Genomic DNA, 144,179 nt, shown 5'->3' on the forward strand with positions numbered 1-144,179 from the left:
TTTTATTTTTTTTTATTTTTTTTATTTTTTCACCCCCTTCCCCTACTCTCTACTAATTAATTGATCACCCCCTCCCCCTACCCTCTTCTAATTAATTGGCCACTGTCCTACCTCAATTTAGTGGATAATAATCCCTTAAGGTCAGATAAAACTATTCAATCAAATTTTATATCAATTTAAGACCCAAAAATAACCCTAATTAATAGGTGGGGTGGGCTGCTGGTTGCAGCTAGTAGTTTGTTTGTTGGGAGGTTAAAGTGCTGGTATGCTGCAATTCATCCAATGCTGAATAATTTTGACACTGAGTGTTCTTGGTCTCTTTGCAAGGAGAGTTCTCAGTCTCTTTAAGGCGTAGGGTGGCAGGTTTTAAAGTGCTGGAGTATTACAGTTCTTACAGTGCTAGCTAGTTTTGACCTTAGGTGTCTTCGGTCTCTTCAAGGTGCAGGAAGGCAGATTTAAAGTGCTAATATGCTGCAATTCTTAAAGTGCTGGATAGTATACTGCAGTTCTTAAGGCGGTTCAAATCTCCATCTTGCTGCAGAAGCTCACTGGGCAATTCTGTACCACTCACATACTGTCAGCCTACCCAACCTCACAAGGTTGTTGTGCAGATAAAAAGGTCCCCACTGTGGAGAAAGGTGGGGTTTAAATGAAGTAAATATATAATAAATGTTGATGAACGTGGGAAGCAAATAAAAGATAGGTTGGTTGAGAAGGGGAGAATGAGGCATGGAAAGGGGAGAGCATATGTAGGTTGCTGGGAGGGGAGGAAATAGTGTGGGGAAGGGGGATACAGGGGAAAGTGAGGCAAACTCACCCACAAATCTTTGAAGGTTCCCTATCATGCAAGTCAGCCTGGCCCAGTAGTGGGCACCAGACAACTGGGCCATAATTTTCCTAAGTAGAAGCTGTTGGGGGAGGGGGGAAGCTGAAGAAAGAGGTGCAGATAATGGATGGATGGCAATGAGATAAAGCTGCCAACTCCAGGTTAGGAAATTCCTAGAGATTTGAGGGGACAGGTTGGCTTGGAGGGTTGAGGAAGGAAGTATAGAACAGTATAATGCCATAGATTCCATCCTTCAATGCAGCCATTTCTTCCATGGAACTACTTCCATGGAACTACCCCAGGTGGGGACTGGAGATCACCCAGAATTACAGCTGCTCTCCAGATGACATCCTGCTTTGGAAGGTGAACTCCTTGGCATTAGACACTGCTGAGGTCACTTCCCTCCCCAAACCTCACGCTTCCTAATGTCAAGAGTCACTCCATCTTGTTCCTCTTGTCATGTGTATTCAATTGTACAATGCTATGCTGTGCTTCAATGCTATGCTGCGCTTGCTATACCTTTGATATAACCGTAACTTGTTGCTTATCTGGAGGGAGGATGGCATGTCTGGGAATTGGCTAGTTGCTTGGTAACCAAGGTCAAGGAGCTGGAGGAGATGAGAACCATGAACTGATAGTGGGCACCTGTGGTGATGAGAGCTTAGCAAAAACCCCACACAACCCCCCCCCCCTTTTGCTTGGCACGCTTTGGCTTGAATTATAACGGTCAGGGCAAAGGTTTGTAAGTTGGGGGAACTGCCAGAGAGGTCAGTTCCGACAACGTGTGTGTATGCCCATGAAGCTGGAATAAAGATATTGAACTTCAACTGTCTTTTTTCCTTGACTCTGGGTCTGACACCTTGAAATATCCAGGAATTTCCTAACTTGGAGCTGGCAACCCTACAGGGAACTGATCTCTGTGGCTGGAAGATCCATTGTGATTCCAAGAGTTCTCCAAATTGGCAATCCTAGAAGGACAGATGGAAGCAGTAAAAGGTGAGAGGCTGTGGTGTTTTCAGGAAAAGAAAAGAGGAAATAGTGGGGGAGGGGGAAGTGAGATATCTCCTGTAAGACCTTGCAGGTTCCCACTTGTATATGCAAATTTACATCATGATTCCACTGACTTTGGGACCAAGTCACAAACTTAGTACCATTTCTTCATTAGTATTAACTGGGAAAATTTTATGAAACTTATTTCAAGTTAACATGCAGACAGGGTTGCCAATCCCCAGGTGGGGTCAGGGGATTCCCCAGTTTGGAGGTCCTCCCCCCACTTTCAGGGTCATCAGAAAGCAGGGGGAAGGGAGGGAAATGTTTGCTCGGCATTCCATAATTCCCTATGGAGACCAATTCCCATTGGGTATAATGGAGAATTGAGCTGTGGGTTTCTCAGGCTCTGGGGAGGCTGTTTTTTTAAGGTAGAGTCACCAAATTTGCAGTATAGCATCCAGTGCCTCTCCACAAGGTACCCTCCAAGTTTCAAAAGGATTGGACCAGGGGGTCGAATTCTATGAGCTCCCAAAGCAGGTGCCCCTATCCTTCATTATTTTCTATGGAAGGAAGGCATTTAAAAGGTGTGCAGTCCCTTTAAATGTGATGGCCAGAACTCCCTTTGGAGTTATGCTTGTCACACCCTTGCTCCTGGCTCCACCCCAATGTCTCCTGGCTCTGCCCTCAAAGTCTCCTGGCTCCACCCCCAAAGTCCCCAGTTATTTCTTGAAGTGGACTTGGCAACCCTACATGCAGAGGGGGCAATCTCAAGGTCAACTCATAAAAAAGTTTTTTTACTCATTGGGACTTACTCTTAAAAGAGTATTTGTTGTAGGATTGTTTTGCTTCTCCAACTTATGTTTCAAATGCCCCAGTGCGTTTCTCACCATTTGTTATGTGGAGAGGCTCTCTTGACCTTTAGCTCTTGTAAAGACCCATGTGCTGAACCCCCAGCATCTCACTGTGCTCAACTGCCTCATTAGCTACAGCCTCTTCTCAGCATGCTCATAGGTTCCTTGTGGCCTTTCTATATACAAAAGCTTCTGTGGACCTTTGTTCCCCAATGTGAGCAGGATGCTTGATGCCCTCTGATTCTTTTCTATGTCTTCCTCTTTTGTTCCTCCAGACCATAAAGAGGAAACTACAGCAGGATTTGGTTATATATTCCAGGAAATGGGAAGCCTTGCCAAGTTATTTCTTATGAGTAAATGAAAGGAGACCATAATTCTCCAACATCTGTCACCTCTGCTCTGATTCTCTCCACTTCTGGAGCCAATTTATGGTTGCCTTCTTGTTTAAGTTATCCTTCTTTTTGCACATAATGATTCTGCTCAGCGTGCTGCTTTCTTGTCTCTGCCATAGATGCTTTTTCTGGCCATGTATTAAAATATGCACTAGAAAAGGTTTTTTCCTTTGAGGCTTTACAGGCTGCCAGGAATCCCTTCCTGGTTTTAGTGGGGCTGCTAAAGTGTTTTAAGATTCTTATATTCCAAACAAGCTTCTGTTTTTTTCCCCTTGAACTATTCCAAGTCCAGAATGGCTGATTTATTACTGCCTGCTCTTGGCCATCATTCAAGCAGATACCATCCTTACAAGGTGTCTTCCTGTTCTCCAGTACATTTGGTGATGGAACATAATTATGGGTATTTTCAAAAATTCCAAAATGTTTGAATTTATGAAAAGGCATAGGAGAACAGAATAAACTTTAGAGGAAAAATAAATTTGGAAGACAGTAATGGAAACTTCAGAGAGAAAAAATAAATATGTACACCATGTTTTAAATTTTAAAAAACTCAAATTGCACTTTAGCAGTTTCAAGCTATTGCGCTCTAGGGATGGTAAGATTACTTGATGCCCTTTCCCATTACTGCACTTTAGTCAGCAAAACCAGATAGGCTGATGTGTTTACAGAGATCAGACCTAGAGCATTCAAATGATAAAAATTATAATAACAGTATGGTCTGTTCAAGCATCAGGATGAGCAAGACTACAAAGAAAAGGTGACAGATGCAATCCTCTCACCCTATATGGTACTACAACTATACTATAACAAAATGGTTCAGAAAAAAATGCTTTAATAAAGGGAAAGGGTTTATTAACTATACTACTATGTTCACTATATGCTATTTATATATTATCCTACTATGTAATTTCTGCATCATTTAACATGTCAATACTTTTGCTTTATTTCAGATTTCTGCAATCCTAATCCTATTACATTGCTTATTGGAAGTGACATCCTGTTGATGGTATTGATTTATATTGTGTGAGTCTCTATAAGAAATGTGGACTACAAAGAACATAAATGAATCTAAACTTACTTATAATACTCTCATTACACCATGTTAGAGGCTCTGAGAAATCATTGAGAGTAGAATGTCTCCATGAAAGAGCAGCAATACCATTTCCTTTTGCCTCTGCTGCTAGTACAGTTAGTTTACACTTTCATTGTGCAGTCATATAAGGAGGATTGTGGGATCAACTATAGCTTGTTTTGCTTGCAATTGCTACTGGCTGAGTTGCATGTGTATGACTGATGGCTACCATAGTGTGTATTTATGAAAAAGGTCAGATTAGACTGATGGTGAGGTTTTCTTTTCTCCTTCCCACACCCCGTTCTTTATTACTGCTATTTGTCAAGTGTAATTTGTGCTCTGTTGCATATTTGTAGAGCAGACAGTTCTGATGATATGTTACTGTATGCCTCTGACTGTGAGTAGGAGGTAACAGTGGATATAATGAATATAGAGTTACAAATGAACAAAGCAACCTGAATCTGACCCTGACTTTTTTGGGAACTTGGTTCACTTCTACTCATTCTGTCTAATGATGCTGTATTTTCATGGTAGTTGAAAGTGATTCATCAATGAATCACCAGCTTCTAAAGACTATTTAAGTTTTTGCAAAATTACATGTTCAAAAACTGAATTTCCATTATGTGCTATGTCCATCTCCACTTCAGTTAAACATTCTGTACTATCACATTGCTTTATTCACAGTTTTTAACAAGGAGTATTTTGAATGGTTTTGTGGCAGCATTCAGCTTGGTGACTGGCCACAGAGGCACTGAGATGCATCCTCACAATTTACTGACTTGCTTGAGTTCCGTATGCACTGAAATAATTATGGGCATGTCATGTATCACGTGTATGTGCTGCTTTTGCATCTATATTGTCATCAGCATTCATCATAGGTACCATTCAGCATGTTGGCACATGATCATCAAACAGCACATGATCATCAAATATTCACAGGCAGCCATGCAAGTATGTATAAAATATTTGGGATCCAATTTAGAACCAGTAGGCTGCTTACAGATGGACAGTTTAAGGTGACCCAGAGACACCTTAGAACCCCATCTAAACCCCTAAAAAACCCCATCCAAATGAGCCCATCTGCCATTCGCCCCCATCCCATAATCACGCCATACTCTGGCATCTTCAGAATGGCTCAAAAAGCTACCACTTTTGAAGTGGCAGCAAATTTCTGAACCGCATGCCAGTCATCTTCTTGGCATCTGGACGTGGAAACGTGCAAGTGAGGCAGATTGGTGGTGTGAACCCACCGAGCCAGTCTAGGCACTCACCAGTATTCTATTTTTTAAAAACTGCCCAGAGCATGTAAGCGCATGAGCGCATATGTACATGACCACTAAAAATGTATGGGAAAAAAGAAACCCAAACCACATCAAGGGAATGGTGTGCTACAGCCATCTGACCGTGCCAAGGCACCTGTGGGTGGGATAGGGGCACCTTGCACTGGAGCATGTGGATGGTTTGAGATGCTTCTTTTTGAGCCTGCCTGATTTGGGACACCTCCCATGCACCCCAAACTGCCTGTCTGTAAGCAGTCATAATGAACTTGAACCTGCTCAGTTTCAAGAGTCAAGCAGGCAAAATGAGGAGGCTGAAATTTTAGTTGCAAATCATGCAGCCTTCCTCCTGCCTTTCCCCCTCACTCCAGTAGGCTTGTGGCAACCAAGGAAACCTTTTGTATGTTATTTTTTCCTGACCAGTAACTACAGCTAATGAGGAGGACAGACAACTGCAGAAAAGTGGAGTAAGAATGCATGTAAAAATTGGACCTGTTTCAAGTATTTGATAAGAAGTAAACTTTGTTGAGTAGTTGAAGGTGTGACTTAAATGGTGTTTCAAACAGAGGTGTGCTTGCTCATCACCTGTCTTCTCTTGTCTAAGAACATACCCTAATATCTACTTCTCAGAAGCCACAGCCACTGACTTACTAGTGGTTGCCTTTGCATTTGCAGAGCCCCTGGGTTCCCTATGAGGAAGAAGCCACATGTACTGCTATAGCAGGCTGCAGCCAATCTGTGGCAGTTTCAGAGACTCTGTGTGGTATGGATAGCTTCCTTGGCTGTGGACCAACTGCCAGCATTCCTGCTGGCTCCTCCCCTTGGGCTAGTTAAGGCTGGGCTCAGGCAAGCATTGCTGCTGCCTAGCCCTGTCCCTTGGGTTATTTAGTCTCCAGTAGCCAGTGATCATTCTTTTCTCACCTCTTAGACACTCCCTCTTTCCCTCGTTTTTTGCTGTATGTTTTTCAGTTATTTGTTTTATAGTTCATGTATACTTGTCACAGCTGTGAGGTAGTTTAAGGAACTGGGCCAGATCTATTTTGTAAGGAGGTTCTGACTTCCTGCATGCCTCCCCAAATAGGAGAGCCCCTTATGGGACCTTGGGGGATGAATCATTTTGCAGCATGCCCAGCTTGGAGGCAGTTGCCTGACTCCACCCCCAGGTGGCAAGAGTTCCATACACAGGCTTGTGACTTTGTGGGACCGCCTTCTTGTCACTCCTGGTTTTCCCCAGCATGCAGGGTGGGATGGAGCTTGTTGGCCAACAGTTGGGTCACTGGATGCTTGGATCCTGCCCCATGTTGTATCAAAATGCTCTGAATGATGAAATCAATAATGCTGTGGTCTGTTTTGTTCCAATTAATTTCTTGTGGTTGTTGTGGATCACCCTGACAAGGCTTGCAGTGCTGCCAATGACACAAAAACAGCAGAGGAGGCCCCAGTGCAGTTGGATGCTGATAGCCAGGGCCTTTTCTGTAGAAAAAGCCCAGCAGGAACTCATTTTCATATTAGGCCACACCCCCTGATATCATCATTGTTTAGCATAGGGCTTTTTTGTAAAAGAAAGCCCAACAGAAGCTCATTTGCATATTAGGTTACACACCCCTAATGCCAAGCCAGCCGGAACTGCGTTCCTGTTTGTTCCTGCTCCAAAAAAAGCCCTGCTGATAGCACACCCTCAGACCCCAATAGGTCCATTAAGTGCACAATTCCAAACGTGAAGCCTCTCTTCCAGTCTTTTCAGAGAATACAGTGCTCATGCAGTCATTGTCTCTTCAGAGAATAAAGCACTTGTACAGTCCCGAGTTCCAATCCAAATACAGTCTTGTCTCCTTTACTGCACTGTTCACACTAGCATGGACTTATTCTAAAAAGCTTCTAACAGTATTGTTGACTAAGTCAAGTCCAAGGAAGTCCTTATCAAAAAGACACATTCTATAGTCCATATCATTCAACACCAGGCAGCTAGATCGCAAGCACCTTTGTGGAGAAACTTAAGAGTACCATCTGGGACTAACAAACCAGGCTGACAGCTCATTCACAAACCCAACAAGACTCAGCTTTGAGCCTAGGGTAACATGGGAAGCGATGGACAAGTCAAGCTACCACTGATGGTGCAACCGCTGCACCAGACCATGTTCTCTTCTGAGATCCCTGGACTGCCTGACACAAGAACACATCCCTTGGATGCACTCAATAACCACGACTCTTGGGCCTGAACTTGAATGACCTTTGGATCCCACAATTTAGTTTTTTGGACAGACTCCTCAGATTCTGGTTGAACCGCTGTGTACATGACCTCTGGACTAGGACTTTCAGCTGTGTTGCTCAGGTTGGTGTGTCTACTTGGCTGTGCCAGCACGGTCCCCTGCCCAGTTTCATCCTGAATCAGGATAGTGGTGTTTTGTTGTTATATTCTGTCTTCTTCCTTGTTTAGTGCCTTCACTGCCCTTAGGAATACAAATGCTAATTTCTACAACATCTTTGACCAATTCCTCACTAGCAGTCATTCTGGCCTTGGGCTTCTGCTTTCCTTGGATCAAGCAATCAATTCCCCAGCAGGTGCTGCAAGGGTGCATTTTGATCTGCAGCTCCCTCCAATTTTCCCCAAGGCATTCTGCTCTGGGTTTTTGGAAATTCAGAAGTTGCAAGGTCTTTGTTTCTATTGTTTCCATTCTTTCTGTTGTTTTCAGTGGAGAACACTAGAGTTGTACAGTCATGCAATTTTCTCCACCAATGCAGAAGAATCAGAAGTGGTATGTATGCGAATTGTTTCTTTACTGTTTTCTCCAATGCACTTAAGGAGCTAATGATACTAATATCTGGCCTTCTCTGGCACAACAGCATGCAAATGCAGGATTTCTACTTGCAATCTGAAGTCCAGGAAATATCTATGCCATGTTTTAGCTGCAGAATGAAATGCAAAATCAATACATTTTAACACTTTTCTGTGTGTTTTTGTATTCAATTTTGACTGACGTTTTTGTCAGATTATAACCATATTACCAACTACAATTATCTACAATAAAATATCTCTCAGAATATTCACTGTCACATAGTGCCCTCTGTAATTCTTTTTACCAGAGCTGTACAATGGGTTTCAGAAGGCTAAAAGAGTAATCTTCCTCTTTGACAGTAGACTAGTTTTTGTTACGCATGACAGGAACAATTGAATTCCAGATGAGTTCTTGCCTCAGCTACAATGGAAGGGATTTAGTTACAGCATCTTATTTTATCTATACCCTTTTCAAAGGAACTTGACACTTGAGGTAATAATGTTCAGTTGTCCAGGGGCTTCCTAGCACACAGAAATCATATACAATATCTATCTCTTATTACATTCACTCACAAGCTATGAATATGTTCAGTACTGCCCAGAAATTTTATAACTGGCCCTTAGACTAATTTAAAGGGTGAGATCTAATTTAAAAAGCTGACTGGTTCGATTAGCACCTCCCTGTGTCAATTTTGTTTCTCACTTTTGAGAAACAAACATATAGGTCTTTATTTTTGTACCAGTACCTTTGTCCTTATGCCGAATTTAGTTTTGTGTCAGTTACATATAATTATTGCCTAACATACACACTATGGTGTAAAATATATATAAAAGGCCTATAAAAAACAAATCAATAATCAATAAACACAATGAAAATTAGGCAACTATGACCAGGATAAACATACAAAAACAAAAACAAATGAAAAGGTTTTGGATCATCCCTGCTTATTTCAGTGGCAGAATTCTTTTTGAATGGAAGATGAATAAAAAACAATGCCAGGGAGATGCATTCTGTGGCAAATAAATCAAAATTCCTCACAAAGACTACCCCATATTCCTTGACAGAAAAAGCCAAACTATTCATCAGATGTACAACAGAAAAATTAAACCAGCTTGGTTAATGTATTTACTCAGATGGCAGCCCTTGTAGCCGCTTTAGAACAGAAGGCTTCTTTTGACTCCATCAGAAGGAGAAAGAGACAGTTGGGCAGTTCCAGCCTATACAGGATCTGATGGGGTGGAGCTTTAGAGTTTGTCACTCTGGCTACCTATCCCATTGGCAGTCCTTTCTTCTTACTGAGAGCATGCAGAGATGTTGCCTTGCCCTCATGTGTCTACTTGAGGCCTACTGGACTGTGTTCTTCTCCAGTTGACTAGAGAGCAGTTCAGAGGCAGCAGCATGATCTGATTGGAGCAGCAAGACCTTCGTTCTTCTGAGGAAGCCAATAGAATGTGGTTAAATGATTGGGCCTTTGGGCTTCTTTTACTTTTTTTCCCTCTCAATGGATCTGTATTTGAGAAGGCAGCTGTTTTGTTTCATATTCCCTCTTTGGGGTTTGGCCCCGGAGGGGATTGGGGAATTTTTTTTTCCACAAGGAGGTCTCCTTGTGGGAATACATGCCCTTTTTAAAGATGGGGGTGACATTTGCTACCTTCCAGTCCTCAGGAACGGAGGCAGATTTCAATGAAAGATTACAGATTCCAAGTTGCAAGTTTATTTAAACTATTGTTAGAAGATCCACAAATTCAACTTTGGATGTATGCCATCCGGACCCGGTGACTTATTAGTTTTTAATTTGTCTATCAGTTGTAGGACTTCCTCTTTTGTCACCTCAATCTGACTCACGTCTTTCAACACCCCTTCCAAAATTAGTGGTTCTGGGACGGGCAAAAAGTTCTCATCTTCCACAGTGAAGACGGAGGCAAAAAATTCATTCAGCTTCTCAGCCATTTCCCTATCCTCCTTCAGTAATCCTTTTACCCCATGGTCATCCAAGGGCCCCACTGCCTCCCTGACTGGTTTCCTGCTTCTAATATATTTGAAGAAATTTTTATTGTTGGTCTTTATGTTTTTTGCAATATGCTCCTCATAGTCTCTTTTTGCCTGCCTGATCACAGTCTTGCATTTGATTTGCCACAGCCTGTGTTCCCTTTTACTAATCTCACTTGGACTGGTTTTCCACCGCTTAAAGGAATCCTTCTTACCTTTTCCAGCTTCCATTACTTTGTTTGTTAACCATGCAGGCCTTTTCTTATGCCTGTTTGTGCCTTTCCTAACTTGTGGTATGTATTTTATCTGAGCTTCTAGGATTATAGTTTTAAATAGTCTCCAAGCTTCCCCAAGGGTTTTGACCGTATTTACCTTTCCTTTCAGTGGATCCTTGCCCTTCCTGGCTAATTAAAGCTTGCCAAGGGGAGAGATATCCTATACAGGCTCTCTATCCTATAAATCCTATAAACTGGATCCTATAAATAGATCCCTCTCTGAAGGGCTTTTCCAACACCTCTTAAAAAGACTGTAATCCACCCTATCCTGAAAAAACTTACATTGGATCCAGCCAAATTGGCATATTACCGGCCAGTCTCAAATTTACCCTTTTGGGGTAAAATCATTGAGAGGGCAGTAGCGCTACAGTTACAGAGTTTTATGGAGGATGCTTCCATCCCAGACTCCCACCCGGCTTCTGCCCAGGTCATGGGACAGAGACAGTACTGCTCACCCTGGTGGATGACCTTTAGTGGCATCTGGATCAAGGCAGCTCAACATAACTGATGTTGTTAGACCTATCAGCTGTGTTCGATATGGTCGACCATCAGTTGCTGACCCGCCACCTTGCCGATGCAGGGATTCAGGCGTCAGCCTTGCGATAGCTTTCCTCTTTCCTAGATAGTCAGGGACAAAGGGTGGCAATTGGGTGATAGTCATCCTGGAGACGCGCTTAATTATGATGTGCCTTGGGGGGTGCTCTCCCCAATGTTGTTCAACGTCTACATGTGCCCCCTTGCCCGGAGGTATGGGCTGGGTTGTCATCAGCGTACTGATGGCAGCTCTATCTGCCAATGGACAACTGGTCTGACTGTGTTCCAGAAAATCTGGACCTGGCTCTGCAAGCCATGGCAGGATGAGTCGATTGAAGCTGAATCCAATGAAGACAGAGGTCCTTTGCCAGAGTCGGCGGCCTGGGCAGAGAAATTCCCTTACCGGCTTTTGATAGTGCGCCACTGATAATGGCACACAAGGTCAGAAGCTTGGGGATGCTGCTGGAGCCTGCCTTGACAATGGAGGCCCAGATAGCAGCCACTGCTAAATCCACATTTTTTCATCTCAGGCAGGTGAGGCAGTTGGTACCCTTCCTGGACCGCACCAACCTGGCAACTGTGATCCATGCAACAGTCACCTCAAGACTGGACTACTGTAATGCCCTCTACTTGGGGCTGCCCCTGTTTCAAATCTGGAAACTTCAGTAGTGCAGAACATGGCAGCCAGGCTGCTACTGGGGCTTCCCAAGTGGGAGCACATACAGCCGGGTCTGCAGGAACTGCACTGGCTGCCAATAGTATACCAGATTCACTACAAGGTGCTGGTTATTACCTTTAAAGCTCTATATGGCCAAGGACCTGCCTACCTTAGGGACCGTCTCTCCCCACACATTCCCCAGAAAGTACTTAGATCTGGATTTCAAAATCTATTAGCAATCCCCGGGATGAGAGAGGCCAAATTAAAGTCCACTGGTAGAACCAACTGCCGGAGGGAGTGAGGCCTTGTGGGACCTCACCCAATTCCACAAGTCCTGTAGGACCACACTCTTCCAGTTGGCATTTAACTGACGCTGGGCCCTTGCTACTGTAGGGAAAACTTAAGAAATACTGAAGCCATTGGAACTATCTTGAAGGATACTAGCTCTAGACTGCTTTTGGATTGTTTTAAGTATGGAATTTTAAATTTTTGTAATTGTTGTGGAATTTTAATTGTTCGTTGTGATTTTATGTTGTGAGTCGCCCAGAGCCTGCTTTGGCGGAGAGGGCAGGATATAAATCAAATAAAGTAAAGTAGGCAAACTAGGCAGTTGCCTATGGCACCAGGAAGACAGGGCGCCAAATTGGGCTCCCCTCCCCAGTGCCCAAGACAACCACCTAGTTTGCCTGCCTGCATTTCTGCCACTGCCAGCCCCCGCCCTTCCCTTTCCTTTTGCCGCTCTTCCCCACCCCAGCTCACCACAACGATGCTGGGCCCTACCAGCAAGGCAGCCGCACATTTTTTGAACACACAGAGAGTAACACGGCAAAAGGACAAAAAAAAAATCAAAGGTACATAACCCACCGTGAAAACCAGCTTCTATTATTGAATTATACAAAGTCAACAAAGATAAACATACTCATATAAATTCCACCATCATAAATTACAAAACAACAATAACTTTTAGTCCTTAATTAAAAAGGAAGCATTAGCACCAAGAGTCCTTTTCATTCTGTGGTAAAACTTCCCATCTCATTCCATGAAATCCTGGTGTAGTACTCCAGATGTTTAATGTCTATCCAAAGATGCAGCCAATAATCCAAGTTTCCAAGGACAAGGTCGTACTGAACCCTTGTTTCGCGTGAGCCTCTTCAAGCTGCAATGATCCTCTTAGCAATTTCTCTTAAGTATTAGGCCAAACAGCCAGCATGTTTAAACGAACACCTACAAGGGGTGCAGGGGTATGCATCTCAGTCTTTTACTATTAGACAACCTGATAATTCCATTCCTTATGAAATCTAAAAGTTTATCCCCATAATACGATATGTGGCACAAGGAAAGTTCCTGGCCAAATTTCAGAAAATTTGCTGAAGTACAGCTGAGTTACAGAACTTTAAAATAGTTGCTTTTATGCCAATAGTTTCATGTTTGTAACCAGTCCTCCCCCCCCCCCAATATACACTTACACAATCAGAGTATAAGTTATGTTTATCATCTGAGGTTCAATCAAATATTCATGAACCTCCTAAGGATCATGTCTTCATGAGCTTGGTGAAAATTTTTGTGGTATTCTCAAATGTGTGAAGTTCCATAATAGCAAGTTATTCAGCATATGTAATCTATATCATGAGTGTGAATTCATTTGTTACGACGGTCGGATCTAACATAAATGGGACTTTGTGGTGTTGGGCCATGTGTGTCATAAAATGTAATGCCAGGTAGTAGATATATAAACCTTATGAAGGACACAGGGGCTGCTTACAGACCGGCACTTTCGGCTGACTCAGAGATGCCTTAGAAATCAACCAGAAAAATCCTTCCATACACAAACATCTATCACCGTCCTCTTCCCGTATCCACCCCACCCTCCAAACTCCACAGTGTGGCTCAGAAAGCTGCCACTTCTGAAGTGGTAGAAATTTTTTGAACCAAACACCAGTTGCCTCCTTGAAATCTGGAAGTGGAAGGGTGCAAGCGAGGCACCTTGGTGGTGTGAAACCACTAAAAATGTATGGGGGAAAAACCCAAATCAAGCAACTGGAATGGTGCACGACTGCCATATGATTGCACCTGTGTCACCCTGTGGATGGAATGAGGACAGCTTGCATGTGAGCATGTGGAGGTTTCAGGATGGCTCTTTTTTAGCCAGCCCAATTTGGAACACCTCCAATCTGCCCCACATTGCCTGTCTGTTATCAGCCAGGAAAGCACCATTAAAGATATTATTTTTAAAACTTAAAACACAAACATGCTTAAAACAGTAACACTCTTGTGATATTTTGTTGCTTTAACAGTTTTTGGTATCTTTCACCTCCCAAACCATCCCCCTCCTCTTAAAAGATGCCTGCCTAAAATGGAAAGTTGAGAGATTAGTGGGATTTTGCACTGTAATTTTTTAAAAAAAATAAAACATCAAGAAAAAGCACAAGGATCACAGCAGAAACTAAAAAGACAAACAAAAATATATAAAATGCTCTGATCCTAAGGAAACATGAAATGGCTGTGCATTGCAAGCTTTTCTGCATTGTATTTCAACAGAGCCCAGAGGAGCTTTCCACCGGAGAAGAAGCTTGCAAAGATGAGCTGGAAAGTTTGGCAGCCCTGCTCTCTGCACTCAGCAGTAGCTCCAGCTTGAACTCCAAAGAGTGAGAACAGGCAGGGAAGGGGGCAGGGGGGAAAGAGAGGCATGGACCTGATTAAAACCAGGGAAGGGGCAGTCGTGGGCTGTAGGTTTGGCACCCCAATCTATATATTTTAAAAATCCATTATCCCTTATTCCTATTAGCAGGGCTTTTTTTGAGCAGGAACACACAAGAACGCAGTTCCAGCTGCCTTGGTGTCAGGTGGTGTGGCCTAATATTCAAATGAGTTTCTGCTGGGCTTTTTCTACAAAAAAGCCCTGCCTATTAGGATAATTATTTCATGCCTTTATTGTGGACTTTCCAGTGGTATCTGTTGGCTCTTAATTTCATCCGGTCAAATATTTTTTGTGCCTCTCTGTCTTTTTTTTTTACTCTTAGAAAAGATACTTTTTAAAGGAATCTGAATGGCACGGGACATAAGAGTCTTTCCAGTTCCTTAGCAGCTACAGTAAGAATAAGATCTAAGTGGATAAACTGAATGAGAAAACATTATACCATTGATTTTTTTAAAATGACGAATACATCTAATACAACCATCAAAAATATTTTGAACAGGTGAAACATGTGCCTGGAATTGTTCAGATCACCTCACTTTGATGAGAAATCATTGCAACACAGACCATAAGGACCATAAGGGCAGAATTATTTTCAGCTGTTGGTTGGGTTTTTTCCCCCCAAAAATGGGAACTATAGTTTCATAGAAGATAAAAGCAAAATTCTTTGTTATTTAGAGTTAGATAACTGGCTTGGATGTTATATGAGGTCTGTGATCAAAGTCATGCTGTAAATATGCACACACATGCATACTTAGATTCAGTTACTTTCCCCCTAAACTATATTTTTGTGTATTTAAATTATTTTAAAATGTTAATTCAAATATTTGAAATATGTCATAAAATAGCAGTATATATAAATGAGGATTTTCCTGTTTTTAAATGTTAACTATCAAAATAAGCTAGCAAGTTGATCTCTATGCCCTCAAGGATGCCTGGCAGGCCACTGTATGAACCAGGTGCTGGGTTAGAAGGACCACTAGTGTGATCCACCAGGGCACCTGTTATGTTCTAAGGAACATCCAAGTTATTACCAAACAGACTTAGGTAAGTGAGATCACCCCCAACATCCTCTGAGCCCTCACTCTAAATTAGTTTCTTGATGTACCTTGGAGCTAAGCAGGGCTTTTTTTGAGCAGGAACGCAGTTCTGGCTGGCTTGGCATCATAGGGTGTGGCTTAATATGCAACTGAGTTCCTGCTGGGCTTTTTCTACAAAAAAAGCACTGTGTGAAACAATGGTGATGTCAGGGAGTGAGGCCTAATAGACAAATGGGTTCCTGCTGGGATTTTTCTACAAAAAAAGACCTGGAGCTAAGTGAGATGAAATGGGAGCTCAGGCAACTAGAGCAAAGTTGGCGTTGCACTCACAACAAGACTACAAGAACATCTTATAGGATATTTATGAGATCTTGTGATGGCCACAAAGAAAGCTTACTATGCGGCCTCCATTGCATCTGCAAGCTCTCACTCAGCTAAATTGTTTAGGCTGATTGTCTTTAATGACAGATTCTCAAAATTCTAATGAATTTACTATCAGCTGTGAGGCATTTGCAAGCTTTTTAGCAGAGAAAGTCTTGTCCAGTCCAATCCAATCCAAAACCCTTTATTGGCATAACTGAAAGTCTTGTCACTCTGCCATGACCTCCACGCCAATACTGATACAGTGAGTGAACCAGAGGTGCCTTGGGTTCAACTTTAGATCAGATGGCTCACCCAGACTGATGTGAACAGGATCCTGCTAGCTGTTAAACCCACCACTTGTCCCCTTGATCTTTGTCCTTCCTGGATGGTTAAGGCCAGCATGGGAAGGCTATGATCTTCCTTAGAAGCTAAAACTAAAATAAAGATCAATGGTCTCCTATTAGATTATTTTTCCCAACAAGAGAGACACAACAAGGTTGCCCCCTTTCCCCATTATTATTTATCATAGCTTTAGAGCCCCTAGCCACAGCAATATGGACTAACCCCTATATCACAAGTGTAAAAATCCACACCAATTTAAACTCTCCTTATTCACTGAGAATGCAGTTTTGCATCTTACCAACCCAACATAGTCCTTGTCAGCTCTCAGCAATGAAATTAACCTCTTTAACAAAGTTTCAGGGTTACATTGTAATCAAAAGAAAATCGAAATATATTCAATCTTTTTAAACTCTAATCTGAAACAAAAAATACTCAACACATAAGGTTGCAAATGGGTTCAAGACAAGTAGAGACACCTAGGTATACAGGTACCTGTACACCTTTATTACCTCTGTCCTCATAATCATGGAAGCTATCTCAAATTCAGGAAGCTATCTCAAATAAACTTTAAAAATGGCAAAAAAAGACAATGGACATGAATGGAATATGTAGATTTTATTAGATCATTTGTGCTGCCCAATCCCTGCCTATTGAAATCCCTCCCCCCCCAAAAAAAAAAAACCTATTAGGCAATAGCAATGTACTCTGCTATGTATCTTAAAGAACTCCAGAAAACTGAGAATAAACTTCAACAGGGCTTTTTTTGTAGAAAAAGTCAGCAGGAACTCATTTGCATATTGGGCCATACCTCCTGATGTCATCATTATTTTGCACAGGGTTTTATTTATTTATTTATTTATTTATTTTTATTTATTTGGGATTTATATCCCGCCCTTCCCACGGATGGCTCAGGGCAGCTTCCAACAATTAATCAAACTTAAAAATAAACAATTTCAAGTGTAAAACAATTAAATAATTTAAGCAGTTAAAACTTTAAAACAAAGTAATTCAGTTTCCTATGAACAGATGGCTGGCCAGTTTCCTCAGGTTGTTTTCCTAGCTAAATGTAGGCTAGGTATAGGCTAGCCGGAAGAGGGTCGTCTTACAGGCCCTGCGGAACTGCGCTAAGTCCCGCAGGGCCCTCACCTCTTCCGGCAGCTGATTCCACCATACGGGGGCCATAACGGAGAAAGCCCTTTCCCTGGTGGCTTTCAGGCGGGCTTCTTTTTGTAGGAAAAAGCCCAGCAGAAGCTCATTTGCATATTAGATCACACCCCCTGACATCAAGCCAGCCAGAACTGCATTCCTGTGCATTCCTGCTAAAAAAAAAAAGCCCTGAACTTCAGAACTTTAAAAGTACTATGGATGGAGGTGTTGCATTCCCCAACTTTCCACTTTATTTTGAAGTCTTGTAACTTTCAAAATTAATAAAAATGACATATAGAGATACTTTGCAGATTGGGTGCTTATAGAACAATTCCACTTGGATGATAGAACCTTACAAGAAATTATATGGTGCAAACTATCAGACAGACCACAAACAATAACTCTCAACACTTTCTTAAGCTGCACATTGAAAAATTGGGATAGACACAGGAAGGTAATCATGCCAGATATTTCACCAGTCGCTACCTTCTCAGGACAATGATGGTTTCCACTGGCCTTATACAACCTTTTCTCTTATGCTTGGAAGCTTCACACTATACATAGGCGGATCAATATCACCAAAAATAGCAATTTATTGAACAAACAAACATTTGAGGTATGAAATATTATCAACGTCCATGGTAACAATATTTACAACTTGGACATTAATACAAAGTCCCGCTATAAAAACCAGGTTACCGGGCAAATTAATGCCCTTTAAAACTCTACTTAAAAATTCAAATATGTCAGACAGGAAGTATATTTCCAATATTTATAAGGTCCTTTTACAAACTTACAATAAAGACCCACCCACTTACATTAAATATCGGAATAAGGATCTTACTACTCCAGTAGGTTTAGACTCTTGGGAAAAGAGGTGGAACTCTCCTATATTTAAAGCTCATAATATAACAGAACACAATATTTTACAACTGTTTCAAGATGGTATTGCACTCCACAAACTCTTCATTACTCACACACAATCTGCCATCTTCTTGTTGGAAAGGCTGTAGCACTATAGGCAATTATAAACATTGCTGGTGGGATTGTTTGCATGTTCTGGAGTTTTCAACGACAAATCTCTGACATAACTAAAAATGTGATCCCTATTCAAATTGAACCTCAAGTATTGAATTAATGGAGAAATTATATCCCGAAATAACATAACAGGGAGTTAATAGATTTTTATGTGCTGCAGCTAATAGTCAGACATTGGAAAATACCTCGTAAATTTACAATCTTTGACTGACTATCTAAAGTTCAAGAAATATGCATTCTAGAAAAAAATAACTAAATCTCTCACCCATCAAGATGATGATTTATTTGAATCCAAATCCATGACGGTCTGACTACCTTTTTTGGAATTTATGGCAAACAACGAGGATTATCATAAGGTATTAGATGCTATCAATGCCATCTACTAAACTAATTTTGATCAATTCACATATTGTTACCATAGTATTTTTAATGTCTTTTCTTTTTCTTTGGTTTGTTGTTGCTATTAGTGTATTGAGATGTAGTAGTCATCTAGAATAAGTGTGTCAAGCCACACTTATTGTACTTTTGTATAACTCCTTTATATTCATTGGGGTTGGAAGGTGGGACTTTCTTGGAAGCTATTATTAATCTTTCCCTGAGTTCAGGAATCTTCCTGGGAATGTTGAAGGAGGCAATGGTGTAGCTGCTACTGCAAAAACCATTGCTAGATCCTTTTGACCTATCCAATTGCTGTCCAGTTTTGAACTATCTAGGTAAGGTAGTTGAACAAGCAATGGCAGAAAAGCTACAGACAGCTGGATTGAGGCAGGTCTGAACTGTTGTTGTTATTAGATCTTTCAGCAGCACTTGATACAGTGGATTATGATCTGTTGACCCACTGCCTCACTGCCACAGGAATACATAGGGCAGTCTTACAATGGCTGTGCTCCTTTCTTCAAGGGCAGAGACACAGAATGGCACTTGGGGACAGGGTATCTACATTACACACCATGGTGTGCAGAGTCCCCCAGGGGTGATCCTCTCTCTAACATTGTTCAGCATCTACATATGCCCTCTTGCCCAGCTAGTCAGGGGTTTGGGGCTAGGGTGTCATCAGTATGCAGATGATACCCAGCTATATCTGTTAATGGACAGCCAGCTGGATACCATCACAGAAGAGATGGCCAGTTGTCTGGAGGCTGTAGTGGGATGGTTAAAACACAGTTGTCTGAAACTAAACCCATCAAAGACATAGGTCCTGTGGCTAGGCCAATGGGGTCCAGATTGGGAAATTCAGCTTCCCATCCTTGATGGCGTGTGATCCTAAATGCTTCTCTTCCATTGGAGGCACAGGTCACAAACTCTGCCAGGACAGCATTCTTTCATCTTCAACAAGCCTGGCAACTGATTCCCGATTTGTCCCATGCAGACCTGGCTACAGTGATCTATGCAATGGTCACCCCAGATTGGACAACTGTAACTCAGTCTACTCAGGGCTGCCCTTGAACTTACTCTGGAAACTTCAACTGGTCCAAAATGCAGCTGGCAAGTCCTTACTGGGACCCCTTTAAGAGCAGTTGTGGTCTATCAGCTGCATTGGCTCCAGACTGAGTACCAAATCAGGTTCATGGTTTTGGTACTTACCTTCAAGGCCCTAAATAGTCTGGGACCATTGAACCTATAGGACCCTATATACCCCATAGACAGCATTGTGCTCGTCTGGCACCAACTTGTTGGTAATCCCTGGCCCCAGAGTGAGAAGGGCGGGATATAAGTCCACTAAATAAATAAATAAATAAATAAATAAATAAATAAATAAATAAATAAATAAATAAATAAATAAATAAATAAATTCTCAACCAGGGCCAGGGCATTTTCAGCCCCGGCCCTAAGCTGATGGAACTCTCTCTCCAGTGAGACTTGGGCCCTGCAGGATATGGCTCAGCTCTGCAGAGTCAGTATGACAGAGATGTTTCACTAGGCCGACAGTTGAAGACCATGACAGTTAGAATGATCACTTGGCCTCCCTCTCCTCTCCTCTCTTCCCCCCCTTTTTACTCCATCCCTATCTTCATGCTGTCCTACTTTCTCATTTCTGTTAAACAGAATTCTGATAGACTGAAGTGCCATCTATTATAATAGATTAATTGTTACATTAGATAATATCAGGTTTTATAGTATTTATTAATGCTGTGCATGATTTTAAATTGTATTATCTTTATACAATGTAGGAATTGTTGGAACCCGCCCAGAGCCCTGCTTGCAGGGATGGGAGCAGAATACAAATTGAATAAAACAACAATAACCTATCAACTCCCCCCTCCTCAACTTCCTAGATAATTGGGGCTAGGTGAGAAAAAAATTACTAACCAACTCAACACCAACTCAACATCAACCAGCTAATCCAATGCTGCAAAATGTGAGGGAAGATGGGTACAGAAATGGTATAGTGAAATGTCAGGGACACAGGTATGTGCTGTTTACAAATCTACCCAATCCTACTAGTTAGCTAGCTAGATTGACTCTCCCAAGGCCAGTCACTGCCATGTGACTGCCTTACTCTGGGATCATATGCAGTGTTGCTTCCCATCCAATCCAGGGGATGGGAAGAACTAACCACCCAATGGAAACATGATATGTAAGTGGCCAAAAAGAACTGCAAATGTGTTTAATGACACTAATAAATAATGGCTCCTCTTGTTCTCATTGCTACCAACACATGCATCTCAACACTCCACAAAAAACAGTCTCAGCAGAAAAAAACAAAACTTGTAATATCATCATATGATCATTAAAAGAAACCCACACTATACAATAGACCCACTTTATCAAACCAGAACAAACAAAAGTATATCAGCACACTTTCATGAATCTTTTTAAAATATACAGTTAATACCTCAAAAAACCAAGCTGAAGCAGGCTATTGGGGGTAGGGGTGAGGAACACACCAAAACTGTTCACAAACATATATATACTAGGGCAAAAGTTAAAACTGTTGGTGCTTGTATACTTTTCATGGTATGCTATATTGCTTAAATTTTGGAGTGTCTGAGTTTGGAGTGTCTGAGTTTAGCATATGGATAGTTTGGGCTAGCCCAGTCCCATTGTATCTCAGAAGCTAAGCAGGGTCAGCCCTGGTTACTATTTGGATGGGAAACCACCAAAGAATATTAGGGTTGCTACACCGAGGCAGGCAATGGGAAAACCTCCTCTCAGTATCTCTTGCCTTAAAAATGCTACAGGTTTGCCAGAAGGGTCAACCAAACTTCAACAATTATTATCAGTTACTGATCTGGACTATGCAGTTGGCTTAGTTCTCAACAGCTCTGAGTTCTGTTGAACCAAATAACTTATTAGCAATCTGGGCAACAAATTGGGTTCCCAATCACCAGGTGAGGCCTGGAGAACTCCCAGAATTTTTTCAGACTACAGAGGTTAGTTCCCTTGGAGAAAAATGGCTGCTTTTGAAATGGCTCCTGCTGATGTCTTTCCTTCCCTCCATTTCCAAACCTGCCCTCCTTCAGGCTTCACTCTCAAAGTCTCCAGGAATTTCCTAACCCAGAGTTGACAAATTTAGCCACAGATGAGGTGGTAGTTCAGAACCTTCCCTGCAGAGACAGTGATTTAAGATTTAGCCCAATTTCAATATGCCCCCTAGTTCAGGGGTGTCAAACTCATTTGTTGTGAGGGCCAGATTACCAACAAGTTGGTGCCAGACAAGGGCCATGTGTGTCATAGAACGTAATGCCAGGTAAAGGACATATAAACTTTATAAAGAACACAGACCAAAACACATACTCAGCCAAATTCACCTCACTGGCTTGTTGAGCCTCAGCCAACAGAAGGAAGAGAGGCTTGGGTCAGTAGCTCTGCTGTGCAATTGAGAGAGCCTGGCAAAGCAAGCTCTCCTTCTCCCACTTCCTCCCCAAGGGAGGAGCTTTGCTCTGTAGCTCCTGTGCGATTGAGCAAGCCGGCAAAGCAAGTGGTGATGCAGAAGGAAGCAGGAGAGAGGGAGAAGGAAGCAGTGAATTGCTCGCGGGTCTGATAGCAGCCCTCGGGGGGCCTGATTTGGCCCCCGGGCTGCATGTTTGACACCCCTGCCCTGGTGCTTTATAGTGCAATTCTATGCAGAACAAGAGTGGATTTACACTGAATATGAATATACTACCAATTTATCTCTGTTAAAGATGGCTGGAATTCTCTCATGTCTGCCTGGGGAAAATACAGTATTGTATTTCAAGACAAAGTTACAGTAAGTAAGGACAAAACCCTCCCACTATCCAAATCAAGAACAGAATCCACATAATTCCTTTTATTAGGATCAACCAAAATGACACAAAACAGTATACAAGAGTATGAATTCATCTTAATCAGAAATTTGGTGCACTCAAAAACCTGCACACTGTTCTGAATTATATTGGTCTATCCTAATTAAAAGGTATTACATGGATTGTGTTCTTGTTTTTTTGGTTTTGTATCAGACCAATATGGTTGGCAAGAACTTCTTTCCACCATCCAACAGTGGTAGTTTGGACTCCACCGATAGAGCTCACAAGGGTATGTGCAAAGTGCATCGCCCAGGGTTCTCTCCCTCCACACCAGTGCCCACCAGTTATAATGACAGGCTGTATAGCTGTAAAAAGTTGAACTTCCTCTTTTTTATATCTCTATTTTTATATATTTTTTAATTTCAACATTTATTTAACATTCCCAGGTTTTTGGCAGCTGTGCCAAATATTGAAGAGATGGCTCCTGTTCTAAATTCAGTGAGTCATGTTCAGGTAATTAATTTTGATTTCAAACATTTTGATGTGGATTTGTATGCTTAATTGCATGATTGTGCAACTCAGCCACCACTGTGGCTGGTAATGAACCAAAGGAATGTATTTCAGTTTTGATCAGTATCATATTTATCACCGTGTATGGTCTGGCACACCTTTTCAGAAATTTCTTTTATGTTCTTAATTTATATGTAAAAATCCAGATTAAGTATATAAAATACATAAATAAAATATGTGAAGGTAAACATCTAAGTACATAAACCTAGAACATGCAATATAATAACTTGTTTTTATAAATATTTGATCTAATTTTTTCACTCTGTCTTAGAGGCTCAAGGTGTGTTTTGAAAGAGAATAAAATAAACACAACCAATATTAACTAATCCCATACCTTGCTTAACCTCAGCCATAAATGTCTGCCCAAAATATGTTATAGCAGACTTCCAAGGGTGAGATCTACATAAAAGAAAAATGAGAGAAGGCAATGCTTTTCAATGTAGTATCCCATTTGATCAAATTTTGATAGAAGTAAGACACTGCTCTTGATGGTAGGTCTATATGATGATCATAAAGAGACATAAGAAGCAATCCTCATAAGTCCCAATTTATTCAATACAGCTTAATTTCAGGAAAGTTTTTTTTTAATTGCAGCCTTGATCATGAAGTATATATGGACCAGGTCATTTAGACCTTTGTAGGTTATAATGATTACAACCTCAAATTGTGTTCTGTAGGTGTCTGGTGCTTACATTGGAATACTAGTATTAATGGGCCCTAATGCAAATTACATTAATTATTACCATATGGAAGCCTCATGGATGAAGATGGATGAAGCGGGTGGGTACCATCACGTCAGCCCCCTTCATGCATCTTTGTGAACAACAGTTAATAGATTTAATGGCTGCAAGCAGAAAATTATATGTTATAATGGACAAAATAATTTTATATATTAAGTCTTTCATATGCATTGCTGAGTTGAAAATAATAAGAATATGTTCATTGGCGTCAGAAGTATTGGAATCTATGCACTGAGCAAAGTGAGTTATACCGATGTATCACTTATGAATATTCTGATTTTTTTAAAGATGCATCTCCCTGTCCCAGTACATTCTTGCCTGGCTAAGCTATAAGAGTACATCAGGCAGCAACTAGGGAGTATTATTTTCTACAGAGTTCAGTGCAAAAAGCTCTGATAAATAGCAACAATAAAGCTTTCAATCAATACCTAATGGAATAATGTAAATCCCACCCGTCTATGACTGGGGAATTCTGCTATCTAGCAAAAAGTGAGAGATTGATGCCCATTTACAAAGGTGCATCTTGTTCCTCCCTGATGTGGAAGCCAAAAGGAAGACACAATATGCCTGAGTTGCTTTGCTTGTGTTGGGCACATATTGCTCTCATTTCATCCTGATTTTTTTTTAAAGCGGGAAATACCCAAGAGATCCCAGAACTCAGGCTTTTTAAAAGTTATGCTGTTCTGTCTTTAGACATATTTACACACCTTCCATCATCTTAAAAGAGTGAACAAAAATTTCAATACTGAAAAAATGAGCAGATCTGCCTTGAGGCAGCAGAAAAGGCATGTGATAAGGGAATAGCCATGAAGTGCATAGAAGTGTTTAGGTCTTAGAGCTTATTGACTGGAGACTCTAAAGGAGATGTGAAGGATGTGTGAAAAATCCTAAATAAAAGTGCAAGAATAACAAAGGATAATATAAGAAAGTTAGCTTGCAATCAGTAGCAACAGCCACAAAGGAATATAATGAAAAGAGGATTGGTACAAACAAAAACTAAGGGCCTGCCCATACTAGGTGGGAAATACTGAGAAATCACATGTATGCATTAGCATAGCACTGTCTTCTCTTTATGTCATTGAGTAATCTTCTGGACCGGGAGAGGTTCATCTTGCCTGAAAGGTTAATAGCCGCACTGTGGTGGAATTACTTTTTAAAGAATTGACAAAGTTGTTTAAAGCATGAATGTTAGAATTTAAGGGCCAAACTATGCTGCTGACATCACGGCCCTTCATGTCTCCACCTCCAACCCTCCTACCAGTAGCCAGACTCAACTTGCCAGCCTTACGCATGACAAGCTGTATTTGAAGCTGACTAGTAAAAGGTCAAGAATGATCAGCTCTGGATGACATCAGTGGCATAAAGAGAAAGGCCATGGTCCCTGACAGTACTCTCTCCATTGCAGTTCTGATGGCTAGAGAGAAGAAGGGTGTACTTTTCCTCTGCACAAGCATGCCCTTCACAAATCAGTTCAGCTCTGCAAAGGAAAGTGTAGTCTACATTTATACTAAATGCCCTGCCACGATCCTTAATGCATGCAAAACCAGATTATGAACTCCAAGCCTGTTTTTTATCCTTCTTTTTCACTATCCAGAAACATCAGATTCTTGGATACACAAAGGAGGGGCAGGCTGTTCCCACCCTATCCTTAGGAAGCAGCAAAATAACATTGCTTGCAATATTATTGTATGCAATAGTATATTGTATTAACTCTGGTCATTCAGTACATTTCCAGATCTTGGCCTCCTGTTTGTATAAAACCCCTGACACATTTTAGGTCACATGACTTCAGGCTAATTAAAAAGCTTCATCTCTATTTAACTTCATCTGAATGCCAAGATGTGTTCTAGAACAGGGGTGGCCAATGGTAGCTCTCCAGATGTTTTTTGCCTACAACTCCCATGAGTCCCAGCCAGCATGGCTGATGGGAGTTGTAGGCAAAAAACATCTGGAGAGCTACCGTTGGCCACCCCTGTTCTAGAATATAATTTTGATTGTTACAGCACCACTGATCCTTTGTATGACTAACTACTCTAACTACCTTGCTGGCCTTCTGTCCTAGGTTTTAGAAGCTCCCCGCACCCAGCATAAGACAGCAAATGCATCTCAGTGTTCTCATTCCAAAATTGTGAGGTTCAGCTCAAAATGAAAAACCTGCACCTTTTGCCACAAATGGATTAATCTAATTACTCTGTAGTTCTAGGCAAATCCTGTTTTTTATTATTATTAAATTTTATTAGTATCCCGCCCTCCCCGCCTAGGCAGGCTCAGGGCGGCTAACAACATTCAAATAAAACATTATACAGTATACAATAATTAAAAACGACATTAAAATTATACATAGTTAAATACATATCTTAAAACTAATCCAGTTTATATAATTTATAACTTAACAGCAGCAGAGATGTTCCGGGCGCTATTTATCCATTTACATATTTATATAATGGCAAGGATCACTATAGAGTTACTTTGTTGGATCATCCGTTCAGCCATCCTTTGTCAGCAGTCTAGGAAAGCCTGCCTAAAGAAGATGGTCTTGCAGGCCCTGTGGAATTGGTCTAGGCTCTGCAGGGCCCGCACCTCTTCCAGGAGCTGATTCCACAGGCACGGGGCTGCCACGGAGAAGGCCCGTGCCCAAGTGCTCTGTAATTTCGCCTCCCTTGGCCCAGGGACAGTCAGCTTGTTCTTCCCTGCTGACCTCAGTGCTCTTTGGGGCTCGTATGGGGAGAGACGGTCCTTCAGGTAGGCAGGTCTTCGACCATATAGGGCTTTAAAGGTAATAACCAGCACTTTGTAGCGAATCCAGTATATAACTGGCAGCCAGTGCAGTTCGCGCAGCCTTGGCTGTATATGCTCCCATTTCGGGAGTCCTAATAGCAGCCTTGCCGCTGCGTTCTGCACTAGCTGCAGCTTCCGGGTTTGACACAAAGGCAGCCCCATGTAGAGGGCATTTCAGTAGTCCAATCTTGAGGTGACCGTTGCATGGATCACTGTTGCTAGGTCCCAGTGCTCCAGGAAAGGGGCCAACTGCCTTGCCCGCTTCAGATGAAAAAACGCCGACTTGGCAGTGGCAGCTACCTGGGCCTCCATCAATAGTGAAGGCTCCAGTAGAACTCCCAGGCTCCTGACCTGGCGCGCCACTTTCAGCGGCGCACTATCAAAAACCGGGAGAGGTATTTCCCTTCCCAGAGCACTGCGGCCCACGCAAAGGACCTCTGTCTTCGTCGGGTTCAGCTTCAGCCCACTCAGCCTAAGCCAGGTTGCCACGGCCTGCAATGCCCGGTCCAAATTTATTTATTTATTTATTTATTTATTCCGTAATTTATATCCCGCCCTTCCCACAGAATGGCTCAGGGCGGCTCACAACAACGACAAAACGATAAAACAATAAAACAGAAGCAAAGTTATTACATTTAAAAGTTAAGCATTCAAAAACCTAAAAACTATAACATTATAACATTAAAACTACACAGTATAAAACACAGCAGTTTAGCAGGCTACATTTAACCAGTCAGGCGTAGGCTAACCAGAAGAGGGTTGTCTTACAGGCCCTGCGGAACTGAGTAAGATCCCGCAGGGCCCTCACCTCTTCCGGTAGCTGGTTCCACCATGTTGGAGCCATTGTAGAGAAAGCCCTGTCTCTAGTCGCCTTGAGACGGACTTCCTTAGGCCCAGGGATGGTGAGGAGATTTTGAGTCCCAGACCTCAGTACTCTCTGGGGAACGTGTGGGGAGAGACGGTCCCTCAGGTAGGCAGGTCCCAGGCCATATAGGGCTTTAAAGGTGATAACCAGCACCTTGTACCGGACTCGGTATGTTATTGGGAGCCAGTGCAGAGCCCGAAGACCCGGCCGGATGTGCCCCCACCTTGGGAGGCCCAATAGCAACCGGGCCGCGGCATTCTGCACCAGCTGCAATTTCCGGGTCCGGCACAAGGGCAGCCCCATGTAGAGGGCATTGCAGTAATCCAACCTCGAGGTGACTGTAGCATGGATCACTGTTGCTAGGTCGTCGCGGTCCAGGAAGGGAGCCAACTGCCTTGCTCGTCTGAGATGAAAAAACGCGGACTTGGCAGTGGTTGCTATCTGAGCCTCCATCTTTAGGGACGGCTCTAATAGCACCCCCAGGCTCTTGACCCTGCCTGCCGGTATCAGCGGAGCACCGTCAAAAGCTGGCAGGGGGGTTTCCCCCCCCCCCGGTCCCCGGCAACCAAAACAAAGGACCTCTGTCTTCGCCGGATTCAGTGTCAGTCCACTCAGTCTGAGCCACTCAGCCACAGCCTGTAGTGCCCGATCTAGATTTTCTGGGGCGCAGACCGGTCGGCCGTCCATAAGCAGATAGAGCTGGGTGTCATCAGCGTACTGGTGACACCCCAGCCCATACCTTCGGGCAATCTGGGCAAGAGGTCGCATATAGATGTTAAATAACATCGGGGAGAGAACCGCTCCCTGGGGCACCCCACAATTGAGTGTGCGCCTCTGAGATAGTTCCCCCCCAATCGCGACCCTTTGTCCCCGACCTTCAAGGAAAGAGGAAAGCCACTGTAAGGCCAGCCCCTGAATCCCCGCGTCGGCGAGGCGGCAAGTCAGCAACCGATGGTCGACCGTATTGAACGCCACCGATAGGTCCAACAAATTCCCTGGGACGCAGTCAGGCCGGCCATCCATTAGCAGTTGCCACGGCCTGCAATGCCCGGTCCAAATTCCCTGGGACGCAGTCAGGCCGGCCATCCATTAGTTTTCCTCCTTGACTAACAGCAACCAAGAGAGGAATCTCTTTCCTCATCTGTCATCCTAATGGGAAATTTGTTTGGCTTGCATGTTGGAAACATCTCTTATTAAAATGTCAACAGCACAGCACTGACTGCCAAATTTTGAAGTTAAGGAGCAAGATGTGTTAAACATGATGGGTGTGCCTTCACAGCTGAAGTCAAGGAGGTTGCAAGCAAATGTTCTATAGCTATCTACCCCTCCGTTCAGTTCTGCATTTCAGTCATACCTTTTGCACTTCTGATATGCCGTCCTCCTGAATCTGACTTCAACACAGGTTTCCAGTGTTTGCAAATTGTGCTTTGGTTTATACATTAATGCAGGCAAAAAAAAAAGCCACTGAAGGTGTAATTATTTCTACCTATGGATTTGAATGTGTTTTAGATATTCACATACAGAGTATGGCTGGACAAATAAATAAAATATCTAAATAGGTCATCTCATGAGGATTTTAAAAATCATACTATTTTGCTACAAATTATTAGGATAAAGGTTTCTGAAAACCCAGGAGGAACTTAAGGTTTGCATAAAAATATGTTATGTTAAAAATGTTGGGAAATAAAAAGCCACCAAATGATAGCAGTGATTTTTATACATATGGACACTGAGGGGGACACAGACTGGTTGGGTTGCTGTAACCCACTGTATAAAAACACAGAAACAGGTGCAAATCAGGAAGAGCTGGGAGGAACCAAGACTTAGTGGTAGAGCATTTGCTTTGCAATGCAGAATGTCCCAGGTTCAATCCCTGACATCTCCACTTACCAGGAACCGGTAATAGGTGATGTGAAAGACCTTGACAGACGAATGGTCTGAGCCAGTATAAGGCAGCTAGTGAGGAATGGGAAGACAAGAATATGATGGTGAGAGAAGAAGTGGAGCCACAGCAGGAGAGAGGGAGATAAAAGAGAGCTTCAGCAAGAGGAGGAAAAGCCCAGACAGTCGTGGGTGTGGGATCCCCCAATATGTTATTGTATATCCTCTTTTTATATAGTTTATATTAGTCATGATAAGAACCTTACAGGAAACAGGCATACATACCATTTTTGACAGTGACAGTATCTCTTTAAAAGAGCTTTGGCTTGGAGCACCTTTATGATTCAGCCCCTAACAGAAGCTCTGAGCAGCGTTATGGCTACCTGTTAGCTATGGTAATGAAGTTTCATTTCCTTCTACCTTGAGGCCACTTTTACACCTACGCAATAAATAAAATCAATTTTTCCTGAGATCATCAATGGTCGTGGCAGATAATTAATTGATACAACAGTTTGTATGTGTGTGTATAAAACTATGACTCCCATGGGGTTGTGCAAAAAATATACATGTGCATACTGTTGCAGATTCAGACAGATTGGCAGCCATTAACATTGATCAGATGGACACTAATAAACATTGGGGGTAAGATTAATTACACAATGTTTACATATAATTGATTGTTATTTTTCATTTAAACAAATGAAACAAAGCAAAGAACAGTGAACTGGTGATGATGGGTGGGGGAAGTTAATCTTCACTGTAGGGACAAGCATGAGCTGAAAAATAAGCCTCAGTTTGAGCATGAACCAGGCCAGTTTGTGGTTCATTTTGAACTGATTCGTTTGGTCACGTCATTCCCGAACCCAAAAATGAACTACCATTTTTCAGTGGAGATTCACATAGTTTGTTTTTGTGGTTTGCTCTGCAGACAGCCTGGTGCCAATTAAATCAATTCCTAGGCAAAGTTGGGAATGGACTTGTGGAGGGCCCTAGAAACACCCAAAACAGTTGTCCATAGTTTGAGTGGCAGCTCCTGGAGCCAACCACACAGCTTCCATTCTGCTCTATGGTAGCAGATTATATATCCATATAACACCACACCCTGACTCAGCTGCTTTCACTTTGTAGCATGAACAGTTAGTTATCATGAGAGCAGAAGAACTGTTTTCCACATGGCTGATTTAGGGAAGGCTTTGAGGGAATCTTTTCCACCACACACAGTGGGACAATTTTTTAAACACCTCTCTTGGCTGGGAAGGTGTTCCTTGCTATGATTTCAGCAACTGAACCTAAAGCTAGAGCTGAGCTTTCCTGGAGGCACTTGCTTTGGGAGGCTATAACTCAGAAATCCCAAATCCAATCTTCACCAAACTTGGAGGGCAAGTGGAAGAGAGCCCTGCTGAGGACTCCCTGTAAGTTTGGTGTCTCTAACATGTAAGCGGACTGTTCTACTCTATCACCCAAACCAAACAAACCACAAACCAGTTTGGGGAAATGGTGGTTCATGTAAGTTTATGGTTCATAGTTTGTGCAAGCAAATGAACCATGATCCAACACAAACCACCATCCCTAGTTCACTGTATATGTATTGAAATTGACCTGCTTAACAGGCTTAGCTTCTCTTGATGAACCTAATTGCCTGCTGAACCATTGGATCCATGCTAGCCAGTATTGAGCTTGAAATCATCCAAACCACTGAGTGCTCTAATGTCCCTAGTTCATATTTTTAAAAATAAAAGCACTCTTATGGAGTAGGTCATGGGTTTTTGTATATGGTGTTTGCAGCAAATAACTTCCGGCTGGTGTTGCCTCTAATATCCTCTGGGAGTGACAAATGTCAATCATGAATTTTATTTATTAAATTTTATTTAGTATTCCACATGTTTTGTTACAATGCATGGATAATTTAAACAGGGCTCTTTTTTTGTGGAAAAAGCCCAGCAGGAACTCATTTGCATTTTAGGCCACACAGCTTCAAGAGGGGATTGGATAAACATATGGCACAGAGGTCCATCAGTGGCTATTGGCCACAGTGTATTGTTGGAACTCTCTGTCTGGGGCAGTGTTGCTCTGTATTCTTGGTGCTTGGGAGGGCACAGTGGGAGGGCTTCTAGTGTCCTGGCCCCACTGATGGACCCTCTGATAGTGTTTGGGCTTTTTTGGCCACTGACACAGAGTGTTGGACTGAACTGGCCATTGGCCTGATCAAACATGGCATCTCTTATGTTCTTATGTACCTCCTGACACTAAGCTAGCCTGAACTGCATTCCTGTGTGTTCCTGCTCAAAAAATAAAGTCCTGAATTTAAATAATGGGACCAGGACCTATTCCAGGGCCATATGCTCCTTTTCACATGTGCAGGAAAATCCTGCCCATGATGGTTGTATCCACTGGCAGATCAGAGTTCTATTCAGAGAAGGCTGTGTGTGCCTAGTAGTGCACAAAACAGGTCTGACTCAGTTGTGCCTTAGGTTGCCAATGCCAATTTCACTGTGAAGTACTCTAAGATGGTTCCACTTGTACTCTGATTTTGACACCAATAGTATTTTAAGGAATCCACAAAGGTCAAAAGAAAATGAGAAACACAAATGCTGGAAATATATTAACATAACTCCAAACTGTAGAAACATAAATTTTACACTAAATGAACTCTTAGTCTCTTCAAAATATCTGGTTTTATTTTTAAGTCATAGTCTGAGTTTTAACCATGCCTTGTTACCCTGCCATAGATATGACACATGGCAGACTAGTCTTTGACCTAATTTAGCAGAGGGTTGTCTCATGAGACAGCTTTTTAGTAGCTCTGAGGAGGTGATAGGAGATAGAAGAATGGGGGCTGAAATTCTGCCATATGCCATAACATATGTACGGTCAGCTTACACTGAACTGAATTTATGTCAACATGTGCCCTTCCAATTTAAGCATATAATGGCAAATCCAAACCTCAGTTACACTCTTCCAGCCACATGGCCTTAAAATGTAAACAGCTGAAATATTTGTACTGTAATTGCCCATAGAAATTGTCAAAAGATTAAAGCATATAAGAAATAAATACAAATAATCCCCCTTCCCTCTTACAGGCACATTCATAAATGACATGTCAAATGGTGGAAGCCTAAATACATTTTCAGCAGGGATAGTGTGTGCATGGCTTTATATGTGACTCAGATATAGTCACTATAAGACTTGGAACTAAAACCACAGAACTGCTTGTGAAATAGGTTTGGGACACTGAAAAAAACCTGTTTGGAAAGCACATCTGTGTTATACATCAGACTAAGGGGGAGGTGAAGACAGGGAGATTAAGCAAGTGGGAGAAAAAGGTAACAATGAAAGATGTTCAATATTTCCGATGTTACTTGGTCCTACAGGCAGTAGGGAACAGGGGAAAAAGTGAGAGAAAACTTGACCATACTACTGGAGGGCATAGACATCCATCATGATTAGTAGCCATTGATAGCCCAGTCCTCCATGAATTTGTCCACTCCAGGGGTGGAATTCTAGCAGGAGCTCCTTTGCATATTAGGCTACACACCACTGATGTAGCCAATCCTCCAAGAGCTTACAAGGCTCTTTTTTGTAAGCTCTTGTAGGATTGGCTACATCAGGGGTGTATGGCCTAATATGCAAAGGAACTCCTGCTAGAACTCCACTCCTGGTTCACTCCCTTTTAAAGTCTTTCAACTTGGCAGCTGTGACCACATTCTGTGGCAGCAAGTTCCACAGATTAACTTTACAATGTGTGAAAAAATATTTTCTTTTATCAGTCATGAATATACTGCCTGTTAGCTTCAGTGGATTTTTCTATTGTTAGCTTCAGTGGATTCATTTCTTTCAATTTTTATTGCACCCACACCTCCTGGATGACCCCAGGTTCTTGTATTATGGGCAAGGGAGAGACTCTCACTGTCCACGTTATCCATGCCATCCATAATTTTATAAACCTCTATCATGTCTCCCCTTACTTGCTTTTTCCTAGGTTAAACAGCCCTGCCTTCCTTCCCAAAAATCATTTTAGCACCTGTGGTTGTTTCCTGAAAACTTGTGGAGCTCTCTTCTCTTTAAAATGAGACAATTTTTTAGTCTTAGATGCTGAGACCCAATTCAAATCATAACAAAACCTCATGTGTCTGTAAGAAATAGGTTGAATTTGAGAATACTGTCCTTTTACTGAATTTGAAGGGTCTGCACCCTGACAAATTCAAGAGGAAAGATGACAAGCTGCCTCTACATATGTTACAGCATATGGCAGAATTTCAGAACCACTGTCTGACTTCTTTGTATTCCAAGTCAACAAATGGCTGTTTCACATGGGGACGCTATGTTAAATTAGGTCAGGGTCTGGGTGCATCTTTGTCTGCTCTAACACTAATTAACTGGAGCTAAAAATGATAAGCCATGAAAAACTAACATATATTTCAGCATCAGAAATGATTTAAAGTATATTTACATGGCGCCAGATTTTAATATAAAAAACTCAATTTGTTCTTTACAGCACTTAGATGTTACATTCCATTATTGAAAATTCTTAATAAGAATCTAATTGAATAGCATTCTGAAATGGGATCCTACAATATTTAAAGACCAGCACGCCCCCTCCCACACACCCCAACCTGCTTGACTGGTGACAAGTTAGGGGGGGATAGGTCCATACAAGATTATAAACCATTGGAGAAGATAGACCACTGGTAGGGAATGTTTTAAAAAAACCACTTTCCTAGAAATAAGCCCCATTGAATATGGATCAGGATTGTAAATAGACCTCCTTAAGATTGCTCTCAAAAAAGCACTCCTTTAGAGTTGCAGATCTGCTATCCTACATCAGATTACCAGAAAAAGAAATCCTTAAGCTGCTTTATCAATGCCTCTCTGTTTATCTCTTCTGAATCTAAAACTGTAGTTTCTTTTCAGACAGACATAACCTGTCCTTTCTCTTCAGTTGGAGGGGGGACGGGGTCACCAATCCCTAATAGGTAATTAGAGGACCATTTTCTAACAATTAGTTCCCAACTAATGTCCATCCCAATTAATGCCTATTCTAAACACAGCTACACCCTTCTAAGTATTTTTTTTAAAAAATAATAAAGCTTGCAATTGAGAGAATTGATATACAAAGTGCTATAATATGACAATTATATAGTAAATTGCTGCGGCGGGGATGGCTGCTGTGAGAAAAGGTGCAGGAAAAATAGCTGCTATGTGGGCAGGACCTGGGCTTTCCCACCTACATAGCAACCATCCAAGCATTGGTGCCATCTTTCCCAAAACTTCTCAGCAAGTTAGGCTTTGGAAATATCAGAAAAAAGCTTAGAAATCTAGAAGTGTACAATGCACAACAATGCTGTAAGGAAGTGGGGAAATACTCTGCTTCCCCAAACCATCAAACTAGGAGCAAATAACCTGAGCAGAAAGGGTCTAAGAAATATCATTATCTAAGCATACCATTTTAGGCTAAGTCCACAGAATACATTGATCCACAATCATCAGAATCCAAGCTGACAACATTGGCTTATTTTGGGCACAAATGTCTATAGTTGATCAGCAGTCATTAGCAACATATCACCAATAATGTAGTTTACCCATAATTTTGACACATAATCGGCATATTTCAATAATACTAATATGTATTATATCATTGTCTGGGGGTTCTGTGGTTGGTTCTGTGGTTGTTGCGTCCTCCAGGAACCCTTTCTTCCAAGCAGGATCTCCCAGAGGCTCTCACGGTTTCTCAAAGCACATCAGAAAAACAAGAGGGAAATGGAGTTACGATTAACCAGTTTTCCTTTCCCCTTGGTTCCTCAAGTCCCATCCATCCACACTGGGGGACAAAGCCTGACTCTTCCTTCTTGGTGCTCCCTCAGTTTGGTGTAGTGGTTAAGTGCGTGGACTCTTATCTGAAGAACTGGGTTTGATTCCCCACTCCTCCACTTGCAGCTGCTGGAATGGCCTTGGGTCAGCCATAGCTCTCTTAGGAGTTGTCCTTGAAAGGGGAGCTGCTGTAAGAGCTCTCTCAGCCCCACCTAACGCACAGGGTGTCTGTTGTGGGGGGGGGGGTAAAAGGCGATTGTGACTGCTCTGAGAATTTGAGATTCAGAGTATAGGAAAGGAAAAGGAAAGGTTTCCCTGTGCAAGCACCAGTCGTTTCCGACTCTGGGGTGACGTTGCTTTCACGTTTTCACAGTAGACTTTTTATGGGGTGGTTTGCCATTGCCTTCCCCAGTCATCTACACTTTCCCCACAGCAAGCTGGGTACTCATATCTCGGAAGGATGGAAGGCTGAGTCAACCTCGAGCTGGATACCTGAAAACCCAGCTTCCGCCGGGGATCGAACTCATGTCATGAGCAGAGCTTAGGACTGCAGTACACTGCACCACAGGACTCATTCAGAGTATAGGGTGGGATATAAATCCAATAGCTTCTTCCTCTTCTTCAACTTGTCCTTAAAAAGCTTCTCTGGGGGAGGGGCAGCCATGGTCTTTTCAATCAGGGAGAGGCACTCCCCTTTTACAGGGCCCCCAGACAAGGGGGAGTCTCTCACCCAGCCTCTTCTCTCCCACACATCTGTGAGGGTCGGTATCTCAGGCCTTATTAGGAGGCAGGTCAGTCCTCCTCAATGTTCTCCTCCTTCCTGCATCTCTCACCTCTCCATCCCAGAGATTACCCAGCCAGTTGCAGACATGTCCTTGCCATGGACTGCCCTCTGCAAGCCTTTGCCTCCTTCCCCACAAGAGTATTTTCAGTGGCACTTCAGGACACACTATTGTCTGCACTGACACAAGCTGCCATGTTGCATTCTGCCACAGCTTTGGGCCCTATTCCATGTATACCACCTCTGCTGCCCTCCAGTCAGGGCTTCATCATCTTCTTGGCATGCCGACAATGGCTACCACTGCTGACAGCTCATGGAGGAGTATTCTGTATGCAGACTCTTGTGTATGTTCCTGTCTGGCTCATTGGAGCCACAAGGACTGCACTTGGGGACTCAGGAACAATGGACAGCAGGATCCAAATACCTGTTGCCCTGATCCAATCATGAGCCCCTGGCTGGTTTGAATGATCCAAAGGCGTGGTAGCGTGGGAACCTGGTTGTGTATATAGTTGGCCCCATTGGCTCAGTTCCTCAGTCTTAGAGTGCAGCCTTATACTATGCGGTACCAAATAAAGAGCTATGATCACTACCGCCTCGCCTCTTCATGGCATTGAAGCCACTATATTATAGAGAGGCTGTCAGCTCATCCTCCTGGGCTGCTAACCCTCCACCAGACAACCATCTGGTTGACACCATAATCTTGCTATGTTGTGGAATTTCTTTCCTCTATATGCCACTCTTTTGCCACTATAAGCCTCAATCTGCCCCATGGGCACCCAATGTTCCTTGCTGACAAGCTATCCCTTATTCTTTTATTAGGTTTACAAAAGGCCTGGTGAAAAAATGCCCTCTCCTTTTAATAGAAACTTAATAGGATGTCAGTTTACCAGGTGATGTTGCTTACCTCCATGCCATGCCATTAAGCCTCTATTACAGGGACAGAACACTTTTTCCAGATTGTTGGCAGCCCAACCTTATTATGACTACAAAAGGGCCCTAGCATACACAATCGGTGTCATTTATTCCCCCATTTCTATAAAAATTTCCTTTCATAAATCATACTTTTGCTTATTTGAATCTATCTTTAAAAATTCTATTTCATTTGAAAATTTTGTTAATATGACTTAAAAATAAAATACATAACAAAGGCAAAAAAATATTTAAAAGGCTAGCTGTGAATACATCCTCTAGAGTCTAGATGAATTTACATGGCAATCTTAATACCATTTTGTGGTGTAAAATAATTTTAGGTTAGCAAAGGTAAATAAATTGTATTCTTATGAAGTGAGAAAAAAAATATAAAGGTTACAATGAAATTTAAACACCCCAAAATTTTGGTTTACAATTTGCAAAGTTTCAAACCTTCAGAATGGCTTTGTCAAAGAGAGTGCAAATATGATATGCTTCCTTTTTTGCCAAATGTCTAGCACATAATTGGTCAAGTACATTTCCTGGGAAATGAAAGCAATCTGGTTAAAGCAGTAATAGGTGTAGAACCAAAAATACTTAAGAGTGGAAAAGGTATTCACAAGGATAAGCTGTCTTTAAAGCTATTCCTGTTCTTCCTTTTCTGCACATGACAGTCCTTTCTGCTACTTTAGATGCACACTGGAGGCTACTCAAAATTTTATGTTAGTTGACCAAAAACTATTTCTAAGTGCTAAGGTTGCAATAGATATTTTTTTTTCAAAACTCAACTCCACAAAAGCAAGATAAGAGTTTGTGTGACATGACATCACAGAGCATTACGGACATCAATATATTGTATGGACAGGATTGTTGGTTAGAAAATCTACAGTACTAACTTGTCGGCCCCCTCCCAGCCGAGCGGCATTGCTGCTTCAGGCTGGGGACCAGATTTTGCCCTCCCGGAAGGAGGGAGGGATGACTCAGCTCCCTGACATACGGGGAGCAGATGGGGCGTGGTGTCGGAGCTATAAAGCCCTGGCCCCTCCCCAACCAAAACAGTTCCTTTTGGCTCTCGGCCCACCCACCTGCCCTATGCAGTACAGGTTTTTATCGGTCGCCTTATTAGGGGGCAGGTAGGAATTTTTTCATTTTCACTGGATTGGCATAAGTGGATCTGTTTTTCACCTACCTTGTACTGCTGGTTAGTGTAGAGCTTGGGGAGGAGTTGTTAGTTCGGTCGCTTGGCAGGATGAGGTATAGGCTATAGTATTTTAGGGGAGTACCTATGGCTCTGCACCAGTGGGTGCTGGTGGTCTGTACGAACTGCAGATGGGCTTTACGGCTCAATGTGGGGAGTGCAGATCATGACAAAGCCTCACCGGGGTGGATCCTTCCAGTGGGTTGGATGCCGGCCTAAGTGGAGGTGGAGTTTGGGCCTGGCTGCTCAGCACCAGCCAGATGATATTCGGCTTGTGCTGGGGGCAGGGAAGCTCACCGTCCCAGTACAAGGCGGCGTCCTGGGTTTGACCCCAGGGCTTGTCCTGTTACGCCTAGACCTCTTGCCATTCCTGCTTGTTCAAGTTATGTTAATAAAGCAGCCCGGTTTTCATCCAACACTGTGTCAGCTTCTTCATTCCGACTGGGGGGGGGGGGGCAAATCTTTATATTTGTAAACATGCACAGTAATTGCTGTCTTAGTTACATAACTTCACTTTTTTTCTAACTTGTCAAAACCATGTTGGGGATCACAATATCTAGTAAGTAACTGTTAGCCTCTGAGCAGATAGACACAGCCACATCAACCACTTAGGGTTCTAATAACTCAGAGTAATCACAGGATCTGCAGGAAAATCTTGGTTTAAAAATGCTTAATTGGAGAGTAACTTCATTTTCCACCCCACTCAAAAAAGGAAGGAAGGAGGGAAGTTCAGTCTCATGTTCAAGGATGCCTTTTTACTTGTTTTATTTTGTGGATGAAAATAACAAAGGTAAGCACTGTTTCCACTGTTCTGCTCAAAGATCAGTATGACTAGTATCCAAAAAGTGCCATCCATATTTTCACTTACAACTTCCCAGATTACTGTCAGTCTTCAATTGTCTCTAATCACCATTTTGTCCACTAGTCAACGTAGACTGCATAAGCAGCATAGCACAGTGCTCTCTGTCTGGCATCATTCAAAGAGAGCTCTTTGAAAATACAGCTATAGGGTTTAATTCTATGTGCGACATGTGCTGAAATTAGCCTTTTGTGTATTTTTAAAAAGGTAAAAAGGTTAAAGAACATGAACATGATTGTACAGCATGCTACAAATATTGTCATAAAAACATTGCCTCAGTGGAGTGAAAAGTGACAGGTGAGTACCATGTCATGGAGCCACCATGGGGAGTCTCTCTTTCTCTACATCTGCCTTTCTGATGGGATGGAAGCAGCAGGAACAATTTTGTCTGATTTAATTTTTTGACAGGCTGTCTTTTCTGTCAGTAGTTCCAATATGCTAAAGCTAAAGGCTTACATAGAATTCATGTAATGATTTAATGTCATATTTTACAATGAACTGGAAAATATTTTTTGCTCAAAATGTAAGGCCTTTAAAAAACAAACACTTACTGGTGCATGACTGCCAAAACTTTGGCATGTGTCCTAAAGTCCTTCAAGAACTCATGTAAGGGTCATGCAGATACAGTAGAATCATAGAGTTGGAAGGGATCTCTAGAGTCATCTAGTCCAACCCCCTGCACAATGAGGCCATCTAGCCTCTGTTTAAAAACCTCCAAGGAAGGAGAGCCCACCACCTCCCGAGGAAGTCTGTTCCACTGAGGAACCACCCTAACGGTCAGGAAGTTCTTCCTAACATTGAGCTGGAAACTCTTTTGATTTAATTTCAACCCATTGGTTCTGGTCCAACCTTCTGGGGCCACAGAAAACAATTCCACACCATCCTCTATATGACAGCCCTTCAAGTATTTGAAGATGGTGATCATATCACCTCTCAGCCATCTCCTCTCCAGGCTAAACATGCCCAGCTCCTTCAACCTTGGCTATTTGTACATGTGTGGGCAGCCATTGCTGTTAGAACATAAGAACATAAGAGAAGACCAATGGATCAGGCCAATGGCCCATCAATAAAAGTTAAAACATCAGATGAACAATAAATAATTAAAAATGATTAAAACAGCATAACTTACTGAGCCATGTGTATGGTTTCCACCTGGTGCCACCATCCACTAAAATAATCTAATCTGGGCCATTATAAAATAGTAACTTCAACTACAGAAGGAAGCCTGATGTTTTACTGGACACCCATCACCTCAACCAAAGGCCTGGTAGAACAGCTCCATTTTACAGGACCTGCAAAGCTTCATTACTGTGCATAAGAGAAAGAAAGAAGAGAAGGGGACAGCAAGCACAAGACACATATTTCTTTGTTGCACCTGAATGCAGTGGTCTTTGAGGAAACCATTGTCTATGCCCAGCATGAGGTCTTAAGTCTCAAGAATCCAAGGCCAATTAAAATGCTTACTTTCGAGATGATAGGTACAATAATTGTAGGGCATGTGTTACAACAAAGAGCATTATTATTCAAAGATCTGCTCCAACTCTTCTTCTCCTATTGACTCAAAGGAAGCACTTTTAAGGGCCAAATGGCATGTTATTATTTTTTTTTTTAGTGAGAGCATTACTAAAAATGCTGGGGATCTCCTCTTCTTTATGGGGGAATTAGCAAGAGATAGACCTAGGTAGAGCTAATTTAGAGCAGGGATCTTTCCACCAATAATATGAAGGTCCAATATCAGAAGGAAGACTCCAGAGTTAAAATAGTTTTTTAAATGTTTACTTAGAAAAATATGTAAAAATACAATCACACATAAAACAATCAGAATGCACACACAATCAAGAGGCTAGGAAAACAGAGGTGAGGGATAGGACTTTTCAGGTTTATTATAAAGGCAATACTACTTGTCCAGATGTAAAGATGTCCATTTAGAAATTTAATATGGAGACATGTACAGCCATCACGCCACATCTAAGAGGCCCATTACTTACAGCAACAGGGGTTCAACTTGTCTATGTGCCCAGACTGAACAGGAAGGTAGGGTTTGCTCTCAGTTTATATAGTGTCTGGAGGGACGGGGACCCCTTCCAGAGCTATGGTGACTCTTAATAGTCGCTGATGGGTCTTTCCTGGGAGCCTGAATGGATTCCCAGTTCAAGACAAAGGATGAGAATAACCCTTAATGTTTGCCAGGAAGGGCCATGATAAGCTTAATGCGTGATATCAATGTTGGTTTTGAGAGGAGAGAGAAAGAGACAAAGGATTTGAGCAATGTGGCCTGCATTAGCATATAAATAAGACAAAGAGATTCTGAATTGGAACAGGAAGGTAAGAAGACTGGTCATTAGTTGCTAGCCAAAGATTAAGACACAAGCAATACTTACCTGAGAACCCTTTTGTTCTTGCAGAATGAGAGGGGGGAAACAATAGCCAACCAGGAGGATGCCTATGTTATAACCCTTCTGCAGTCAGAACAAGCCTAGACATGCTTCTTTGACTTTTCAGAGAGTGGCTTCACTTGGCCTGTTTTCTGACAACCAGCTTCCATTTTGGGTCAGGAACTGGGGACCCCACTACTTGTGAGGTGCTCGCATAAAGATAGGCAGCACCTCCTGGCTACAAGTCCACCCACTTAACCACTACACCAAACTGGCTAGGGGAAGACAACAATAGAGGGAGGGAATTCCAAAGTTTCAGCACCATGACCAAGAAGGCACCCAGCACCAGATGGCATGAACACCTGAAGTAGGACCTCTGAATATTAGCAAAGTGGTCAGGTAGATATCAGGATGTCTGGTCCTTCAAGTATGATGGCTCCAAGGTTTATAAGGGTTTAAAGGTCAATACCAGCACCTTGAGTTGGGCTTAACTGGAAGCCAGTTTAGATGGAATGATGATGATGATGATGATATTGGATTTATATCCCGCCCTCCACTCCAAAGAGTCTCAGAGCGGCTCACAATCTCCTATATCTTCTCCCCACACAACAGACACCCTGTGAGGTGGGTGGGGCTGGAGAGGGCTCTCACAGCAGCTGCCCTTTCAAGGACAGCTCCTGCGATAGCTATGGCTAACCCAAGGCCATTCCAGCAGGTGCAAGTGGAGGAGTGGGGAATCAAACCCGGTTCTCCCAGATAAGAGTCCGCACACTTAACCACTACACCAAACTGGCTCTCCTGGAATAAGACTGGAGCTGTATGGATCCTACAACCAGTGTCATAAGAGCAGGGGTCGTTCAGTAAAAAAATAGGTGGCAGAGCTCATTAGCATATGCCATCCCCCCCCCCCAGCCAAAAGCAACCCAACACAAGAAAGGAGAGCCCTGGGCAAGCGAGGCCTGCTTTGGCTGGCTAGAGATCCAACCAGCCCAAGCAGGCCTCACTTGCCTAGGGCTCTCTTGGGCTGCCCCTCCCCAGTCAAAAGGCCAGAAAATCACCCGCTGCCCAAAATCGCATGAGAAAGGGTGACACAGGCTTCTCCGGGGCTGCTGGGGACGTGGCAAAGCCCCTGGTGGCTGGCTGGCTGGCTTGTTATGTAGCTGCACCAACTATTCAATGGACAAGAAGGGTGAGGAGGAAGAGTGGGGACCCTCAGAAAGGTTCAGGAGCTGTGCTCCTGTGAGCTCCTTGTAGTGTATGGCGTTCGTAGAACGCCATCATTCAAGACAGCACGACCATTTCGTTATAACGTACCATCGATAAAGCGTTAGTCCGCTAAAGCCGCGGAGGCAAAGGTGACAACCAGATGCCTCCGCGAAGAGCGCTGGTCATCCGCCAATCACAGTGAGTGGCGGGAAATACGGCTGGCCAGCATTGGACTGGCCAGCAGGGTGAATAGTTCCGGAGCTGTATATATGCGGGACCCGGCCCGCGTGTTCTCTCTCTTACCTCGTGTTTGTACCATGCAATAAACTATGTTGTCCGACTCGCGTCTCTCAGACTGGTACATAACAGTGGCGACGAAGGTGGGATCTTAGCCCTTCGGCAAGGGCTACGAAGGAGACTCACGGGCAACCCGTCGTCCGTCGCTTCATCGCTGAATCGCTACTTCGCAACGACCGCCGCCATGGCCAGTCCCCGCGGGAACACCGGTCACATCGAAGCTTTCGACCACACGAATCCCGAGGGATGGGAATCCTATTCGGAGAGGGTCGATTGCTACCTGAGGGCGAATCGAGTAACCGAGGACGGCATGAAGCGGGACGTGCTCCTGAGCGTCTGCGGGGCCGCCACCTTCGAGATCGCAAAGGGTCTCTCGGCGCCCGCCCGCCTCACGGAGAAAACGTACACGGAGGTCGTCCGCCTCCTCACGGGCCATTTCCTGCTGCAGCCGTCGCGGGTGGCCCGACGGTTCCTCTTCCACAAGAGGGACCAGGCCCAGGGAGAATCCGCTGCAGACTACCTGGCCGCCCTGCGCCAGATCGCCGGAAGCTGCAACTTCCCGAATTTGGAAGAGACCTTGGCCGACCGGTTCGCTTGGGGCCTCCGCGACGAGAGGCTCCAGCAAAAGCTCTTCGCAAAGGAAGAGCTCACGCTTCAGGGCGCCTTCAGCGAGGCCGTGGCCTTCGAGCGCGCCTCCCGGACGTTCCCCAGGGCCAAGTCGGAAGCCGTCCACCACGAGGAGCTGGACCCCCATCACCAGGACGAAGGAGAAGCGCTCCAGCTGCACCACTCTACAAGACCAGCCTCCCGAGCCCCACAGCGGCCCCGGGCGAACGAAAGATCGAACCAACGCAACAATGAAGGAGCGAACTGCGCCAGTTGCGGCGACCCCCACGACCGGCGGGACTGCAAGTACAGGACCTGGGACTGCAGGAGCTGTGGGAAGACCGGTCACATAGCGCGGGCTTACCGAGCCAAGTCCCACCGCCCGCGGCCAACCACGCACCACGAGGCCGCCGAGTCCCACTCCACGGCCTCCACCACGCTACAGGTACTGAACCTGCCCCTGGCCACCCCCAACAAGATTAAGGTGTCGGTCCGCATAGAGGGGGCCCCCTGCCTCATGGAGGTGGACTCGGGCTCCTCCATCTCCATAATTGCGGAGGAGACCCTGAGGCAGTTACACCCCGGCTACAAAGGACAGCTGCGGCCGGCCGACTTTGTACTGCGGGACTTTCAGAAAAACCCGGTCCAGATCGCGGGGTGGGCGAGGGTGCACGTGGAGTGAGGGTCCTTCAGAGGCCCGCTAGATATCCTGGTAGTCAAGCGACCACTGGTGACCTTGTTGGGCCTCACGTGGTTCGGCCCCTTAGGAATCAGAGTTGAGGTGTCACAAACGGCCATAGCCGGTGGGTTCGGGGAGGTGTGCCGAGAATTCCCAGAGGTTTTTGACGGGTCGTTGGGTAGCTACAAGGGCCCGGCCATCTCCCTGCCGCTCGACCCTACGGTCAGACCAACCCGGCTTAAGGCAAGGAGAGTCCCCTTTGCCCTAAAACCAAAAATCGAGGCTGAGCTGGACCACCTAGTAGCACAAGGGGTCCTAGAGCCGGTCGATTACGCCATGTGGGAAACCCCCATAGTGACTCCGGTCAAACCGAATGGGGACGTGAGGATTTGTGCCGACTACAAGTGCACAATCAACAAGGCGCTCCAGGATAATCCCTACCCAGTGCCGGTTGTCAGCCACGTCCTGGCCGCCCTTGCAGGGTCCAAAATTTTCGGGAAGCTGGACTTGGCACAAGCCTACCAGCAGCTTCCGGTGGACACCAAAACGGCCGAGGCACAGACGATTGTGACCCATAGGGGGGCGTTCAAGGTGAACCGGCTACAGTTTGGGGTCAGCGTAGCTCCGGGGATCTTCCAGAGTATAATGGACGCTCTCCTCAAAGGGATCCCAGGAGTCCAGCCCTTTTTCGACGACGTTTTAATCGCCGCCCCGAACCCTGAGGAGTTCAGCAACCGTCTCAGGGAGGTGCTCCATCGTTTCCAAACCGCTGGACTTAAGGTGAAGAGGGAGAAATGTTTGCTGGGGGTACCGCGGGTGGAGTTCCTAGGATTCGCCGTGGACGCAGAGGGAATCCACCCGACCGAGGAGAAAACCAGGGCCATCGTACAAGCCCCGGCCCCCACGTGTAAAGCGGAGCTACAGAGCTTCCTGGGGGTGCTCAACTTTTATCACACGTTCATACCCCACAAAGCGGCCATCGCGGAACCCCTACACCGGTTACTGGACAAAAAAGCTCCTTGGGTGTGGGGGAAGAAGCAAGCCGCTGCGTTCCAGGCAGTGAAGGACGTCCTGGTCTCTAACGCGGTGCTTCACCACTTCGACGAGCGCCTTCCGGTCATTCTGGCATGCGATGCATCGCCGTACGGGGTGGGCGCTGTTCTGGGGCACCAACTATCGGACGGCCGGGAGGTACCGGTCGCCTACTATTCCCGCACCTTAACGTCAGCGGAGCGTAATTACGCTCAAATAGACAAGGAAGCCCTGGCGATCGTAGCAGGGGTTCACAAATTTAACGATTATTTGTACGGTCGCAAGTTCACGATAGCGACTGACCACAAGCCTCTCTTGGGTCTGCTAGCCCCAGACCGTCAAACCCCCCAAATCTTGTCCCAGAGGGTGTTGAGATGGAACCAATTCTTAAATTCATACACCTACACACTGGTACACAGGGCGGGCAAGGCGATGGGCCACGCCGATGCACTCAGTCGTTTACCGCTGCCAGACACGAGGCCCGACCCAGCACCAGCCCACCAGGTGATGTCCATAGAGGCACTCCCTGACCAGCCCATACACGCTGCCGAAGTGGCAAAGGCCACAGGGAAAGACAAAACCCTAGCGAGGGTGCTCGACTGGGTGGTGAGGGGGTGGCCAGAGAGGGACCTGGGGGGAGAGTTCAAACCATACAAAATGAGGCGGGAGGAACTCGCGGCCCACAAGGGGTGCCTGCTATGGGGGAGCCGGGTGGTGGTTCCCCCTCCCCTTCAGAAAAGGGTCCTTGCATCACTACATGAAACGCACCCGGGCATTGTGAGGATGAAGGCCCTAGCCAGGAGCTATGTGTGGTGGCCGGGGATGGACGGAGAAATAGAGGACTGGGTCCGGAGATGCAGTGCGTGCCAGGAATTGCGGCCGGACCCACCCAGCGCCCCGGCCACAAGGTGGGAAACCACAAGGAAACCCTGGTCCAGGCTCCACATAGACTTCGCGGGGCCATTCCAGGGGCAGATATTCCTTATAATCGTGGACGCCTACACAAAATGGTTAGAGGTCCTCCCTGTAGCATCCACCTCCTCAGCAGCCGCCATCCGAGCCCTGCGCCGGGTCCTGTGCACCCACGGCATCCCAGACACCCTGGTCTCGGACAACGGGGCCGCCTTCACCTCGGGAGAGTTCCAGGCCTTCCTACAGAGGTACCTCATAAGGCACATCAGGTCGGCCCCCTTTCACCCCGCCACCAACGGCCAAGCCGAGCGGATGGTCCGCACCACCAAAGAGGCCCTGGGCAGGATCGTGCAGGGCGACTGGGATCACAGGCTGGCCGCATTCCTATTCGACAACAGGGTCATCCCAAACCCTGTCACAGGGATCAGTCCAGCAGAGCTCCTCATGGGGCGCAAGCTCACCACAAGGCTAGACAGACTACACCCCGACCGGGCCTCTGACACACGAGGGTCCCCAGAGGTCCGCGAGGCAGCCAGGGGGTTCTTTGCCGGGGATCCAGTGTTCGCCCGCAACTACGCCTCGGGACCCGAGTGGGTGGCTGGGCGGGTGCTACGGGTCGTGGGCTCCCGTCACTATGAAGTATCCACTGAGGGGGGCCAGATCCTACGCCGGCACATCGACCAGATGCGCCGCAGGACCCTACCCGAAGCACCCACAGAAGCAAGGGGGGCAGCCCAACCCGAGGAGCCTACCACAACCCTGCCGCCATCCATGACGCTGCCCCCTCCCGCAGGGCCAAACCAAGCCCCCGAACTCGGCCAGCAACCCTCGGATGCTCAGGCTCCCGAGGAGACGCCGGGGCCCGAAGCCACCACGACTCCACAGGCCACCCCCCGACGTTCGACTCGAGAGCGCCGGCCTCCCGCCTACCTCCAGGACTATGTTACTAACTAAGGGGGGAGGAGTGTAGTGTATGGCGTTCGTAGAACGCCATCATTCAAGACAGCGCGACCATTTCGTTATAACGTACCATCGATAAAGCGTTAGTCTGCTAAAGCTGCGGAGGCAAAGGTGACAACCAGATGCCTCCGCGAAGAGCGCTGGTCATCCGCCAATCACAGTGAGTGGCGGGAAATACGGCTGGCCAGCATTGGACTGGCCAGCAGGGTGAATAGTTCCGGAGCTGTATATATGCGGGACCCGGCCCGCGTGTTCTCTCTCTTACCTCGTGTTTGTACCATGCAATAAACTATGTTGCCCGACTCGCGTCTCTCAGACTGGTACATAACACTCCTGCTGAATCTGAGGCCTGCATTAGAGTGATGTAGTTCTAAATTCTTATTACAGAGATGTTGACTAATTCCTCACTCGTAGTTGCTCCGCCACCGGACTTCTGCTTTCCCTGGCTCAAGTGATCAATTCCCCACCAGTTGCTGCTCAGGAGCATTTTGATCTGCGGATCCCTCCAATTTCCCTTGTGGTTTCTTGCTCTCCAGAAAAAAAGAGCAAGAAACTGCAAGGGCAATTGGAGGGAGCCATGGATCTAATGCGCACACACAGCAACTGGTAAGAAATTGATTGCTTGAGCCAGGGAAAGAAAAAGCCCGAGGATGGAGCAACTGCTAGTGAGGAATTAGTGACCGCATTGATTTATGTTACCACTGTATCAGATACATGAGAAACAAGGGGGCTGCAATATGCCTTCCAAACATGTAATATAGCGCTGTATTTCTCCAAGGAAACTGGTTTTCAAACAAGCATAGGATTGGCTTTTTTATTTTATATATTTTGGTTTCAAAGTAGTTGGCAGCTGTCTAGATATTACTTAACAAAACCTTGATCACCTTTTAAAACAAAATCTAAAGATAGGAATAAAACCTGTTTGCCTTGAAAACTTTGAATGTTTCTGCTTTAAAAGAGACAAAAAGCTTCTGCAGCTGCAGGCTACTTTATTCCTTTGACAGTATCTGGTGAGGAACCTTGGAACATAAATACATTCAATAAGCCAATAATTCTGCCTGCATTTGCTGCTGCTCTTGAGAGTATCTTCATGCTGGCAAACAGAAGGATAATGGGAATTAGAAGGAGGGGAGGAAAGAGTAATAAAAATATAAATCACAAAAGGAAGGAAATCCATTTGGTCCTTGGCAGCAAAGACACTGCTCAACTAATCCATGCTGAGTGCAATCCAATACTCCTTTATATAATCCTGTGCTCGTGGAAGAAAATTAAAGTTTAATGCAATAACAGCTGACCCAAATCACTTTTGCTGCCCAGAAGCAGATTAAAGAATAGTTAAAATCATACAGATCTAATTTCTTCCATTAAAAAAAACTTCACTCTGTAGCATCCTTATTCTTTAATCCATACATAAGTATTAGTAGTAGTAGTAGCAGCAGCAGCAGCAGCAACAGTTGTTGTCGTCATCGTAATCATCATCATTATCATGAAACATGTATTACCCATGCGAGATTGATTCTGGAGGAGGAGACAACTGGCAACAGCTAAGGGGTGATATGCATTCTAATAAGATAACTTGAAAGTCTTTGGAAATTCAATTTTTTCATAGGTTCTTTTGGGTTCTGAATGCTAATCAATCAGTTTCAAAAAGGCTTGTTATATTTAATTTATACCCAATGATAAAAATGATCTTAACACAATTTGTTTTGCATGCTAGTCTTCTATACCAGATAGATCTGTTTATCAGCAACTCACTGGGATTTAGGAACTTACATGAAACATAAGAAACTGTATTTAGTATTTAAATGTAATACTAAATGTATTTAAATGTAATCTGCATGGTTCTTCTTCCCCATGCGACATTTGGGGCTGTGAATGGGAAACCCTTTCATAAAAATTAAAACTAACAAACTCCTTGGTAAGAAGAGGAGGAGATCTTCCCCCCTTCCCAACCCTTTAGTCTGATCCCAACCCAAAAGCCACTTGGTAAGATTTTAGCTATTTGATTCAGGGTGATTTATACACTTCAATTCATGGGTTCTTATCCTCTTATTTTAACAAAATGTTCAACATGAGATAATGCTGTAGCAAAAACTGCAAAAGGGAATGTTGTCCTATCATCTGTGGATAGTGGGTTGTTGAGCAAAAGTGTTACATGTCCTTGAAGAGGAGGCCACCAAAGTGTATACTGAGTTCATCTTTCATCCCTGAAGAGGCCTCAGATGGGAAGGGGTTGAATCACTGTGGTTCACCTGCTCTCATCAGGTCTCTCCCTTCACACTCCTGGCCTTCTCTATAAGAACATAAGACAAGCCATGTTGGAACAGGCCAATGGCTCATCCAGTCCAACACTCTGTGTCACACAGTGGCCAAAAAAGCCAGGTGCCATCAGGAGGTCCATCAGTGGGGCCAGGACACTAGAAGCCCTTTAGCTCTGCAAAGAAAGGAGCAGACCCAAACATGTCCCCTTTGGGTCTGGGCTAGAGGAGTTTAAACAGCTTTTCATAGTTGCTGCAAGCCCCCCCCCCCTTCTCTGGTTTGTGGGGAACCAGCCAATCCTGCCTCCCTTCTCTGGAAAGACACTTTGTAGCCAACTTGTCTCTTGCCTCATCCTTTGCCTGACCCCTATCAAGTTACCTGTGGAGGCATAGCTTTAGTTTTTGCTAGCAAGGCCACAGCATTGCCAGTTTAACACCTGCCTCTGCCACCTTGAGGAAGGCCAGTCCCACAGCTGCACTGACCACCAGCCTTGCCTCTGAAGCCATAAATAAGCACTATGTCCCTTCTCATAATTGCCAAGTCATCCTGCCCCACCTTTGCGGTGATGACAGGGTCATTGTTGAAACCCTCATCTGGCTCTGACTCTGAACAAGTTGAAAAATGCAGCATCAGGTTTAGATGGGTCTCCATCAGTACAAACCTGTATCTAAATTTTGACATATCAACATGAAACCAGCTGGAAAAACATCAGATGTACAGCTATAAAACCATAACCAACTGTAAAAAAAAGCCCCCTACTTTTCATACACAAGGGCATCGTGATTACCAGTGTGGTTGCCAGGGTGCCTGGAGTTTTGACTCACACACATCTAACACCACCAGAATCCATCTTGTTTTCCTGACTCCATTACAGCAAAGCAACAGACTTGCTGCTTCAACTTGATATATGTAAATTATATCCAACAGCTGCTTCAACTTGATATATGTAAATTATGGTTTTATATGTTTTATGGATTGATTGTATTTTATGATGTTGTGAGCCGCCCTGAGTCCGCTTCCGGAGAGGGCGGGATATAAATGGAAAGTAATAAATAAATAAACTTCTGCATAAGGCAATCAAACTTATCTTAGGCATGGATCCTGCCAGACTGCCTAAGCTTTTGTCCAACGGAACCCAAGACAAAGGATGATGCCAGCAGAGGAGTAAAGAAGAGGAAAAACAGCTTCACACAGAGCCATAGTTATTGTATAAATCGGGTGTCACCTTAGGTATCAATTTGACCCTCTATTGTCACTTATAGATAAGTTGGATAGCTTGTTTAATCACCTCCACCCAATACCTCCACCCATGCCCTGCCCTAACTGTCACATTGGAGCCTCCCCCTTGCCCATTGTTACCTGGAAGCCCAATCAGGTAATCAGGGCCAGGTCCGCTCATTGGCCAGGTACAGGTATCCAATCAGCTGCCCCCAATAAACTGGCCATTGGCTACCGCACAAGTCCATCCCTTATGGTCATTGTGGAGCCTCCCCTTTTTCTGAGGTCATGTACCAGATGACCACCTGTCATCCGCCCCTGAACCTCCTACCTTTATAGACTTTATAACCTCTGACCCAACATTCTGCACGTGTACATCTAGAGGTACCCCATTCCTGCTTTTTAGATACATCCCTGATTCCTGATCAGTTGAGGGTCCCCCATCTCCCTAGTTTGTCATCATAGGAGCCTTCCTCGAAGACTACGATTGGTAATTATCACCCTGTTTGTCCATCCTTGTGTTACCTCTATACATTTCTCTCTATTTTTATTAGGTCTGTATGTTTGTTATCTTGTATGTGTGTTCTATAGTTTCTGTAATAAAAGCATAATTGTTTTACTTAATTAGTGTCCTTGGTAAATTTAGCAATAATTTCTGGAAGTGGAATCCTGTATACATAGATTCTAGATCCCTTTTTAAGCCAAAGGTGCCCACCTGTCAATTCCCCAACCTCTTTTGAGGGCATTTTGGCTTACAGATATTGGTGGAGAAAGCGTTGGCAGAATCCTGGCTGTCTGAACACATCTGAGTCGACACATGTGTCTTCAGACAACCAGACGTGGAAGAACACCATCCAGAAATCTTGCTGGTTAGGCTATTGTGTGAATGTGTGTGACTGTGACTTGTGTGAATGGCTCTAGAGAGCATTTCTATATTGTGGGGGGGCTGCTCCCACTCTATCATTCAGCGCTGATTCTCCAGTCGCACCCAGAGGGCCAGATACTGCCTGTACAGGGGCTGAGCCTGACTGGAAAGCAAGGGGAGAATCATGTGAAGTACGGCCACTTCCCGAGGCCTACTGATCATGTCTATCTGGGGTGGGAATGTGAAGATAGGTCAGGACTGTTTAAGAATGGATAGAGACCCCTCCCCCTTCTCTTTTTCTTTGAGCACTGCATACCTTATTCATATTCACATGTACACATACACTACACACACATCCACACACTGTTATCTAGAGAAAAAGTCCTGGGGCTGAGCGAATTTAATGGATCAGCTTCTACTAGGCACCTATTGAGAAAAAGTCCTGGGGCTGGGCGAGTTTAATGGATCAGCTTCTACTAGGCACCTATTGAGAAAAAGTCCCAGAGCTGGGCAAGTTTAATGGATCAGCTTTTTCTAGGCATCAACTAAGAAAAAGTCCCGGGGTCCGGTCTGCTAACCGCAGTGACCTTAGTGCAGAGCATTGCTTCAATAAGAAAAAAAACTAGAGAGGGAGAGATCTGCAGAACACAGCATCTCCCAATTGTAATTGGCATTATAAGTGCATCAACTTAGGGCTAAGAACTGGCCATCCCCCAAACCCTAAAGCTTAGTTGCAGGAAAAACATCCCTGCAGTCAGCAAGTAGTTTTAAAAATCTCCCCCTTCAAATTCATAGGAAAATAGCACATAGGAGCCAGAGAGCATCTGGAAATATGCTGCTAGTTTTTTCTTTTGGCACCTGAAACCTCCTGGCAGAGACAGGGTTAGAGAAACCTTTCTTTTCATAGGCTTCACTCCAGGAGCTTTGGTTTCCCCCCTCCCCATGCTCTCTGAGGGCTTTGGTCCCCCCCAAGCAGCCTAAGTTCACCTCACAAATTATAGAGGTCTTGTGTAGGTTCTAACCCTTGTTTTTTAACAAGCCAAGCACCAAGCAGTAATGCTTCTTAGCAAAATCTAGAGTAAAGTAAAGTAATAAATCCTGGCATGCACATGTAGGGACTTCCACATTAGAGGTGATTGTTGCCATGTGCATGCAGCAACCAGAGAGAAAGTTCTGTTGCTGTGCCTTTAAGAGAATTTAGTGAAAGGAGCAAGAAGCTCTCCCTTAAAGTTAATAATTTTTCCCGGGAGATAGGCATCCTTCCCAGCCAAAAAAATTCCTTTTTGCTTAGGGCCAACTGAGGAAAAGCTCAGGCTCTGAGACTTTTAAAACCTTTTGGTGAACCCAGAACTGCCCCACTAAGGAAAGGTGCAGGGGCAGTGACTTTTGATTGGTTTGGAAGCAGAGGCTAGAGAAAAGCCCCTCCTGAGGAGCCCAGCAATGTGTGCAAGGCCATAAGCCCATGCCACACATATTTGTTAGTGTTGCAGAGGACTAAGGAAGGTCCTGCAACTCCCTCCTTCACTTGTGAGACACACAGAGGTGTCCTGCAAGTTCTTTGCTCCCCAATAGGCAGGAAAGTGCCAGGGAAAGCTCCTGCATCAGTTAATCTTGGTGACCTGTGGCTAGGCACCTAACAGTGCAGGAAAACCAGCCCTGCAAGTAAAGTAAGAACTTCGAGAGGAACTAAAGTGTAAGCCATGGCATTTTTAGCACAGGAAAATAAAGAAGTTCTAAAACTAGAGAAATGGCTAGCCAAGAAGGGAAACAATCCGTGGCTGGCAGGATCTTTTAAGAGCCCCAATCCCTACCAGCTCTTCAGAAATACTTTCCAAGATCACTGCATAAAGGCAAAACTTAATACCACTAAGCGGGACCTTTTTGCATCTGGGGATTATTCACAGCCCTAAGAGATAGCTCTGCTGTTGTTCAGCAATTGCAGGAATGGCTAGAGCAAGGGGAACATGAGAAAGAGAACATGCAGAAGACATGTGAAATAGAAGTAGCCGAAGCACAAAGTAGGATACTGGAATTAGAGAGGGCTCGTGAAAGTTACATCCAGGAAATCATGCAAGAAAATAACAGTTTACAGATAGAGAATCAGGAGCTAAAAGAAGAGGTTGCTCAACGTAAGTTGGACAAGCGCATCCTGACCATAGCTCAGCAAGATATGTTGCTAGCCTTAAAAAGGGCACAGCAGCAGCTCACTAAAACTTTGGGCATTTTCGCACTTACCTTAAGCCGGAGCGACGTCCCTCTTCACCACGCAGCGTCTGCACGGTTTTCGCACTAATTGCTGCAGAGCACCTGGAAGAGCCGCAAAGTCCCACGGCTTTTGCGGCGCAAATGTAAACTATTTTTGGCGGTTTACATTTGCGCCGCAAAAGCCGCGGGACTTTGCGGCTCTTCCAGGTGCTCCGCAGCAATTAGTGCGAAAACCGTGCAGACGCTGCGCGGTGAAGAGGGACGTCGCTCCAGCTTAAGGTAAGTGCGAAAACGCCCTGAGAGCAAACTGGAAAAAAGTCAAGCTCAGGTTAGCAAATTGCAACATGCAGCTGAGTACCTTGCAGAGAAAAACCAAAAAGCCATGATGCAGTTAGCCATAAAGTGTGTAGAAAATAAATAGAGAAATTAAAGAAAAAGTTAGAGCTCAAAGGAGCCCTGATCTCTGCTGTTACCCCAACATAAGAACATAAGAGAAGCCATGTTGTATCAGGCCAATGGCCCATCCAGTCCAACACTCTGTGTCACACAGTGGCCAAAAAATTTTTATATATATACACACACACACACACTGTGGCTAATAGCCACTGATGGACCTCTGCTCCATATTTTTATCTAAACCCCTCTTGAAGGTGGCCATGCTTGTGGCCGCCACCACCTCCTGTGGCAGTGAATTCCACATGTTAATCTCCCTTTGGGTGAAGAAGTACTTCCTTTTATCCATTTTAACCTGTCTGCTCAGCAATTTCATCGAATGCCCACGAGTTCTTGTATTGTGAGAAAGGGAAAAAAGTACCTCTTTCTCTACTTTCTCCATCCCATGCATTATCTTCTAAACCTCTATCATGTCACCCCGCAGTCGACGTTTCTCCAAGCTAAAGAGTCCCAAGCGTTTCAACCTTTCTTCATAGGGAGAGTGTTCCAGACCTTTAATCATTCTAGTTGCCCTTTTCTGGACTTTCTCCAATGCTTTAATATCCTTTTTGAGGTGTGGCGACCAGAACTGCACACAGTACTCCAAATGAGACCACACCATCAATTTATACAGGGGCATTATGATACTGGCTGATTTGTTTTCAATTCCCTTCCTAATAATTCCCAGCATGGCGTTGGCCTTTTTTATTGCAAACGCACACTGTCTTGATATTTTCAGTGAGTTAATGAACTTTGCTTATAGACTTCTCAGACAAGGAGTCTGAGGAAGAAGAGGAAACAGTTTCACAAGAGATTAAGGAATCTTGTCCAGTTCAATCTATACTCACTAAAAAGATTACCACAGCGAAGGGAGATGGGTCGGAAACCATTAATATTGTAAGGGAAACTAGATCTTGAGGATCAGAGGATATTAAAATGACTGCCAACTACCTCGGTCCATATAACATAAGACACCTCAGTGTTGTAGATGGCCAGAGCTAGAATTCACTACAAAGAAGCCTCCATAACTGAATTAAACCAGGTGCTGAGATTATGCGCCTCAGGCCCAGAACTAGCCATAGTAGAAAATTTAATGGATCACCAGAACCCTTCTAATACTACCATCTTAGAGTGGATGGCTAAGGTAATATCCTACACGTGGGATGGAGATACCATAAGGCACATCTAGTACCACACTGTGCAGAGAGTTGACGAAGCCCCCGCTGCATATTTAACCAGGACTTAGAAGGTTTGTGTTTAGCATGGACCTGAAGGGGAGCAATTCTAAACAGGTTATTCAGGTCTGACTCAGGTCTATTGAATGGAACTTACTCCCATGTATGTGACCACCCCATAAAAAGTCTGCCAAGAAAACGTCCTGATGTGACGTTATCCCTTGGGTCAGTAACAACCCGGTGCTTGCACAGGGGACTACCATTACCTTTTTACTTCTGTAGTTTACACTTATGCATGCTCTTCTGTAAGATATCCATAGCATGAGCCTAAAACTGATTAGAAATTAAATCTTTATATTAGTTAAGCACAAATTTCAGAAGGGTGTGCAGATCATCACCACTACATCAGTTTTATGATATGTACCAGATTTCAGTTTTAGGACTTTGGCTTACCAAGGTCCACACTATGACTTCCAGAATGGGCCAAAATTGGGTGCTAACATGATGATAGATTAATTATATATTAAATTAAATGCTAGCATCCTTCTGTCACCATATCATTCTTGCATTATTTTTCTTCATCTCTTGTTAAATAAACTTTTTTTTAAAAAAATACATTTTCACTTTCACCACATATGATAGCCCATATTAAATTGCTTGCATGTAACTCATGTCACTATCGAGAGCAACCTGTTCCTCACCACTCACATCTGTCACCTCTTCTCAGCCACAAAACAACCCCCATCTTTTATAAACCTTTAAAAATTGTTATAGTCAGCAGCAGCAACATTTAACTTGGGAGTCTCCTTAGTATCAATGAATCCAAAAGTCCATTCCTAGTCTGTACTGCCACTTGTGCAGTTGGCTTCCTGTACAGGCTGGAAAAAATATTAAATGCTGTTGCAGAGAATCCCCGTTCCCTCTAATCCCTTTGCAGGCTTCCAAGCTTAAACTGCAAATGTCATCACCATGAATGCAGAAGTTGTATTCAACAGGTGGGGTAATAAAACATGACATTTCCAGCCAGTTTAATTGTACAGGGTGTGATGGGATAGCTTTCACTACAAACGGGTTTAGTTTATGTCTGTGACAAGGCCACAGTCCTACTCTTCTACCATGTAGCTGCATGATCTAGGGTGTAAAGTTCCCACCTGCAATATACTTTATGACCTTTCAGGTGATGAAACCTCTGACCTATAGCATTCTCATCTTTGCTGGTTCAGCTGTTGGGTGGTGACAACTCGCTAGACTCTGTGCCGGGGCTAACTGTGATTTACTGCACATTAGAATTAAAGCATTAGCATGAGATTCCTGTCCACCCAACCCTAAAGGGCTTTGGCGGCTGTACAAGCAACTTTCTAGAGGAAATTGCGACAGGCCAAGATTTGCTGTGAGCCTATTGCCGCCTAGTGCCAAAACAGTTCATAAATTTAACTACAGTGCACATTTACAATGTGTCATCCCACCTACCCACCCTTTCAGATATTATGACAGTTTCACAGCTCCTCTGAAGGCTGCCTTTAACAAACAAGCCATTTCAAAAATAAATATATGGTGTCTGTGCAGTGCTTCTTTTTAATACATTAGATCTGAACCAATTATTAATCTGGAATAGAAAAGCACAGAAACAAAAAATTATGAAAATGCTAGAAAACTTCCACTTTTGGTCATTGACCAGCTTTTAGATTTATCCCAGGACAAGATTTAATTTTGATTAAATGTTAAATGCATACATAGTCTGAGGTGGAGCACTAGGAGGCACCTTATAGAATACAAATGGGAACACCCAAGATTTGTGGGGTGATCTTCCCTCTTTTCCATAGAAAGAAAGGTGAAGCAGACAGCTGTGCCTGGCTAAGTCCTGTGTAAGGTGAGGTAGCAGCATCTGACATGATCAACTCCCATGTGCAACAAGCTAAGGCAGAGGCTGGTGTCCAGATGAGTCCTACTTGCAGTGAAGCCCCATTTTCCCCTTTCCTTGAAAGCCCCTATAGCATCTCCCCCTTTCCTTCCTCCTTTCCTGGCATCCATTGGCCACCCTACCTTTATTTTTTCCTCTATATTCAGTTTTCACCCTATCCTAACCCTAGCACCCTCTGCTGAGGAAAACTATGATCCAGTTGCATGGGTGGGTTGTCAGAGTGGGCCCAGTTGCACAGTGGGAAACCTGCAGGAACTTGCAATAGACACCATCTCAGCTTCCTCACGCAATTTCCTCTTTCCCTCCATCTGACAATATTCTCTGCTTCCTTTTTTCCTTCCCACCTACCCTCCAACCTTTTATCTGCACCTGCATCTTCAGGTTTATTTATTGACATCATTTATAGCCCCATTTTCTCCATAATGTGGTCCTCTTCTCCATCTGTCCTCAAAACAACTCTGTGAGCACTGGCAGACTGGGAGTGAAAGAAAGGGCCCCTCTCCTAGCCCACTGTGGCCCTGCCCCCAAAGGAAGGAGGGAAAGAGGAAGAGGCACTCCATCTCACCCAGGGAAGATGGAAGGAATGAGGAAGATTCATCCTGCCTAACCAATTGGCCAAGTGATGCTTTCCTCACCTCAGACAAGCCTCAAGAGGGTCAGATGCCATTTCCCATGACTCACATACAACCAACACTGGCTCTCTCACCTTGCATGAGGCTCAGCTGGGATGACCCAGGCACCACCCTTTGCCCTGCCTTACATGGGGCTTGGCTAGGCACTGCCTCCACTCTGCCTTGCCTCACCTCAAGTAGGACTCATCTGTACGCCAGCCTCTGCCTTACCTTGTCTCAAAAGGGGGTTGACCATGTTAAATGCTGCTATCTACCTCATTTTGCACAGGATGCAGCTGGGCACTGCTGTCTGCTTTACCTTGCTTTCCATAGGAAAGAAAGGAAAGAAGGTGTTGAGGTGGTCCTAATAAGCTTGTCTGTGAGTTAGGAATAGTCAGGAACAGGCTGACAAACTAAAGTTCATTACAAATTTTGGCCTCTTCAGAGTCACAAACCAAAGTTCATTTACTAAAGAATCAGGATGAACTACCACAAATTGTGGTGCAACTCATGGTGGCTCATAACAGTTCATGAAGGATAGAAAGCAGAGATTTACCTCTGCTTTCTGTTTTTCATGAGAAACAGCGGAGCAGCTGGGAGCTCCCCACCACTCAGCTGTTTGTTTTAAATGTCTCAGAGCCATTTAAACGTTACTTTAAGCTTCCCATAGCTTTTTGTGGGAGCAGAAAGCAGGGTTTAAATGGGTCAGGGCTAGTGTTCCCTCTAAGCTGAGTTAATATGAACTAGCTCACAGTTTTTTAGCATCAGGCTCACACATTTTTGTCTTAGCTCAACAAAAATGGCCCCAGAGCAAACTAACTTATGCAGTAGCTCACAACTTTAATGCCAGTAGCTCACAAAGCAGAATTTTTGCTCACAAAATTCCACAGCTTGGAGAGAGTATTGCACAGGGCCACTTTAAAGATTAAAGAGACTGCACAACACACCCTGAAAAAGCTGAGTGGTAGAAGCCATGCTCCTTCCCACAGCTCAAATTGGTTTTTATGCTTTCTGCAAATAATAATAATAATAATGTTTTATTTATATTCCACCCTCCCCGCCAAGGCAGGCTCAGGGTGGCTAACAACATCAATACAATAAATTATACAATAGGTATTAAAAACAGCATTTAACCTTAAAACATTTCAGTTTAAAATTACACATTAAATATTTCTGGTGCTATTCCATCAGCAGATAAGATATGATGGTGGATCTCATTTAAGGTGAATCCATCAAGCGTTTAGTCAGGCAAAGGCCATCCTAAAAAGGATGGTCTTGCAGGCCCTGCGGAACTGTTCGAGGCTCTGCAGGGCCCTCACTTCTTCCGGGAACTGGTTCCATAGGTATGGTGCTGCAATAGAGAAGGCTCATATATGGGTGTTCTGTAGTTTTGCCTCCTTCGGCCCAGGGATAGTCAGTTGGTTCTTCCCCGCTGACGTCAGTGCTCTCTGGGGTTCATATGGGGCGAGACGGTACCTCAGGTAGGCAGGTCCTCGATCATATAGGGCTTTAAAGGTAATAACCAGCACTTTGTAATGAACCTGGTATGCGATTGGCAGCCAGTGCAGTCCGCGCAGCCCCGGCTGTATGTGCTCCCACTTCGGGAGCCCTAATAGTAGCCTAGCCGCCATGTTCTGCACCAGCTGCAGCTTCTGGGTTCGGCACAGGGGCAGCCCCATGTAGAGGGCATTACAGTAATCCAGTCTTGAGGTGACCATTGCATGAATCACTGTTGCTAGGTCCCGATGCTCTAGGAAGGGAGCCAACTGCCTTGCCCGCCTCAGATGAAAGAACGCCGACTTGGCAGTGGCTGCTATCTGGGCCTCCATTGATAGTGAAGGCTCCAGTAGAACTCCCAAGCTCCTGACCCGGTGCACCACTTTCAGCAGCACTCCATCAAAAACCAAGAGAGGAATTTCCCTCCCCAGAGCGCCGTGACTCACGCAAAGGACCTCTGTCTTCATCGGATTCAGCTTCAGCCCACTCAGCCTGAGCCAACTTGCCACAGCCTGCAATGCCAGGTCCAAATTCCCTGGGACGCAGTCAGGCCGGCCATCCATTATCAGATAGAGCTGGGTGTCATCTGCATATTGATGACACCCCAGCCCATACCTCTGGGCAATCTGGGCAAGGGGGCACATGTAGATGTTAAATAACATCGGAGAGAGAACTGCTCCCTGCAGCACCCCACAATCTAGTGTGCACCTCTGGGATAGCTCACTCCCGATTGCCACCCTTTGTCCCCGTCCCTTGAGGAAGGAGGAAAGCCATTGTAAGGCCGACCCCCTAAACCCTACATCGGCGAGGTGGCGGGTCAGTAACTGATGGTCGACCGTATCAAATGCAGCCGACAGGTCTAACAGCATCAGCACTGCCATGCCACCTAGATCCAGATGCCGCTGGAGGTCATCTACCAAGGCGACCAGCACTGTCTCTGTCCCATGACCTGGGCGAAAGCCGGACTGGCAAGGGTCAAGGATGGAAGCGTCATCGAGAAAACTCTGCAACTGCAACACCACTGCCCTCTCAATAATTTTACCTAATTAGAGACCGGTCGGTAATTTGCCAATTCGGCCGGGTCTGCTGTACTTTTTTTCAGGAGGGGACGGACCATGGCCTCTTTCAAGGGTGTTGGAAAATGTCCCTCTGAGAGGGATCTATTTATGATGTCCCGTAAAGGACATCTAAGCTCCCTCTGACAAGATTTAATCAGCCAGGAGGGGCAAGGGTCCAAATCGCAAGTTGTTGGGCGTGCAGTAGAGAGAATTCTGACGACTTCCTCCAGGCTGAGTGTATCAAAGTGATCCAGAACTAGACCAGAAGACAGGCACGGAGCCTCAAGTTCATATACTGTATCCAATGTGATAGGCAAGTCCTGGCGGAGCAACGAGATCTTATCCGCAAAAAATTTCACAAAAGCCTCACAGCCTATCTCCAATTCTCTCACATTTGGTCTGCCTTGAGGCAATGTAGTTAGGTTTCCAATTATTCTAAACAAATGTGCCGGGCACGAATTTGCAGACGCAATCCTAGCCGCAAAGTAATCTTTTTTTGCGGCCTTGACTGCCATCTCATAAGACCTCATAAACGTTCTATAGGATGTTCTTGTTGCTTCGTCATGAGTATGCCGCCACTGCCGCTCTAGTCATCTGAGCCCTTGTTTCAGCTGTCGTAACTTCAAGGTGTACCATGGAGCCAGCCTCATACGAAGGCGCAGAGGATGTCGAGGTGCGATCTCATTGATAGCCCTGGATAGCCGGTTTTGCCAGGCCTCAACCAGGTCATCAAGAAAATCGCTAGGGGGGCAAGGATCCCCCAGAACCATTTGGAACCATTCCAGGTCCATCAGGCTCCGTGGGCGAGCCAAAATAGGCTCGCCGCCCATACAGGTTTGACGCGGCATCTCCACACGGGCCTTAAGGGCTAGATGATCCAACCATGGCACCGCTTCTACCGCGATAGCGTTCACCAAAATCCCGGATGCAAAGATCAGATCTAACATGTGCCCTGCCTGATGCATAGGAGTCGTAACAAATTGAGAGAGTCCCAGTGTTGCCATGGAAGACACTAGACCCATCACCTGGTTGGAGGCCGTGTCATCGGCATTGGACATTGAAATCACCCAGGACCATAAGCCCTGGGTATTCCAATGCCCAGCCTGCCACTGTCTCCATCAGGGATGGTAAGGCACTGGCTGGTGCGTTAGGCGGATGGTACAACCCCATTAAAAGAGTCTGAAGTCCCTTCCAATGGGGTCTGCAGCTCCACAAACTGGTTCAGTTCATAAACAAACCTCCTGGTTTGATTCAGCCACAAACCACACCACATTTTCCTAGTTTGTGCCCATCCCTATTATGAGGCAAATTAGGTTAAGAATGTGACACAGTGAGTCACCCATTGAGCTTCCAGGGCAAAATAGGGCATTGAGGTCCTAGTCGGACACTCTAATACTGTACAACACTGGCTCGGGTATGAATGCTGTTGATTGAACATTAGCAAACAGCCAGACCTAGGTGAGATATCTGAATTATTTGGTATCAAGTTGCCTCTTAAGTCCTCTCTCAAAGCCCAAAACAATCCTGAAAACTTATTTAATTATTTATTATTTTATCAAATTTATATCCTGCCCTCCCCTAACGGGCTCAAGGCAGTTAACAACAGTTAAAAACCACATAGAATATTAAAAACAATATACAAAAAATCATTGGTTGGTCCTGTTTCCTCTCACCATGGTTTACGTACAGAAAACCAGCTTGTGGGGGTTGCCCAGCAAAAGCCACTGAGAACACCTGTTTAATAAAGCTATCGATACTACTTTACCTTCCCCAATTTTTATTTATTTAGATTTCAGATTTTTCTGCAAATCTGGGGTCTTTTCAAGTTTGTTGAAAGATCCATTTTGGCCCTTCATGGATCCAGTCTCCAGGTTTAAGTATGCTCAGACCACTATTAAAATATACAAGTGGGCACCCACAAGAAACTCACGTGAGTAGCTATCCCATCCCTACACCTTTGATTCCTTCTCTCTCCTTCCTCTTCTCTCAGCATCTCTCTGTTTCTTCCCCAACCCCTCTTATTGTCTGTATTAGAGAATTAGCAGAGCATAGTTCTCGGAAGCTGCTGCTGGGGAAGCGTATAGTATGAACAGAAGAACACACAGTTAGCAGACAGAGGCAAACTCTGGTTTCAGTGAATATATTTACCAGAACAGTATCCAATACTCGAAGTCTTAGCCATGCCAGGGTCAATCATACAGTTCAGTCAAAGATAGCAGTAGCTACAGAGAATGGTCCAAATACAAATTCCAAGGTTGATTCACGGTTTCACCAAACAGATGGACAGTATGCTATGCAGAACTCACAATTCTAACCAGACTGCAGAACAACTTGCTGTCCTCACTTTTATACACATGTCAGTCATGTAACCTGGCCAGAGATTGCATCAGCTACTGACTCAGCATATTGTATCAGCATAGGTGATGACATCTACCCACAGCAGTAATCAGTAGCAGCTGGTGTGTGCCTGCTCATTGCACTCCCAGACATCTAAATGACTAGTACTTAACATGTGTTCAGTTTCTTCCATATAGGAACTGATCCCTGACACTCTGTCTCTCTTGCCTGTGTCTACTGTCACTCTTCTCTTTCTGCCTCTTCTATCCCATCACTTTCTCTCACTGCCTCCTGCACACCCTCTGCATTAGTGGCTTACCCAGCCTTTTTACTGCTGTAGCAATGATCAGGGCTGGCTTGCCCACTAGGCAAACTAGGCAGTTGCCTAGGTTGCTGGGAGGTGGGGGCACCAAATTGGGCACACACACACCCCCCCGGTGCCCATGGCAAACGCCTAGTTTGCCTGCCTGCCTTCTCCCCTAGCCACTGCCATTGCAGCCCACAGTGCTGCAAGGCAGCACCACGCTCCATCACTGCGCTTCTGTGCCGTGCCACACTGCGACTGGTCCTTACTGGCCTTGATGTGGCTGGCGTGTCTTCTAATCCTTTGAAGACCCCGTGAGAGGAGATTTCACTCCCCCTCTCTTCTGGATCTGGGAAGGAGGGGGAGAGAATTCCACTCACAGACTCTTCAAAGGATAAGACACCGCACCAGCCGCATCGAAGCCAGGAAGGACCAGCCTTGGTGCAGTGCAGGGGGCACGGAGCACACTGCTGCCTTGCAGTGCCACAAAGGGAGGGAGGGCTGCTACAGTGGTGGTAGAAGGGTAAAGCCAGCCTCAGCAGGGGGGGGGGGGGGGCTGCCTTGCAGCACCACGAAGGGAAGGAGGGTGGCAGCAGCAGGGGGGCGGTGAGCAGGGAGCCTGCCAGGGGCACCACATGCTGGCAATGATGGTTTCCCAGTGAAATTAGCAGCAGCTCCCTCAGCCTTTCCTGGCACCTGACCACCTTGGCAGCTTGCCTGGCCACTCAGCCTCTCTGTTGCTGCAGTGGCTAATTGCCTGCTCCACACCATCATTGTCTTGGTGACTTTACTGGCTGCTTGCTCAGCCTGTTCACCACCTGAGTGACTTCCTTGGCCATTCACTCAGCCACTTCACTGCCATGGTGGCTGAGGATTGCCTGTGACTTCCACCAGCTTTGTCACCTCAGTGGCTCTGCCAGTTGCTCACTCAGCCTCTTTGCTCCTTGGTGCCTAGTCACTCACCCAGCCTCCACTGCTGCAGTGGAAGTAACCCACATGCTTCCATTGCCATCTTCACCATCTTGATGGTTCTATCAGTTGCTCACCTGGCCCCTTGACCTGCTAAACGACTAGTCTTGCCACTTCACTGTTGCCTCTCACCTCTCTAGTGTGGCAGTGGCTTACCTAGACCCTTGGTAGCTTCACTGCCTCAGCAGCTTGCCCAGCCTCTTCACCACCTCAACAGTAGCAGCAGCAGCTGCTCCACCTGGTATGGTAGATGAAGGAGTTGAAGAGTTGTGCATGCACAGACATTTCTAGTTTAGAAGGGATCAAACCCCCAATGCATTTTTTTAAACATTTTTAGATTTCAGCTCTCACTGTAAATCCGGGCCCTAAAGAGCCTGCTGCAATTTTGCAGGGCCTGTAAATCAGAGCTGTTCCACCAGGTCTTTAGTTGAAGTGGTGAACATCACTGTCATGGGTCAGCAGCCTGCAGCAGCTGATGTCTGGCCAGCTGAGCCTGTTAACACCCCTGTCAGTGACTCAGGTGGCAGAAGCGGGCCCTTGGGCACCAGTTGCTGAAGTTGCTAAGGGCAGTATGGACCCTAGCCCCATGGGCACTGAGACCCCAGAGGAGGCAACCCTGACAGGCAGTGAGCCAATGACCCAGGATTCAAAAAAGGCTTTCTCGCCTCCTTTTCCCCAGAGCCGGGGGAATGCAGGAGATGCCTTGAGCTCCTCAAGAGGAGATGGAGTGCGCACCTCACAGTCCAGTGTTTACCAAGTCAGGAGGAGCACCTGGGGCTAATGAGCCAAAGGGACAGCTCTTCTGCATGTTCAATGAGACCCAGCTGTGAACTACCCATAAAGAACAGGACTTCAGACAGCTCAGGTATGGGAGCAACTTCACAACATTCTGGAGATGCCACAACCATAGGACCTGACCCTGATACCTCTTGTGATTTTTGAACTCCTAGCTCTCTCACAGACTTGCTTGACTGTGCCTCTTGGACATGCTTGTACCTTGTTCCCTGGATTCTTGGCTGGCCTCTCTTGTGTATGATTTTTGGACTGACTTTTTGGCTACACTAACTTGGTTAGTGTCCCTGCTTTGTTGCCCTTAGTTTCTACTGCTTGAGTCTGCCCTGCTCCGAGACAATCACTGAGCATCAACATGGCTGATTACTAGTTGTATCTTAGCCAAAAAGCTGAGAAGCAATGTGTGTCAGGGTGATCTGGCTGCAACATTTGTCACCCCATTGATCGCCAGGGTTGATTTGGCTGATCTGGCTGGCTAGGCAGGTGTCCCCTACCTCCTACAATGCTCCATGTGCATCCCTCCCAAAGTTGCATGTTCGGTGGAAGAGGACAACCATCCCAGATAGGAGGAGTGTACCATTCTTTGGTCAAGGGTATATGATAGCTGTGCTCACCTGCTAGAACCTCCCGACAAGTTGTATTAAAAATCAGGTGGCATTTTCCCAAAAATTCCTGTTTAGTTCAAAATTAAATAAAATTAAATGTTGTACTTGTGTGGTTAATATTCAGATGATATACTTAAAGTCAGCTATTTTGTAGCAATGTGCATAGTATTGCTATCCTTTCTGTTTGAATTCAGTTTGTTTGTAGTATGGAAACTGCCTTGGTTGCCTAGTTAGATTATCTACACTGGTAATCCAGCTGGAGTGGGGTGACCTTGTTTGTCTTTCAGGACCTTTCTGTGGCTTTTAATACCATCAACCATGGTATCTTTCTGTACCAGCATGCAAGGATGAGCCAGGGATTATCAGTGTTGCATTTGCTTTGCTCCTTCCTTGAAGGCAGATTTGTTAAAGTAATGCTGGGAGACTCATTGGCCACTCGACTCATTGGCCACTAGTTTATAAGGATCAGTTTTGGTATACAAATTTTGGAGCTGATGATTTGGGGCACAATAGCAACACTATACTGAGGACACACAACAATATCTTTTCTTTACATCTAAATCTAGGGGGGCAGTAGAAGTACTTAACTGGTATCCGAATACAAGGTGTAAATTAATTAACTGAAACGCTATCCAGACACAACAGAAGTACTATGTTGAAGAAAAAACCAATTCCGGAACAGGTTTTCATGTGTTATGGATGGGGTTATGCTTCTGAAAGATTAGGCTTGTAGCATAGAGGTGCTTCTGGACTTCATATTGTCCCAGAAGTTGACTGGAGTACTTTACCACTAGTGCTTGTTTGTCCGCTGTAGCCGTTGCTGAAGAAAGCTGATTTGGCAGTTTTATATGATTTGTAAACATCAAGATTAGATTACTGTAACATACCCTATGAAGACAGGCAATGGCAAACCTCCCCTAAACATCTTTATGGAGTGGCCATAAATCAACTGTTATCTTGATAGCACTTTCCACCATTAACATATGCTACATGGAGCTGCCCTTGAAGAAGTTTTGGCAACTATTTGGTAAAAAATGCAGCTGCAATTGACCTTACTGGGAAGTGCCATGGTGATCATCTGGCTCCCAATTTGTTTTTGGCCTCAATCCAAGGTGTTGGTTTTGAACCTTAAAACTTTAAATGGCTCAGGTCCAGAGTATGTGAAGAACTGTGTACACTGATATTAAACTTCCCTGTCTCTTCTTTATTGTGGGAGCCAGCTATAACTGAGATTAAGGATGATGCCAATTTCACTGTGAACACCATTGATGGTTGAATGTACCATGTTTGAAGGTAGCACTCGATGTGAGCCAATCACTCAGTCATGCTGAGCAGTTGCCTGATAAACCATTTTGCATCAGGTTTTCACAAAGCTGCTTATGTGCAAAAATGCTGCTAATTCAAACTGATAGGTAGCCATTCCCATCACTAAAGACTATTTAAATTAACATAGAAGGGTATTGAAACAAAGCATTTGTTATCAAAGATTTCAGGTTTTCACGGCTGGTAATATCATTAGGGTTTGTAGAATCTTTCGGGCTCAAGTGCCGTGTTCTACTGGAGAAGGTTTTTCTTCCAGACGTTTCATTCTCAGCTGCGGAGAACATCCTCAGTGGCGTTGCAGCCGGAGCTGCTGTGCATTGAGTGAGGCCAGGGCTGCTGGAGAGCTGCTATTTCTAGGCTGGAGGGGGTGTGGTGAAAGGGCAATAGGTTTGTGGATGTGCCCATTGTTTGGTGGGGCTTCCTGGAAGGGTAGTGATAAGGAAACTGGCTGTTGAATGTGACCATTGTTCTGTGTTAATTGCTGGGAGGGTTGGAAGGGGTGTGAAGAAAAGGAAGATGGTTGTCGACTGTGCTGATTGTTCTGTGGAATGTGCTGGTTGTTCTGTGAATTTCTGCAATTTATAGTAAGTAGGATGCATGTTCAGCTACAGCTGATTTTTCTGGCTGAAACAAGCGACAGTGTCTCTTGTGTTCGGTGAGTATCAACACACGCCTCACCGAACACAAGACACTGTCGCTTGTTTCAGCCAGAAAAATCAGCTGTAGCTGAACATGCACTTCAAGAAGGAGACCACATCATCCACTTTGAAAGAACTGAAGTCCTTTCTACGGTCTCACATTATCATACCCGCCTGAACAGAGAAGCTATTGAGATTTACAAACACCAGTACAACTTTAACAGAAAGAAAGAAGGCATTTCCATCCACCAATCTTGGTATCCAGCTCTGCAAAACACCCTACTTACTATAAATTGCAGAAATTCACAGAACAATCAGCACATTCCACAGAACAATCGGCCTTGGAAGAAGGCCAGTTGAAGCTGGATTGTATCTGGGGAAAGCACCTGCTGCAAGTCAGCATATTTGTGGACTGCTATGATTGGCTGACCAATGTATATATGGAGTGCAGTGCCAGACAATATCTCTCTCTTGTGAGAATGAGTTCCTGGCGAAGTACTTTGATCCTGAGTATTGTATATGGTATTCACCGCACCACGTCTGTTGTATATAGTTGTAAATACACTATTTAACACAAGGTGCTGGTGTGTGGCTCATATTCTTTCCTTGCGTCGACCTGGTGGTTGTTCCCTGTTTCTGCACTCTGCACATGCTCTACCAACAGGGTTATGGGCCCAGCCGGGTTCCACTCCGCAGGGACTGCCTGAGGTCTGTCTGAGACCCTGAGGTGGAGCCGGAGGCAAAAACCGAGGAGGATAGTGCTGCGGAGTTCCAGCTATCTCTGCCGGAGAGCGACGAGGGGGAGGATGACAGCCAGCTGTCCATTGAGGTCGGAGATATGGCTCAACAACCTGCCGTGCTGGTGGATAAGCTCACGTCCATGAACTATGCTGTGTGGAGTCTATGCATGGAATTCTTCCTGAAGCGTGAAGGTCTGTGGACTCATGTAAGTAACCCCCCCGCCGTGTTTACTCCTAATTTATTTATTTATTTATTCATGATTTATATCCCGCCCTTCCCACAAAGATGGCTAAGGGCGGCTCACAACAGATAATAAAACAAAAATTAAATTAACATTTAAATATATAAGCAGTTAAAACAGTCAAAACATTTAAAACCTTAAAACATCAAACCTTATAACAGTATAAATAGCAAGAATCTGGTAAGCTACATTAGTTTCCCATATCAGTTAGGTGTAAGGTAGCTGGAAGAGGGCTGTCTTACAGGCCCTGCGGAACTGAATAAGGTCCTGCAGGGCCCTCACCTCCTCCGGTAGCTGGTTCCACCATGTAGGGGCCATAACAGAGAAGGCCCTGCCCCTAGTCGATTTAAGGCGGGCTTCTTTTGGCCCAGGCAGAAAAGGCTCTTGCCAACATTGTGCTGAGCATCGGAGACGACCAGTTAGTTTATGTTTGGGGCAAGGACTCTGCCAAGGATGTGTGGGACGCTCTGAGAGATGTGCAAACAACTGCGAGCTTGTTAATGGCCCTGACCCGCAGAATGTATCGCACTCTTATGCCTGCTGGTGGATGTGTGCGGAAACACATCAAAGAGCTGACCGACTGTTTTGTGGAGCTGGAGACTCGTGGCAAGGTGGTTGCTGAGGACGACAGGGTGTTCATCCTGTTATCATCGCTCCCTGCTGAGTTTTCCCCGCTCATCACTGCCCTGGGGACTGTGAATACAGCTGTCCTAACGATGGAGTATGTCTGCGCTCATCTGTATGATTTTCAGGCGAGGGAGGAGGCTGTTGCATGTCCAGGAATGTCGGCTAAGGAGCGTCCGTCTGGAGGAGTGCCTGTGCGAGCAGCTGCTGCTAAGCAACCGAAAGTGGAGGCTGAGTCAAGGGCTCTGTCGGTGAGGAGGTGCTACCGGTGTGGGTCTACGTCTCATCTCCTGCGTTTCTGCACAGAGGTTGGACGACAGAAGAAGCAGGGGAAGAGGAGCCGGCAGCCCAGGAGCAGCTACGAAGAACAAGCTCAGCTGGTGACATTTGCAGCATGTGCTGAGTCGCCATGGTTACTTGACTCAGGGGCGACTAGCCATATCTGTAACTCAAGAGGTTTGCTACTGAACTCTCAGGTCTCTAATCTCTCCCACGTGCGGCTGGCTGACAGTTCAACGGCTGCAGTGGAATGTGAAGGAACTGTTAACTTTCCCTCTCTTGGGTGCCAGTTGAAAAACGTGTTGTGTGTACCCTCTGTGAAGTCTAATCTGCTGAGTGTCAGTGCTCTTGATGATCAGGGATTTGACGTGTTGTTCAACCGCAGACGGTGTAAAGTGTTGAGAGGGGATAAGGTGCTTGCCACTGGCAACAGAGTTGATAAGATGCATGTGCTGGGGAGTGAATCTGTGGGGGTTGGTCATGTATCTAACGTGCCAGATCATGATCAATGTTTACATTTGCTGCACCGCAGATTAGGGCACTGTGGTTTTCAGGCCCTGAACAAAACTCTGTCCCTTATACCTGACCTGAAGGTGAAACCTTGCAAGGGATTCCTTGACTGCCAAGTGTGTAAAAAGGTAAAGAGCAAGGCATGCACAGTGGCAAAACAGAGTTTGAGGGTTTCCAAAGAAGCTCTGGAATTGTTGCACTTAGATGTCATTGGCCCTTTCCCAAAGAGCCATTCAGGTAATAGGTTTACCCTAACCGTGACCGATGATTACTCCAGGTTTTGCTGGGTGTTTAATATTAAACATAAAGCAGACGCTTTTCAATGTTTCTCCCAGTGGGCAAAGACTATAGAGAGGCAACTGGGTTTGCAGATCAAGGCTCTACAGTCTGATAGAGGAGGGGAGTTTACCTCCAAGAGTTTTGAAACCTGGGTAAAGGACCGTGGGATTGTGCATAGGTTGTCTAATCCTGCTACTCCCTCGGAGAACGGTCTGGCCGAGCGCAAAGGGGCCGTGCTACAGGGCATGATGTATGCAATGATTGAGGATGCAGCTCTCCCTTTTTCCTACTGGGCAGAGGCTATGCAATCAGCCGCATATCTGTGTAACAGGTTGTGGATGAAGGCAACAAATAATATTCCCTATAAGGGTTTGTTTGGGAAGCTGCCCAACCTGAGGTTTCTCAAAGTGTTCGGCACAAAAGCCTGGGTAAATGTGCCATTAAAGCACCGCAGGAAAGGAGGTGACCGGGCTAAGAGTCAAATGTTTCTGGGCTACGAGCCAAATACAAAGTCTTATCGGTTCTGTGATAAGAAAGCTAAGCTGGCTTACAGCCGTTCTGCTAGCTTCAGCGAGCACAGTAACTGGGAAAGACTGCATGGCACTGAGAGTAGAGATACAGTGCTACTGCCATTCTCAGAGAGAAGCTCTGAAACTGAGCAGAATGTGGTTAAACAAGAGCGTGAATCGCCCGGTCAGGAGGTGTCTCTGGATGAGAGTGAGCCCGGTACCAGCCAAGGGCCACGTGTGTCCTCCAGAGTGACAAAGGGTGTTCCACCCGAAAGGTATGGGTTCCCTGAGGTAAACCATGTGTTTGTGCCCAAGCCTGATTCTTACCAGGAGGTCCTAGCGCTGAAAAGCAATGAGAAACAAGCCTGGTTTTCAGCTATGGAACGGGAGTATGACTCTCTGATAAAGAACAAAGTGTTCTCTAAGGTACAGAGACCAGCAGATAAGAATGTCATTTCTTGCAGGTGGACCTACAAGGTCAAAAGAGCCGCTGACGGGGCAGTACAGAGGAAGGCTCGGCTGGTTGCCAGGGGGTTTTCCCAGAGAAAGGGTTCGGATTATGGTGTATGCACCGACCCTAAAGGCTGAAACCTTAAGAGCTGCTTTGTGCAGGGCTGGGTGCTCGAAGCTTAGGGCACACCACATCGACTTTGAAACAGCGTACCTAAATTCCCCACTAGAGCAGGATCTATATATGGAGCAGATTCCTGGGTTCAAGGAGGGGAATGAGATCCTGAAATTGCACAAAGCGTTGTACAGGCTCAAGCAGGCTGGACACGCCTGGTATAGGTGCTTAAACACAGCTCTGGTGGGAGAGGGGTTTAAGCAGCAGTTAGCTGACCCCTGCATGTTTTCCAGAGTGGTAGAAGGGTCCAAAATCGTCATCTTCATCTTTGTGGACAATTTGATTGTGCTGTTTGACACTGATAAACAGCTGCAGTGGTTTCTAGACACAGCCAGGAAGCTTTTCACCATCAAACATCTTGGCCCGACAAGCTATTATCTTGGGGTCGAGATAACCCGGGACGCAGATGGGTGGTTTGAGCTGTGTCAGAAGAACAAGATAAAAGCATTGCTGACTCAGTACGGTATGGAGGATGCAAAGAGTGTATCTACTCCTATGACGACTGGTTACAGTAAGGAACCAGAAGGTGATCTGTTCCCCAATGTGCAACTGTATCAGTCTCTGGTGGGGTCTCTACTGCATCTGGCTTGTTGGTCCAGGCCGGACATAAGTTATGCCATGCACATTCTGTGCCAAAAGAATGCAGAGCCTCACACTAAAGACTGGGTAGCAGCAAAGAGGGTGCTGCGCTACCTAAGTGGCACTGCAGAGCAGAGGCTGTCACTCAGGGTGGGGGAAAGCTTGCGTTATGTGCTTACGCAGATGCCAGCTGGGGTGATCGACTCAAGGCCAAATCAACAACAGGAGTGGGAGTATTCCTGGGTAATGCTCTATTGCAAACATTGGTGGCATGTAGCACATGTGAGGCTGAATATGGTTCACTCAATGAGTGTATAATGAATCTTGAGTGGATGGTACAACTCTTGGAAGATCTGGAGTTACCTGTTAACCTACCTGTCGCAGTCTATGGTGACAATTCAGCAGCGAAGGAGCTGGCTGAGAACCAATGCGCGAAGGGTAGGAGTAAACATATCCTCATCAGGTATCAAAATGTGAAGGAGGCTATTGCCAACAATTTGATAAGGCTGGAGAAATGCATGTCAAAAGAGAATGCTGCCGATATTTTTACAAAATGTTTAACCTCTGATGAGCATGGTAGAATTGTAAAGTTATTGGGCATGCTGTTACCTACGGACTAGGAGGTGTGTCAGTGTATGAGTCCATAGTACACAGCATGGATACAGCATGGTTAGAGCAGGTGCATCTATTATGACAACTTCTGACAGCTCAGACCAGAGCAACCTTGGAAGAAGGCCAGTTGAAGCTGGATTGTATCTGGGGAAAGCACCTGCTGCAAGTCAGCATATTTGTGGACTGCTATGATTGGCTGACGAATGTATATATGGAGTGCAGTGCCAGACAATATCTCTCTCTTGTGAGAACGAGTTCCTGGCGAAGCACTTTGATCCACGTCTGTTGTATATAGTTGTAAATACACTATTTAACACAAGGTGCTGGTGTGTGGCTCATATTCTTTCCTCGCGTTGACCTGGAGGTTGTTCCCTGTTTCTGCACTCTGCACATGCTCTACCAACAGCCACCACTCATCTGTGAAACTCCCTCTTCCTGGAGGTGAGGTTGGCACTAACCCTGCAAGCCCTCTAAATTAAATTGAATTCCTTTTGTCTCTGGAATTGCATTGCGATTGAGATGGTCCTTTCTTCTCTGGAATCGGATTGCAATTCAGATGGTCCTTGTTAATTGCCTATCCCCTGTAATTTTTGAAATAATTTAATGTTAATATCATAATGGAATTGTGTTTTTTAATTTATTGTGATCCACTGTGTGGACCTTCAGATGGAAGACTGCTAAATAAATAAATAAATGTTAACTTTTTTTCTTTTTTACTATTATTGAAACTAATTATTGTTCTGAAATTAAATGACCACAAAGCCAGATGTTACATAGGCACATGAACAGAAATTTTTTTTCTGGTTAAAAAAATTGCTATGAACTAGGTGACTGGACAACTGGACAAGCAGCCTTGAAGTCCCCATCTGTATCAAAAATTACACTGTGCCCCTAAGTAATCTTTTTATGAGAAGGGTCAAATTGTTCTATCATAGCCAGTGCTGAAAGCTATAATTCTCAAGGAATATTAATACAGCATATGTGTAAAGCACATGTGCATATATGCTTTGGATCCTGCCAATCATTTAAAGAGACAGAAGTGGAAAATGACTTCAGCACATTCCCTTATTCTGTAGTAAACATCTAACCCTCCCCCCCACCCCACCGCTGCTTCTGGAGATCCAGTAATCCCTATAAACAGAAAATTTCAGGAATATTTTGAAGTGCACCAGGAGTGCGGAGGGGGAGAGGGAGTGCTCCACCAATGGAAATCCTTCCATAAGAGATTTTTTTAAGGCAAGATCCAAGGCATGATGGCCTGGGAGTAGGGTTGCCAAGTTCAATTAAAGAAAAATCTGGGGACTTTGGGGGCGGAGCCAGGAGACATTGGGGGTGGAGCCAGGAACAAGGGTGTGACAAGCATAATTGAACTCCAAGGGAGTTCTGGCCATCACATTTAAAGGGACAGCACACCTTTTTAAATGCCTTTCTTCCATAGGAAATAATGAAGGATGGGGCACCATCTTTTGGGGCTCATAGAATTGGACCCTCTGGTCCAATCGTTTTGAAACTAGGGGGGGTATTTTGGGGAGAGGCACTAGGTGCTATACCAAATTATTTGGTGCCTCTACCTCAAAAAATAGCCCCCCCAGAGCCCCCAATACCCACAAATCAATTCCCTATTATTCCCTATGGGAATCGTTCTCCACAGGGAATAATAGAGTGCCCAGTAGACATTTCCCTCCCCCCCACACTTTCTAAAGGGAGGGGAGGGCCTCCAAACCAGGGAATCCCCTGCCCCCTCCCTCTCTCACACACAGAAATACCGTATTTTGCGAACCATAAGATGCACTCCCCCCCCAAAAAAAAGTGGGGGGAAAGTGTGTGCATCTTATGGAGTGAAGGGACGATAGGACGTACCTTCCTCTGGGGGGGGGGGCGATCCGCTGTTTCCCCGCCTCCGATCCTGGTGCTTCCCCTGCGCCTGCCTGCCTGGCTCCAGCTCTGCTTCCAGCAAGTGCTGGGACCGCTCCATGCTGCCCCCACCACAAACCCAGTGCTTCGCGAGCACCGGCTGCAGAGGGGGCAGCGTGCTTCCTCCCCCATGCCTGTCTGCCTGGCTCCAGCTCTGACGCTTACAGCAAGCACCAGGATCGCTCCCTCTGCCCTCCAATCCCAGCACTTGCTTTAAGCATCAGAGCTGGAGCCAGGCAGACAGGCACAGAGGAAACACCCGCCCCCTCCGCAAACCCAGCACTTTGCAAGCGCCGGCTGCGGAGGGAGCGGCGTGCTTCCTCTGTGCCTGTCTGCCTGGCTCCAGCTCTGATGCTTAAAGCAAGCGCCAGGATCGGAGGGCGGAGGGAGCGATCCTGGCACTTGCTGTAATCGTCAGAGCTGGAGCCAGGCAGACAGGTACCAAGGAAGCACGCTGCCCCCCTCCACAGCTGGCGCTCGCGAAGCACTGGGTTTGCGGTGGGGGCAGCATGGAGCGATCCCAGTGCTTGCTGGAAGCAGAGCTGGAGCCAGGCAGGTAGGCGCGGGGGAAGCGCCGGGATCGGAGGAGGAGGCAGCAGATCGCCCCCCAGGAGGAAGGTGCGTCCTATGGTCCGGAGCGTCTTATGGACCGAAAAATACGGTACTTACTAGATCTTCTTCCTGCAGAACTTTGCTTGCTGTGAAAAGGAAAGCAAAAGAAAGGGAGGGGCCGTTCTCCATGGAAACTGTTACTGACCCTTTCCAATGAAGCCCTTCCTGTTTCCTGCCTTAAAGGGGCACACATTTTACAAACGGATCAGGAGCTCTACAACAACATGATGCCTACACATATGTTCTCCCCCCCTCCACCACCACCACCACCCCACTTCCAGATTTTTGGAGAGCGAGGGAGGAGGCTGCAAATTTGGGGGTTCCCCGCCAGGGCAGGGGGGTTGGGAAGCCTACCTGGGAGAGAGCTCTCAGAAAACAGATAAACTTTAAAAAAAAATCCTGAAAGCTAAACATCTAGCAAGCCTTTTGATAAACCACAGCATTGTTTTGTTTGTTATATTGAAGAGATGAACCTCTATGAGTGCACAGTTTGTTTCTCCCTCACAACACCAACAATGGGATGGCCCACACTGCTTGTATTGCAGACAGACTGATGCATTTGAATACAGCAGACAGAGATCTGACAATAAAGTCAAGTTGAATAAGAAAAGGAAGCACATGCTGGGTTGCCAAAGCTCTTCAGCTTCCACTTCCTAATCTGTTCCATTTCTCTTATTAACTACAATAATTCATGTTTGTTAATCAGAGGAAAAAAATCAAATATAGGTTTGTCAGGAAGAACCCCATCCTGCAGCCCACAAAACCTTCATTCAAGGACAGGTTTGGTATCTTTGTTTGGTCCAAAACCAGTTGAAAATAATTCTGAGAGTGGCTAGAACACTATTAGCCCAAGGTAATTTTATTAGCTGCCTTAAGTACAAGTTTCAGCATTCTGCCTTCATTCCAGTATAGCAGCTGAGAGAAGAGAGTGCTGTATGGAACCATTTCAATGTGACCATTGTCAGGACTTGTAATAAGTCTGATTACCAGAAACTTCAAATGTGCAGCACAATGTGATTATTCAGCAACTACTGTTGTCCTCACAATATGTTTCAAGGTTGATTTTTTTTAAAAAAAGATGCCTCACCGTCAATCACCACAGACTGCAAGACTGTGATAGCACCTGCTGTTCAGAGGTATTAGAACTCACTTTAAAGTTTTCCTGTTTCTCTGAAATGTCTCTTGTCTTTTAATCTTATGCCAGAACTTCATTGTAATTCCTTATCTGGGAAAGTAGTAGCAGGCAAGGAACACGGAGTGGCCAGCATTAGTTCACATGTCTCTGTTTTTGTTTTTCCCCCTGCAGTGACATTGGTTACACAGGCTCTAGTTAGTAATAGCAAACATTGCTTAGCGTTTCTTCACTGGCCCTGGCAAGCTCCATGTTTGTGGCTTAGGTCTCACAAACAGCATTTGAAATTATAAAGCTCTTCCTAGACTGCACAGTTAGCCAAATTGCCCTCAGATGAGGTGTGGGGAATTAATTGTAAGTGGGCAAAGATGGCAAATGTGCAGGGTCAATGACCTATGTATAAAGGAGGCAGTTTACTCAGAAAACCCTGAAATAATGAGGAGATGGATGGTAAACTATAAGGGTTTTTATTAGAAAAATAGATCAAGCATACAGGAAATAAATCACACTAGCAAACATACAGTCCTAGGAATAATAGCAAGAAAATTGAATAGAGGAACACATAGGATCAAGCACAGACAGGGCAAATACTTTACCAGTCTCAAAGAATCCAGGAGGATGGATCAATAGTGATGATGAGGAGGAAGGGAGAGGACAAGAAACTATCAGCATAACTCACCAATAAAAGGGCCCAATACTGATCAGGCATTTGAGAGTGACTCAAGCAGCAAGGCAGAGGGTACCACAAGAGACACACCTGAATGGCAAAAAAACGGCCTTATTATAGCCAAATCCATACCCTCAGGCACTGTCAGGTGACATCACTACATGTGACCACTGACATCATTACATGTGACCACTGACATCACCTAAGGGGGAAGCTTCCAGGAGATTTGCAAAAAGGATTAGTGGGCCATGATGGGTTTACCTATTGTAAACTTTGCTAAAACAAAGAAATATAATGGGATAATCTAGTGTCAAATCACTATCTTTTGTTACGCCATAGCCAAACACAATGGGAAAGATCAAGGTGACTGGAACAGGTATCTACAACACAATTCTTCTGGCTGGAGAGATATTGTGTGAACTATTGCCTTGGCTGTCTGGCAGGATGACTTTTTTGTCCAGGTGTGAGGATGTGACAGAGCATCTATTGTTGACTGTTGGCTTCTCCATTTGCATCTCCATAACCCTTCCAGAGTACATGGGGTTTTCACCACTCCCTCATGGTGCTGAGCAAGAACCAGAGTTGTTGTTTTAGGACGTCAAAAACATGGCTTCTGGGGAGGCCACTCTCTAACGCTGTCGTCAGATGACAAGAATGCAGTTTTCAGTAAGTGAGGTTGGGCAGCTCTTCAAGGAAGTGTGATCTGGAGTCCTTCTTGGCTTGAGAAGCTCAGGCAATCATTCCAATACCGGGGTCAAACAGAGGTAGGGTTGTCAAGTTCAATTCAAGAATATCTGGGGACTTTGTGAGTGGAGCCAGGAGACATTGGGGGTGGAGCCAGGAGCAAGAGTGTGACAAGCATAACTGAACTCCAAAGGGAGTTCTGGCCATCACATTTAAAGGGACCACAAACCTTTTAAATGCCTTCCCTGTATTGGAAATAATGAAAGATAGGGGCACCTTCTTCGGGGGCTCATAGAATTGGACTCCCTAGTCCAATCCTTTTGAAACTTGGAGGGTATTTTGAGGAGAGGCACAGGAAGTTATGCTAAAAATCTGGTACTTCTATCTAAACCGCCCCCCCAGAACCTCAAATAACTGCAGATCAATTCTCCATTATACCCTATGGGGATCTGTTCAAAGGGGATAATGGAGTGCCCAGCAGACATTTCCCTCCCCCCTCCCACTTTCTGATAACCCTGAAGTGTGGAAAAGGCCTCCAAACTGGGGGTTCACCTCCCTCACGTGGGGATTGGCAACCCTAAACAGAGGAACTGCCTGGTAGCTGGGTTGCTGTCACTGTAGTATAGTTCACATTTGGTAAATGTCCTTATTGGTCAGCGTTTAAACCCAAATACTCTGTATCCAACAAAGTTGAATGTACATAAGCAAGCTGGTTTGTGCTTTTTTATAACTTAAATCCATGGTTACTAAGAGTCCTGTATTTCCAGCACTGGGTCAGAGTGAGCATAGTCCATCAATGGTGGGAGAGGGGGTTCAGAGCTAACAGGAAAGGTCCCCTATGCAAGCACCAGTTGTTTCCAACTCTGTGGTGACGTTGCTTTCACAACGTTTTCACGGGAGACTTTTTACAGGGTGGTTTGCCATTGCCTTCCCCAGTCATCTACACTTTCCCCTCAGCAAGCTGGGTACTCATTTTACCGACCTCAGAAAGATGGAAGGCTGAGTCAACCTTGAGCCACTGCAAAATCAAACCTTCACCTTCTCCACACAGAAACTTAACAAAAGTAAAAGGACTGACTTAGAGTGCTTTCACACATCAACTGTTTATAAGTGGATTTTGCTATTCTTACACAGTAAAAATCCAGTTGCAAAGCATGCTATTTAATGTGCGTGAGTGCAGCCTTAGTCATGTCCCTGACATCCAGTTATCTGTGTAGGTTTATATGAGAAATGAGCATTTAGTCTAGTGATGTGCAAGTCATGCTTGGCCCAATTCAAACTGGTTCCAAAGGATCTCATTCAGATTTAGACCCAGTCCAAGTTAGGTTCTATTTCTGTTCTGCCACCTCATCACAGCCAATACAATTTTCTAGATGTACATTAGTGAGGGAGCTAGGCAGTTGGGGACATATGGTAGCTTCTCTAAGTCTCAGAGTTGTCAAGACACTGCCTCATTCATGTATGGCAGCACAGCCACTAGCACAAGGAAGCATTGCTTCCTTATGCCATTTTAAAAAACCACCCTGACCTATTTGCACCCAAGTATTTAATGCTATGCCAACTTTCTTCTTAGTGCTAACAACTTATTTGGCCAGACTACTAGCTATTGCTTTTATGTATTTTGTTTTCTGATCCCATTAGAAAATCAATGGAAGAATTTCCATTGGTTGCAAAAGAAACTGTTAAAATAATAAGTGTTCTTGTGGACTGGCCTCTGGGTGTCCAGTAGGCATTGTTATGAAAGGCTCTTTCAAAGTTTGATTGATGGGTCAGGACATGCCTGCCTTGTTACTACACAAATGAGGAACAAGGCTGATGGAATTTCAAAGAAAGCAATCCCTTACTGAAAGCCTGCTAACAGGGCAGCTATTTACTACAGCTCAGTCAAGCAGGCCCTATTCATGGAAGAAAAGCCAAGAAAACAAAAGAAATTACAAGTTCCTTGCTCTTAGGCAAAAGCCGTCACCAAGCTATCTCAGAGGTAGGAAGAGGCCATAAACAATAAGACATACCACAGCAATTATAGTAATCGCTTAATATGGTCTAAGGCAAGGGAACAGAAGAAGCTTACTTGTTAGCAGCTTTCTGTAGTTAATCAAATTGGATCTATCCTTGTATCACTGGAGTTCTGGATTTTCTGGGACCTGTGAATTGTCTTGCAGAATTCAGAGGTATTGCATGAATGTACCCAATCAACTAATGGTCACAACAGGTGACCTTTCACTATGACTGTTGCTTAAAAATCTCACATGGCTAGATTCTCCATAAAGGAAAAAAGATGGCTATCTGTAGGCTCAGGCCACACACAAAGCTGAGTTGCACAATGTCTCCCCCCCCCCACTTTCTTCCCCACAGCTGTGGTAACATGGTAACATTTGGCTCCCAGCATAGCCAGAGACAACAAATATCCAAATTCTCATACAGTACAAACTGCCATGTGGGATATTTTTAAGCAGTGAACACATGGCTAGTAGTTATATGATTGTTTTCACTCAATTCATTTGTCATCTGACAACAGATGGGAATGGCATGGTTATACTTTTGATCCTAAATTGTTTTAAGAAGTTCTGACAAAATACTAAAATACTGTTATAAGCCTGGCGTTATTCCACTTTTAAAAGATCATGCTGTTTCTGATTTTATTACAAAAACTTCCAACTCTACTGTAATTCAAGAATCCTTTTCTTGTGGTATATCCAGAAACCATAGCTGTAAGTCTATACATACAGTGATTCATGAAAATTTAAGTAATGCAAGTCCATACATTTTTAAATTCCCATGATTAGCTCCACAGTTATACACAAATACTTGAAGGAGCTCAAAAGCTGCTATCAACAGGCATCCATCAACAGGAGTCTATTAATGCAAATGAACCCTGCATTTTGGCTGGTGAGATACAAAGAAGACACCAGCAGAAAACAAAGTGAAAACTGAATGATAGACATTTCTTACTTTGTTGGATATTTGAAGCCGCAATACATATTTTTATCAGCAAAGGATATAACTAATGCTTCATAACATTTTGCGAGGTTTGATTGCAGAAGAGGTTGTACATAAAAGACTTACCTTTCTCATTTCTATGCACTTTTCATGACTGTTCAAACCAGTTTCCCTGATTTTTTAATTGCCTTTTGCATGACTCTAGACAATTATGGATCAAGTAGTGAACTTGATGATTTTATTACAATAAAATAAAACTAACCTATTTTAAATATTTTACCATGTCACTAAGAATATTGACGTCCTAGTTATCAGAGGGACCCTGAGAAATGCCACTTTTCCAAAGGAGCCTTGTGAAAAGCAGTATGGAAAAACTGCATTCCTCGGGAATTCTGGCACCCAAGTTGCTCTTGTAGTAGTGAAATGGAATCTTGGGGTTCTAATGTGTACTGCTATAGAGAACAAACATTATGGAACTCTAAGGATAATAAACTAAAGCAAGTAATAAACTTTGATTGCATCATTAAAAATAACAGTTTGGAGCTGTAAGTCTGTTTCATCATGCAGGGTTATATTCTGAAAAACAAGTACCTATAGAAAAATTGCATCTTTTTATTTAAAAAAATCTCATCTCGTGGTAGCAATTCTCCATAAAATGTTGCTCTAACAAAATAAAGATGCCAGACCCCAATGTGGATTAAACAAAGGTATAGTAAAATGGATATTCAGCTAAGACAGAGCTAAGATGGAGGTCCTGTACCTGAACCTCCAGCTAAGACAGAGGTCCTGTACCTGAATCAAGGAGGACTGGAGTCAGCCTCCAACTCTCAACCCTGGACAGTTCTTGTGCCAGCTCAGAAGATGAAGAGTCTGGGAGTGATACTAGATGCCTCACTTACCATGGAGGCCCAGGTCATAGCAGCTGCTTAATCTGCCTTCTATCATCTTCAGCAGATCAGACAGCTGGCACCCTTTCTATCCCCTCCAAGATTTAGCTACAGTGATCCATGCAACAGTTACTTCCAGGCTGGACTACTGTAACTCACTCTGTGCAAGCTTGCCCTTGAGGCTGATCCGGAAACTCCAGCTGGCGCAAAATGTGGCAGCCCGGATGTTAACTGCATTGCCTTTATGGGCAAGCATTCGGCCAGTGCTGTGCCTATTGTACTGGCTACCAATTGAGTACCAGATTCGCTTCAAGGTTTTGGTACTGATGTTCAAAGCCTTACATGGCTTGGGACCAACATACTTGAGGGACCGCCTTTCCCCATATACGCCCCAGATGTCATTGCGGTCTGCTACACAACACCTCCTGACCACCCCTGGCCCAAAGGACGTTTGTTTTGCCTCAACCAGGGCCAGGGCTTTTTCAGCTCTGGCCCCTGCCTGGTGGAATCAGCTCCCTATGGAGATCTGGGCCCTATCTGAGTTACTATCATTTTGTAGGGGCTGCAAGACAGAGCTATTCCACCAGGCTTTTGGTTGAGGCTGCGGGTGTCCTATTCCAGCCACTATTCCATCAGTTGGCCTCCCTTGTTGTGACATCATGCTTTACAGCCTTATTATGGTGCTGCTTCTATTATTAATACCATCACTTTTCTTGGGCCAAAAACTGCAGTATCTTGTGAAATGTGCCCTTACTGTCAATAATGCACTTTCTTTTGTTCTATTGTTTTGGTTTTTATTGTATTGTTTCAAACTTAAATTGTAGGTTTTTATTGTTCAATTTATGTTGTAATCCACCCTGAGCCCATTATGCAAAAGGGTGTAATATAAGCCTACTAAATAAATAAATAAATAAATTATGCAGCATAGCGTAAGATAAAAATATGGAACAGAGGTCCATCAGTGGCTATTAGCCACAGTGTGTGTGTATGTATATATATATATATATAAAAAATTTTTGCCACTGTGTGACACAGGGTGTTGGACTGGATGGGCCATTCGCCTGATTCAACATGGCTTCTCTTATGTTCTTAAGATCTTCAGGCCCAGAGCTATTGGCTTAGAAATTATGCATACAAATAAATAGTGTGACCTAAATAGTTTTTAATATGTGCTGTTTTAGTATTATATATATATATGTATTGTGTTCAATTTGGGCACCACAATTTAAGAAGGATATAGACAAGCTGGAAGGTGTCCAGAGGAGGGCATCAAAGATGGTGAGGGGTCTGGGAACCAAGTCCTATGAGGAAAGGTTGAAGGAGCTGGGTTTGTTTAGCCTAGGGAGGAGATGAAGGAAAGGAAAGGGCCCCTGTACAAGCACCAGTCGTTTCCATCTCTGGGGTGATATTGCTTTCACAACGTTTTCACAGCAGACTTTTTTACGGGGTGGTTTGCCATTGCCTTCCCCAGACTTTTACACTTCCCCCCCCAGCAAGCTGGGTACTCATTTTATCAACCTCAGAAGGATGGAAGGCTGAGTCAACCTTGGTTTGGCTACCTGAATCCAGCTTCTGCTGGAATCGAACTCAGGTCATGAGCAGAGAGTTCAGACCACAGTACTGCAGTACTGCTGCTTTACCACTCTGCGGCACAGGGCCACTTAGAGAGGAGACGACTGAGCGGTAATATGATCACCATCTTCAAGTACTTGAAGGGCTGTCATACAGAGGATGACACAGAATTGTTTTCTGCTGCCCCAGAAGGTCGGACCAGAAGCAATGGGTTAAAATTAAATCAAAAGAGTTTCCAGCTAAATTTTAGGAAGAACTTCCTAACAGAGTGATTCCTCAGTAAAACAGGCTTCCTCAGGAGGTGGTAGGCCGTCCTTCTTTGGAGGTTTTTAAACACAGGTTACATGGCCATCTGACTAGGGCTATCAACAACAAAAAAAAATTGGTAATATCCAGATTCGGAAATATTCAGAAATAAATTTTTCAGTATTCTGGATATTACCAAATAGTGGTATTCAGATATATCTGAATATACAGATATATTCGGATATATACAGTATTCGGCGCCCATTATACCCTATGGGCTCTGGTCAATGGCAAAATAGAATATATCAGAAGCCACCTGGAGGGGAGGGGGTTTGATGGTTTTAAAATGTTTTAAAATGTTTTAATAGTGTTTATTGTTTGAAGTTTGATTGTTTAATTGTATTTATTGTCTGAAATTTTGAATTGATTGTTAGCAGCTTGTGGAGAAGGCGGGGTATAAATTAAAGGTAATAATAATAATGATGATGATGATGAAGAGCCCCCAGATGTGTTCCTGCAGGGAACACTCCCCGACAAAACCCACACGTCTCAAAAATGATTGGGCTAGGTGGTCCCATTCCATGGGCACCCAAAGTGGGTGCCCCTATCCCACCATTATACCCCATGGATCATTGAACCCAATGGCAACATAGGGCATTATTAAAGGCCGCTGGGGGACAGGGGGTTTGAAGGAGTGCCCTCAAAACTGCAAAGAACCTGCAGGGGACTATCCCCTACAAAACTCCCAAGTCCCAAAATGATTGGGCCAAAGGGTCCCATTCCAGGGGCACCCAAAGAAGGTGCCCCTATCCCACCAGTATACCCTATGGGCCATTGAACTCAATGGCAACATAGGGCATAAACAAAGCACAGCAACCAGACCAGGTAGACACTCAGGCCACAGGGAAATGGCAGGGGAAAATGGCCTTTGCCAAGGGACTAAACCAGGCTACCAGAGGCCCAAAACAGCAAAGCAGAGCAGACCAGGAAGGGTAACCAAGCCCCCACCCCCCAAACCCACCCACAAGCACAACAACCAGACCATGGAGGCACTCAGACCACAGAAAAATGCCCTGTGCCAAGGAACCAAAACAGACTACCAGAGGCCCAAAATAGCAGAGCAGAGCAAAAATAATTTTAACAAACTAGACAATGTAATAAAATTATAAAGTGATTAAAACAAACAATCCCAGCCAGGCCAGGCCAGAGCCACCCCCAAAATCGCCCCCAGCAACCCACCCCCCCAAACACAAAACCACCCAGACACCTACCCAAAGCAGGAGGAAAACAGAAGGTTTTCTAAAAGATAGAAACAAAAACCTGTTTATAAAAATTCCCCAATCCCCTTCCCCACAATAATTGAAAAAAGGAAGGATCTCACCCAGTCAGATGCTGAAGTCCAGGTGCAGGATTCAGGATCAGGATCACCACATCAGAGAGCAGAGCAGCAGAGCACTGTGCCATAGCAGCAGAGGCTCAACACCAGCTCACATTCTCTCTATGGCAACAGGAACAGCAATGGAGTCCAGGGGGCCAGAGATGGTAAATAAATACCCTCTCTCTGCGCATGGACAGAACAGAACAGTTTGAAAATAAATTGTTCTGTTCTCTAATTCGCTTGAGGGGGGAAACATGCAATTCCATTGGACAACAGAAACAGGAACAGCCCTGCAGGGTCCTGCAAAGCCATATATTAGCAATCTGCAAAAATGCATGACTCTGATTGGTCAGAGGCCTCATCCTCCCTCCCCCTCACCCCAGCCAGAGGCGGGAAAAGGCCAGGAAAAGGCAGGAAGGCAATCACAGACTGCCTTTTGCCTTTCCCCAATGTTTTCTATGAAAGCAATAGCTTTACCAAATATTTCCAAATAATACCATAATTATTCGGAAATCAGGTATTCGGAAATACAAGATAGGCTCAAAAGCCTATATGGAATACCTATTTCCGAATATTTACCAAAAGGCTTCTATTTGGTAAATATTCGGCAAACCCTTTACCAAACTGACAGCCCTGCATCTGACAGCAATGCTGATTCTGTGAATTAGACCATGAGAAGGAGTGCAGGAAGGGTTGCATCAGTGCTTAGTCCTCATGCCCTCTCATATACACCCAGGAAAATGCTAATTAGCATCTTGGAATCAGCAATTTTTCACCAGGCCAGTTTGGCAAGGGATCCTGGAGGTTTCTGCCATCTTCTGGTCATGGAGCAGAGGGTTACTGGGGATGTATGCATCTCAGGGCTTTCTGCAGGGCTTTTTTTGTAGCAGGAACTGCTTTGCATATTAGGCCACACACACACCCCTATGTAGCTAGTCCTCCTGCACCTTACAGTAGGCCCTGTACTATGAGCCCTGTAAGCTCTTGGAGGATTGGTTATATCAAGGGTGTGTGGCTTAATATACAAAGTTCCTGCTACAAAAAAAGCCCTGTATTTGTGAATTTCCTGCATTGTCCAGGGGGTTGGACTAGATGACCCTGAAAACCCCTTACAATTCTATGGTTCTATGCTTCTATGAATATTAATTGAATGAAATAAAATAAAATAAATATCTGTACATCAAAATAAATTCAGGTGGGTAGCCATGTTGGCCTGATGCAACAGAACAAAGTTTGAGTCCAGTGACACCCTTAAGACCACTAGACTAAAACTTGGTTCTATTTATACATCAGTATTTCTTTTCCTCCAATTAGTGCAGGTTCCAAAAGAGATAACCATTTATACAACCACTCTGGCTCACATCCTGGAGTAGTAATGCAGCAATTTTCCTTTCTTGTACACCCAACTGTGCTGAAATAGGCTGCCCTATGCCAGAGAGCATGCAGCTTCAGATGATATTGCCCAAGACTGAGAATTTCCTTCCCAGGAACATGAGCCAGTAAGCTCAATATACTCACTAAATTAGCTGTCTCCCCCCATCCACAGATGTCTCAGGGTGTTTGCCAATCTAATAAAGTTCAACTACATAATCCACACAATCTTGCCAATACTTAGTTACAACCTTGGCATTGTGGTCACTGTTCCCAAATGATATAACAAACCTCTGCACCTCTCACCAGGTCTTGAGATCTGCTCACCAGGTCTTGAGATCTGCTGCACCTCTCACCAGGTCTTGAGATCAGTCCATGATCTGATTGGCTCTGTAACCAACTGTTCCATATTTAAATTGAATTTTTGCAAATAGAACCATTCTAACCTGTCAAAAGTCATCGTGTTGTTGTTCAATTGCATATGTGAAATACAACTTTTTGTTGTTCAGTCACACAGTTGAGTCTGACTCTTTGAGACCCAATAGACAAAGCCACGCCAGGCCCTCCTGTCTTCCACCTTCCTCCAAAGTCTACTCAAATTTGTGTTAGTTACATCAGTAATACTGTCCAGCCATCTCAACGTTTCCCGTCTCCTTCTTCTTTTGCCTTCTGTCTTTCCCCGGATCATCTTCAGTGAGTGCTCCCTTCTCATTTGGTGGCCAAAGTATTTGAGCTTCAGCATCTGACCTTCCAGGGAACAGTCAGGGTTGATTTCCCTTAGGACTGATTTGATCTTCTTGTAACCCAAGGGACTCTCAAGATTCTTCTCCAGCACCACAGCTCAAAAGCATCTATTCTTCTGCGCTCAGCCTTCCTTAGGGTCCAGCTTTCACAGCCATATATAACAACTGGGAATACCATCGCTTTTACTATATGGACTTTTGTTGGCAGGGTGATGTTCTTTAGGTCCTCCTCATCTGCCATTAGAGTGGTATCATCTGCATATCTGAGGTTGATGTTTTCCCCAGCAATCTTAATTCCAGTTTGTGCTTCATCCAGGCCAGCATTCCGCATGATGTATTCTGCATATAAATTAAATAAGCAGGGTGACAATATACATCCTCGTCAAACTCCTTTTCCTATTCTAAACCAATCAATTGTTCCATATCCCATTCTGTCAGTTGCTTCTTGACCCTTATATAGGTTTCTCAGGAGACATGTGAGGTGGGCTGGTACTCCCACCTCTTTAAGGACTTGCCACAGTTTGTTGTGATCCACAAAATCAAAGGCTTTAGCGTAGTCAATGAAACAGAAATAGACCTTTTTCTGATTTTTGCCACCTCTTCCTAATCTCTTCTGCTTCTGTTAGGTCCCTACCATTTTTGTCTTTATCATGGCCATCTTTGCACAAAATGTTCCCTTGATTTCTCCAATTTTCTTGAAGAGATCTCTTGTCCTTCCCATTCTATTATTTTCCTCTATTGCTTTGCATTGTTCCTTCAGGAAGGCCTCCTTATCTCTCCTTGCTGTTCTCTGGAAATCTGCATTCAGTTGGGTGAATCTTTCCCTTTTCACCTTTGCCTTTCGCTTTCCTTCTTTTCTCGCTATTTGTAAAGCCTCTTCAGAAAGCCACTTTGCTTTCTTACATTTCTTTTTCTTTGCGATGGTGCTGATTGCTGCCTTCTGTACAATGTCATGGACCTCCATCCATAGTTCTTCAGGCATTCTGTCTATCAATTCTATTTCCTTAAACTTATTCTTCACTTCCACTGTATATTCATAAGGGATGTGATCAAGGTCAAAACTGAATGGCCTAATGGCTTCCCCAGTTTTCTTCCGTTTAAGCCTGAATTTTACAATGAGTAGCTCATGATCTGAGCCGCAATCAGCTCCAGGTCTTGTTTTTGCTGTCTGTAAGGAGCATCTCCATCTTTGACTGCAGAGTATATAATCAATCTGATTTCTGTGTTGCCCATCAGTGATGTCCATGTGTTGAATTGCCTTTTAGGTTGTTGGAAGAGTGTGTTTGCTATGACCAGCTCGTTCTCTTTCACATGATGGTGAAATTAGCCTTTGCCCGGCTTCATTTTGTTCTCCAAGGCCAAACTTTTCAGTTGTTCTGGTTACCTTTTGACTTCCTACTTTGGCATTCCAGTCCCCTATGATGAGGAGAACATCTTTTTTGTGTTAATTCTAGAAGATGTTGTAGATCTTCATAGAAATGGTCCACTTCAGCCTCTTCTACATCAGTGGTTGGGGCATAGATTACTGTGATATTCAGGCCTTGAATTCAGCGGAAGCTCACAGGAGTACAGCTCCTGAACTTTTCTGTGGTTTCCCCCTCCTCCCCTCCACCTACCTAGCTTGTCCATTGAATAGTAGGTTCAGCTGCATAACAGTCCCTGGATGAGCTCCACCACATATTTTTCTACAAAACAACCCCTGGTGATATTGAATGGATTGCCTTGGATATGGACCAAGATCATTCTGTCATTTTTGAGATTGTATCCCATTACTGCCTTCCTCACTCTCATTAACTATAAAGGCCACACCATTTCTTCTATGGGACTCTTGCCCACAGTAATAGATGAAGTGATCCTCTGAGTTAAATTCGCCCACTCCTGTCCATTTTAGTTCACTGATTTCCAAGATGTCAATGTTCAGTCTTTCCATCTCTTGTTTGACCACTTCCAGATTACCTGATTCATGAATCTTACATTCCACATTCCAATGCAGTATTGTTCTTTGCAGCATCAGACTTTTCTTTCACCATCAGACACATCCACAGCTGAGCACCTGTAAGCCAAAATGCCCTCAAAAGAGGTTGGGAAATTGACAGGTGGGCACCTATGGCTTAAAAAGATCTAGAATCTGTGTATACAGGATTCCACTTCCAGAAATTATTTCTTAAATTTGCCAAGGACACTAATTAAGTAAAACAATCATGAATTTATTATAGAAAAATAGAGAACACACATACAAGTTAATGAATACATACAACAAACATACAGTCCTAATAAAAATAGAGAGAAATGCTTAGAGGTAACATAAGGATGGACAAACAGGGTGATAATTACCGATCGTAGTCTTCAAGGAAGGCTCCAATGGTGACAAACGAGGACTAGGGGGAAGGGACCCTCAACTGATCAGGAATCGGGGATGCATCTAAACAGCAAGAATGGGGTACTGCTAGATGCACACCTGTGGGGAGTTGGGTCACAGGTTATAAGGACTACCTTGAGCCCTTAGGGGATGGGAGGTACAGGGGCGGATGACAGTGGTCAGCTGGTGACCTCAGAAAAAGGGGAGGCTCCGCAATGACCATAAGGACTGGACTTATGCAGTAGCCAATAGCCAGTTTATTGGGGGCACATGATTGGCTGCCCATATCTGGCCAATGAACAGTCTTGGCCCTGGTTACCTGATTGGACCTCCAGGTAACAATGGGCCAAAGGGGGAGGCTCCAGGATGACCATTAAGGGAAAGAATGGGAGAAATGATTGGGATGGGGGTGATTAAAACTATCAAACTTATCTAAAAAGGTGACAATAGATGGCCAAATTGCTACCTAAGGTAACACCCGGTCTATACAAAGACACTTGGTTCTAGGTGAAGATGTTCTTCCTCTTCTTCATCCCTGTACTGGTACCAGTCTTTGTCTTGGGTTCCATTGGACAAAGACTTAGGCAGTCTGGCAAGATCCACACCTAAGATAAGCTTGATGGCTTTATGCATAGGTGACATCTGTTGAGTATGTGAGCCTCTCGCTTCGCTGTAATGGAGTCTAGCACTGTAGGAAGATAGCTGCTGGTGATGTTAGCCTTCCCATATGGATTCTATGGTCAAGGCTGGAAACTACTTGCCTGGACAGTTCCTGCCGGTGCACCTTCTTCCACTGCAACAGCTGAGATGGCAATCGCACGGAGCGACTGGAAACCCATCTGTTCTCCTGGTTAGCACTCTTTAAGAGACAAGGAGTGTTGCTGCAACGTTGTGACTATTAGTACTCACATAAGTCCCTACATTCTGGTAGACAAAACCCATGTTCTCCTGGCAGATGTGTGTGAGTTGTTTCTCCTGGCACCCTGGCAACCAAATGGGTGACTACAATGTTCTGAAATTAGGGGTCTTTTTCTCACACACCCTTTCGGTTTTGGCCCAGCTACTTCACTCTTTCTGTGGGTGCTTGTACTTGTCCTCCGCTCTTCCCCAGTAGCATATTGGGCACCTTCTGACCTGAGGGGCTCATCTTCCAGTGCCATATCTTTTAGCCTTTTGTTACTGGCCATGGGGTTTTCTTGGCAAGGATACTGGAGTGGGTTGCCATTTCCTTCTCCAGTGGATCTCATTGTGTCTGGGATCTCAGCTGTCGCCTGTCCATCTTGGATGGACCTGCATGGCAAAGCTCACAGCCTCACTGAACCACACAAGCCCTCTCGCCACGTCAAGGCAGCAATCCATGAGAGGGATATGAAATACAACATTGTTGGGTAAATTACTTACACTATTTATATTATATGAATTGCTGTTCTGATTATTGACAAAACTTGTTGGGTCTACATATAAATATTTATGCAAGAGGCTATTCAATCAGACAAAACACCATCTAAAATGTTAAAATGTTATCATAAAAACTAATTAAAAATAAGGGGGAGGGATCTTCCAGGAAGAGACTTCCTTTCCATCTTTCTCCTGGCCATGGTAAACCACATTCAGCAGAAAGGGGGGGATCCCCTGGGAAGGCACTTCCCTTCCACCTTTCTCCTGGCTGTGATGGCTGTGGCAAGAAGAAAAGGAGGATTTCCCTTCCACCTTTCTCCTGGCTGTGGCAGGCTGCAGGCAGTCGAAAGGTGGGGGTGACGTGCCCTCAGGAAGGAACTTTGCCTCTTCCATTTAAACCCTCCTTTCTGCTCCCACATCTTTTCACAGGAAGCTGAAAGTAAGGCCATCTAAACTCCTGTTTTCTGCTCCCAGCAGATAGCCATGGGGAGCAGAAAATAGTAGTAGTGGAAATGGCTCTGAGCCATTAAAATCAAATAAAGGAGCAACAGGGAGCTTCCAGTCACTCAGCTTTTTCTTATGAAGAGAAGAAAGCAGGGTAAACTTTTTTACAGTCTTAAAATAAGCAGTCCTTCTCTACACATTCAGTGCATCTTCCCACACATGCAAATACTCCATGATCCCACACAGTGGAAAAATAAAAGGACTTTCTGGATTTGGAAGATAAGTTTTAGACATTCCTAAACAGTGTGCCAATATACCCTAGCGTGATTTGAAGAACAGCTAGTGTGCTGCAAAAACACATTAAATAATTAAAGCCTCCTATGAGGCTGTGCTAGTGACAGTTAGTTCCAGCTTGCAATACTATGACAAAATGCCCTAGTGCCTACTAAAATATAGGAGGTGCCACAAAAACAATGATGATGATGGCCTAGAGACCTACTGTCCTTTTATGGAGGGGGGGGGGGGGGAGGAAAACAAGAAAAAATACCTTATCCTGGATTTGTCCACATTGTCCTCTCTGCTGTTCTATTTCCCTCGTGTTCACATGCAGTAACTATTCAACATATTTGGGGAGGGTTTAGGGATTGGGGTTTTAAAAAAAAAAATGTTACATCAGTGTTTATTTTGTTGTTTAATTCAGTATTTTTAAATTTTTATTTTCACCATGCCATTTATTAATTGTTTCAATCTTTAAAGTGAAAGATGTTCATGCTGCATCTGGTTCCCACTCAGTTTTTCTCCAACTGCCTCTGACTTCTCAGAACTCAGAAAATCTAGTATGTAATTTATGGTTTCAAGTTATAAATGGTTCTGGGTGGTCTAATACAGAATTTTGAAAATGACAGTAGTGTACAAAATGTGATGTATCACAAAGAGGAGGCCACACAGAAGGTACATTGCCAAATGGTAACTTTATTATAACCACAAAGGGGACATCAAGAGGAAACCTGGAACTGAACTGGCTAAGAGCAAAAGCCAGACAGAACTGGAACAGGAAAGTGAAACTGCTCTAGCTAAGAGACTGAATTCCAGCATTTTGTAATGCAGCAAGCCAGGAGAGACAAAGCACACTGCACAAATATATCTGAATCCCAAACCTGATTTTGTGGTTTTTTATTTCATTTGCAAATGCATTTACAACATGCATTTACAATGGTTCTATTTGCAACATATAACCCACTCCAGTATCCTTGCCTGCTGGAGAAACCCATCACCAGGGGTCGAACAAACATGTGGACAAAGGGGACTCAATAGATGTTGTTTACCTTGACTTCCAGAAAGCTTTTGATAAAGTTCCTTAGTAAGCTCAAGAGTCATGGAGTAAAAGGACAAGTCCTCTTGTGGATCAAAAACTGGCTAATTAATAGGAAACAGAGAGTGAGTATAAATGGGCAATCTTTGCAGTGGAGGACGGTAAGCAGTGGGGTGCCGCAGGGCTCAGTACTGGGTCCCATACTCTTTAACTTGTTCATTAATGATCTGGAGTTGAGAGTAAGCAGTGAAGTGGCCAAGTTTGCAGATGACATTAAATTGTTCAGGGTGGTGAGAACCAGAGAGGATTGTGAGGCACTCCAAAGGGATCTATTGAGGCTGGGTGAGTGGGCATCAGCATAGCAGATGAAGTTCAGTGTGGCCAAGTGCAAAGTAATGCACATTGGGGCCAAGAATCCCAGCTACAAATACAAGTTGATGGGGTGTGAACTGGCAGAGACTGACCAAGAGAGAGATCTTGGGGATGTGGTAGATAACTCACTGAAAATATCAAGACAGTGTGTGATTGCAATAAAAAAGGCCAACGCCATGCTGGGAATTATTAGGAAGGGAATTGAAAACAAATCAACTAATATCATAATGCCCCTGTATAAATCCATGGTGTGGTCTCATTTGGAATACTGTGTACAATTTTGGTCATCGCACCTCAAAAAGGATATTATAGCATTGGAAAAAGTCCGGAAAAGGGCAACTAGAATGATTAAAACTAGATTAAAAGTTTGGAACACTTTTCCTATGAAGAAAGGTTAAAACGCTTGGGGCTGTTTAGCTTGCAGAAACGTCGACTGCGGGGTGACATGATAGAGGTTTACAAGATTATGCATGGGATGGAGAAAGTAGAGAAAGAAGTACTTTTCTCCTTTTCTCACAATACAAGAACTCATGGGCATTCAATTAAATTGCTGAGCAGTTGGGTTAAAACGGATAAAAGGAAGTACTTCTTCACCCAAAGGGTGATTAACATGTGGAATTCGCTGCCACAGGAGGTGGTGGCAGCTACAAGCATAACCATCTTCAAGAGGGGATTGGATAAAAATATGGAGCAGACGTCCATCAGTGGCTATTAGCCACAGTATATTATTGGAACTGTCTGGGGCAGTGATGCTCTGTGTTCTTGGTGCTTGGGGAGGGCAAAGTGGAAAGGCTTCTCAACCCACTTGTGAACCTCCTGATGGCACTTGGGGGGGGGGGGGGGTTGGCCACTGTGTGACACAGAATGTTGGACTGGATGGGCCATTGGCCTGATCCAACATGGCTTCTCTTATGTATTGCAAAAGCTAGTCATGGCTATCTGAATTGCTAAGGACAATCAATAATAAAGCAGCATAGTAACCATATATACTCAACTCCAGAGTAATTGTCCTGGCTGATGAGCTTATTTGGAAGCTAGTATAAGTAACAGACAACTCCTGAGGTTCTGTTGATAATACCTATAAAACTCAATGGAAAGCAATCAAGGGCTTGGTTTAAAAGCTTGCTCTCAGTTTGCATGCAATACCCAGCTATGTATGAACACATTTGCCCCCCCCAGTCGGAATGAAGAGGCAGACACAAGTGTTGGGTTTTAAACCGGGCCGCTTTATTAACAATTAACAACTGTAACTGGCAGGGGGTGAAAAGACCAGACCAGACAAGCCCTGGGGTCAACACCTGGACCCCGCCTTGTCCAAAGGGCGAGCCACCCTGCCCCCAGCACAAGCCCGCCATATTCGGGTTGTAGCTGAGCGGCCAGGCCTCCAGCCATCACCATCTGGGCTGGCATCAATCCCCATGGAAAGATCCACCCAGGTGAGGCTCCCTGTGATCTGCATTCCCCGCACTGAGCCGTGTAGCCCATCTACGGTTCCTGCAGACCACCGCACCAACGGTGCTAGGCCATAGGTGCTCCCCTGGAAAACCCTGTGGCCAAACCTCCTCCAGCCACCGCCAATGCCAAGCCTCTGCTTAGGCATTAGCGCCCCAACAGGTGGCCCAGAGCCAACCGCACCCCCTGCCGAATTTCGTCTAAAAAGGCCCGGTTACCCACCTCAGAGAGATGAACGCCATCCGGCCGATACAGGTCGGCCTGCTCGACCCGAATGGCCGGATGGGGAAGAAAAATTCCCAATCCCCCTTCCATGGCTTTCCGAATGGCCCTATTGGCCTTGCGCCTGGCGCGTTCAACTCCACCCGGCGAAATGGCCTGCCTCCACACCCTACGCGGCAAAATTGCCAACCATACCAGAATAACACCAGGCCACCTCCGCCGAATTTCACGGAGGTCGGCCAACGCCTGCTGGGAGAGGGCCTTCCCCCGCAGCAGGCCCAGGTCATTCCCACCCAAATGAATGACAAGGATGTGTGGAGGTGGGGCCTTCCGCTCCCTGAACAACAGGGGCATAATCCCGGGCCAGCGCAGACCCCGACGACCCAGCCACTCCACAGTAGCCCACGCACTGAGGCCGAGCTGGGTGCCAACTAGAGACCGTCTGGCGAAATGGGCAGCCCAGAAAACCATGCTGTGCCCACAGATGAGAACCCGACGTCTCTCACCGCGAGCCACAGCACCTGAAAAGACAAACAAGTGTCAACATAACATGGAACAAGCAACCCAATCAAGCCCTCCACCTACCCATTGGGTGCCAGGGGGCACACTCAAGTTTTGTAGCCCCTGACGCCAACGGCCAATGTGCCGTATGGCAGAGAGCGTATAACACAATGAAGCGGCTGTGGAGGCCGCCCCAATCCGGAAGGGGGGGGGCCTGAGCCCCTTGTATGGGATATGAAAACCCCAAGGTGGACCCGTCCTGAAAGTGCCTAGCATCTGCCTTACACGGGTATGTAGACAACAACCTATTGAGTGCCGGCGGGTGGATGGGGCTGGGCCCCTTTACCAGGGGGCTGGTGACCACCACCGCTGCCACCGGGGCGCTTGCCGCCCGCTCCGGGCTTCGATTTGCTGCATGCCAAAAGCGCATGCGCCCCACTGCAAAGCGGGCACTCATGCCGGAACTTACAGGGTTCCCTGGGGCACACACCCTTAGATGCGAACTCCCAACACAACCGGGTCTGAACCGGCTGGCCCGCAGAAACGTGGGCCCCTGTGGTAGACTGCTGCTGCTGCAATTGCTGCACTAAATGGCCGCTATCAGACCTATCACCAGCATTCGGTTTCGCCGGGGACATAAGCTGCAACCACAGCTGCTGATTTATTTGATCCCACGGCATCCCAGGATTGACCGCAGCCCTCATACGGAAGGCCTCGTCGTACTGCAGCCATGCTGCACCAACGAAGTCCATATAAGCCCTATAGACTATGTCTATATACTGAAAAAGGGCTGCCGCCCGAGCCGGCTGCACTCTCGCGATGACTCCAGCGTAGATAAGGAATCCAGGCAACCAGTTCGCCCAGGACCTATCAACCTTCCTACGTTTTAGTTTTTCTTTCTCCTTGTCATCGAGCTCCTCCTTACTTTTCTTTTCGAGCTCTCTGAAAAGGAGACCAAACACATCCACATACTCCCCGCGGAGAATTTTCTCACACGTAGCGGCCGTCAGATGATCCCCCAAAGGCAAGGAGGTGTCGCCGTAAGGGAGGATGTGGAAAGGAATGCTAGCATAAGGGTTGGGGGGATAGAACCACCCGCTACCCTGGGCCACCGGCCACGCCCCCTGAAAAAGAGCCGACTGCTGACCGCCCCAAGGTAAAATGCCTGGTGTAGGCGGGGCGGCAGGGGCCGCAGGTGGCGCCGCAGAGCCCGCCAACTGGCCGCTTGGAGAAAAACCCTGACCAGGGAGAGGGCTAGCTCCATGAAAGCCCCAAGTCCACGTCTGGACAGGACTCGACTGCTCCGTAACTCCCAGTTGCCCTAAACCCCATGCTGCCCCACCCGGCACCACTGGGGGGGGAGGAAGTTGAATGGGGCCCCATGGCCACCCTTGAACTGGCCAAAGAGGGGGCTTACCACCATCACCCGGGAAGACACCAGGGCCTCCAGGGGTCTGCTGCGCGCCGCTACCAGATGCACCAATGCCAATTGCCGCACCAGATGGACCCTCCTCTGGATCCTCCTCCTGCTCCGGCTCACGAGGCGATTCAGGCCCGGGTGGCCCACCCTGCAAGGCAGATAAACGTGCGAGCACTTCTGCCTCAAAAGTAAGCTGTGCCGAACGGCCGGAGGCACGGCGACGCCCCTCCCAAATGGGAGCGCCCCTGGTGACCCTATCTTGTTCCAAGGCATCCAGCTGGCTCATAATGGCGAGCCTCACCCTCTGCCCTTGCCCCGGTTCCTCGACTGGAGTGCCCTGCTGGCCCCGCCCACGGGGTGGACGGGCAGGCTGTTTACCCTTTGACTTGTCCTGTCCTTTTTTAGGAGCCATTTTGTTTGGTGTAAACAGCACAGGTCACAAATAGCAGCGTCTGCCGCACCAGGGCTCAAGGTTCCCTACAAACTACCACCCCACCAGAGGAGTATGTTGGACCACACAGGCACCCAAAGGTGAATGTCAGAAGGCCGCACTGGAGTATGTTGTACCACACAGGCACCCAAAGGTGTATGTCAGAAGGCCGCACTGGAGCAGTGCCACCACCAAAAAACCCAAACCACCAAGGCAAAAGTCTGGGGCAGACCAAAGAGTGACTGGCTAGCTGCACCAGCGTTTATATTAAGCCACCAAGCAGCCTGGAAGCAGGGGTGGGGGGTGGGAAGGTGGCCCCGGAGTGGCACAGATTGCCTTTCCTGAAGGGGGGAGGGGGGGGATGGGGGCCAAACCTATCACTCCCAACCAGTGCCCCTCCTAGTCAGCCACAACCAGGGGGCAACCCCCATGCCCAACTACACTGAAGTGGCTACCAGCTATAGGGCCCCGAAAATCAACAACGAGGCTGAAGCCTCACTTGCCGCACGCCTGCGAACTGCCTGCAAACGGGACCGCTGCGCTCCTTCCCTCGATATGCGGGGTAAGAATAGCCGCCTCACATAAGGGAGCCCCCCGGCGACCCAAGGCCCAAGGTGTGCACCGCAGCGCGCGCGCACCCCTGCCCCGGCCTCCCGGCCACCCGACGCCCAGGCAAACCCGGATTCACCACGCCGCTTGGGAGAGCCTCTTCGGAGGAAAAAAGCCGCCGCTCGCGCCTCCGCTACAGGAAAAAAGCCGCCGCTCGCGCAAAAAGCCGCCGCTCGCGCCTTCACCGCAAGCGAAGAAGCCACGCCACGCAGTCCCAGCCTGATCAGGCCTCGTCACCGACCCAACCGGCACGTGGCTCTCATACAGAGAGCCAAAAGGAACTGCGCACAGAGGGGGCGGGAGCCGGGGCTTATAAAGCCCCAGCTCCGCGCCTAAAACAAACACCCGTATGTCGGGTGATGTCGCCCCTCCCTCCTTCCAGGGAGGCAAAGACGGCCCCCAGCCTAAGCGCCGGCAAGCCGGCTTGGCTGGGAAGGGGCCGAACCTTATTTCCATTACCTGACAAGTCTTTCTGCTACATAGAGGCTACTTGATCACTTATGAAGAGATTGATTTGGGCAAAAAAATCATCACTTTCAGTTCCTGGACCAATGTACAATTAGCTAAGCATCATGCTGTAGGCTATGACAGCCTGATTTGAAAGTAGAGTCTGCAGAACCAAGAAGTTGCACACATAGGTTGGTTTTTCCTTCCTCCTTTTTTTGAAATGAATTACATCTTTGGTCTAGCAGCCCATTTTCTCCTTTGCCTGTTGTAGCAGTGAGAATTGGCACAGCCAGAAGTGGGACACTAAAAACTTTGTTTGGTGCCAGGGTTAGATCAAGACATGCTGAGGCCCTAAACCACAATAGTTTAAGAGGTCCTCTAGCATCACCTAATAAAGCATATTAACATTGAATTTAGTTTTAAAATGTATATAAAGTGGTTTCATAAACTGAGGCCCTAAACTGTAGCTTACTTGGCTTATGTGTAAACCCTGCTCTGCTCGATATAGGAAAGGGGTGGGGTGACCAACCTTAAGGCAGGGCCTGGAGTTCTCCCAAAATTACAACCAATCTCCAGACTACAAAGATCAGTTCCCCTAGAGGAAATGTCAGTGTTGGCATTACATCCCTTTGGAGTACCCTTACCTCCCCAAATTCTACGCTCTCCAGGCACCTCCCCCCAAAAATCTCAAGGAATTTTCCCAGATTAAATTGGCAAGGAGAGGCAAATCTAGATAGCCTTTTTGTTAACACCACATGCTTTAAATGTGCAATGCTCACATGTGAACCATAATTGACAAATTCAAGCCAGTGATACTCAAAACACAAAGGAGGACTGGAAAACGTTCATCACTGATTTCCATTTAAAATAAGTTGAAAAATCCTATTTGAGATTTGAGTGGAAGCATGGGTTCTTTTCCTTTTACATCACTCCTTCCCACCCTCTCTCAAAAAATCATGTTTGGGTTTTTTTAAAAAAAATTAAAATTCTCTCCTTGGTATTATGGCAAAAAAAAATACAATCTTTTAAAATGCTAACTGTATTATACTTGTCCCCAAGGGATTCAATGGTACATGTGTAATGTGGCCTAACCAGTTTGTCTTAGCAAGACCTTACCGTGTTGATTTGAAACAGCTGAACTAAATCAACAGCTACCTTGAGCCAGAGGCCTTTGGAGAGCAATTAGAGTCAAAGCTTGGGTTTTGAACCCAATGTGCTCTGTCAGTCCCAATGATTTGTGTTTGTTGTACTCAGCCTCATTTCCTGAGTGAAACATAAAGCTGTATAAAGAGGAAAAATTCCCAAGATTCAAAAATATTTGACCTCAGTGCATTTGCAAGCATGAAAGTACACATGTCTAAATGACCATTTTGGTTTATAGTACAAAGTTCTATTGATGTTGGCAGGCTGAGCTTCCCCATGTCAAAGCCACATGAATGGTTTCAGGTTTCAGCCAAAAAATGTTTTCCACATGCTTTAGTGTGGGCCAATTTACACAGCAGATCTGCAGGGCTGTGGCCAAGTACTTCATAAAGGGCTGCCTTCTTTGGGATCAGGGAAACCACAACAGACACATTGCTAATGCAATCTAATTATCTGCTTGAATATTTTTCCAGATGTATCCAGTGTCTAAAAATACTGCAATAAAAGGTATTATTTGTCTCCCTTGGCCTGAAAGAGTGGCATAAAGAACCTGCTTGTCTAAAGGGAAAGTTATGACAGTGTAATTCTATGACTGCATTTAAAATCAGTCAAACAAAACAGAACACCCTGAGGGTTGGCCATTTGATGCTTCTCATTTGAATTAGCCTATGAAACAAAAAACATGACTGAATGGGGAGATTCTTTTTCACTAAAAGATGCATGTCACAATTATAAGTTAATTTCCTCCATTTGTGGTTCATAATTTGATTTGGAATTGGTCAATTTAATGTACGACAAAGACACTCAATGTTTTTCATTGGAACAAAACTAGTGCTCACTGCATCATATGCTGTGCTATGTATGACAGTGACATGATTTCCTTTCCTTTCCACTACTTAGAATCATTTCTGGTTCTCTGTCATGGTTTTCAGGTTCTTGAACAGCGAGAAATAGAAAGGAGAAAGTCTCATAATGGATTCAAGTGATGAATGTTTTGCAGCATGTATAAAGTTCCTCTTTTACTATATAATGCAATGCATACAAAAAAGGCGAACTAAATATGAAATGAGCTCTTTGTCTCTCATAGTTTTATTACCTCTTTTTCCAGGCTAGTCAAAAACATGATGAAACATAGTGCTTAATATACACAAACCCCTTTAGATGCTCCCATGTGAACAATAGTAGGACTAGACATATCTGATGATGTCAGTTTTGATTCACAAAAGCTTACATCCTGGAAAATTTCATTTGTCCTTAAGGTACTACCAGACTTGAATTTTGTTCTACAGACTAACACAACTGTGAGTGCAGAAGAGAGTGACCAGGGTGCAGAGGAAAGTGATGAGGATGATTAAGGTTTGGGAGACTAAGCCTTATGAAGAAAGGCTGTGGGAACTGGGTGGGAATGTGAAGCCTGGAGAAGAGGAGGTTGTAGGAGATATTTGAAGGGCTGTCATTTGTGAGGAGGCTAGGGTTCTATTTCAGCTGATAATAGAGGACAGAAATCGTAATAATGAGTTTAACCCTCCCAAGGGAAAAAACCCAACTATACTACTTTGGCATAGGGGGTCAAAGTAACCCCATATTACAGCAAAATACAATGAAAACCTGATAGCTCTCAGTCATTATTTATTAAGAAAAAATTCAGGACTCAGGAATAACTCCCTTCAGAAATGCAGGACAAAGGAGAGCAAAATTTAGAATTGGGGTAAAAAATACCCCTCGTTGAAAACGTCAAAACTCCCAAATTGACCCTATCATTTTCAAAGCAGAAGACACAGCTTTGAATCTGTAAAACCATTTATTTTTAAGAAAACAATCATTATGAACTGCTACAACATTGAAACTTTACCTGATAAATAAGGACAAATGGTAGCAATTAACTCAGAAAATGCATGGCCAGGGGTCACAGGTGAACAGTTCAGTGCACAGGTGGCTATGGGTCATCTAGAATAACTTCTCCCTGTAAAGTTGAGATGGTCAAATCAGAAGTTTGGAAAATCTGAAGGTGAACAGTTCAGTGCAAAGGTCAACTCAGTGAACAGGTGGCTGGGGTCATCTGAAGTACTTCCACCACCCCAGATATGTAAAGTTGAAATCACTCTAAGGCTTGCAAAATTTGAAGGACAAGGGGAAGCAATTAGCTCAGAAAACAGGAGGCCAGGTATCATCTAGAGTTCCAGGCTTAATGGCTCCTTCTAATCTGAAAATGTGAGGTTCAGAAGATGCCCTCAAACATGTCTAGGCTTATCCTGTTGGGGGACAGAACAACCCCATTTCCAAAACTGCAGTAAAGTTCAATTTAAGCTTTTCCATATGTCTATAGGCACGAGGGAAGCTTTGACAGAGCACAAACGCAGAGCTTTTACCTGCTCCTACTATATACTCAACAATTCAGGTTGCAAAGACTGGTTTCCCTGTGGGTTGTTGCAACCCACAATTCCAAATGTGGTGTAAAGCCTCAAAGCCAAAAAAAGTCTATAAATATGTTTTTACTGCTTGCTTTACCTTTCAATAAAATGGAGATAACAAGTGTTGGTCCATCTATTTAAACATGGGGACATTTTTTTCAGTATTTGTTGGGGTAAATAAAAAAACCCAGTAATGATTATGCATGCTGCTTTCATTTTCAAGCCAAGTCTACTGGAAGCCAGATGGACCCTATATACCATTCTGATGAAACCCAAAATTAAGAAAGAAAGGCAGTAGGAAGGGAAAAGAGGGAGAGTACTGCAGTTCATTGAGGAGAAGGCTCAACAGGAGTTTGGTGCCTGTAGAAAGCTTTAAATGGGCAAATTATTTTTTTCATGATTTCCTGGGTCAAAAAAAACACCCAGTTGCTTGGAAGAGTTAAATTAAAGTTGGGGAGATAGAAACAATAAGATTTTGTTTTAAAAAAATAAAAAAACAGTATTCCAACAGTTCAGTGGTAGAATCAGTTGCCCAGGGATGATGTGAGCTCTCCTTCCTTGGAGATGTTTAAGCAGAGATTGGATTGCCAGGGATAGTTTAGGTCATCCTGCATAGTGCAGGGGACTGAACTGGGTGATCTTTAGGCCCCTTCCAACTTTTTTATTCTATGATTCTAGGACTACCCACCTGAAGCAGAATCACAGTGTGTCTACAGCTGTATCCACTGTATCGGAAAGAACAGCTGTATCTGCTGTTAATAAAGGTTCAATTCATAACAGAATATTTATTCACATTAAATTTTATTTAGTTAGTTAGTTAGTTGTTTCTATTTTTATTCTGCCTCCCCCCAAGAAGGCTCAGGGTGAATCAAAACAAACAGTATCAGTAGATGAAAACAGTTTAAACAGCATAAATTGATTAAAATGTGACAGTTTCAGAAGCTAGAGCTGCTGGGCCATTAGAGATCTTGTTAATCTGGACCACACAGAAGTGGGGAACTTCAACAAGGAAAGCCAACTTTATTAGACACCTGCCATCTCAGCCAAAGACCTGGCAGAACAGCTCCATTTTACAGGTCCTGTGGAATGGTAGAAGATCCAGCAGGGCACTGATCTAAAGTGAGAGCATGCTCCACCAGGCCAGGGCTAAGCAGACATTTTTGGGGCCAGAGATGGCCAGCAGATGTTGGTTAGCTGACCATAAAGCTGTTTGGGGCACATATGGGAAGAGACAGTCCCTCAAATGGGATTAGGAGGTTAAAGGCTAGTCAGGCAATCTGCTTGGAGGAGATCTGGCAAAGAAATCTCTGGTGTGGATAGCAGGGCTTTTTTTTCTGGAAAAGGAGGTGCTGAGACACTCAAGAGGGAAATGAAGGAAAAACACATGGGTTCTTCTCATGAACTTTTAAATATTTTTTGAGAATTTTGTTTCCATGAAGAGGTTCCAGAATTCTGCATTCCCCCAGAAAAAAAAGTCCTGATGGATAATAATAAAATGAAGTAGAAAAGGAATAACCAGGTTATTGCATAACCTTGTTAATTTCATTGGCGATGCAGCAACTTTCCTGGTCACCTAGCCAGTAGGAAAGGACATTTTTGTTTTCAGCACGGAGTATTTGGTAATACTTTAACTTTTTAAAATCTGTGAAGACTACTGCAATGATGATATGCATGAATGGGCAACTAGTAAAAAAATTCTACCTTCCTTCAAATCCGAGGTGAAGCTCTCCCAATAGTCAATGTTGGAATACTGTTTTTTAAAAAAATAAAATCTCATTACAGATTTTTAAAAAGTGAAGGCATTACCATATACTCAGTGCTAAAAGCAAAAATGTCCTTTCCTATTGGCTAGGTGACCAGGAAGGTTCCTAGTTATTCTTTTTCCAACTTCATTTTATTACTATTCACACTAGAGCTTTCACTGCCGCCTTGCCAATTTGGTGTAGTGGTTAAGTGCATAGACTCTTCTCTGGGACTCTTAAGTGTGCAGACTCTTTTCTGGGAAAACCTTGTTTGATTTCTCACTCCTCCACATGCAACTAATGGAGTGGCCTTAGTCTGCCATATCAAAGGCTTCTGTCAGATCTAATAATAATAGTGGTGCATTCTCTTTAACAAGATTAAGGTAGTGATCATCCACCAGTGCCATAAAAGCCATCTCTGTCCTGAATCCAAATGTGAATCCAGATTGAAAAGGATCAAGGGCAGATGTCTCATCAAACTATTCCTGGAGTTTCTCTGCCAATACCTATTCAGTAACTTTTCTTGAATAGGAAAGGTTTGAAACAAATCTATAGAATTAGTGAAGACCTGTTTATCTAAGGATACCTTCTTGATTAATGGTCTAATGATCACCTCGTTCAGGGGCCATGGGAGGGAAAAACCCTTCCATTAAAGAGGAATTAATGCCCTCCTGCAGGATTTTACAAGCTGAGAAAGGGATGGATCTGAAATATAAATAGCAACCTTCACACTCCCCAGGACCCTGTCAACATTGATCAAGAAAACAAAATTGAACTGATCCAAACAGCTGCAACTAGATAGTGCTACAGATGCCTCTACTGCATCTCTACTGATTAAATTAGCATCTAAGTCTAAACAGATTCAAGAGATTTTATCAGTGAACAACAGAGTAAAGGCATCACAGCTAAATGCCAAAACACTAATATTTGAGGAATCACTCTTAGGAGTTGTCAACTGCCTAACTGTGTTGGATGTGGGGGCGTGGCGTCGGTGCGAATGGCAGCGGACGTGTGAGGCTTCGGCTCCCGACCTGATCTCCCCACCCTCCCTCACTGACACAGGTTACCACATCGAGTTTCTCCTCAGATTATGGGAAAATCGTCCCACAAGAAAAGTAAGCCCGTTTCTGCCAGCGCTCGGCTCCTTGAATCTTTTTTTGAGTCAAGCTCCCGATTAAGCTGTTCCCTGTCAAGGCCGACTGACTCACCCAATATGGCGGACGAAGCTGTCAGCCAGCCTTCTTCCTCAGATCTTCTCACTATTAAAGAGTTTCGCAGCACCCTGAACTCTTTCAAATCGGACATGCTTGATAACATAACTACCATACTTAGGCCGATCACAGAGCAACTGAGTGCTATGCAGCTCACCCTGCAAGAAGCCACAGCAACGGCTAATTCAGCCTTGGAGACAGGCATCACTAATCAAGACGACATCCGCCATCTTCAGGCCCACGAACGCTGGGCCACAGAAAAAAATCCTAACCTTGGATAACAAAGCACGGGAACGGCACGTCAAACTTAGAGGTTTTGATGAGCACGAGGAGGGATCTTCAGACCTTGCCGCTTTCTTAGCATCCTGGCTAACAACTGCCCTTCGTTTAGAAGACGGCATTGCCCCACACATTATGCGCGCTTATCGGTTGGGCTCAGCATATTCCCCCCGCTCCCGTGGCTCCCGTGATGTTATTATAGAATTAGCCGACCTCTGTGTCAAAAAGAAGATCTTAGATACTGCCAGAAACCAAAGTGGTCTTGCATTTAAAGACAAGCGTATTTTAGCGTTTCCAGACCTTTCTGCAGAAACTCTGCAAAATAGATACATACTTAAACCAATAGCCCAAAAACTGGCTGCAGCAAACATCCGCTACAAGTGGTCGCCGTCTGGCAAGCTCATTGTACACCATCAAGGGAAAACCTGGACTATTGAAGACCCAGACGCAGGCTTGTATCTGCTGCAAACACTTAACCTAGATGTCCCAATGGAGCTGGATCGCAAAACACAGAAGCGTAAATGGACCTTTGCATCGCCACCAAAGGATCACAAAATCTCAGTCCGCACTCCTGAATTAGCTCGTGATCCAGACTCTGTGCAAGTTTTACAACCCATGACTTCTCCATAAACCTGTGTTGTTTCATCGCCCTTTCTTAAAGAAAGGGTTTTAAATGCTTTGCAATATCGGAGGGAGGGAGGGGGAGGGAGGGCAACAAGGGGCCGCACTCTCCAGCTCCTGAACATGGTGGGGATGTCTAGTGGGAGGGTAAGAGGTTCCCTGTCCTGGGTGGTTTCCTGGGACCCACGAGTTCTCCCTGTTTGTTTATTTCTAGTAATATTGTTGAATTTATCAGGGAATGAGAATGTTCCTCCACGCCTACTTTTGCGAACTACACAATATAGTAATCTGATCGTGGGGGAAACAGTAAAGGGGGGTGGGGGGAAGGGGGGGGAAACCGTTTACATGCGCTGGCATTTTCCTTGTTTTGTTACTAGATACTCTGGTTATTGTTGGATCAGTTATGCAAGTATGCCATCTACTGGACAACAAGTGAATTTGCAAGATTTTTTACTGACATGTGTTATATTCTTTCGTGTTTCTGTTAGTTTTTTAAGGTTAGACATGACTCTCCCACCAGTGGACTATCTTAGAGATAATCTTTCCTTGTCCCTCTGCCTTGTAGATTTGTCACTTGAGATATGGGTCCCTCTTCTTTCAGGTCTATTCCCATTCTGTTGGCTGGGTTTGATAAATTGGCATAAGACACCAAAGCAATTGGGCCCGACCCCTGTAGCTTTTTACTTTCTAGTACTCCACCATGCGATTGCTATAAACACACTACTCAGTATCACCTCACACTTGCTCCTATGCCTAACGCCCTACTACACTAGTACAAGGATTTATATTATGCTCCTTTACCATGACCGCAGTTTTTTGCCTCCTCACCAGATACCGATTGGATTCCCCAACCCCTGCCAAAGTGCCTCTTGGAATCTCATTAGCTTCCAGGAATAAACTAATGTAATAGGTCTGCCACCTTTGAAGGGATAAGGTATCAGCTGAGCTTTCAGCTAATGTCTGACCATGACACTGCTGTTAGAGCTGATTTTTGCACAGCAAAAAGGGGGAAGCTGCTTTAAGAATAATGTTCTCAATGTAGATTACAAAATTGTTGCCTTAATTTTGGCACAACATCTGAAGAAAATTTTGCTGACTATTATACATTGAGACCAAGCAGGCTTTCTGCCAAGAAGATACCTTAAAGACAATGTTAGGACAATATGTAACATATTGGCGTACTATGAGAATAATCCGGAGAAGCAGTTAGCCTTAATCTGCTTAGATGCAGAGAAGGCTTTTGATAACATTCGTTGGCAGTTTATGATACAACAATTGAATAGTATGGAATGTGAGAACTTTTTGAAAATGATACAGTCTTCTCAAAGAGCAAAGGTGATGGTGAATGGCGAATTATCAGAATCAATTGTCATTCAGAAAGGTACAAGACAAGGCTGTCCATTATCACCGCTTTTGTTTATTTTATGTTTAGAGATTTTGAACAAACAAATAAGAGAAGATCCAAATATTAGGGGTGCGCTGGTTAAAGGTGAACAACATAAATTGAGGGCATTTGCAAATGACTTCAATTGATTCACTGATAAGTAAGATTAACCAATTTGGTCACTGGACAGGAATGAAGATAAATTATGGCAAAACAAAATTTTTGGCCAAAAATATGACAACAGAACAAATTCAATCTTGTCAAGAAAAGTCCAGATTTTCTTATGAGAAGAAAGTGAAATACTTGGGTATTTATATTTCAAACAAATACAGTACTTTAAAGGCAGATAATTATGACAAACTGCTTAAAGAGATTAAAAGAGACTTGGAAAAATGGCAGGACTTGAATGTATCATTAATGGGAAGAATAGCTTTGATAAAAATGAATATATTGCCAAGATTGTTATTTTTATTTCAAACTATTCCGGTACTCCTAACTAATGCTTTTTTTTTTTTCAAGAGTTGAACAAGGATATCTGTATATATCTGGCAGGAAAAAAAAGCTAAGAATTAAACTTAAAGCACTACAAGACTGTAAAGAAAGAGCAGGTCTGGGCCTCCCAGATTGGCAACTCTATTATAGGGCCTCAGTATTGACATGGCTTAGAGATTGGGTCTTATTGCAAGATAGAAGACAATTGTCTCTGGAGGGCCATGAACTTACCCAGGGCTGGCATGCATATTTGTGGTACCAAAGAGTAGAAGGACATTCTTATTTTAAAAACCACTGGCAATGGAAATCTCTCTATTATACATGGATATGATTAAAACTGAAAATCTATAAAAGAATTCCGAGATAGGTATCTCCATTTGAAGCATTCACACCACCAAATCTTTTAAAACCAGATCAATGTTAAAAATATGAGGAAATACTGAAACAAGATAATCAATTGAAAACCAAGGAAGAACTAGAGAGTAAGAACATTAATATGAGTTGGTGGCTTAGAACACAAATAGTGTCCAGATATGTTAAAGATAAGATAGTATTGTTTAATGTTCAACAACATCTGTTTGATAAAATTTTCCTGGGTCCTCAGGAAAAACTGATCTCGAAAATATATTCTTATCTACTACAGATGGATGCAAGATGAGATTATGAAGGACTGTATGGTACAATGGGCTAAGAATATAGGGTGTAGTGGAGGTGTGTGCATGCTCTAAGGAGTAAAAAGCCGACGCCTTCCCCCTCAAAGAAGGAAAAAGATTTATGACCTAAAAGGAATGTAAACATTCCTACTACAGTGTGAGAAATAAATAGGAGAGTGTCTAAGGGAATAGAGAATAGTCTGACTCCAAAACTCAACTGCTGCGTGCGGTAAGAAAACTTTTATTGAACTTTCAAGATAAGGAGTCGACACTAGCCATGAATGATTGCTTAAAATGGCGACTACCGTGAAAGGGCTATCTGAGCAAATGACGCAATTTCAAAACTTAATGTTAGAATCTAATGAGAAAATTAGAGCTGAAATTGCAGAAGTAAAAAAGGAAGTGTCCCAATTAAATATGGAATTAAAAGGAGTCAAAGAACTGGCATTGAAAGCTGAAAATGCCACAAAAGAAAATAAGGTGCAGATTAACCAGCTGAAGAAACAAATTACTGAGCTTTCGGACAGGAATAGAAGTGCCAATTTAATTGTACATGGAATCTCAGAAGAAGTGGATGCAAAACAGCTAGAGAAGAGCATGATGGAATGGATTTCAGAGCAGGGAATAAAATTAAATGAAGAGCAGTTTCAGTTTCATTACTGAAAAGGCCCTGTCCCTGATGGATTTCCGACGAGCAGTTCACAGAGTAGAAGAAGAGGAAGGGAACCACGCCCTGTGATAGTTAAATTTGCGAGGGAGAAATTACAACAACAAGTATTTCTAGCTCTGAAAAAAACAAACAACGGGAACATAAAGGGGAAAAGGTGTTTGTAAAGCAAGATTTTTGTCAGGAAATATTGCAACAAAAGAGCTTAATGAAACCATATGCTGAGAGGTTCTTCCAGAACAAAATACAGTTCACATGGGCTTATCCAGCTTCTATAGCAATTTTCAGAGAGGGGAAAAGACTGATGGCAAGAAATCCAGCTGAAGCAGTGAAACTACTAGAGAAGTTGGGAATCGACCCAGGAGACACTGGCCCCCAACCGATGGAGGAGACTTCAATATTGGAAGAAGGAGAAGAATCTTCCACACACCAGGACAAACGGCAAAGGACGCTCTCATAAGAAAAGGGAAGTATTCATAAAATAAAATAAGAGGTCATAAGTTAAGGATATAATTAAGTATGAAGAAGGGGGGGATGTGCATACCCAAAGACATAGAGAGGGGATGAGAAATCACCATCAGTTACAAGCTCTATATCAGGGGCAGGAGGGAGGGGGTGGGGGAGGAGGGGGGGTAGGGCTGTTGGGAAACAGGAAGGGAAGGATAATAAAAGTAAATGTTCGGCCAGAAGGACGGGGGAATTTTAGTGTAAAAGAATATGGTTAGAATGTTGAAGATGCTTTCACTGAACGTCAATGGTCTAAATTCTAATCTCAAAAGGTATAGACTTGCTAGATTTATAAAGCAACAAAATATAGATATTAGGTGCTTACAGGAAACACACAAAGCCAAAAAGGATACTAAACCATTATTTAATGACCCACAGTGGGAGGTTTTAGCTGAAGCAAGAAGTACTGCAAAAGCAAGGGGAGTGGCAATTTTGGCACACAAAAGGAATGATATTAAATTGATAGATGTATTAAGTGACGGGGAAGGAAGATATCTCTTGGCTAAATGCTCCTTTCAAAATAGATTGATAACATTGATAAATATTTATGCCCCAAACAAAGGAGGGAAAAAAATTCTAGTAAAGGTTTTACAAAAGTTACAGAGGTTCTCTGAAAGAGAAGTAATAATAGCAGGAGATTTTAACACTGATGTCACTAAAGACAAGACAATTAGGTGAAAAAAGTGAAATCTGATAGAAGCATACAAGGCTTTAGGTTTGAACCCCCAACCAACTCACTTTTCTAGCAGGCGCAAAAGAGCTTCATGCTTAGATCATATAATCTTTCAAAGATCAAATAAATGGGAATTGACAAGAATAACAACGCATCCAATATGGATCTCTGATCATGCCCCATTGAGTATAGAAATAGAAATAAAAGGTGAACAGGTTAAAAGAATATGGAGATATAACAATATAATTATGATTAAAGAAAAACATAAAAAAATTATGGAAAATCAGTTAAAATTATATTTTAAGGAAAATAGAGGGACAGTGGCCACAGATATTCTTTGGGATGCAGCTAAAGCAGTAATCAGGGCACAATGCGTAATGAAGGAAAAGGAAATTAAAAAAAGAATGGTTTTCTAATAAGACAGGAAAAATACAAGAACTGGAAATGCTACAGAGACATCAAGTAAAAAAATGTTGCCCAGATAGGCAAAAATTAATTAAAGAACTTAAGAGACAATTAGATTCTCTTGACTCTATGGCACTCTGGAAAAAACAAACTATGGTAAGGAATGAATTTCAGAGGATCACAATAAACTCAAATCGGAGATTGGCAAACTATTTGAAAGGTAGAAGGCATAAGCAAAGGGTGAAAAGTATAAGAACACATGCAAATACAACGCAGAACCCGAAGGAGATTAGAGAAGCCTTCCTGGATTTTTATAAAACTTTATATGCCATAAAAGTCATAGTTGAATTCGTGGAGCAAATAGGAATAAGTTTAAAAGATCAGGATAAAGAAAGTTTAGAGAAAGAAATCACTACCCAAGAAATAGTTGAGGTAATAAAAGGTTTAAAAACTGGCAAATCTCTGGGATTAGATGGTTTACAGCAGAATTCTACAAGGAAATGAAAGGAATATTGATCCCAGAACTGCAAACAGTGTTTAATACTATCCTAAAGGGAGGAAGGGCTCCTAATACCTGGAGGAAAGCAGAAATAACTTTAATAGTGAAACCTCAGAAGGATCCTCAAGAAGTGGGCTCATACAGACCAATAAGTTTATTAAATCAAGACTATAAAATTTTTGCCAAAATAATGGCAAACAGATTGCGAAACATAATACCTCATATAATAAAAGAAGATCAGTCTGGGTTTGTGAAAGGTAGAAGTATAGCACACCCCATAAGAAATATATTAAATGTAATATGCCATAGCCAGGGTAAGAAACTAGGATTACTTAAATTAGATGTATACAAAGCATTTGATACACTGTCCCATGAATTTTTGTGGTCCATAATGTCGAAATATGGTATAGGCCAGCCATTTATAAATACAATTCAGGAAATTTACAGAGAAGGTACAGCATTTTGCAAATTTAGAATTGCAAAAAAGTTAGTATATAATCATAACTCTGAACTAGGATGGGGAGTACCGGACATAATAAATTATTATGAAGCTTTTCAACTTAAAGCATTATTAGAAATAGAAAGAGAAGGAAATCGGAAATGGGTTAGGTTTGAAAATGAAGCTAACAAAGGGGTAGGGAAATTTGGTATTTTTACAAATAAATGGACTAGAGATCTTAAATTGGATACAGGACCAAGGAAAAATACATTAATGATCTGGAGAAAGTGGCAGCCAAAATGGTTAAAACGAATATCTAGATGGTCGCCTTTGGAAACTTTGGAAGAGGCATAGACTATAGATGGGGGGAACTACTTAAACAAAAAGGATATAGTAGAGTACAGGACTTGTTATCTGCAAATAACTTAAAACCATTTCAAGCTCTAAAGGAGGCAGTAGGTGCAAAACACTGGTTAAAAGCTGCAGGCTTGTTCACAAAAATTAAAATAATAATTGAAAATAGTGACATAAATATAGAAGAACCAATAGAAGAGATTTATAAATTGATGGAAAAAACCAAAAGAGGATTGGTAAGTGTAATTTATATGAAAATGACCTCAGTTGAAGAAGGAATAATAGCTCACCTTCAAAGAAAATGGAGTACAGAAACTCAAATAACAGAACAAAAAGCTAAAAAATTAATGGAAGGAATTAAGGGAATAAAAATACATAAGTTTAGGGAAATTGAGCCAAAAATTTTATACCAAATGGTATAGAACCCCAACCACCTTAGCCAATATGTTTCTAGGATTAAGTCCAAACTGTTGGCATTGTAAAAAAGTGAAAGGATGGTACACCCACATGTGGTGGGAATGTCATGAGGTTAAAATAGTATGGGAAAATATAGTAAGAATAATAAACAAGCTCTTTCAAGTAAAGTTAAATATAGATTTTGAATTGATGTTGATGAGCACTCTAGGCAATGCAGTAATAGGGGAAAAGAACCAAGATCTATTAAAAGATCTATTAAAAGCGATGATACTAACTGGTGAAGCAGTAATAGCAGTAGGGTGGAAAGATAAAAATAAATGGGCAGAAAGAACCTGGCATAATTATTTGTTTGAATTTGTTCAGTCAGATATAATGGATATAACAAACCAGGATCTGCCATGGGAAGATAGAACATCGAGGATCAAAGAAAAGTGGTTGCTTTACCTGAGCTGGATAAAAGAAGAACAGAAGGAAGACGTTCAGTGGAAGCTTCAAGCCCTATGCCCCTGGCTGAAAGAAGAAGTTTAGATTGAGGGGGGAGGGATGGGGGAGAAAAATTTATAATGGAACAATGAGACAATGAAAAATTGTACATTCTAATTAGTAAACAATAACAAATTATATACATATTTTTAAAAGCAAGGAATGAAAGGATCATCTGGCCATGGAATAGGATGAGGACTGACATATGAAATCTGCATGTTTAGTAATCTTTATCGGTACCCAGCTGAGCATAGCTGTGTTTGGATTTCCCAATGAAGAACTCTCTGTAAAGCTTTCACATTCTTACTTGATGTGACCTCATAAGAGGTTCCACCTTGCTTCTTTCTACACAGCTTACCTTAACGGGATGCAGGCAGCCATCTCCTCTCAGCATGCCTAGGCTCTTTCCTGGCAGCTCTTCTTCATCCTGCAGGCTGCAGGTGAAGTGAGCGATGTAGGTTGTGGCCAAGAGCAGCACATCCAGTTTGGAGAGCTTGGTGTCAGGCGGCACAGAGGGTAAGGTTCACTGCAGCTCCAGGAAAGCATGGTGGAGGGTCTGCACTCAGCTGCGCTCTCGAGCTGCATTGGCGACAGCTGGTCACCCCAGCCCACTGCCCAGTCAAAGATGAGGAACAGGAATTGTTGCCTGACCCTGCGGGTTGCAGGGAGCTGGACTCAGAGCAGGGTTCAGGGAGCTCCTTGCAGTTCTCAGATACATTTCTATAGTCCATGGGTGAGAGCTGAATCTTATATGTATGCAGACAACAGGGAGACCTACAGTGCTTATTTCTGAGGGGGTTGCGCTTTGGACAGCTGTCTGAAGTTTTTATTATTGCTGTAATTACATTGTGATCCAATTCTATAGCATTTTTGTATCACTTCAGCATCTAAAATATTTTACTATCCTTTTCATATAAAAAATAAAAGGTGATACATTCATAAAAAAAAAAAAAGAATATCGGGCATAATGTTACGCTAGATGAATGGGAAACCCTTTGGAAATTCAATGTTAAATTAATCAAATCAGTATCTTTTAAAGTAAATTTGTATAAGATGTTTTACAGATGATATGTAGCTCCTCAAAAGCTTCATAAAATGTATTTTAATATGACTAACAAATGTTGGAAATGTACAAAACAGGTGGGATCGTTTTATCATATGTGGTGGACTTGTGAGAAGGCGAAAGACTATTGGAAGATGTGACATAAACTATTGCAGAAAATGTTTAAGATCCAGATTCCTTTTAAACCAGAACTGTTTTTGCTGAATATGTATCCTAGTGATTATACAAAAGAGACAAGACATTTAATGGCACATATTAATACTGCAGCTAGGTTTTGTTTGTTCAGAAATGGAAGCTCCAAGAACTACCCATGAAACAGGAACTGGTCGGGAAAATACTGGAAGCAGCAGAGATGGACTATTTATCGCTATTGCTTGCTGGGAAATCCAAGGAAGAAGCAAGAGAATACTGGGAGAAGTTATATGTATGGCTAGACACTTAAATTGTTTTGGTGTGAACTGTGGTTAATATTCTTCAATTTATATGGTTGAAATACATGCTAATTTACAATATAATTCTATATGACTATTGTGATGAGAGGCTAAACGTGCAACAGTACAATGAAATTTTCTACAGCAACATGTAGAAGATATTTTAGTTTTCTATATAGATGTATTATTATTACTTTTCTATTTCCATTTTCCCTTTCCCCCTTTTTTTTCTTGAAAATAAAAATTTCACATCCGCAGGAACTCCCTCCAAAAATAAAATTCTCACAAGACCTGTTGTTTTAGATAACGAATGGAACTTTTTTTACTGTAAAAGAAATGCATACTGTGATAGGAAAGCCTCAATGAGCATTCTATCTTTGCTCCCCAAGGACGGAATAAAGAGTCAGACACAGAGTATTGGTATAAAATTGGGCCACTTTATTCAATATTCTAATAAACAGCAAGGGCACCCCACCAGCAGCCTGGCCAGGGCTAGGGGTCACCGCGACTACTCCCCTGTCACTAACGGGTGAGAGACACAGCCCCCCAGCAGGCAGGCCCAGCAGGGAGGCACGCACCAGAGGGCCCAAATCCAGACGCACATCTCGCCAGAAAGGCACCCTCTAGCTGAGCCTCCCAGACAGTCTGCATTCTCCAAACCCGGGTCTTCAAACCCAAAGGCTAATCATGCCAGACCCCAAATTCCCCAAAAGGGTGATGCTTCACAGCCCTCCCCTAGCTGCATAGTGTCCTAAACCCCAAAAACCTGCCACTACTAAGGCCAAGTCTCTACTTAGGGCTTAGCGCCCACCGGGAGGCCCAAAGCCACCCGCAACTCTTGCTGCAAATCTCTCAGGAAAAGCATATTACCCTTTTCCGAGAGATGGACCCCATCCCCTCTGTAGAGGTCTGGAAATTTCAACAAAATGTCTGGATGGGACAAATAGTGGCCCAATCCCTTTTCCAGCACCTTCCTGATCTCCTTATTAGCCTTATACCAGGCCCTTTCTATGGCTGCAGGGTCCCAAGCACAATGCCACACCAGGCGGGGCAGCATGGCTGACCAAATTATGGTGGTCCCAGGTAGGGTTGCCAAGTCCAACTCAAGAAATATCTGGGGACTCTGGGGGTGGAGCCAGGAGGGTTTTCATGATGTCATTTCCTGTGATGTCACTTCCAGGTCAAAGGTCAAGTGATGTCACTTCCACATGTTAGGCCCTAGAAAAAGATCACCAGAAAATGCAGGCCTTCGCACAATGCAAAATACACAACAGATAGGCAGAAGAATCTGAGGCTTAACACTCCACCAAAACCCACAAAAATCACAAACACACCTTCGTGCAGAAGAGATCACAACTGTCTTTTTGAAAATTTGTGGGTAGGATTCAGAGACCTAAGTAACAGATCTGCAAGTGTTTTTTATACAAGATGCTTTCTTTAAAAGCAGCCTGCCTGAGTCCACTCTCCAAATCTCCAAGTGTATCAAAGCTGGCGACCCAACCACAACTGCTGCTCTCAACTACCCCTTTAAATTAAATCAGAAGAGTTTTCTGCTAAATGTTAGGAAGAACTTCCTGATCGTTAGAGTGGTTCCTCCGTGGAACAGGCTTCCTCGGGAGGTGGTGGGCTCTCCTTCTTTGGAGATTTTCAGGCCAAGACTAGATGGCCATCTGACAGCAATGCTGATTCTGTGAACTTAGGCAAATCATGAGAAGGAGGGCAAGGGGGAGGTACTTGTGATTTTCCTGCACTGTTCAGGGGGATGGACTAGATGACCTTGGAAGTCCTTTCCAATTCTGTTATTCTATGACTCTGTCTATTACTTATTTTGCTTAATATGCAAGGCAATTCCAGGCAGAGTTATGCCCTTCTAAATTCACTAATGGACTTAAAAAAGTGTAACTCTCTTTAGAATTGCACTGTGTATGTCAAGGGGAAAGGAAGGATTTGGCTTAGTACTTGATCTTGATAAGAACATAAGAGAAGCCATGTTAGATCAGGCCAATGGCCCATCCAGTCCAACATTCTGTGTCACACAGCGGCCAAATATATATATATATATATATATATATATATATATATATATATATATATATATATATATATACACACACACACACATACACACTGTGGCTAATAGCCACTGATGGACCTCTGCTCCATATTTTTATCTAACCCCCTCTTGAAGGTGGCCATGCTTGTGGCCGCCACTACCTCCTGTGGCAGTGAATTCCACATGTTAATCACCCTTTGGGTAAAGAAGTACTTCCTTTTATCCATTTTAACCTGTCTGCTCAGCAATTTCATCGAATGCCCACGAGTTCTCGTATTGTGAGAAAGGGAGAAAAGTACTTCTTTCTCTACTTTCTCCATCCCATGCATTATCTTGTAAACCTCTATCATGTCACCCCTCAGTCGACGTTTCTCCAAGCTAAAGAGCCCTAAGCGTTTCAACCTTTCTTCATAAGGAAGGTGTTCCAGCCCTTTAATCATTCTAGTTGCCCTTTTCTGAACTTTCTCCAATGCTATAATATCCTTTTTGAGGTGCGGCGACCAGAACTGCACACAGTACTCCAAATGAGACTGCACCGATTTATACAGGGAATCAAATTTATACATCGAATTTATACATCGAATTTATACATCGATTTATACATCGAATTATACAGGGATTATACATTTATACACATGATAAGTGGAAATCCCTCTGATCTCCCCTCTCCTCAGGTTTAAGAGCTATCCTACAGGTCATGGTGTCAACATTTTCACCACTAACAATACCAAGATTTCAACATACACTGTTTGTTTTTGTTTTTCCCCAAGTTAAACATTTTTATTGAGGTATAAAAGTAGCTTACAATCCATAACACAAGAAGTTTACCGTGAAAATTAACAGAGATAACGTCGTAAGCTTAATAGACAAAATACAGAGCAAAAACAACAACATTTAAAAAACAAAATAAACAAAATACAAACAGAAGGTAATAATAATTATAGTTGTTATAACACAGTATTTAAAAATAAAATAAGATCAGGGAAAGGAAAAAGGAAGATATAATACCCTTTAAGTAACTTGAAATTAACTTGTTAAAAAACAAATTTTATAACAACAGGAAATCCTTATACATTTTATTTTTAGAATAAGAGTTAGCATAAAATGGATCGGTGTCAAGCTTTTCCAGAATGGGAAGCCAAATTGCCAGATATTTAGCGTAGGCTTGGTATGGATCTTTGTGGTCTATGGCTGCCTGAATTTTATCCATTACAATGTGTTCCCAGACCTTAAGTAGCCAGTTGTCAAGTGTCAAATTCGATGTGTTTTTCCAGGACTGCGCGATCGTGGTTTTAGCCGCTGTCAGGAGTTTAACTATCAAGGATTTTTTAGAAGGTGAGAGATGGGTATCAGACCAATGATTAAGAAGTATCCTTGATGGGTCATCTGGGATCGGGACCCCAACTAGGGAGGAGAGATGGGCACAAATTGAGGTCCAGAATGATCTGATTTTAGGGCAGTCCCACCAACAGTGAAAATAAGAGGCTTTGAGCCCACAGTTTCTCCAGCAGTCTGAAGAGCCTAACTGGGTCATATGGGAGAACTGGTTAGGAGTAAGGTACCAACGTGCAATCAATTTAAAGTTTTGTTGAGATATATTTATAATAGTAGATTGTAGGGCATCACTAGCCCATATAGAATCCCATTGGTCGGGGGAAAGGGTGATGCCACAGTCTTTATGCCATTGAGTGGTGTAAGAGGGTAAGGTTGCTTCAAGTTTGGACAATAGGATTCGATACAGCCGTGAAATGAGACTTTTAGGCGTTCTCTCTTCGTGAAAATGAAGAACCAGATATTCGTAGTCAGATGAAGGGCGAGAAAATGAAGAAATCACATTAGGGTCCTGAAGAAAGTGCCTGATTTGAAAGTATTCAAACCAAGGTGCTGGCTTGGTCAAAACTTGGTCTAGGTCATTTTTAGGTAGAAGTTGTTTAGAAGATGAAAGAAGATTAAAGAAAAAAACTTTTGAGGAGTCTCTCCAGACCTTGAAAGAGAAGGGTAGTTGAGCAGGGAGGAAATATTTTTGTCCTACAAAGGATGAGATGGTAGAGAGACCTGGAGCTAGAAAATAACGCTCCGAATCCCATACTGACAAGAGCGCCCTGAGGAATAGGTTCATAAATTGCCACGGTGGGCGTTCATTTTTCTTAAGCCATAGTAGTTCGTAGTATTTCAGTGGGGTAAAGTGAGCTTCCTCTATGGGCGTCCATGGCGGTGGGGGATGTTGGTACAGTATTTTGGTCATCTGGGATAAAATAGTAGCTTTATAATACTTTGCAATGTCGGGAACTGTTAGGCCACCTTTTTGTCTTGATCGACATAAAGTTGAAATTTTGATTCTAGGCTTTTTATATTTCCAGATAAAGGAAGTCAGTATTTGTTGCCAGGATTTTAAGATAGACTGAGAGATCTCAATAGGAAGAGCCCGAAAGAGATATAAAAACTTGGGGAAAATGAAAGATTTAATTATATGGATTCTTTCCATCCAGGATAATTGCAACTTATCCCATTGCTTTAGCGTGGTAGTAATCTCAGAAGCCGTGGCCGTGTAGTTAGTTTTTAATAGGCCAGCTATGTTTAAGGGAATTTTCAGCCCCAAATAGGACCAATAATCAGAGACCCAATGGAAGGGGTAGTTTGCAATTATGTCTTTTTTAGAAGTATCGGAGATTTTAATTGGGTAGAGAATTGATTTTGAGTGGTTAACTGTAAGACCTGAAAGTTTACTGTAATCAGACAGGAGAGAGGAAACAGCTTTAATAGACTGTAGTGGATTTGTAATATATAAGACTATATCATCGGCAAATAAACTTATTTTGAAAGTAGAATTTTGGACAGTGATACCAGAAAACTCTGAAGAAAGCCGTATCAAATTTGCAAAGGGCTCTATGACCATGGCGAATAACAGTGGTGATAGGGGGCACCCTTGATGAGTTCCTCTTTCTAGGATAAGTGAAGGGGACTGTTGGCCATTAATTTGTATAAACGCCGATGGACAGGAATACAAAGAATCTATAACCGTTCTGAACCTAGGTCCGAAACCCATATGATATAAGACTTTTTTAAGGAAGAGAGGTTCTACACTATCAAAGGCCTTCTCTATATCTAAAGCAAGAATGCAAGAGTCGTATGGCTGAAAAGTGCAATATTGAATTAAGTTAATTGTTTGTCTAGTATTGTCTGTGATATCGCGATTCGGAATAAAGCCTGATTGGTTGGTGTGAATATAGAGCCCTATGATTGTGTTCAATCTAGCAGTCAAAATGGAAGTAAATATTTTATAATCGTTATTTAGTAAAGAAATGGGGCGGTAAGATTTAACATTTAATGGGTCTTTGTCTTTTTTGGGAATCATAACTATTTTCGCCTGGGACCAGGAGGGAGGCATACAGCCGGAGTCCAGAATGAAATTGCAAACAGTGGTAAGGTGAGGTACCAGGGAAAGATTGAATTTTTTGTAAAATTCTGAAGGTAGTCCATCTCTACCTGGGGTTTTATTGATTTTAGAGGCCTTAATGGCGTCAACAACTTCAAGAGAAGAAATCGGAGAATCTAGAAAGGCTTGGTGTTCGTGGGAGAGTTGGGTAAGGATCTTCTGGTTTTGAAAAAAGTGGTCTATTAGGTGAGAAGGAGGATTGGACGAGGTGTATAGCTGCTGAAAAAACTGATGGAAAGTGTCCAAGATTTTTTTGTTTGATGAGTGTATTTTGCCAGAGTTGTCTCTAAGACATTTAATCTGTCTCTCACCTAACTCTTTCCTGAGTTTCCATGAGAGTAGTTTCAACGAACGGGGGTGGTTATACCAGTATTTTTGTTTCACGAATAGTAGATTTTTTCGAATATTGGATGTTTCCAATAAGTCTAGTTTCTGTCTTTCGAGAACAAGTTTTTGGTAAACTTTATTAGAGCAGGTTTGCTTGTGTTTTTGTTCCAAGTGTTTAATATTGTCTAAAATGAGTTGTTTCAGTTCTAATTTTCTTTTTTTGTAGGCCGAATGCAGGGAAATACACTTGCCTCGCAGAACAGCTTTCATTGCGTCCCACACAATTTCTTTAGAAACCCCACAATCCAGATTGTTTTTAAAATAGAGATTGATCTCTTGCTCTAATTGTGTACAAAATTCTTGGTTCAGAAGGAGTGATTTATTTAATGTCCAATTGAATAAAGGCCTGTCCTGAGAACCAACGTGCAGTGTGCACTCCAACCAAGCGTGGTCGGAAAGTGTCCTAAGGCCAATATTGGAGTGAGAAACTTGGTTCAATAAGGAGGGAGAAATAAGAAAATAATCAATCCTTGTAAAGGTATTGTGTAGTGCCGAAAAGTAGGTGTAGTCCTTAACCCCCGGGTTATGCAATCTCCAAACGTCACATAGGTTAAAATTATGAAGGACAGATTGCATAGCCATCTGTTTTTAAATAAAAGCCTAAAATGCTGAATGCTGTGCATTATTGTGGATTACACTATAGGTGGAGTTACACTGAAAAGCCTCAATGGCACATGCTACCGTGTAGATGCGCCCTTAGGGGGGAAAATGACAAACATCAGCATCACCATAAAGTCCTAAATTCTGAATCCCTCCCTGATAGATTTTATTTCTCTTTTCTGCCTTTCACCAAAGCATCCTGCCTTTCACTGGAACAGAAGATATACGCAGCGGTGGCTGGCCCAGGCAGTCCAGATGGGGCAATGACCACATTGGGCAAAATGCTCTCTCTCTTCATGGGGGCTACAGTGACAATCACAGGTCTAGCCTGTCCCAGGAAGGCAGCTGAGACGAGAAAGACAGTGACAGCAAGGAGCCTGAGAGCATCCTTGTCTCCCCAGCTCCAAATGGGAGGTGAAACCTGGGCATTTGAACCCCACCCCAGCTAGAGAACATGGATGCAGATGGCTCCACTCTCCCCAAATCGCCTAGTGGCAGCAGACTGAGAGCATCCTCCCCCCACCCCGCCCTGTTCCCAAATAAGAGATGAAAGCCAGGGCATTTAACCCCCCACCCTCTCTTTCCTGGAGAGCATGGATGAAGATGGCTCCTCCACTCTCCCCCAAGTAAGCTGGGCAGCAGCAGCAGCCTGAGAACATTCTTCCCCCCTCCCCAGCTCCAAACAGCAGGGAGGTGAAGCTGAAGCCAGGGCTTTTAAACCCCCCTCCCCTGCCTGCTGGGGGGAAAGGGTAGATGACTGGGGAAGGCAATGGCAAACCACCCGGTAAAAAGTCTGCCGTGAAAACGTCATGATGCGATATCACCCCAGAGTCAGAAACGACTGGTGCTTGCACAGGGGACCTTTCCTTTTCCTTTCCCCCCTGCCTGAAGAGCATGAATGAAAATGGCTCCACTTCTCCCCAAAGTAAACTGACCACCAGCAGCAGCCTGAGAGCATCCTTCCTCCCCCAACCTCAAACGGGAGCTGAAGCCAGGACAGTTAACCCCCTCACCCCTCCCCAGAGCACGAATGCAGACGGCTCCACTCTCCCCCAAGTAAGGTGGGTAGCTGCAGCAGCCTGAGAGCATCCTTTACCTCCCCCCCTCCCCCATGATCGGGAGGCAAAGCCAGTTTTAAAAGTAAAACAAACAGAAAACGTCCAAAGAGCATGAATGCAGACGGCTCTACTTTTCCCCAGACTACGTTGCCCAGCTGCAAGGGACCTGAGATCATCCACTTCCCCAGCCCCAACCAAGAATGAAGCGAACCCCGTTCTCCTCCACCCCCACCCCTCCCCAGAAAGCACATGGCTCAGGATCGACTGGAGGAGAGCGGAGCAGGCTGCCGCCGCTGTGCGCTGCTGCCCGCTCGCTCTTGCTGCCTGAGTCCTGGCCTGGCCTGCCCCCTCCCCTTCTGATAGACCTCCTCCTCACCTCAGGACCGACTGGAGGAGAGCGGAGCAGGCCGCCGCTGCTGTGCGCTGCTGCCCGCTCGCTCTTGCTGCCTGAGTCCTGGCCTGGCCTGCCCCCTCCCCTTCTGATAGACCTCCTCCTCACCTCAGGACCGACTGGAGGAGAGCAGAGCAGGCCGCCGCCGCTGTGCGCTGCTGCCCGCTCGCTCTTGCTGCCTGAGTCCTGGCCTGGCCTGCCCCCTCCCCTTCTCTGATTGACCTCAGAGGGGAGGGGAGCGGAGCAGGCTGACGCCACTGCTGTGCGCCGCTGCTGCCTCTTCTTCAACTTGCTGCTCCGAAGGACCCGGACTCGCAGCCTTTGCGCCGTTCCCCCCTTCCCACCCCCCGCTTCCATTTTTTGGGACAGTGGGGGAGGAGGGTGCAAACCCGGGGGTCCCCCGCCAGGGCAGGAGGGTTGGGAAGCCTAGTCCCAGGCCATCGCTCCTGAATGTGCTGGAAATCTTCCCGGGCCTGCCAAACTAAGGCCTTGCCCTTTAAGAGTCCCAGATCATTACCTCCCAGGTGAACAATTAAAATCTGAGGAGAAGGACCCACACAATCTTTAAACAACAAAGGCAGCGGGCCCGGCTACTGAAGGCCCCGGCGCCCCCGCCATTCGATACACACATGTTGGCTGAGTCCCAGCTGAGAGCCAACTGCAGTTCTCCAAGCCTGATGAGCAGCCCAAAACACGTGGCTATGGCCGCATATGAGAACTCGGCTCCTCTGGCCAGGAACAACAGCATCTAAAGAGAAAAAACAGTTAAACAAGAACAGAACCAACAATAAACAGACACCAAGTAACTCACGGCCTAATAAAAGGTCACACGTAAGCCTTATAGGCTGAGGAATGCCACCTGCCCAATCTCTGAATGGAAGTGGAAGGATACCCCATGACAGCTGCTGTTGAGGTTGCCTCAATTCTAAAGGAGTGGGTCCCAAACTGCACCACAGACAACCCCAACTCACCCAAAGCCCGTGACGTTACTGCCCCAAACTGATGCTTTGTCACTGGGCTACCATTTGAATGTATAAACAAAAAACACAAAATGGCCTCCTGCAGCTCCACTCTAAAATAGCTTCCCTCTGGAAAAAGAAAGGGAACTCAAAATGGCCACAAAAGCCTCTGCTGCACACCAATGTCTCCAGTAGGAGAAAAATGGGGGGGAGGGGGAGGCTCTCCAAAATGGTCACCTGCCAACCTCAAGGGCAATAATAAAAAAACCAGATTGCCCCACAGGACCTTACCCTCAACAATTAAAAGAAGAAAGACCAACCCCTGGGCTCCACAACCCCTGCCCCAGCAGACCCCAAACCCTAGGCAGACTCAGCCAACAAGAAGGACAACGCCACGTCCTCCACCACCTCCAATGCCACTGCCAGCCTGCAGCACTGCAGCCGATGCTCCAGCCAACGCTTCACCCGCCGCTGCCCAGTCGACTGCCCCAACATCCAATCAAAAACAAAAGAAAAGCCTCAGCCTCAGCCGATCGTCTGCCAAGACAAAGAAGCTGATGAGGAGCGCAGTCTAACTGTCAGATCCCGCCTTTTTTTCTGCGCGCCGAAACGGGTGCCCCCTGACTCTTCCCATCCAGGGAAACAAACTCTGCTCATGCAGCCTAGCAGCTATGCTGCAGTCTGCAAGCATAAGATTCTAATTAGAAGATGGAGAGAGATGCTGAAAGTACATCTGATGGAGGCCAGGCAGAGAATACAAGTAACAGGAAGAGAATGAGGTAGCCAGAAGGGAGGAAGTTCCTAAGAATAGCAATTTACCTAAGAATAAGTGTTTACTTAGGAATGGGTAAACAAAGAACTTGGAAACAGATACCTGGAAAGATACAGAGGAAACCAACCTATCCACTTTACTTATTCTACTGCCCCCTCTTAGTATAAAGAGAAATTTCATAGTCCTTCATTTCCAACAGGCATAAGGTAGATTTTCAAATCTTCAATTAGATCATAGAAACTTGCTCAATAAAGAAGACTGAATCTAGTATGTGACCATTTTCCTCTTGTTGGGCCCATTACAACCTGGTATAGATCCATGGTGGTCATGAAATCTTGCACAAATTCTGAAAAAAGTAGCCTCTGTATGGTCCTACAATATACATGGACTCCCAACACCAAGCTTGAGTTCAATTCTGACAGTTCAAAAATATCCAATAGCAAGCTAGGCAAATGGTAGATCAAAGGACATATATCAGTTTTATTATCTAATATCATGTTTGTTTTGTTACATTAGAGGACTTTGCTTGAGACAATAAAAATAGGGAAACCATTTGTTGTAAGAAATTTGTACAGCTTCATTCGCAAACTACAAAATCAAAGTGAATATCATGGCTAAATTTCACTATAACAATTTTAAATTTTTATTAAGTTTCAGTATAAAGGGAAAGGAATGATGTGGGGATACAGAAGCAAAAAAGGAAAAGAATTAGGGGAAGAACAAACCAGAAAAAATAGAAAAAGAAAAGCAGTAAATATAGCTGTTACATTTCTACCTTCCAAACCTGATACTAAATTCTTTCCACCTGCAAGTCTTAGATGTTAACCCAATACAACCATTACATAATACAGTCTTATTATTTTATTATATATTTTTACTGTTCTATTGCTTATGATATAAATCTAAGCTATTAATCTTTAATACAAACAAACAAGAAAAGCAAAGAAACCAACCACAAAATAAAGTCCACTAGTTAATTTTAACCATGTTGGGGATAAGCACTAACTTTAACAATATTGACAATAGTCATAAGTAGAGAAGATGAATATAATTTCTTTATTCTTAATACTACCTTAATTGCTTCCAACAGAGAAAAAATGAAGAAAAAAAATAACAAAAGACCAAAATAAAACCTAGCAGACAATACTTTATCTATTTCAATATCAACAGATTTTATTGCTAAAAAGGGGTGGGGGGAGAAGCAGGAGCAGATCTTTAACATTTTCAAATACCTGTGTTGTCTACCTTATTATAAATTGACCCAAATTAATTGTTTTTCTAGGTTGAATGTTTAAGGTTCATTAAACTTTTTGGAGACTATATCTCCTAATTTCATATTACTCTAAGAAGCACAAGTTTAATAAACAGTGACAGCCTCATTTCCCATACTTATTATTTTTACCTAGAAATCATACAATATCTATATCCCACTCTCTATTAAATTGCTCTATTTAACTTTATTTTTTTTTAAAAGGTAGGATCCCTAGATGAAAACAGCCCTCTTTCACACACTTATTTATTTTTGCCTATGGAAAAATCATACACCTCTTTAACCCACTCTCTATTAAATTGCTCTATTTAGCTTTGAAAATATACAATCCATAGATAAAAATAACCAACAGAAGAGAAGCATTCAGATTTTAGAAGTCTCATTTGTCATTTCAAAGCCACATGCCTCTAGAAGTCTCACTTGCTGTTTCAAAGCCGTTTCAGGGCCGCATGCCAGTTTCCTTTTATTAATTTCAATTGACCAATTACGACAAAAGCAACAGTTTATAATCCCTTCTTTTTGAAAGTCTTCCAAGTCTTGATCTTTTTGAAGTAGTCTACTTTTTCTTCCTTTGGCACATAGCTCCATTTTAAAGAAAGCAATGAGATCTCCACACCATCACTTTCTCCTGTAAAAAGTTCACCTCCTTTTTGTAACAGGGCACAATGTCTCCATTTTGATTTTTTTTTTACTCCTTTCCCATCAGATCTTTATTCACGTCTTTCATCTCTGTAGACATCACTGGAATCCCTTCACCACTCCGTTCATGTAATTTTTCAATTTTGCTATGTTTTAAAATAAAGGTTTCCACCTTGTCTTGTATCAACTCTGTCAGCAGACTGATTTCCTGCTTTAAGGAGGATATGGCAACCATAATATCTTTTTTATCAAACGCTTCAGGTTAAATTGCCATCTTCTCCACAGTATAACTCAGTCTGATAATCAAAGTTAAAGTCCCAGATAGTCTATCTTTCTAAATCTCCTCCAGCCTTGTGCTTTTCTCTTACAGTCCAGTTGTAATCATTTCAATTCCAATCAGGTATCAAAAGCATTTCTCTTAAAGATATATCCAACCTTTATTCAGACTGTATTGAAATGAAATAATGTTCTCATTATAGCTTGTTTAATTGTAAGCCAAATCCATTTGAATATCTATGTTCAGTCCAATTTAAATTATTGAGAGTTCTTAAGTTTGTTCTTTGTCTTTTTGAAGCCTCCCTTGGGGGAAAAAAGGGGGGGGATATCCTCCTCTTCCCCCCCTTTTTTAACAGTCCCAACTGGTGTTATAACAAAAGATCCATTAATTGGTAGTAATAAAAAGAAAGACTTACTTACATAATAGCATTTTGATGATTAAGGTAGAAATATGATGTGATAGAGGCTTGTTAAAAGAAGAAAGCAGCCGAGTATTCATCTCTTACAGCCATCATGATGACCATGACCGCAGAGCATCAGGGCAGACAGGAGGAACAGGGACCAACTGCTGCCATTTCCCTGGCTCCTGTAGAGCCCCTTGCTGTCAGAAGACCCCACCAGGGTCTCCCTCGAGATGCCACAACTGTGGCATCCCTCCTACCATCCAGTTTGGGGGTTGGGGGGCCACCAAGAGCTCTGCGGACCCCACTGAGCTTGAGATGCCAAAACCCGGAAGTCTACTAAATTTCACTATAAACCATCAGACTGAGAGAGACACCAAAGTAACTAGACTTAAATAGGAATACTCTGCCACTTAGAATGGCATAATCTAATGACATACAAGCGGCATGCCAAACACACCAGACCTGGCAAGATCGCTAGAGATGTTTTTTGCTCTCCCTTGAATTATCCAAGCTATTTCCTGGCACTGATGATTGGTCAACCATAAACCATGTCATTTGGGTTTGTGGTTTTGTGTGATGTCTTTAAAACATACTCTATAGACAACGTGTGCCAGTCTTATGACTTAGGCATGGTTAATGTGAGATAAGGAGACTAATCCAACATGTACAGTGACTTTGGAAATTTTCCCAGAGTTTTCTATCACATTTACTATTTAAAAAGTAAAGCTTCTTTTGGCCAATCTTCTTTTACCACAAGTGGTCTGTTCCATCTTTTTTTTACCACATCATCACTATTAGACAAAATCATATAATACAGACATTCTGAAAGTTGAAAAAATGCCTCCTATAAAGATATTCAATGTCAGAAGTAGAATAAAAGCCACACAGGAGGCCTTTCTCCAAGGAGATGCAAATAAAGGGCTTTAAGAGAGCCAGTTTGGTGTAGTGGTTAAGTGCGCAGACTCTTATCTGGGAGAACCGGGTTTGATTCCCCACTCCTCCACTTGCAGCTGCTGGAATGACTTGGGTTAGCCATAGCTCTTGTAGGAGGTCCTTGAAAGGGCAGCAGCTGTGAGAGCTCTCTCAGTCCCACCCACCACACAGGTTGTCTTTTGTGGGGGGAGGAAATATAGGCAATTGTAAGCCGTTCTGAGACTCTGATTCAGAGAGAAGGGTGGGGTATAAATCTTGGTCTTCTTCTTAACTATAATGTAACATGATGTTAACCAGCAGCTACCACATGTAAATTAGTTTCAGTATTTAGCTTGTAGTCTGATCTGATGCATTCTTATCTTATTGTTCTGTAAGAGATTTATTGCAAAACTCTTGATCCACACACTGTGCTCCACATAAACAGAAACTCCCCAATTCACTACTAATAGGTAATACTCTGTTTAGTGCCAAGGCTAACTCACTTAATTTATTTCTCATTTTAAGTCAAGATGCTCAAATTCTTTGGCCACCAAATGAGAAGGGAGCACTCACTGGAGAAGATCCTGATGCTGTGAAAGACAGAAGGCAAAAGAAGAAGGGGACGGCAAAAGATGAGATGGCTGGACAACAAACAGGAATTTGAGCAGACTTCGGAGAATGGTGGAAGACAGGAGGGCCTGGCATGACTTTGTCCATGGGGTCGCAAAAAGTCAGACTCGACTGTGTGACTGAACAACAAAACTGTAAGTAGGGGGCCAAATGGCAACTACATTTCAAATAACTCATTTCATGAGATGATTTAGAAAAAAATAATAAATATCGAGAAATATTAATGGGACTGAAGCATTTATAAAGGACTACATACCAAACTATTAAGAAACTGAGGTATGTTTCTGCTCAGTAATTGCCTTAAACAAGGATTGCTTTTTAACTTCTATGTGAACTTCTGGGGGTGGTTATCTTTTAATCTGTGGTGTGATGCTATCAGTATGCTGGTGACACACAACTTTATCTTTCCTTTCCATCAGACTCTAGGGAGGCAGTTGAGACTCTAAACCAGTGCCTGGAGGCTTACTCCAGATAATACAGAAATACCTTTGGGCATAGGTAGGGTTACAGTCTGTTCTCCCTGGGGCAGCACTAGGGTTGTCAACCTCCATTTAGATCTCCTGGAATTATAACTGATGTTGTGATAGATCAGTTCCCTTGGAAAAAATTGTGATAGATCAGTTCCCTTCAAAGTGTGGCATTAGTCCTCATTAAGGTCCCTCTTCTCCCTCAAACCCACCCTCCCTGGCTCCACTCTCAAGTTTCCAGGAGCTTCTCAACCTGGGGCTTGCAATCATAGATAGCATTCCCCTCACAAGTACAGTTTTGCAGCTTAGGGATGTTCCTGGATCCTGCCCTAATGTTGTCTACAGGTAGTAGACATAGCCTTTTTATTATGCCTTGATAACTTTCAGGGTTACTGTAACATACTGTACATAGGGTTGTGTTCAGACATATATCAGAAAGTACAACTGTTGCAGAATGTTTCTGTTACCTGGAATTTGTCATAGGGGTCATCTTTCCCCCATATTACAGAAACTGCATCATATCTTGGTCTGTTTCTGGGTTAATTCAAAAGCTGCTGATAGGGACAACTTGTGCCCTCACAAGCCTGCCTATAGCTAGAGAATATCATCCAGGGTTTATCCTTCTCCACATGCTGACCTTGCCTGATGAGCACATGAAAGACAGCCTTCTCTGCCTTGGCCCCAAGGATATGGAATAGTCCTCCCAGAGACCTAGTGGAATTCTCCTTACTGGCCTTCCAAAGTATTGCTATGTATTCTCTTCCAAAGGAATTTTGAAAGGGTCTAACCTCCTTCGCTTCCCCCCTACAACCAATTGCATTGATTGCATACCAGCCTTTTTATTTTATGGTTTTATTGGCTCTGATTTTTCATACTTCTGAGTTTTTAGAAATATTGTAAAGTGCATTCAGTCTGCTCTTATATAAGTTGATTCAAGAAGAAACAGTCACAAACAACATAGGCAACTCAACTGAATATATACACTGTGGCCGAGTTAAACGCACCCCTTTAGCAGGCAGCAATTCCTCCTATTGGTCTCTCCAGGATCCTTCATTTGCATTTCCTTGAGAAATACCTTGTGCCCCGGTTAATCAGTTCTAATCAGAAAGCAGGCATCAGGATCCCAGAGAGTAATGGAAGCATGCTTCAAGTGCAAGCCTACAAACGGTATATCACATAAGCAGATACATAACACAAAACATACTGGGAATTCTTGTTATTGTTCAGGATTTAAGAATTCTGGGTCAGAGCTGGTTTACACAACATTTTGTTAGTTACTTAATCCACAAGTGACTTCGGCCCAATTCTGGACTCCCTCAAATCCTGCATAGCTGTATGGATCCTTGAAGGCAAGTCTAGGACTCATGCGAACAAAGAATGTCCACTGAAAGGAGTTGCTGTGCAGATGTCTCTATTAGTTAATCCCTTTTCACATGCTGCCAAGTTAACCTCTTATTTAGAATAAGTTTTGCTGCAATTCAGACAACCCTGATAAATTGTCAAACAGAGTGAGGAGTGTTTTCAATTGCCACAGAAAGGTAGGAAAATCTTCAGCTTCTTCAAGATCTTTCTAAAGGTAGCACTTGCTGACACATGGCACCATTTATAAACACACAGACATACACTCCACAAGCCCTTGAGAGGTTTGACCTTCATCAGGCTTTTTCTTCTTCATTCAAGCAAAGCTCAGGAAAGGAAGAAAAAAATCAGTCTCTCTTCAGAGAAAGCAAATATATATATAATGCTTGGTGGTGCCTTGAAAAAAGGCCTGGCAATAGTGCTTAATGCTCTTTAAAAATGTCTTCCTATTGAGAAAAGAAAAGCTGTCAAGTTAAAAGTATCTTTGTGAATCTTAGCTATCCTTTCATTCAAGAGTAGGCCTATAGATAATCATTTAATCAAAACCATGGCTGTGATTGCTACTTGTACAGAAAATTACAAAGCTGAAACAGTTTCAAAGCCAGGATTTTAAATGGGCCCACCTCCCCCCCCCTTTCTTTCCTTTTTTTGGGTGGAGAGGGAGTTCAAGTAAGAATGAATTACAGTACCCTTAAATGTGAAAAGTACATATTCATTTGGTCAAAAACAGAATTTCCTAACTTTCTTTCCTTTCACTTACAGAAAATTATATAACTGAGAATTTGTGGAAAGCATAAGCACATGCAGTGCACACAAATTAGGATTCTCTTGCACTAGAAAAATCACCCCCCCCAAAAAAAAAAAACTGGAAAAGGGAATGCAGTTTAAAAAAAAAAAAAGTGTTGGAAACCCTGTAGAGGTTTTCTCTGGTTCCCCCAAAAAGATTAACAGAAAACAAAAGTTTTCCAAGTATCTAAATGCTAAGAAATTCGTCCGTCCACTGAAATATTTAGAAGTAGCAAGAGTGGGACCTTTAAGAACTCAGTGAGGAGGAAAAATCTGATTCCTTCCCCCCTTGCTGTTGCCGCATCTGGCTCTATCACCACCACCTTTCCCTGCCCACCCTTCACTTACCATGGCTTTCCTACCCCCGCTGCCATGCTTGCTTGTTTCTCCCTATCAGCATAGTGGGGGAAGAGATAGATGGGGAGACCCAAGCCAGAGCTGGGTCCAGTTACCACTTCTCACCTGTTTCTAATTATATGTCCATGATGATTCAACTGAGCACCCAGACAAAACATAAAACTACATCCCAGTACCTCATACAATAAATGTGCTGCGTCTGCTGTAAAGTAACAGCCTTCCCTAGAAATAACTTCCTACATCCCTCTTTACTTTTTGAAAGGTATTTAGGTGTATCCCAACTTCCAGTGAAAGTTAACACACTTTAGGAATTCAAGTGTCATTTTTTTTGTCTTTGAGAGCCTCCTTCTCCACATTAACTAATAATATTTATTAAGAGGGCAACAGCAGAAGTCCACAAAATGCTTTCCCCTTTCTATTTTCAAGTTGTTGCCTATTAAACACCATCAAAGTGGGATGCATCATGAATACCTCAAAGAACAAAGGGGTATTACAGAGCTGTGTCACAAAGTGTTCTTTTCAAATAGCTGCATTTTCCCAGCTGGCTTTTCTTCTGAAATAATGCATCGTCACATGACAGTTAAGTGCTGTAACACTTTTAATTCTCAGAAAATTGTTTCTCATATGTCCAAACTACATGTTACATGTGAACGCATGGACCTGTAAGCTGACAACCTCTTTTAGTTTTAAAAGTCAGCAGAAAGGTGGGAGGGAAGTCTCTTCCTGGGTGATCTTCCCCCTTTCTGCTGGGTGCTGTTTTGGGGTTGTCTTCTGCTGTCCTTTTAAGGGTCAGCAGAGGACAGCCTGAAACAGCTGCATGGTGGGGAGTGCCTCCTTACCATACAGCTATTTTTGGCACTGCTTTGCAGTCCCTTTAAATTTTAGAGAACTGCACAAGATAGCCCAAAACAGCAGAGCAGTGGGAAGTAAGCTGTTCCCCACTATTCAGCTATTTTTCAGGCTTTCTTCAAATCCCATTGAAGGGAACTGCAGGCTCTTTCAGTGGGATTTACAGGGCTATGAATTACACAAACCAATTCAGTTTGTAAATGAGCCTCCTGGTTCCATTTGGGATTTTGTTTGTGGTTCAGCCACAAACCACAAACTGAACCACATTTTCCCAGTTCATTTCTGTCCCTAGCCACCATCATCACCATGGAACTCTCCAGGAAAACACTGAAGGGTGGTCATTTTACACCCCTCAGAGTAAGCCTGGCACCTTGGCAATCTTGCTTGCCTGATCTGCTGTGCCCCTGAGAAGAGTGAAAGAAAGCAGAGAGGGAAGGCTTTCCTCTCATGCCATGTATACAAAGGCTGCCTAATGTTTGCATGCTGGTGGGGAGAAACAGCCTTACAGGCTGAGAAAAAGGCCTTTTTTGAGCAGGAATGCAGTTCAGGCTGGCTTGGTAACAGGAGGGAAAGGAAAGGTCCCCTGTGCAAGCACCAGTCGTTTCCGACTCTGGGGTGACGTTGCTTTCACAATGCTTTCACGGCAGTTTTATGGGGTGGTTTGCCATTGCCTTCCCCAGACATCTACGCTTTCCCCCCAGCAAGCTGAGTACTCATTTTACCAAGCATAGAAGGATGGAAGGCTGAGTCAACCATGAGCCAGCTACCTGAAAACCCAGCTTCCACCGGGGATCGAACTCAGGTCATGAGCAGAGCTTAGGATTGCAGTACTACAGCTTTAACACTCTGCGCCACAGGGCTCTTTTGGTGGCAGGGGGTGTGGCCTAATATGCCAATGAGTTCCTGCTGGGCATTTTCTACAAAAAAAAGCCCTGTATGAAACAATAGTGACATCAGGGGGTATGGCTAGGATTGCCAATCTCCAGGAGGGATCCCCCAGTTTTGAGGCCCTCCCCCCACTTCAGGGTCATCAGAAGGGGGGGGGAGGAAAATGTCTGCTGGGCACTCCATTGTTCCCTATGGAAACCAATTCTCATAGGGTTTAATGGAGAATTGATCTGTGGGTATCTGGGGAGGCTGTTATTTGAGATAGAGGCACCGAATTTTCATCATAGCATCCATTGCCTCTCCCCAAAATACTCTTTCAAGTTTCAAAAAGATTGGACCAGGGGGTCCAATTCTATGAGCCCTAAAAGAAGGTGCCCCTAGCCTTCATTATTTCTAATGGAGGGAAGGCATTTAAAAGGTGTGTGGTCTCTTTAAATGTGATGGCCAGAACTCCTTTTGGAGTTCAATGATGCTTGTCACAACCTTGTTCCTGGCTCCATCCCCAATGTCTCTTGGCTCTATCCCCAATGTCCCCAGATATTTCTTGAATTGGACTTGGCAACCCTAGGTATGGCCTAATATGCAAATGAGTTCCTGCTGGGCTTTTTCTGCAAAAAAAGCCCTATGAGAAATGCTTTGGTAATTTAAAAGTTTATATTAATACTGATTTTATTTTATGTGCACTTTGGGGGGGGGGGGATGGTGTACATGGCATACAATACTCATGCAGCTCTTTTGGTTGATAGCAAATGTGAATCTGTCTCTCTGTGAACCACAGAGTGAATGCTACTGGCTTATATGTACTGATTGCTTCCCAAGGCTGTCTCTCACAAAGCAAATAGGAACAAGATCAGGGAAGCTGAAGACCTTTCTCCTCACATACCTTGGTCCCTATCTAGACCATCTATGTTACCAGCCAATGAGAGGAAAGAAGAAGCATACCTATTCAGCAGGGAATTTATATATGCAAAATACTTAGCCAGCAAGATACCCAGCTATTTACATCATTCAACCTAAAAAAAAATTATTAGCTCTTTGACCTTCTGGAATAGTTAAAAGATAAGGATGTCTCATCTGAGAATCCAAGTTCATTCCATGCTTAAGCATCAGTATCCATAATTTATCAATCAATCATTGACTGAGACTGAGTCATAATATTTTTTAAAAAATCAATTACAATATTGTTTACAATATGAGATGAGAGGAAAGAGATTATTAGCTATTAACTATCCTCTTTCTTGCTAATTTCCAGTCGTCATTTCAGAAACTACAACTATGGCCATTACCATTCCCCATCCATCTTATCATTTCAACTAACTCAAGCAATGAAAATTTTATAGGGCTTTCCTAATTGTGCACCAGACTGGAACTGTTCATACAAATTCCAAGCAATTATAAGCCTTTCTGGGAAACATTGGCAGCAAACACAAGATTAAATGCTTGTAGCAGCAAGCCAGATGGGAAGCGTAGATAAAAAGAATCCCATTTCATAAGATTCTCTATTCTAAAATTACAGAAGCGTTTAAATTAACCTAAGATTGAAAAACATATTTTTGGCATCTTGGAAACAACAATACTTTTGGAGCAGTAAACTGGGACAAAAAGTATGCTGAGAATTTGTTATAAACACAAACACTTGTGCATGTGGTAGGTGCTCCAATTAGAGATATCTACAAAACTAAGATATCAAATGGCAAACTAAAGTTTTCACCATTGCCTCCAAATATGTAGTAGAGAAATACTCTAGAACTGGACATGCCTACAAGAACCAAATATTTTTCAATGCTTATGTAACTTTCAAACTAAATAGAAAAGTTATTTGTCCACTTCTTCTTTTGTTCAAAAAGAGACAAAGACCAGCCCACTCATTAAATATCATTAGATTGTCCAGTGCTTTAAAAGCTCACATCACTGTGATAGATTCACTGGACAGTAATATACTAATTCCACCAATTGTGGCAAATGGGATGGTCCTTCTAAAACTAATAACAACCTTAATTTTTAGAGGCTTTCTTTTAGCTATAATACAGTTCTTCATCTCTTTGTCATTTTAAGTGCTGTGACATGTGGTCTCTGTCAAGAGAGAGAATTAATAGTAATAATGCTTTAAAAGATACAGTTTAAAGACCAGAAGTATTTTGTTGACACAGATCTGGATAAATTAAGAGCAAGTAACCTAAATTGTAGTGCAGCTAATCTGATAAAACTTCTGTAATCCAGATTCAAATGTCAATGTAAATGATATTAAATGGCACAAAAATGATGGACAAGCTACCCACTTTGCATCATCCCCCAAATCAAATCCTCCCTCAACCATGAAAATCACTGGTTGACCTTGGACCAGTGTCTCACCTTCTCCTTCCTAACATAGTGTGAGGAGAAAAATGGCAACCCTGGCAAATGTCTTTCTGGGACTGTGATGGAATAGGGAAGAGGGGGGAAATTTGCCTACACAAGCATCTTGCATAAGTGTGACTATAATATCCAACCCTTTCCCCTTGTTCTCCAGAGTACTTTTCTCAGTAATTTTTTTTTAATTACAAAATGAAGCAGAGTTATATCCTCATATCACAGAAAAGACGATGATAGCAAAACAATTTCAGGGAGATTGAAGGTTAAACTGGGATAATTCTACCTCTTGCTTTTAACAACTTTATCATACTAACTCAATGCTAATTTACATTTGTTTCAAATATGACATTGTTTGAGGGAACTGTCACAGTGTTTGTCATTGTGATATATAGATATGCATAGGGCTTTTTTGGTAGCAAGAACTCCTTTGTATATGAGGCTACACCCCCCTGATGTAACCAATCCTCCAAGAACTTACAGTAGGCCCTGCAAGAAGAGTCCTGTAAACTCTTGGATGATTGGCTACTTCAGGGGATGTAGCCTAATATGCAAAGGAGTTCCTGCTACAAAAAAAGCCCTGGATATGTGTGAAGGGAAGGCTTAAATAACGCAGAAATGGCCACTCACTTCAGGAGACAGTGAACTGGGGCAATAATATTTATCCATTCAGAGTTAGGATAGTGCTTCTTGCTCTTACTCTGAATTGGCATTATGATGTCATATAATGGAATCTGGTCTGATTAGTTAAAAACATGAGAAGAGCCTTGTTGGATTAGACCAGTGGTCCCTCTAATCCAGCATTCTGTCTCACACAGTGGCCAATCAGTTTCTCTGTAGGTCCAACAATAGGGTACATAGACAGAGGCCTTCCCCTAATGTTGCCTCCTGGCACTGGGATTCAGAAGTTGACTGCCTCTAAACATGGACATTCCCTTAAGTCATTCTCTATAGTTGCCATGATTAGTAGCAGGGGTCATTTTGTAGAAAAAGAGATGGTGGAGCTCATCCAGTGATCTTTACAGCTGCACCTACTATTCAATGGACAAGGTAGGTAGGTGGGGAGAAGGAGGGAGAGCCATCAGAAAGGTTCAGGAGCTGTGCTCCTGTGAGTTCCTGCTGAATTCATGGCCTGATTAGTAGCCACTGATAGACCTCTCCTCCATGAATCTGTGTAAACCCCTTTTAAAGCTGTATATGCCTGTAGCATAGTTGTGCTCACAGAGCCTGGCCTTTCAGAATGTAAGCAGTAGGGTGGCCAGACCGTCCCGGTTGCCCGGGACTTTCCCGGGTCTGGCCCCCGTTTCCCGCCTCCCGCCCTGGCTATACCGGGACCATTAAAACGTCCCGGTTTAGCCAGCTGGCCGCGCAAGCGGGCGGGGAAGGCGGGGAGTGAGGGAGCCAGCGTCCCTGCGCGTGCGCACGGCGGGGTGGCGGGCTCTGCGCATGCGTAGGGCCCGCCACACAGTCGTACGCACGTGCAGGGACGCTGGCCTGACTCCCTCACTCGCCTCCAGCAGCGCAGCCAGCAGCACTGAACCAGCCGCTGCTGCGTGCCTCCCGACCTGAGGACTCCGAGGGACTCCTGGCCGGCCCGCCCGCCCGCCGGAAGAAGGTAAGCCTTCCTTCCTCCCTTCTCTCCCGCCCCCCGCCACCCACCCCCGCCACGCTCACCCCGCCGGAGGCCTCTGCAGAGGCCTCCGCTTCCCGCCCACCCCCCATCCGCCGCTTCTCGACCCCCCCCTACCCACCCCCGCCACGCTCACCCCGCCGGAGGCCTCTGCAGAGGCCTCCGCTTCCCGCCCACCCCCCATCCGCCGCTTCTCGACCCCCCCTACCCACCCCCCGCCACGCTCACCCCGCCGGCGGCCTCTGCAGAGGCCTCCGCTTCCCGCCCACCCCCCATCCGCCGCTTCTCGACCCCCCCCTACCCACCCCCGCCACGCTCACCCCGCCGGAGGCCTCTGCAGAGGCCTCCGCTTCCCGCCCACCCCCCATCCGCCGCTTCTCGACCCCCCCCTACCCACCCCCGCCACGCTCACCCCGCCGGAGGCCTCTGCAGAGGCCTCCGCTTCCCGCCCACCCCCCATCCGCCGCTTCTCGACCCCCCCCTACCCACCCCCGCCACGCTCACCCCGCCGGAGGCCTCTGCAGAGGCCTCCGCTTCCCGCCCACCCCCCATCCGCCGCTTCTCGACCCCCCCCTACCCACCCCCGCCACGCTCACCCCGCCGGCGGCCTCTGCAGAGGCCGCCGGTTCCCGCCCCCCCCCATCCGCCGCTTCTCGACCCCCCCCTACCCACCCCCGCCACGCTCACCCCGCCGGCGGCCTCTGCAGAGGCCGCCGGTTCCCGCCCCCCCCCATCCGCCGCTTCTCGACCCCCCCCTACCCACCCCCGCCACGCTCACCCCGCCGGCGGCCTCTGCAGAGGCCGCCGGTTCCCGACCCCCCCCATCCGCCGGTTCCCGACCCCCGCCCGGCCCGCTCACCTGCTCGGCGGCTGGGCCCTCCGGCCCAGGCGCGGAGCAATCCCCGGGCTTGCCTGGGCCTGGCTGCGCCGCTGCCCTCCAGCGCCGGCCTCCCCGCCGCCGCCGCCGGACTCGTCGGTAAGGTAAGGGGGCCGAAAGCGGGGGGGGGCGGCCTGCCTTCCTTCCTTCCTTCCTTCCCTCCCTCCCTCCCTTCCTTCCTTCCTTCCCTCCCTCCCTTCCTTCCTTCCTTCCTTCCTTCCTTCCTTCCTTCCTTCCTTCCCTTCCTTCCTTCCTTCCTTCCTTCCTTCCTTCCTTCCTTCCTTCCTTCCTTTCCTCCCTCCCCTCCTTTCTTTCTTTCTTTCTTTCTTTCTTTCTTTCTTTCTTTCTTCCTTACCTCCCCCTTCCTTCCGTCCTTCCTTCCTTCCTTCCTCCCTTCCTCCCTTCCCTTCCCTTCCCTCCTTATCTTATGTGGCACAGAGTGTTGGACTGGATGGGCCACTGGCCTGATCCAACAGGGCTTCTGTTATGTTCTTATGTGACGCAGAGTGTTGGACTGGATGGGCCACTGGCCTGATCCAACAGGGCTTCTCTTATGTTCTTATGTGATGCAGAGTGTTGGACTGGATGGGCCACTGGCCTGATCCAACAGGGCTTCTCTTATGTTTTTATGTGACACAGAGTGTTGGACTGGATGGGCCACTGGCCTGATCCAACAGGGCTTCTGTTATGTTTTTATGTGACACAGAGTGTTGGACTGGATGGGCCACTGGCCTGATCCAACAGGGCTTCTCTTATGTTCTTATGTGACGCAGAGTGTTGGACTGGATGGGCCACTGGCCTGATCCAACAGGGCTTCTCTTATGTTCTTATGTGACGCAGAGTGTTGGACTGGATGGGCCACTGGCCTGATCCAACAGGGCTTCTCTTATGTTCTTATGTGACGCAGAGTGTTGGACTGGATGGGCCACTGGCCTGATCCAACAGGGCTTCTCTTATGTTCTTATGTGACGCAGAGTGTTGGACTGGATGGGCCACTGGCCTGATCCAACAGGGCTTCTCTTATGTTCTTATGTGACGCAGAGTGTTGGACTGGATGGGCCACTGGCCTGATCCAACAGGGCTTCTCTTATGTTCTTATGTGACGCAGAGTGTTGGACTGGATGGGCCACTGGCCTGATCCAACAGGGCTTCTCTTATGTTCTTATGTGACGCAGAGTGTTGGACTGGATGGGCCACTGGCCTGATCCAACAGGGCTTCTCTTATGTTCTTATGTGACGCAGAGTGTTGGACTGGATGGGCCACTGGCCTGATCCAACAGGGCTTCTCTTATGTTCTTATGTGACGCAGAGTGTTGGACTGGATGGGCCACTGGCCTGATCCAACAGGCCTTCTCTTATGTTCTTATGTGACGCAGAGTGTTGGACTGGATGGGCCACTGGCCTGATCCAACAGGGCTTCTCTTATGTTCTTATGTGACGCAGAGTGTTGGACTGGATGGGCCACTGGCCTGATCCAACAGGGCTTCTCTTATGTTCTTATGTGACGCAGAGTGTTGGACTGGATGGGCCACTGGCCTGATCCAACAGGCCTTCTCTTATGTTCTTATGTGGCACAGAGTGATTTTTTGTGGGGGGTGGGGGAAGTAATGCTGCAGGTTTCTTTCAGTCTGTCTTAATAGCAATGGAGAAATGTGGCTCCAAGTTCATATTAAAACACGGCTGCTGTCTTACTGTTACTATTTCCTGCTTCTAAATAGCACTGTTTCAGTTTGCAAAATGCTTTATCAGCGTCTATAGAGTCCCATCTTCCCATTGATGCTTAGTGAAAAGCTGAAAACAGAGAAAGGAGATTTATTTCTCCCAAAGTCAGAAAAGGTGAGGATGTTTTGAGGAGGGAAACAGTGGGGAAAAATGCTGCCAGTTCTTTGAAGCATAAATTGCAATGGTCTTTGTTCTGTGAATAAATTGAAACCAGTATTGAGTCCAGGATTATCCCCATTAGTATAAATATTTTATTATGAGATGACAGATCCAAGTGCATTGAGTAATGTATGCCAGCCAATAGGAAGAGGCAAAACTATGCACATTTGATAAATTGATAAAAGACTGAAAATTTCCTATATTGCAGATCAGGCATATCATGGCCATATTAAATTTAAAATATCAAGAATATGTAATAAGATATATATTGAATTTTTTTTACCTGGGGAGTGATTGGGAAGTATTTCAGATGTTTATATGTTAACTAGGAATAAGGCCTGTTGAAGAGAAAAATAGAATGGGCTCCAGAAAGAGCCTCTGGGCTAGTGCCTCCCCTCTTCCCACCCACCCAAGTGAGGGTATTCATCCCCCCCCCCCGGGGGAGCTGATCTTTGCCATTTGGAGAGCCGTTGTAACATTGAGTTATCTCCAGCTGTCACTTGGTGATTGGCAACCGTGGTTCCCCAGGAGGAAATGCTATTGTACCTGTCTGAGGTCCCACCCCTCCTCAAATCCCACCCTCACCAGGCTCTATCCCTTAAATCTCCAGGAATTTTTTAACCTGGAGTTGGCAACCCTATCTCCTTCTCCTTTCTACCCCAGACTTCAACCCAAAAATCTCCAGGAATCTCCCAACCTAGAGCTGGCAATTCTAGGCAACATGGGAAAAGGAAAGGTCCCCTGTGCAAGGACCAGTCGTTTCTTACTCTGGGGTGACGTTGCTTTCACAAAGTTTTCATGGCAGACTTTTAACGGGGTGGTTTGCCATTGCCTTCATGGTAGGGTTGCCAAGTCCAATTCAAGAAATATCTGGGGACTTTGGGGGTGGAGCCAGGAGACTTTGGGGGTAGAGCCAGGAGACACTGGGGGCGGAGCCAGGAACAAGGGTGTGACAAGTATAATTGAACTCCAAGAGAGTTCTGGCCATCACATTTAAAGGGACAGCACACCTTTTAAAATGTCTTCCTTCCATAGGAAGCCCTGATCCAACAGGGCTTCTCTTATGTTCTTATGTGACACAGAGTGTTGGACTGGATGGGCCACTGGCCTGATCCAACAGGGCTTCTCTTATGTTCTTATGTGACGCAGAGTGTTGGACTGGATGGGCCACTGGCCTGATCCAACAGGGCTTCTCTTATGTTTTTATGTGACACAGAGTGTTGGACTGGATGGGCCATTGGCCTGATCCAACAGGGCTTCTCTTATGTTCTTATGTGGCACAGAGTGTTGACTGGATGGGCCACTGGCCTGATGCAACAGGCCTTCTCTTATGTTCTTATGTTCTTATGTTTTACCATCTTGTTATAATTTGTAAATTTTAACTTGTAATTTATCTTAAATTGGATTTTATATGCAACTTAGGGTGCATTTCATGCCTGCTGAGTTGTGTTCAATCTATATTACAGTTTCTGAGTTGCTGTGAATTGAGACACTCACTGGAAAGTGTGTTCCTCCTCCACATTCTTTAAAAAGATATCTTGGAGAACTTGGAGGGCTTGGAGAACGCATTTAAAGTTGCCTCCCTCATTCCCTCCCTCTTGCTCTATCACTTTCTCTTCCTCATGTTCATGTCTTGCGGCTCTCAAACATCTGACATTTCTTCTATGTGACAAGCAAATCTGGCCACCCCTGTTATAGAGCCTACTTCTAGTTAATGCCCCATCTTTCAAAAAAAACATTTTGAATCATTCTACATAGACATAAAGCAACTGCAAATGCTTTACATAAGAAGCATATAATAATCTTTAATACAAGCAGCAACATAAAGAAATATGTGACAGTGCCATCCATGCAGGCATCTTTTAAAGTGAAGTGGCCCTGGGATGATTGTGGCCGCTGAACGTTAGTCTTTAAGCTTTGTATTTGAATGAAGGATGTTTCACTGATATTTCCTTATGAGGATGGGTTGGGGAAATTGTGGAAGACTGTGGGGATTAGCAGAAACAAACAGCAGAATATGAAGAAAGCAATATTCCTAATGGCCTTCAGTTAGGACCCACGGCAGGTTTACCTCTGCAAAACACGTACATACTGTGCTTTTTTGTGGTAGAACTACTAGTTTTGTCACAAGTACATGCATTGCGAAACAAGGAGGATCAATATACTTTGTGCTGCTTTTTATATTTGTAATTTTATACTTAATGGGTTTTTGATGCTGAATTGTACAAATGTTAGGCAGATAGCAATTTACCCTGTTTCCCCCTGCTACAAAAACCAGTGTGGGGGGGGAACAGGGAGTTGGGGGAGTGCAAACATGTGCACCAGTGTACAATGTCACTTCCTCTGAAAAAGGGAAGTAATGACATCTGAGGGCCCCTCTAAGCTTTTCCTCAAACTATATAGTTCAAAACAGAACGTTGGTGTATCCGAGAGCACTGTCTTGACATCATGACATCACTTCAGGGTGGTTTTTTTGGTCAGCAATGGCATTGTATTTGTGTACTGGTGAGACACTGGTACACCTGTCCCTGTCCTCCCCAATCCTCCCAGTGGATTGCCAACCATTGTAACCTAAGTCTTTCACAAACACATCTGATCCTTAACAAATGCTTCTTCCGCTATTGTTATGCTTCTGTAGCTCATCTGTCTTAGGCAAATGTCTACATAAGAGAAGCCATGTTGGATCAGGCCAGTGGCCCATCCAGTCCAACACTCTGTGTCACACAGTGGCCAAAAGAACTGTATACACACACACACACTCTGGCTAATAGCCACTGATGGACCTCTGCTCCATATTCTTATCTAACGTCCTCTTGAAGCTGGCTATGCTTGCAGCCGCCACCACCTCCTGTGGCAGTGAATTCCACATGTTAATCACCCTTTGGATGACGAAGTACTTCCCTTTATCTGTTTTAACCTGACCGCTCAGCAATTTCATCGAATGCTCACGAGTTCTTGTGTTGTGAGAAAGGGAGAAGAGTACTTATTTCTCTGCTTTCTCCATCCCATGCATTACCATCCTCCACTGCGAAGAGTGCCCATTGGAAGACTTCTGAAGATCTGCATTTATGCTTTTGAAGATCTGGACATACTTTTCTGCTACCCCATTTGACTGTACTCAGACTTCTTCTGGTGTGTGTGTGTGCTTCAGATCTTGCAAACAGCACTGTAGGCTTCTTTCATGCCACTGAAATCTCAGGGCCTGCAAGTGTCTTTGCCTTTCTGCCCAGCAGTGAGTTCTGTTACTGTAGACCATTTTTCTGTGGGACCTGTAAATATCAGTTCAGTGTACTTCCTTCACTGGACAGTTATGTTCCCATTCTCAAAGTCCATAAATACTTGCCTGTTCCCCTTTTTGTGTTATTTTCAGCTTTGGCTTTGTGGTACTTCAAACAGTATGTTATATCCTCTTTGACAAACAAACATGCACCAGTTTTCCTTTAGCAACAACATCTTTTATTTGGCTTTGTTTCTTACAGCACTGTGGAATCACCCCCTGCCATTGACTGTGCACTTCTGGCTCTTTCTGTGTTATCCAAGGCTCATGAGATAGGGTTGCCAATCCCCAGGTGGGGGCAGGGGATCCCCCGTTTTGGAGGCCCTCTCCCCCGCTTCAGGGTCATCAGAAAGCGGGGGAGAGCAGGGTCATCAGAAAGCTGGGCTCTCCATTATTCCCTATGGTGACCGATTCCTATACGCTATAATGAAGAGCTGATATGCAGGTCTCTGGGGAAGGCGCCTGTTTTTTGAGGTAGAGGAGGTCTAATTCTATGTACCCCAAAAGGAGGTGTCCCTATCCTTCATTATTTCCAGTGGAGGGATGGCCTAACCGGGACTCGATCTGCTTTGCTTGCCCATTGCAGAGAGAGAGAGAGAGAGAGAGAGAAGAAGAAGAAGAGAGAGGGGAGAAGAGAGAGGGGAGAAGAAGAGAAAAGGATTCCCCTACAGACTACAGTAAGTGGCCTTCCCCCCATTTGCCGAGGTGCAGTGGCGTCTGACCTGACCCTGAATCCCAGGCCTGTTTCCATGCGCCAGCAGCAGCACCAGGTTCCGTGTGTGCGCCTCGCCCATTGTGCTTGGGTTCCCCAAGCACGTGTGAACGGGGCTCCCATTGGGCAGCGGCCCCCCCCCCCTTTTACCTCTTCCATTGCACAAACACTGCCATTACACGTGTGTGTATGCCTATTGCATCAATACCCTTCATTGCAGTCTTGCATGCAGGGCTGGATTAACACATAGGCCAAGTAGGCACCGTCCTATGGGCCCCCACGCCTTTAGATGCCCCAGGCTGCCTCACCCCCCATTCCCCCCCCCGCTTGCTGCCCTCCCAGCCTCCATGCATTAGGACTGGAGATAATTTGCGAGAGGAGACCCCAAGATTTCAGTTGCCTATGGGCCTCTACGGGTTTAATCCTGCCCCCGGCTGAACAAGCCCTCTCTCCCCAGCTTGGAGTCCAAGGCCCACGTCTTCCAGAAGTGGCGAGGAGTTAATTATGATTCTTCTGCCCTCTTCATCTAGGCCCTTACAGCAGACCATGGCTTCAACATCAGGCGCTGGAGGTGGCAAAGGTCACCAGCCCCAGGAACCACCAAAAAAGAAGCCCAAACGTTTGGTTGTGTTCAATCCTGAATGGAAAAACACCTACCCCTGGCTAAAAGAGACAAAGGACAAGAACAAAGCATTCTGCACAATGTGTTCTAAGGAGATAGGAATTGGTCATGGTGGAGTGAATGATTTGAAAGTTCATAAGGACACTGACTCTCACAGGAGTGCGGCAAGCCAAGCTGGAACTTCAAAATCCATCACAAGTTTTTTTGCCTACCAAAAAGACACCGCTGCTCAGGCCAAAATTGCGGCTGCTGAACTAACCTGGGCATACCACACGAACAGGCATGGGTTATCATACCGGTCTCTTGATTGCGGTGTCAAATTGTGCAAAGTCACATTTTCTGATTCCGAGACTGTGACCAAGATGACCTGTGGGAAAACAAAGGGCGCAGCTTTGATAAGCGATGTCTTGGCACCTTACTCTGTAGAACTGATTCTGTTAGATCTTGACACAGCACATTGTTTCTACAGCGTTTCCAGCGACGCATCAAATCATGGCAATAGGAAAATGTTCCCCCTATGCCTTAAATACTTCACTTTGAAGGACGGCATTTCAAATCGTCTTCTTGATTTCTATGAAGATGCCAATGAAACGGCAGAGAATGTCACACGAAGGATTTTGGATGTCTTGGCAAAATACCAGCTGGACTTAGCTCGTCTGTCTGCATACTCAGCAGACAGCGCGAATGTAAACTTTGGAAAATACCATTCTGTGTACACACTTCTGAGTAGAGGCCGTGAAGACATCTTGCCCGCCAGGTGCCCTGCACACATTGTGCACAATGCTGCCAAAAAAGGATGGGATATGCTCACCTGCGACATCGAGTCTCTCATACTGAAGGCTTTTGGTCATTTTTCTGTTTCTGCCAAACGCTCAGAGGAACTTCAGGAGATGTTTGATTTCTTGGAGATGGACGGTGATCACCTGCTTCGACATGTACGCACAAGATGGCTATCTTTCTTGCCTGCCATAAACAAGATGTTGAAGTGTTGGCCAGCCGTTAAAGCATACTTTCAAAAGCTGGGAGAAGATCACTGTCCTCCTCTGATATGGCGCCACATTGACGATGAGTCTGGAGAAAAGGACTACAGTACATCGCAAACTTACATGATGTTTCTCCAGACCACTCTGACGCCTATTGAGGAGACTGTACTGATTCTGGAGCGGGATGCACTGACAGCACCTGAATTGTTTGAGGCCATGCTCAGGTTGCTAA

Source organism: Heteronotia binoei, chromosome 4 (genome assembly GCF_032191835.1).
Source record: "Heteronotia binoei isolate CCM8104 ecotype False Entrance Well chromosome 4, APGP_CSIRO_Hbin_v1, whole genome shotgun sequence".
Classification (NCBI taxonomy): domain Eukaryota; kingdom Metazoa; phylum Chordata; class Lepidosauria; order Squamata; family Gekkonidae; genus Heteronotia; species Heteronotia binoei.